We start from the raw sequence: 144,179 nt of genomic DNA, 5'->3' as shown, positions 1-144,179 counted from the left end.
CCAGAGTCAAATAGACAGTATGTCTGTCATGTGAGGAAAAAACCCCTCGAAGATCTGACTTTCAGAGCATTTGGGGTAATTTTTGGACAGTTAGGTATAGGATTGCAGTCTTTCGGGGGAATTTTTTTTTCCACGGAAATACAGGTCCGTGATCCGGTTGTCTTTCCTGCAATGAGACTGATTTATTCTCCTCTGTATGTGGATGTAGAGCTATGTGATTGCATTAGGCTATTAGGATTCCCCAAGACCTCTCAACCTTTCTGATGTTTCCAGACATAAGGAATCTTGGATGAAGTAGGATAAATCCTGCCCAAGCAAAACTTATGGTGGGAAAATCACCAAGACCAGGGAAACCTGGACATACAGTAACTTCATTAAAGTTTTTGTTTTTTCTTCAGAGTGTTTCTGGTGAGAAACTCTGGTAAGAAAGAAACATAATCTGTGAGATAGTTTGTGGAGAATTTGTATTGTTTCAAACCTGTATTATTTTAATACGCAAATACCTCTTTATATCAAGTTAACATGTGTTTTCTGTCTTTTAAATTCCTCCGTATTAGTCATAATTGAAAAATTTTCATCTCTGAGTTTAAGTTGGTTTTTTTCATATTTATGGTCAACAGAAAGCCAAAAGCGTAATTATTTTCCTAGTACGTCTTGTTACTCTACCCTGCTGTCAACATTTGTAATTCATATTCATTTTAAATAGCAAAAAATAAAGAATTATGCATTCATGTGACTGAAAGAACATTCAAACTTCCATTTCCCATGATTTCCAGCTAGGAGAGGTGGCAGCCTACAAAACAAAGTTACGATGATGTGGGACTTCATTTCACAAATTGAGAACGTTCAATGAATAGCTTTGTAGAGAAGTACTTTTACATCTCTTTAGCCTCTTTCTTCCTCTCGCAATGAATTTTGCTTAATGTTTCTGTGGTGACTACAACAATTAAGTTTGAAAAAAAAGGTTCTAAGGAAAAGCCTGTAATGTATGTTCAGCTACGTTAATGCAGTAGCACTGAAATAAATGAGAAGAATCAGACTAAAAAACATAAGCTGGCACGAAATAGTATTTAGAGTGTGCAGCGGTCAATCGTATTTGCTTCAATATAACTTATATGTGGCCCGTATTTATTTGGCAATCTCTGTGAGTAACCTGCTTGTCATGTTCAAGTGGTGTCTGGGTTAGAGCAATGACCTGCTGCTGCCGGACCAGGCGCGGTGGCTGCTGGGGTGGGTGTTGAAGCTGGAACTGGTGGGTGCTGCCACCCCTCAGCTCTGCGGGGCTCGTGGAGAGACGCTCGCTTACCGTGGCAGCGGCTGTCTCCTTTCGTTGCATCGTTGCTGGCAGCGTTCTGTGCCTTTGGTTTTACTCTAGCGAGTCAACAAAGACAGGCGGGACAAAACCTGACTCAACACGTAAGACGTGTAAAGCAGAATTAGGCAGTTCCGTCAGTGGCCTCTAATTGGCTCCGTTTATCAGCCAAATAGTAAGCAAGTAACATGCCGTGGGCAACGTTTTGCTGTTGGCTTTGGTTTTAGCTTTTTAATATATACTGGCATGAAGCATGCCAGAAGACCTTACGGGCTGCCAGACTGGGAATTACTGATCTAATGGTTATAGCAGAGATTGCAGAAACAGGACATCTGGTGCTTCTTCCTACTATTTTCACTAGCTTTCTGCATGACCTTAAGTAGATCATTTCCTTCCTCTCTATCTTAATTAACTCACCATCTATATTCTAAAGATATTAATTCCTACCCATCTAGGACTAAATATCAGGTATTATTATGCTGTGGCTTCATACGAATGTGCATTTTATAAGCAAGGGATATTTCATAAATAAAATTATTTGAATGCCTTTCTTTTGTTTTGTGCTATGCCAGATAGATGCTCTCTTCAGATCTGAACATGGTTGATTGTCTCCTATATCTTAGATGATGCTTCTGTCTGACTTAATCAAAAAGAGTTGTTTCAATGATGATTAGAACTCCTTCATTTGTCTCTAATAGGACCGTTTTTAAGATTGGAAAATCTGTTAGCCCCTCTTCCGTGCAATCAAACAACCTTTATCTGCCGTTTGGTATCACAAGTAGCAGTTTTCTTTATGCCCAGAATGCTCCGAGATGCTTTTGGTACATGAAGGGAAATTTTATTCTTTTCCTCCATTTTCTCTGCTTCATTTTCACTGAACGAATGGGTGGGATATGCCCTTGTTCTCACAGAATGCCTGAACTTTATCCCTCATATTTCCAAGTGATTGGACCATTTCTTCTGTTCTAGTAAAATTGGACAGTGTACTCAGGTTTTCATAATGCCATGTTATAGACTGGCAAATAAACCACAGAATGTTTTGGTTTTGTTTTTGTTTTTTGTTTTTTCCTATTTCAAAGTGACAAGATCATCAGAAGGTCAGTAAGGAGACTTTGCAAGGGGGTTAAGAACATTTTTCAGACTGTTTCTTCAGGAAGATAAAAGTAACACCCAATTTTTTTCATTTGGCTGTGGGTGGCCAATTACAAAGACTTGTCTTTGGATGAAAGAAGTAGGAAGAGTGAGGCACCTGCCTACTCGAATCCACTTCGTACAGAAATATTTTGCACTATGTGGCCCCTTGGCCCAGCTAGCTCTTTGCTCGCTGTGCAAGCATCCAAGTGTCAGTCAGTGAGCAGGGTGGGGTGCTGATGCTCCTGAGTCCCGCCACTTACCACCTGCCTAAATACCAATAAAATCCTCTACTTCGAGTCCACAGGTTCAAACCTCAGGAATGTTCTCAGACCTTACAGGAATTGGACTCTGTAGCAGGAAATAGCTGGAAAGAGACACTGGCTTGGCATGTGTCTCAATACGCAGGGCAGGACCTCCTTAAAATGCTGCAATTAGTGTAATTTGAAACAGGAATCTGAAGCCAAATCCTCCACATCTCGTGTGGGAACATCCTAATCACGACGCTTCTCGAAAAGGAGGTAGAGCTTCCTCAGTATTTCCTGTTAAGGCTATTAAATGCTGTATTAAATAAATAAATGTGAATTAGGAGAAAGGTTAAGGGGGGAGGAATCAAGAACTTTCTCCTGGGACACATGGCACTTATATTCACGTACCTGTTCCAAAGAATGCTTAATTATTTACATGAAATGCAGGTCACTCAGTAGAGAGACTAAGTTTCACCTAATAACTCTCAGATAAACATACCGAAAGTGGGAAGACTGAGCAGGAGGCAAATACATCGCTGTTGTCACTTCAGCCCCTGTGATATCGCATCTGCTTGTTCGGTAGGTGATTTCCTCTTGATAAAATAAAGAGTGAAAAAAAAGTCTTTTCATATTACCCATTTAAGCTGGAAACGATTTCTCCCCACCCCCTTTTTGAAACAAAGTAGAACGTCATCCTGGTCTTGCATGGAGGGGCAGCAGGAGCTGCGATCTGGTAAACTAATTTCATTCCTGTAATTTCGATTTAGTTGCAACCCCTTATTGTGGAACCGGCACTCCCAGTGAGTAATCAGGGAAAGATGGTTTACCTTTGAGTTTATACCAGTATGGCTTAGGCTGAGTAAATGCTAGGTGTGCAGAGTATCATCTAATTGTCTAGTTTTCCCTACAGGGGTCTGTCCCTGTTAGGCAAACGCTGTGCCGGCCCAGCAATGGCTTGAACCTAACCTGGGTAATAAGTGCACATGAAATTTAGTAGCTCAGCAGAACCCAAAGCTTTTGACAATCAAATGGTTAACCCTTTCACAGATCTGCTTCTTGGGAATTGAATAAATGAGGGTATTGTAATGTAAAGAACATTTGTTGGCTGAAGGCCACCATGAGGGAGATTAGTGGGGGGTATTAAAGATGAAATTATAAAGTCTCAGTGAAAGAGATTCAGTTGAATTCAATGATAAATGACAGTGAAAGGAAGAGAGGGATATTTCTGAGATGAGCTGTATTTCCCTAAAGAAAAATACTTGTGAGATCAGATTTTTAAAGAAGGAGTATTCTTTTTTTATTATTGAAAAGGTTAGATTATATCATTTTTGAGAGCTCTGTTCTACTGAATGTAATAAAAATTGACATGAAGTGTTTTAAGTTTGTTGATAATTCCATACTATTCTGACCCACTTTATCTGAATATCTTAAAATTCAATTTCACTTGTAGAAGGTATTCTCATATTATCCTGCTATATAGGCTACAAAAGGCTGGTAAATCCATAGATGTTCACGACCACTCATGCAGAAATGAAATATTTAACTACAAGGGTATCTTGTATTTCAGAAGTTATTTGCTGACACTTCATTCTCTGATCCTTGTAGTCCATGCAAAATGATTTGCACATAGGAAATATAAGTAAATGCTTTACAAATTGACTTTTTGAATATTTTGTTACTACTGCTAATAGATTTTATTAAGTGCTTTCTGCTCTGAAATGTTTCAAATGTTGTGGAGTTTTTTATCATTTAAAAGCACATTGCATGTATTAATCCTCTTAAAGGATTCCTCGGTTTTCCTCAACAAAAACAATGAGAGGATAGGGGTGTACATTCTCATAACAAGACATATGAAAGCTGATGTGTATTAATTATGCGTATTAATTTAACTTTTGTTAAAATAAAGATTAATTATAATACTTTTATTATAGGAAAAAATCCTCCCATATTTTACCTAAGTCTAAACAGGTAGTCAGTGATTTTTTGCTTAGTTTGAGTGGTTATTAATATAGAAATCTAACTAATCTTCCTCCTTTAACATTTAGAACAAATTACAGTGCACATTTCGTCGAGTAAAAATGCAGCCTCATGTCATTCTAAATCACATTAAGAATCAGTTGAAGTTGGGGAGGTGGATGTCGAACTGTCAGATTTTAGAAAGAGTGGAAAAACTTGAGATCAGATTTTCAGCCTACAAATTCAGATGGAAGAATTTAATCAGCCACTTTCCGTGTGCTTCACTGACTATCAGAAGTTCTGTCTGTCACATACAGATGTGGATGTGAATGTCTGATGTGTGTTTCCCAGCTCTACCTAATTGGATAACTACAGAACTGGTATTAGAATAGACAGTTAGTAGTCAGACCTGTAAACTGGACAACAGCCAAATTTGGAATGGGAAGCTATATATTTTCAGTGTAGCTTCTGTGTCAATAAACTGGTAAAAAAAATTAGCACTGAATGGATTTTCGGATACGGTTTCTATTATAGAAAATAAGTTTCTGTTGTTTGAAGGCATAACTCTTCAGTTTCCACGTGTATTAAATAGCCCTTATTTTTAGTTCACGCACCCTGGAATTGAAGGAGAATAGACTGACCCTTAGCAAATGCTAAGAAATTCCTATGAGCCACCTCGCCCCAAAGATTTCCGTTCTTAGTCACATGCCCTGGTAACCCAAAGGGAATCCCAAAGTGTTCCTGGCCGCTGTCACGGATGGAAATGAGAACATTACAAATTTTGCCACGGTAAAACGCTTTCTGAGCCTGCTTCTTGTGCTATGCAAAGGCTGTTACCCCATCCAACTTGGCAAACAGACTGTCCTTTATTATGTGTGCGATAGCATTAGCATCACAGACAGTGTTCATTTTCTTGCTGTTCCCCACTACAGGACATGTAGAAAAAAGATCCGTGATCGGAGCAGACACTGTTCAGCAGGATTCGAGCGTTGACAGAGCAGGTTGAATAGTAACATAACGTTTCAAACATTATATTGTAAAATTCCTGTAACACATCTGGTCAGTGCTGTTGCTAGAAGTCATAGCCTGACTCCACTGGGCACACCGTTTTGCCTCAGTTCAGTTACTTGCATTTAAATACAGCCTAGGCAGAGTGGAAAGGCAGTGAGATTTTTGTATAATTTGCTGGAGGGCTTAAAATATCTTAGTAGAACAAGACGACTATCTTAAAAAAAAAAAAAAAAAATTCTCCTGGGTGGCACATTCATGGCTTCATGACTAATTTGAGATGGCATAATTTTAGAGATACTAAGAAATCCTATGACGAGGACAGAGCTGCCACATCCTAAGATTTCAACCTACTGTCGTAATGTGAGGGTATAAGGACTCTAGAAGGGACGCAATACTTGTCAATTAAATTAAAAGTGCCAGGATGGTTGTCCATGTTGCTGAGTTCCTGAAATGGCAACGTGTCTTATTTTGTTTCAAATGTTACCAAAATCCGTACTTTCATCAACTAAGCTATGGAGCATTTCAGAGTCTCTATGGGGAGATGATACATTTTAAATCGAATTGTGAAGTAAGGCACGAGGTTAATTGGTTTCCGGTTCCTATTTGGTTTTGGGTAGAATTTAAAGTTTTGGGTTATATAACCTTAAACAGTTTGAAAACAAAATTATTTGTGAGCATTCTATGTCTCTCTGAGACACAATGCCAAATCTGCAATTGGAAGGACGTTTAAAGTTTATTCATATGAGCAGGCGATCTGGTACTTGGTGTTCTCCAAAACAGTTCTTCAAACTGGCCTATTGCCTTGGTCTGAAATAGTCCAAACAGACCAGTTTACAGGAAACAGAGGAAGACCAGATCTTATTTAGGTTCTGAGGAAGGCAAATTATGATGTGGAACAGCATTTTAAGCTATGATGGAAAACTGGTAGGATTTTTTGTGTATGTTTTATTTTCTTTTTTTTTTTAAAGTATAGTCTCACTCATTGACCTCCTTATACCCGTTTTGGAGGAAGTGCCTAAAGAATTTTTCTTTCAAGATCAAAACAAAAAAGAGAGAGAGATGTCTAAGTTAGGCGAGGCCCTCAAGTTAATATATTTAAAGTGAATTTATTAAGGGCGGAGGGAGTAAGGGGGGTTGTAGGCCCTCTCCCCACATTTAGTGCTCTTAGGTATGACACGTACAGTGTCATGACTGCTTTGTTGTGACGGCCCAGCGTGTCCCCTCCATCCACACACTCCTCCCTGTCAAGAACACCCTGTCTCCATCTTGAACACATTCACACTTTACCAGTTGTAAAACTAAATAAACGAAGAACAAGGCTTTCTAGCACTTTCCTGGAAATCCAAAGTGTTCCAGATTCTGAACTGTACTACCACTTGAGAGTAGGGAGTGCCTTATTAAACAAATGATACTACAGAACCTGTCTGAAATCTTGATATTGAGGTCTTCCAAGATGCAGTTATATTTATTCTGCATAATAATAATGATTTGAAAAGGATATTCAGCAGCATTGAGATGCTCCTTCTCTGGCAAACAAATCCTGGGTTTCTGCTGGATTATTACTGCTGTTCTAGGGGCAAAATGGGTTGAATGTATTCTTTTACTGTCTTACCAACCACCAGGACACAGCAATGCCAGATGGTTGGAGTTTATAGCCAGCACTTTATGTACATTAAAAAATATTTAATGACACTCTAATCACGCTCGAGAGTAGCCTGGATTTAGAAATAATGTCTCAGCCACCAATCACCTGCAAACAATGAATAACTCCTGAGAAACAGTGCCAGAAAAAACAAGAGATTGTGTATACCTTCCTGGAATTATGAACAGATTTTTGACTCGATGGAAATTCGAGTAGTGTCGAAAGTTGTGGAAAGGAAAGGTGTAGAAGGCCCATATATATAATAACCCAGAAACACAGCTATAATATCAGGACAGAAATGTTTAAGTTTAGCGTGACAAGAAGCGTGAAGAAAATCAGTTGAAGCTTAGCTAGATATGGAGATAGTGTCTCATTGAAAATTTTCACCTCGTGCCTGGAAAAGGTCTTTAGAAACTTTAAATAAGAAGAAAATGACACAAATATTATACTACTTGAGTCACACCAGATTTGAAGATGACATTTTCTTGTCTTCTGAAAGTGTTTGAGATCTTGAAATTATAAGTAAAGAGCCGAGTGCAGAAAAATAAAGACAGTAGAGTAAGGATAAGTATGTGGGATGTAAAAAATTAGGCAAAGGCAATTATTTTTAAAAAGTGGTTCATGTACAACCTGTTTACACTCCAATAGAGAGAGCTCATCAATCATTAAAATTGCTTCACGCTTCCCAAAATAAGAGCCTGTTTTCATTACTTGTAGTTTTGCCAAGGCTGAAACATCTGTTCTAAGATTTCCCATACAGATTGAATTTTTGGAAAACTTCAATCCCGATAGATAAGTTTCTTCCAAGAGCAAGATTAGACTGAAAAATGTGATGACTTATCCAGGGCCACAATGGAAAATTGAAAGAGATGAACTAAGCCTGCACCTTAGAAATTGTAGCGTAGTGTCTCAGTCACGAGGTAGCTCTTCTTTACAAATCAAAATGGTATGTATGTTTCATAATTCAACGTGATTTACTAAAAATCTGTGTCCCTAAAGAGAAGCACTTGCCAAAGTTATTTTTTTTTATATTAACCCCGCCACACTTTAAACACAACAGTCACGTAAAATTGCAAGAGCATAACTAAGTAGCTGTGGTATCTCTTGGCTGCAACAGGTTGCTAGTTACCAGGCTGTGATAACGTGGAAGCTAGAAAGGAGGGAATTGATCCTGAAGATTTTTTCTTCATGTATATCTCCTTATTATTAATTACCATAAATAATACAAATGCATTTTTAGTTGTACGGTGTTGGAAAAATAGAAACTGTGTCAGAACATGATAGAGCTGCAGAATTACTATCAGGGAAGGTTTTATTTTTCTCAAATGGAAGTTAGTTACACCAAGAGATTTCAGTTCAGTTGTCAAAAGAGCCATCTAGAGTTCATTGTTAATAGAATTGGAGAGGAGCCTTATGTAAAAACCAAATTTAGCCCTCTCTATTAGGAGGAAACCTGGATCATGAGCCCAGCTTCACACTTTGGGCCCATTTCCATAAAATTCAGAGGGGCTTAGTTCAACATACACTGTTTAAGATGCATGTAATTCAAATAGCCTTCTGTAGAGAATCTTCGGTGCATTCATCCTTCCACAAAGAGGTTCTCCATAAAAGCTCTTTCTTTCAAGCCTGATGGCTCCTGCACATGAATAACTTTCACCATAGGAACTCACTGAGGCAGCAAACCCCGAACCTAGTGTCTTTTCAGAAATAACAGGCTCTTGGAACAATATTCTCTTAGCTCCCTTCAGAAGCAATTAACTGCTTCAAGTACACCTGGAGCTTATTAAGTCTGGGAGAGGCCTTAAAGCTACAGTTCACATTTCACTTCAGTCTGGTAAGAAATCAAATAAAAGGGTGATTTTAAGCAGTCAGGTAATGCTTATTCCATATTTCTGGAAAGCATAATATTCTATAGAAGGTGCTTGCTTCCTTTGGCAAAAGAAACCCTATTTCCAGCTTAGGAAGCTTCATATCGTATGAATATTTCATTTCCCTTCACTTTAACTGGAGAAAACGTACAGTAGGACATTTTAAAGGCTTTTCTCAGTTTCCAGCTGTGTGATCTACACAGCCACATAAAGATCTATGGCATCTGCCAAGACTGCCTGCTTTCAGAAGTGACATAGGTGTAGCTATGGTCACCGGCTTGTCGGGACTTTGAGATGGCTGATTACGGCACCGCAGTATCAAGTTATTAAGTGATAATGATACTTGATGATATCCATTAATTAAAACCAGCAAAGTAATGACAGCTGTGTCACTCTAAATATTCCGATTTTGGCTTTGAGTCTGTTCTCAGCACAACGATGATTTGGAGAAAAATCTAATAAAATTATGTAGTCACTTTGTTTGGAAAGTGCATGCATGCTCTCTGCTGAAATTTGTGTTCCTCAGACTACACCAATTCACAAAGTGTGTCGTTACCCGGATGTGAATTTCTTCTGCTCTTAGAAAGTGAATGAAAACAGAAAAACGTTTGGAGAAATAAAAAGCAATTAAAGAATATCTAGGGCTTTAGCTTTCTTTGAAAACTAAGATAAGGTTTTTGGATGGTCCAAAGTCCTGATGGTCAAAGAGGACAAGAAATGGCAGGAGTAAGCACATTTGAGTATCTAGCATTGAACAGACAGATTTCATAGTCTGATCACACCAATGACATCAGGTGACAACATCAATGTGACGACATTTGATCACGCTTTAGGTAAAATCACAAAGATGTGGATGAGGTAACCCTGAAATAAACTTCTTGCTTTGGTAAAATTGCACAAATCTGAGACAGCCAGAGTCAATCTAATTGGGATCTAGCAGAAAGAGTAAAATCCTGATTTCTAATATGAAAGAGCCAAGAGTTAAATATAAGCATAATGCACTTCAAAACGAATGTGCCAAATCAACGTGATTGGCTTTCTTAGCTAATAGAGGCTGCAGATCAACCCCTTCCCTGGAAGATGGATGAGAACTGACCTGCATTTCACTCTTGATCCATAGCTTGCCTTACAACTGGCAAGGAGCGTTTATACCAGTTTAAAGACTAGTGATTTTTTGTTGGTGGTCTAAAGGCTCCATATAAGGTCCAGATGATGTTCTGTGAAGTGGAAAATAATGCGTGATTGAGGAGCCAAGGACGTAGAGATATGTATGAAATTTGGGTAGATAGCCTTTCATCTGGCATTCCCTAATACGTGAATCCTGTCTGAAACACTGTCTATTCAACTTTAATGGTCTTTGAACATATTTAAAATAGGCACAATATAAATGGTATTCGCTTAAATTGGCACTTCTCCTGGGACTTGAGTGCCTTAGAGCATTTTTAATAACTTACAGACATTATATGAATGTAATGGAAAACTGTCTATTGTTCTTCCACTGGCCAAGGAGCATTTACCTTAATAAGAGTACCAAGATGTTTTGTTACTCTCTCTCCAAAAAGCAGCTCCAGCGGGCTGAGAGCAGAAAGAAAGACTAGGCTGACCACGGCATTGTTTTAATCCCAACTAATCCGTCGGACTGGGCAAAGACATCACAATGTACACGCAAGAGTAAACTAAATGAAAATACCAACCTAGCTCAAAGCGAGACAGTCACCTGTGTTCCTGTTATCAGTAACTCTCCCAAGGTTGGCAAGGGATCGCTCTGCGTGATGTCAGCACACGCAGGAGAAAACACAGGGTCACTCTGGGAACATTGATGAGAGTGAGGACACGGGTCTCAAAGAAAGCAATGGTAAAGTTGGGAGGTTATTCTCAGAGCATGACTGGTAGCTTGAAGAGTAGCATCAGGCTTGGATTTAAATGTTTTCTGTTCTCATCTGTTTATCAGGTGTTTTGATAAGTAGCTGAGCACTGCCGTAACGAAAGTGTCCTGGAAGCAGTGCTACGCTGACTCTTCAATTCACATCTGCTCAATATCTATTGCATCCTAAATTTAGAAAGGATTTTATTAGTTAACTTTGGTTTTTTAGGATTTTTCTAGTGATGGTGGTGGTGGGTGTTGACTGCATTGATCCTTTTTACTATTTTTTCTTATTTCGGTTGAATCGGTTGTGGTGTTGATGGTGAGTAACAGTCTGAGCATTTTTTTGTTTGGCTGTATAACACAGCACCCATTATAGTTAGGTAAATTAAACTAAGATAATAATAATAAATAAATAAAAATGGGTAATAATTTCATAGATGTTTTGTTTCTGATTTATTGGGTAGATAATTGTTGAGACTTACTGTAGTCTTTTAAAAGCTAATTGTTATAATGTAACAGGAATACAGTATAATACTTAAAAGTAGGACTGGAAAAGAAAAGTTGTATAGAAAAAACAGTGTTATGTGAATAGCACAAGAGAAATAAGAGAAATGGGAAGAAAAAGATTTTAGGGCCTGCAAATTCATTTCACTATGGTTTTGGCAAAAGTGTATGTTTTTGTGGGATTTTGTATTTTACAAATGAGACAGAAAGTGAGAGGCTACATATTTGACAATTGACTTTATCAATTATATATTTGCATTTATAACTGAAGTGAGCTTTTCCTTTTGGAAGTGTTCAACTACAGTAATTGCTAGAAAGAAGTTATGAGAGAGCTTTATGTTCAACTATTACCAATAAGTTTACATTTTCCATGTAATACATTTCTTTCTTTTTGTATTAGGTTTGCTGGAGTCCTTCTCCCCCACTCCCTCAGATTTGTTTACTTCTGTTTTTTAAAGAGACTTGAGCAGAAGAGAGGAAGGCAGTTTAGATCCAGTCTCTATGAAAGCAGTTTCATTCAGTAAGAAGTTATCTTCTTTTAGCTTGCATTTTTGTACTTATGCCAGGCAGGAAAAGGATGTGGTGTTAGGCTTTGAAGATTATTGCTTTTATTTTGTCTGCTTCATGCGGTGTTTTGCAACTATCTTGAAAAATCATATACAAAATAAAAATGTTTGAGCAGTTATTCTGGGTGGTGGTTTTATATCTAAGAGTGCCTAGCAGACAGTCTTTCAGTACCAATGGATTTTTCACCAGTCTTAAGCTTCAGTGCTCCCAGAAGATGCTCTCCAGGTAAGTCTTCAGGCCCTACCTCTGCAATTTAATCCACTCGGGTGAAATCATGTGAAGGTCCATTCATTTCAAATATCTTGCAGGTACCTAACGTTTTCAGGTTGTTGAGGCCCCATCCCTGGAGGTGTTCAAGGCCAGGCTGGAGGTGGCCTTGGGCAACCTGGTCTAGTGGGAGGTGTCCCTGCCTATGGCAGGGGGGTTGGAACTCGATGATCTTCAAGGTCCTTTCCAACCAAAACCATTCTATGATGTTCAAAGCCTTTTCTCTACTGCTGTCGTATGGGTCCAAGGTGCTTTCTATACTTGACACATATTTCTGTATATCACAACCACAGTCTAGGTGGTGCCAAACAGGCCAACGATTAAATACCTGAAGATTTCACAAATTCATCTTTTGCATCTTTTGCCTCTTACATTTAATCATGTAGATATCCTCAAAACATACTTGCTGTATAATTTCTTTTGTGAAAGGGACCTACAAAGAGTCTGGTTTTGCTCCCAGTTGCTCTAAGCACTACACCATGGGAATGCTCTCCAATGACTTGAGAGACTGAGTCAATCAGAGGTGGGATTTTGAGCGTGGGTCTCCTGCAGCCCCCAGTGTATGCTCCAGTTGGGTCTACTGGGCGTAATACCTACACTGTCTAATTACTCCCGGCTCTATGCTGTGGTCGTGGGGATTAACCTGTATTAGGAGCCTGAAATCGGAAGAGAGTTCACATCTGAGAACCTCAACAGGGGAAAGAGTCAGTCAGTGCCCAGCCAGGAGATGGATGGCTCCCTGCCTGGGAGTGCCGATAGATGTCCTTATTCACATTTCCTACTTTGTGTCATTTCCCTGCCTTCAGTGGATGTTATTCTCACAAGCCTATTTCTTCGGGAGCTTCAAGGCAGCGGCAGCCCATGTGCCTGTCGCAGCATTACAGATTCCACCAAGCAGCAGGGTAATTAGGTTCAACGTTGCAACAATTTACTTTGAAGTCCATTACGTGGACATAGCCTTGTTAGTTTATCTCTGAAGCCTGGAGAATGGAATACGGGGATAATTATCAAGAACGGTAGAAAAGACAGCCCCAACAAATAATGTCAGGAAAATTAGGAGGTCTCAAAATAAAGGAATTGACCTTGTAGTGTATAAATAATGACAAACAGTGGGACAAAGGTTGCGCTTTTATTTTGAGAAATGAGACAAAGGACCTGACAATACTCACAGATAAATAGAAGCATAACATCCACAGCAACCCCAACTGTCAGAGGTCATTCTGGAGTCACATTTTACAAGTCACAGGCTTCAAGACGTCTTTGGTAATATTTCAGCAAATAAAACAAAACTGAACTTCCAAGATTCCTCACTAACTGTAGCAGCTATTCATCATTCTAAATCTCTACCGGCATTTTCAGAGCTTTTCTGTCACAGCCACCAGAGTGGCAGGAAATTCCTGTACGGAGCGTGTCTTTTCACCCAGCAGTTCCAATTACTTCGGTCCTTGACTGCAGCTTTGACAGCATCACTTCTGAGCCATCCAGCAGTGTGATAAAAATTAGGAAACAACAAAAACAATGCGTGGCTTTTCACCAGGCTATTTCTTAAAAAAGTGTTTGAATATGTGTCAGTTAATTACCGTGCTCCATGGTCACAAACCAGAGCGGATTTCACCATTTGTATTTCTTTCATCTGTAGTTAAGCGTTTATTCTCTGAGACCTGTCACAATAACTGATACAGTTTCCCTGTGTCTTCATTGTGAGGCAGAGTTGGGTTTTTTAACTATGATTGGAATTATCCTATACTTTATAATGAGTATAAATGGATTTGTAAAAACAACCAAGTATGGTCAGAAATTCCTTGAGGTTTTGCATTTTAAACGTGAACAATTTGAAGTACATGTAGAGAACTATTTTAAATGTATTAAAAAATTTAAAGTAGAAAATACTATAATTTTCATCAGAAAATACTGTTGCTGTTTTGCCACACACTTGTAATTAATTAATAGTCTGTGCTTTGAGTATAGTCATAGCCTTGCTATTTGAAAGAATTCCTTGGGAACAGGTTTTACAATAATAAAATTTATTAACGTATTTGTGTCCACTGGACTTGCAAAGACCAATTTCTAGGAGAGTCTGAATAAAACCATGACAGTCCTGCTGAATTCTGTGAAGCCTTAAGACTGAGTTTGCCTTTGTTAAAAATCAAAATGTGTCAGAAATCTACTGACTCAGAATAAAATTGCAGGTTACATTTTCACCCTTGGGCTTAATCAAACATGTGGTGTAATATCAAATTTATTGTGTACTTTTGCTTTGAGCTTTGCTGACATTTCAATGCCATCAGCTGTAGAAATGTTGAAAAATGTGATTGTCTTTTTCTGCATTTGGATATGGTGCCATAGTTCACCTTGGCTTTAACAAGTTTCATGATACTGTCCCTTTTTTAAGCTGATAGAGGCCATTTTAAAGATCATATTTGTGTATATAAAGAATCTCATATTACTAAAGTTATTATAACGAAAAAATACTGTACTACTTTTCACATGTTACTATATTGTTGATTTTAAAGTCCACGGTTCTTGATTACCATATTTGTGAATGCAAAGACTATGAGATGGAATATGGTAACTATATAAATATTTTTTTTGCTATTTTTTTCCTTTCAGATATTCATAATTGTTATCTTTTAGACCCCAAGCATATTTTTTATCTTAAACAAATAAATAAACATGTACAAAATAGATGCATTCAGTGTCATATTGCAGTTACACTTCGTTTTTCAAGCAGATAAAAAGCTGTCAAGTGGCTAGTATACATGCATTACGCCCACATATGTGTATAATGTATATATATTTTTCTAGTGTATATGTTTATAAAAACACATCAAACAAAGTAGAGGTTTGAAACCTTATTTGCTTCCTGTATTAGTTATGTTGTGAAAAATACTGTTCATCTATATTTGGAATGAGTGTTGAGTTTTCTGCTATTCATCTCTTATTTTATTCAGGCATCTCAATTTTGTGAAAAAATCTTAATAGTGATTAGAAAAATACAACCTTTTTTGCATTTGATGATACAAAAATAAAAAGAAAATAATTCTTACTCAACAACACCCTTTCTTCAAGGATCTCAAAGTAGCTCATATATGCTGGAAATGAATGTTCGCACACACTGGTGATGTCGGTGTTATTACTGTATTTAAAAAACATGAAAGATGGGACATGGGAGGACTATATGGTTAGATCCACAGATCTAGGTGACTAACTGCATCCTTATGTTGTAAGTCCTCTCAGCTCACGTGCTCACATACAGAGGTTGTGGCAATAGCAGATCTCCTATGTATGGCAAAGCCTGCTTGTCCCAGCTGCCACTGGAACAGGGGACATAGGGATGGCAACTCCCTACATTGGTCGTGTCTTTCAAGACCCTTTGTCATGAAACCATTCCCTCATCTGCCATCTAATCAGGATGGCGCGTATACTCTTTTTAATAGAAGTTTCCAGCAGCTAAGTTATCTGGACACCCATTTTCAAGTACGTCCAGATGTGCTTGTCTCAATACTGCTGACCTAGTAGACAGCATTAATAGAGAACTTTTACACAGAATTTGCATCAGCTTGCACAGGATCTTATGCCATACTGAGAAAACGCAGCTCTACTGAAAGCCAGTGCTAAAACTTTAAAGCTGTTTTTTCTTCATGTTTTGTTGCTGATGCCCTTTAGGAAATAAAATTCTTTATTTTCGTTCTGTAACTATGAAGTCCATATGAATTGCTACTTATTCAGTGCCATGTGAATATCAGTGATTACCTTTTAACATAAGTGCAACTCAAAAGATTATTACACTCTGATTAGTGCTTGTTATTATTGTTTGTTTCTAGGCTCCTGTTTTTCTGCAGACCCTCATCTGCTGCCTACGGAGAATGCTGGATAGCATATGAAACAGAAATGAGCTTTAAGTGACATTCACACCTCCTAATCTGAGCTATTTGCAATTATTTTATAATCTTACAAGAGAAGCATTAACAGCTGATTGAGACTACAAATGCTGCAGGTAACAGCCAGAAGGATAAGTGATGGAGAGCCTACTGTTGCAGGTCTGGCTGGGATCCTTCCAACTGTAAGCCAAATGTTAAACACACTCCGCGGCTGACTACATTCTGAACTGCTCTTTGGCAGTCCTCCTAAATGCAGAGTGAGTATTGAAGGCCATCACGTTATCCAAACTTCTGCGTTCATGCTGGTTTTGGCTGCAGTAGAGTTAATTTTCTTCATAGTAGCTAGTATGGGCCTGGGTTTTGAATTTGCACTGAAAACGGTGTTAATAATGCAGGGATGTTTTAGTTATTGCTGAGCAGTGCCTACACAGAGTTAAAGCCTTTTCTGCTTCTCACACCACCCCGAGAGCAAGAAGGCTGGGGCTGCACAAGAAGCTGAGAGGGGACACAGCTGGGACAGCTGACACCAACTGATCAAAGCGATATCCCATAGCATACCACGTCATGCTCAGCATATAAAGTTGGGGGAAGAAGAAGGAAATGGGCAGACGTTCGGCATTATGGCATTTGTAGACCTGTGTAGAATTAGTAGATATGAATGCATATGATATATTGCGTGAGGGGAAGCTGTGTGGCTTTTGTAAAGCAAAGTCACATCTGAAAAACTGTGTATGGCTCACTGGAGGAGTCAGCAATCACACAGACAAGAGTAATCCAGCTGCCAAAGTCGTCTTGCAATTCCAAAAGGCATTTACAATGTTCCTGTAAAACAGACTACGCTGCCATTGAGAAAGAGGAAAAGTTTTTAAATGGATGAATAAATGCCCCAAATGTGGTGGGGGGTGAGGGGGTGGGGGAAGGTTTATATAGTTAATTCTCTCCGTCTAGGGAGGCTACTAGAAGAGACCTACAAAATTTTGTGCTAGACTTGTGCCCTTCAATGTAGTAGAAAATGAGGTGGTAAGGTGGGTGAAAAGTCTGCTGGTATTACAAAGTTATTCAGGACAAGAAGGATGAGGACCAACTGAGAAGAGCTGTAGAACATAATACTTGGTAATAAAAAAGCAAGTGAAATGAAATGTAAATAAATGTTAAGCAATGACCATGGGGAAAAATGACCTCAGCTTTAATTATATATAAATCTAACAACATACACAACCCGTCACTCAGGAATGAGATCTTCAAGTTATAAATAGTGGGTAAATGTAGAGAAACAGTTCTATGAAAATGTCAGCTCGAAACAGAAAATATCATTTCGCCTCTCTGTAACTCCGCAGTGTACCTTCATCTCAAACACTATATACCTCTGATTCACTCTTATCCCCTCTTTCCCCGAGTCAGAAAGATACTGAGAAGGTAACAAGGATGATTAAAAGTACGAAACAGTTTCAACATGATTTTTAATTAAACATATTAAGACTCTTCAGGCTAGAAAAAAAGACAAGTGAAGAGGGATGGAACAGCAGTTTATAAAATCATAAAGATTATAGAGGAGTTAAAAAGGGAATGATTGTGCACTGTCTCTTCTAGAGAGAAAAAGTAGCTATCAGGTGACCTTAGAGTATGGCAAGTTCAAAACAAACAAACAAAAGAAATAACTCTTCATGTAATCAAGTTGATAGAGGCTTGAAAGAGAATTGGGAAAAAAATCCATTAACTACTCAAAAAGGCTATTGAATAAGAAGAATGATCTAGTTTAGCTAGTTCTGAACTGCAAATATGTGTGGCCTGGAAAAGCAGACCTAGAATATATCATTGTTCTTGCATAGGCGCCTGCTGCTAGCTAATGTCAGGCACAAGAGAATGCACTACTTTGAACTTTGTCTTACCTCGTACAGACATGAGGGGTCCATTATGTTCTCTACTTACTTTTTAAATTTCATTAAACAAACATTCTTTTTCTTATATGTCCCTATGAACAGAATTAACGAGTGCTTAATTCTGCTTCATGTTGTCTTTGGTACAGTTTTCTTTGTAGATGAATTTATTTAAGTTATTAAGATATGCAAATGTACCTCAATTTTCATGCTATGGATGGAGCATAAGACACTGCTACTGTAGTCATGAAAAACAGTGACATTTTGGTTTTGAGGGATGCATTATAAAAAATATTCTATAGCTATTAATAATTACCTTGTGTTGTGTTAAATTCTTGCTTAAGCCTGCTCACGTCTGAGGCGGCGGGGGTTTCTACACCTGCCTTTGTTTTAAGGACTCCAGTAGCCCCACAAGTTCGAATTCAATAATCAAGTGGAACATGATATAGGGGTTACACTTATGTAGCCAAGCTGATCATCCTTTGTTTTGCTTGAGAGTCAAGTTTGTCTGATTATCAACTCTGCATACACGTTAATCTCCAACCTCAGCTACAAGCCCTTTTGGCAAAGGAAGTTCAGGCGGCAACGGGAGAGAAGTTTATGCAAGGCTCAACACCTGACCTGCTGTGAGGACATGGAAGCAGTCGGCACCAACTTGGGCTGAGGGCCACAGAGCATTTTCCACTGTGGATTGAAAAGATGAGCCAGCCCCTGAGACCCTTTCCTTTCTGCCCTGATGTGTTCTCTGAGGAGGGAGTGACGGAGCAAGGAGGTTAAAGTCAACAGAGCCACCCAGGCACTTTCTCCCGAACAGCGTGCTAACAGCACCATAGCTGCCCCTCGCACTGCCACCACCAAGGTCTGTTTCCCAGCACGTTTCGTATTTCACATGGCACACAAATGAATTAATCTTCACAGTGTTCCTATGCAGTAGCTATGCAGTATGCCCTTAAATAAATAATAAAAAAAAAAACAACAACTTGTCAGGGGTGACAGGAAGGCTTCTGAAATTACCCTGCGGCTGGGCTCAGAATTCAGGAATTCTTTTCATTCCTGGTATTGCGTTGAGGTCATCTTGCTCTTTGATGTAGCCTAGAAAATGAAATGAGCTATTAAAATCTGGATACATTTCCCCATTAAATTAGAAACATTTACAAGTCCAGCATTGCACATAAAACTTAGATAGCATTTCTTGTGATAAAACCATAAATGGATTTTGTTTCTCGTACATTTTGGATTGTGTGACCTGTGGTCTCTCTTTCTCTATTTGACTTGTGGTTTGCTTCGTTACGTAATTGTTACATCGACTTAAAGGTCAGCCAAAGTACAATTATATTTTGTCGGAGGTGAGATGTAAACAAATGTTTGATCTTGCCCTGCCATTTTTCTTAGGCCTTCTGCAGAGCTGGGTTACAATGTGCCAGTATTCATAAAAGGAGATTATATTTTAGAACCTGTATTGTATTATTCATAAATATTTCAAGGTACCCGCAAACCTAGGTTAAGAGCTATCATGTCTCAGGAAGCAAAAAAGGCAGCTACTGTGCCTTCATTGTGTTCTGTACAATACAACCATGTTTATGCGCAACTGGACGCATATGAATATGTATTTACAAAGCCCACTTTCATCACTGCTTCTCCATCTTAGCTTGAAAGTAACCAACTAAACTAAGAAAAGGAAGCAAGGAATCCTTACAAACCTTGTTGCTCTATATCGAAAATCTAACCCCTAAATATAAATTATTGAATACTTTGTTTTAAGAACTTAAGCATTTGCTCACTGCATTTTTACTTTAAACAGATGCTGTAGATACAGATGCAGTCTTTTTGCATTTACATAGGGCTGGTGTTATTAAGAATATCCACATGAGAAAAGGTTATAAAGATGATCCCTGTAAGAAGGTGAATCAGATAGCATATATTGTAATACAGAGTACTTTTTGCTGTAGCTGACTGACACGTTTAGAAAAGCTGATACTTTGATGAGAAGATCAACTGCACAATATTCTCCCAGCATCTTCTCCAGAGTCTCAATGCAAACTAACATAAGGATGCAACGTACGTGTCAAGAGAAATAAACACACATTAAACCAGACATTCATTTTCCTCAAACTAAGCTCTGAAAGCATATGCAACAAAATACTGGGAAAAGGTAGAAATGCCAACTTTACAGCAACAGTCACATTTCAGATAAAGAAAAGCTTTTATATGAAGTTGTATCCACAGTCCCTAGCATAAAATATTAATAGTTCTAGCTATACCACTTTATAACTGAGGAAGAAGTGTTCCTGGGAGGGAATCATTTGTTTTAAAAAAAATCCTGCCGTTCAACAAGTATATAGTATTTGTAATTAAAAATGTTTATCTGTTGGCTAATACATAAGAAGACTGGTGATATATGTTTGATGATCGTATTCAGGTGTGTGATCAGTTTAACACAAAGCAGCCTCATATACAATTGCAGAGGACTCCTGTTGAGCTCATATACCGAGGCATTAAATGATCGTACTTTTAATAACTTGATTAACCTAAAGTGATCTTCCTGTTTTTCATGTCAGGAGAACTCTAGTTAAATGTTGTATTCGTTTGTCCTCTTTTCTTAAAATAGCCTGGGAGGAACTGAACGGCATTGTACTTCCCCTCTCTATATGCTGGAGGTCAGGGATTTTTGTCTCGCACAGGGCACCTCTGCTTTGCTCTGCCTCACCCCCCTACAACGTCCAGAAGAGGTGGCAACCTGCTTTTGACAACGCGAACCTCGCTACGTTCAACGTGAAAAGGGAGCTGGTTGTGGTCAGATGTGGGCAGCAAGTTGTCATTTAGAAAATAGTTCCCAACTAATGGATAAAGTATTTTTAAGCATGCTGGAATGGTTCCACAGCCAAGCTGTTATAAATGAATAGGTCTTTTGTTGTGAGCCTTGATCTCTTCCCTCCTTCCTCCCTTTCTCCCCCCCCCCCCTTTGTCAGGATGAGTCAATAGCTTTCTAATTGGGTGTCCTTTCTGGAGTTTTTTCCCAGGTTTTAGGCATTAAGAAAGTTCAAATCCTTAAACACATAGCCCTGGTGCCCAGAAACCATTTTTTCCTTTAACAGATTTATTGCTTCAAGAGGCATTCATTTCAGAAGGCTCAACAGTATTGTTATGGGGTTTTTTGCTGCACACAGGAAATGTAAAAGGAACTCAGTTGTACTTCAGTGAAACGGCATTATCATCCCAAGAATGAACAAACTGATTTGCTATGTCCTTAACAAGAAGCCAGTCAACTTCTAAATAGTGTTGTGGGATTGTTCTGAAACCGTGGCCCAGTATGCTTTCAGAGATAACTACCCTGCTCTCTCGGTGGTAGCTTTTATTTTGTCATCACATCCTTTCTGACTGCCTGAGGAAAGCGAAAGTGGGTAAAGCCATCTCTGTCAATAATACCACGGGTGAGACAGGCCAAACTTAACGCTGATAGTCAGGCAAGACTGAAAATCTGGTAAGGGTGCCTCCTAATGGAGCCTCCGGACATGGTCATGCGGAAGATAATTGTCAGGTGTATTGGAGGATTCGCCAAATTCTTGTCTTGAGATTTTTAACAAACAATTACCACTTAGAATTCATTGGTACCTGCTGTCCCAGGATCTCAGGTGAATATCACCTTCCTGGGAAACGAATACCCCCACCCTTATTTCGTAGATAATAAAAAAAGAAGGCATGCAAAGACTAAGTGTTTTGCTTGTAGAATGAAAGTTTGTGGTAGATTTTAGAAGAGAGTTGATGTTTCCTGTATTTAAAAAAAAAAAAAAAAAGGCATTGGTAGATGCAGAAGAAACTGTGTTTAAAGAAATGCAGTTGGGACTCAGAATTTAGATGCACTGAGACAGTATTCAGTTTGAGGCTTGAGTGTTTTTTAGAGAAAAAAATGGAATCCCTCTTCACATTAGAGTGAAATTTTATACATTTCTTTGAGAAGAAGCGAATGTAATGATTGAACTGCATAAACCATTTATGCATAGGGATCCTCTCTTGTATGGACGAAGTCTGATGTCTGTGGTAAAGAAAAAGTGGCTCCTTGCAAATTAATATAAGATCTCATCATGTGTAGATATGAAGGAAATATTCCACACGTTTATTATTGACTTCTTGCATTTTTCCCTGAAATACCCACTGTTGCCTGCTCTCTGAGACAGACGGTTCTGGCAGAGTCTCTGGAGTGACTCAACATGGCAGTTCCTCAGTTCTGCCCTCTTACTACATGACACCATCTGTGAGCAAAGGGGAGTGAAAATCAGTGCTCCCCTTCAACGCTGTGTCCCTCTGTCTTCCTACCTCCTTCTGAAATGCTCTAGGTTGAAGAAACTAGACATTGAAATTAAACATCTAGCAACTGTAAACAGAAGTACTCATGTATTTTAGGATGAAGTAATAGTCCATCTCCAGTCCCTGCTAGGATGCTGTTAAAAAGCACTATTAGGTACATTCAGAAATTTGGATTTCATCCCGTTTCTGCAAACCGTTGCTAGTGGATATGAAGTGAGAGAGTCAGAAAACTGAAGACAGAAAATTGTTAGGGCAAATGAGGCCTTCTTTTCTTTTTCTACGTAAGGGTCAGCAAGAAGGACAAACACTTTACGTTTCTTTTCTGACTAGCAGTTAAGGAAGTTCCAGTTTGCCACTGCAAGCAGTGTTACCTGCTTTCTGTGTAGTCTACTTGGACAGACTCTCCAAACCTGCCTGCCGACTCTCCAGCATCTTCCTTCCACTTTTCTCTTCGTTTCCACTTAATGAAAAGAGGGTTGAATTTTATATCACTTTAGACTGACACGTATGAGTTCAGAGGAAGAGGACAAAGGAGAATGATGATCAGAAATGTCACCTGGCATGTACAGACTGGTTGCCCCAGTTCTGGAAGTCACCAGACTACAGCCTAATGTTACAGCCTAACTTTCTTGTGTTTATTAGTTCAGGTGCAGAAGATGTTACCCTGTTTTTACATGAGTACTAGTGACTTCTTTGTAAAAAAACAAAATAACCAAACATTGCTATTTTGTGTATAGCAGGCTACTGTATGGGATCTCTGAATGATTTGAGTCTCTTGGTATTCCCTGTCTAAATAATTATGGAGCAGTATCCCTTTTACTTGTGACTCATGGCATTAACTAAAAAAAAAAAAAAAAAAATCCCCAAATCCTCAACTCCAACTTCCTCTCCAAGCTCTTATGAGGGTTTTCCAGCAAAGCCTCCCTTCTCCTAATTCCGTAGTGGCCTCTTCCTAAGGCCTCATTCCTTACTTCATCTATATTTTTGGAGGTATAAACGAAACAGGTCTGTTCCCATGAGACCAGAGAATTGCAGCCGCTTTGGACTTGTTTCCGACATGTGCTAACAGGCCAGTTTGGCAGATGATAATTGTTACTCATTTACAGTAGCAGTATGAAAATGGGTCATAAATCCTAACTCAGATAACGTATGTTCACACTTCAGCCTCAGCCCTCAGTTTCTACACAGGTAACTCCCTCATGCAACTATTTGTCCTTAGTCCTGCTCTTAGGGAGACAAGGTATTCCTTCTGAATTCTATATACGCTTTACCTACACCCGCCCTTTGTGGGACACGAGTGGGGGTTCTCAACTTCAGGTACATCACAGAATTTCAAACCTTCATTTACCTAGAGAAACCTATCTTCTTAATGTTTTTTGTTAAATGTGCTTCTCTTACTGGCTGATGGGAAAAATGTTCATGTGGCTGGAATATTCCAGCAATAAATAGCTCTTGTGATTATCAAATGCCTTGGCTCCACTTTAGCATTTAATTACCCTCAAAAGCCATAAATTGCCTCATATACTCCTCCACTATGAACATGGTCTCTTAATCAAACTGGATTAATAAGTTTAAGAGACATTACCCATTTATATGTGAATTTTGGTAGGTCATGAGAATAATGAGCCAGATGTACAGGAGATGTAAATAGCAATATAAGTTGCAAGTCCATAACTTAAAGCTTATACAACAGGCAGAGAGTTGTTATACAACAACTAATAACAAGTGATATTAGCAGAGAAAGCTACCAACAGGTTCATGGTCATTTGCACTTGACGTAATATATTCATTCACATTCAACATGAAAACGTTGACCTGTTGGACATGGACCTGTTGGAGTGAATCCAGAGGAGGGCCACAAAGATAATCAGAGGGCTGGAGCACCTCTCCTATGAAGTTGTTCAGCCTGGAGAAGAGAAGGCGCTGGGGAGACCTTATAGCAGCCTTCCAGTACCTAAAGGGGTCCTAAAGGAAAAATGGGGAGGGACTCTTTATCGGGTCATCCTACCTAACAGGTAGTGACAGGATGAGGGATAACAGCTTTAAACTGAAAAAAGGTAGGTTTAGATTAGATATAAGGAAGAAATTTTTCACTCTGAGTGTGGTGAGGCACTGGCATGGGTTGCCCAGGGAAGCTGTAGGTGCCCCATCCCTGGAGGTGTTCAAGGCCAGGCTGGATGGGGCTGTGAGCAACCTGGTCTAGTGGGAGGTGCCCCTGTCTATGGCAGGGGGGTTGGAACTAGGTGGTCTTTAAGGTGTCTTCCAATTCTAACTATTCTGTGATTCTATGATTCTATGTTTACAATATTTCTTGTCCCTAATGGGGCCAAAACATGCTTAGACCTGTTGACAGGGGTAGTTTTCAGTACTGTCTGATACTCAGTACTGCCTGAATTTTTACTTGGAAAGCGTTTTGTATCCCAAACCAAGGCTAAAGGTTTGCTCCAGAAACCCTTCACATATTGATTTTATAGTACTGTGAAACAGATTGCTTAAACAGTTTCGTTATTGAAGTTTTCAAAGTTTAAATTTAGATATCAATTACTGTATATATGTTATTTATTCTTACTTAAAGAAAATAGCCCAAATATGTGCTAGGTGCTGCGAGCATTCTTGCCGATAGCTATCCATAAACATCTACTGTACACACACCTTGCCACTGCTCATTAACTGTATTAGAAATTAAAGTTTTTAACCGCTCGCTTATTCCAAAGTACTAAAACTCAACTATGTGGGCTATCACAAAGTACAACGTGAGCAAAGCCCATCTGTGCACGGCAGCAAGGAGCGGGTGGGCGTGTTTGTGTTTTGAATCATAAAGTCGTAATGAAAATATTTTATAGTAGGATCCTCTCAGTCCCAGTTGAAGAGCTTCAGATCTGTGGCACTATGGTACAGGCTGTGCCGATCTAAATATAACACTGACTTGGTACGGTAGTGTCTGTGTTTACAATTGGAAACCAAAAAGCAAAGTTGTGCTCGGGGATTGCAGGCGTTGCCTGTGGTTTGCAAAGATAAGTGAGATAACCATAAACTGAACAAATTTAAATCTCCTGATTTTGCACAGAGTATATCGCAGGTGACAATAGTATGACGTTTCCAGTCTTAAGAGAGCCACGTCCCCTTTAATTGATTTAGTTGTATTATCAGTCTCCCAAATTGCACATGGCATGCACAAAACTGACTCTTTCCCAACAGTGATATTTTATGAGATTGCCTGTGGATTTATAAATAGCCAGAATGTTTTAAAATGAAACCAAAATCCAAAGACCGAAAGGAAGACTTAAGTCGAAAGAACCTAGTCATAAATTAATGAAATTAAACATTCTTCATACTTTAAAAAAATTGGTTAAAGTATTGATTAATGTGGTGAGTGGCACAATTCCATCCCATTGCTACCATATTATTGTCACTTCAACCTTAACTTGCAATTTTTACAAGTTTCAGCATTTATCTTTGGAACTGTCACCTGTCATGCTTAATGAAACTAAGTGACAATTGTATTTCTTTTAGTACATTAATATAATTAGGGTTTTTTAAAACTCACTTCAGGGTTAAAATAAATCATAAAACTTCATTAACTATTGCAAGATAAGAAATCCAGCTTGCTGCTTTTTTTTTCTAACGTACTGTAGGTTTGCCTTACTGTTACTTTGTCTCCTTTAATAAATATTGATTAGGATTAAATACTTCATAATATATCTTTTTCCATTCATGAGTTCTAGGCATCCACCTTCACAAATGAGGATAAATGTATAATCTCATGGTCTACTGTAGCATATCCTTTACGCGTGCACATTGTGAGTGTAGTTAACTGCGGGTGTCTAGACAGATACTTAGACAAACATTAACGCATATGTACAGAAATCTGCTGTGTGTTTCCAAAACCTTCGCTTCATTTTACCAAACTCCCGGATTGTGTATTTCCCTGCAAACTGCAGAGCAAATTAATGCAGTATTTTAGATTGCTATATCCATGGGTCAAGATTCTGATGTCGTTTGCAGCAATGTGTGGCCAAAGCCACTCCATTGTTCCCAAGTTCACCCATTTATGTTGAGAAAATGAGACCAAATATCTTCTGCTTTATTTTAAAAAGTATTATACTGTCTCCTTTGTCATGGGAGCTTGTTGGTGCTATTCACCACTTCTCATTCCATAACAAATCCCATAAAGGAGTATTTAAAGTGTGACAAGATATTAGAAGCTGTGGATGTCATGCAAGAGAGTTCTTTTTTTTTTTGGTATTATAAAGGAAAAAATAGCATACCTTCGTATTTCTGCTTACCCTCGTGTTTTGTTTTTCCCAGAAAAAAAGAAAATTCAATGGCTGATAACTTAGATATTCCTGAAGATTTAGGGTTTCTTGTACAAATTCTTCATATATGGCACCATGCTTTTACAGTATGACTTGCATAATTTTCACATTCTCACAGATTATTTAACTTTTTTCTTTAATTCTTATCATATTTGATCCCGTTACAATGGCAGGCAGAAGGAGATACTTATTGAATATAGGCCTTGAGTGCTCCTTCACATAAATTTCCAGATGTAAATTGTATTTTTTTCCTCGAGAAAATAAGACCTTGGTGATGCTAAGGTGTTTTGAGTGTTCAATAACCCTTTTCTAAATTTTACGTGATTCTTTTTCAGAATCACCCAAAAATAGTAATACGAGGAGGAAAGACACACTTCTGGTGAGAAGTATTTATTGTTTGGAGTGGAGAGTGCGGGATGACCACAAGAGGAGCACTCCTAATCCCAGCCTCAGAACAGACTGATGTGGAGGTGGGGAAAAATGGAGTGGGCTGGAATGTCTCATGTCCCCGCTGGAAGTGACAAATGCCTGAGAAAAAATGGCAGTAGCATTTGTGCTGCTCCCTTGATTTACTCCTTATTTATATTTATGGTGTAAACTAATTAAAAGTATACCTTTTACCCTAAAAAACAGGTGCCAAATCTTGAAGCCCACAACAAAAGTGTGCTTGAAAGTTTAACTGGACACTGGAGAGTATTGGATTAACCTCAGGATTGATTTACCACCATTACATTAAAAAATCTGACTTTTTTTAAAAAAAAGTTATTTCAGTAACATAACAAAATTGGGCAAAAATCTGGGAAGTGGACAGAGATCCAGGCCTGGACTGGACTGCAACACTGGACTGAAACACCAGAGATTCTGCAGTGAAATTTGCAATGCCACAATTGCTTCAGTTTTACTTGGCTGTAGATCATGGCTATAAGAAGTATATTTTTATTATAATAAAACATATTAAACTGAAAATCCAAAAAAATTATTGAGAAGGCATAAAGCTCACTTTGGAAAATCACAGAAAAGTATTTAACTTGGTTTTGTTGACCACTGCTGATCAAGGTTACTTATGGACAGATGGCATTTATATCTTGAAACAATCTCTGAGAGAGAGCAGCTATTATGTTAGAATTATAAAATAATTGAGTACAAACTATCTTACTTTTATTTACAATCATAAAATAAAAGAAAACAGCTAAGACCTCCAAATAACTGCCTGTGTAAGTTTACAGGAGCCTGTTTATAGGTCTTATAACGTAAAACAATGTTAAATAAATTTATACTTTAACATTATGGCTTCTACAGCATTTTCATTAATACTTTAAAATGTTTGAAATAAACCACCGAAAAAGGAAGAGAAATGAAGGAATTTGTACAGTGTAATAGGCTTCCTCACTAAACTAAAATCTAACCATTTCTTTTAAAGGGAAAACACTAAAATTCCAGTGATTTTACGTCCATATACACACACGCACTCTCCCTCTGATATGTGGCAGCTATTATACACCATAATGGGGAATATAATTGTGTCCATCATTCAGTGGGCCGGACTGCATCCCCATACACGTGATCCAAAAGCACCAGCTATATTGGGCACCTTTTGAATCTAATTTGTGTTTTACGATTTTATGAATATTTTAGCTGAGGTATTGTTATATTCATGCAGAAATATTTGGTTCTTGAATGGTTGGTAGTTTATATTTGCCATTAATTGCCAGATTACTTACCTGTATACTTTTTGGAGTTAATGTCTCCGCGGTGATATCAGACCTATAAAATACCTTTCAGTCCTGCTTATTAAAATAATACCACTGAAAGTATTTTAAAACTAATAGTCAGTATGATCACTATGCAGTCCTTGAAATGATACAGATAATTTCGTCTTGTGTCTTTCCAGCTATTCCAGCAAGCCTAAAGGATGAGAAAGCGGACTGGGCAAAAGCCAAGTTGGCCTTAGCTTTTCCTTTGCTTCCTGGGGAAAATCCCTACCCTGTGAGCATAGACACAGAATATCATCAGGCCTGGACCCAAGATTTACATTACTTTCATTTAGCTAAGCAAGAAACTGAGGCAGAAGACTATTTTTCTTTAATTCCCTGTTTTGGACAAGTAAGGGTACCTTTTTCCATCTTTACTCGCCTGGGTTGCCAGGTTGCTCATCTGTCAATGTAGAAAAACAACAAATTTTTGATCCAAATGTAGTTTTGTAATCATGTTATTTTGTAATGCTGTTTTGTAATTTTATTTCTGTCCAATCTAGAGAATTTATGCTCCTGGCTGGCAAAAAAAAAAAAAAGTTATTTTAGGCAAATAAACAAACAAACAAAATCATGATAGTTAAAAATACTTGTAGAACTGACTGAGGTTTATTTTTATGTTTGTTTGTCCTATGACCTGTATTTCACATGTAATATCCAAATGACCTTAGTCCAGTCATTTATATGGATGCCAAAACGGAGGAAATATTCAGGAAATTAAAGAAAATATTGATTATAATTATCAGCTAGAACAAAGGGAGGAGAAAAAGACCTCATGAAATATTTTACTTCAAGAAAACTATAGTTCATAGTTCATAGAATTGTTGCAGTACTGGATTTTTTGTTTTCTTTGTGAGTTGTAAAGGTATGGGTGAGAAATGACTGTGCAATATGGCACAGCTGTGAGTGAGAAGCATGAGAAAATGCCTTCTGCTTGTACGTATAGCAATGACTTCTTATCAAAGATTTGATTGTGCATTCAGCATTATGGACTCATAATATGCAAATGCATTCTGCTGTTAATACACATTCACAGCATACATGTTAGTGGTTCCAAAGGAGCCATTGCAATATATGCTCTGAATATGTATTAGGAATAATACACAATATGTAAGTAAGAGCAATCTATGTTATGAAAATATAACACAGAATGCACAATATTTTTAATACTCATTCACAGTCTACTCTCTGGAAGCTCAAAAGGAGCAACTGTACTGTGTATTATGAACTCATATTGAAGATGCACAAAATTAACTACATTTTTATAGATCTTTGGATGTGATAGCATGATCTCACATAGCAATATAACATACAGTCTTCTGTTCCACTGCATTATTTATTCTATTTATAAAATATGCTTGTTTTAGTGTTTTTCATTTAAATATTTTTGGGAAGGATCCACTAGGTATTCTTTTCATATGGAAATATTTTTATTTTTGTAGAATTCTAGATATGGTATTTTTGCAAACGTCATTTGATATTGGCAATTAGTTTGATACTGCTGAGAAAAGGTAATGTAAATTTCATGAATACTCACAATTGTAAGGAATGTGCACAAAATACTAATGTAGAATAATGACAGATCCAGATACTGCTCAGGATGCAGAAGCAAAAGGAGCCCTGTCAACCTGAAAAGCAACAAAAATATTTGGCTTAGGTATTTTTTGCTTGCTATACATACAGCCTGTAGGATTATTAACACTAAGGGGTTCGGGTAAATTCATTAAGCTAAGTCTCTATATAGTTCATGTTAGAATATTCTGTGTTCAGTTAGCCACACTTTTTAACCAATATTCCATTAAATTTCCTGTCCCAATAACTCAAAAGATGCTGTTGTCCATCGTTTGTCTTTGCTGAGATGATCTTTAATGTCAAGACAAGTTCCAGGTAATCTTGAATGCATAAAAAAATCAGTACAGAGTGTGAAACATTCACTTTTGCTGAATTTCAATTTTTTTTTCTTCTGAAGTCCTAAATAATTTCTTTTATTAGGGTGCAATATTAACTGCAAAGTGAAAAGCCAAATAACTGAAGGGAATATATGCAAGTAAATTAACTGTTGCAACCCAGCACACTTCGTTGTAATTGAATGCTGACTATTTCTTCTTGACTTATTTGTAGGTACGTAATGAATTACAAGTTGACATTTTGTTGTGATGAAACGTCATTTTGCATGCCTCAATATATGATCTGTTACTTTTTCATGTGAGATCTATTACCTGCTTGAGTGAGCTACTTGCTTGAGCTTGCTAAGGAATAGCTGAAACTACCATAAACTATGCCATGTGATGTGTTTTGCCCTAAGTAGGATAAAGCCTGTTGAGCTGAATTCGTTTTCATGCAACTCCTCGGACTTCATTGGAGTTACATCAGAAATAATTAATCTCAGAATATTTTATTTTGGTTTACTTCATAATTTATCAATTTTAATGAAAACATTGCCATCTGTGTTAGATAATATTTTACAGAATGAAAATGATTCTTATACTATCATACTTCCTATAAACAGAAAAATAAAGTGGAGAAAAATACCTTTTTATATTTTAAATTCATGTTTACACTGCGTTTAATTCTCAATTGCCAGCTCGAGCCAGCACAAAGCAGGCATTAAGCCTCATATTCCCTTTCTCCTCACTGTGGAGTCCATCCTGCGGCAGACAAACATCAGTCCTGGAGAAGAATCATTTACAGTAGAAAGGCTTCTTCTTGCTCCCAAGGCAAGGCACAGCATTACTGGAACCAATTCCTTCCCTAAAAAGAGAATGCATTTTTTTATTCCGTTTCTGGTTATGGAAGGAGTTAAACCTGCATGTCTCTAATTTCATTTTAGGCATCCTGCTGTTTATTCGTTTATTCTATGTTTGCGCTCTGTGGAGGTGGGTTTCCTTGGACTAGAAGGGGATGGTTGCCCTGTTAGGACCAGCTGGTGTCTAAGGCACCGTCAATCCCACAGCACTTCAGTGGTTGTGTTTTATAGAGCACAAATCCTCATCTCCAACACAGCTGCGTCCAGCTCTGTTCTGGCACCTGACAGTTGACGTGGCTTTAAACAGGGTGTTTTGGAGAAGGGTAATATGCAAACTAGGCCGTGAACACCAGGAACCAAAAGTGCTCCAAACCAGGCATGGCAGTGACCTTCACATTCCCTTTTACTGTGCTTTTATGCATATACTACATGTATTCCCACCTTCGATCTAAATTTAAAAAAAAAAACAAACAAAACAAAACAAAAACCAAAACAGTTTGTAAGCTTCACTTGTAATACTGTTATTTTATAATATAATTTGGCTTTAATTCCAAGCCTTGTCTTTATCCCTTTTAACTATAACAGTTTTCCCATTAAGTGGTGCTGCACTATAAAATATTTAGGACACACATCCTGCCAGGATCCTAATATTGAAAAGAGCTATGAAGTTGAGAGTAATACACTTGGGTTAAAAATGCATATTACAAAGTTGAAAATCATGTTCTTAGGCATAGCAGAAGGATAACTTGAATTCACAGGTACTAAGGTACAAGCAACCAATCACAAAAGGATTTACTAAATATTATTGTCCATCTTTCAGAAACATTTAAGTGATCCAGGGTGTTAAGCAGGATGTAAAATATTTCCAGTTTCCTCTGTTCCTGCTGACAGAAGAAAGTCAGCATCTGTTGAAGAGCAGCCTTGAGGAAGGAAAGGCAAGTGTTACTAGGGGGAGAAAATTTGAGTACCTGCACCTGCATTGATCCATAAGTAATAGTTATTGATCACTTCACTGTGTAAGCAGTAATATTTTTAATAAAATATTTTTTATTTAAGAGTTATGCACAAATTTTCTACGCCATTGTTGAGATGAGCAACTCTATTATCCAAAACTTCCTCCACAAGAAATTATCTGATATCCAAAAAAACTCAAAGATGAAAAGGTTGCCTTGGAAAATTCAAGCTAGAAATATAGCTCGAGTTCTTAATAATGTTAATTTTGCGATATTGTGGGTTTACTTTAAATAAACAACTTGTGTCTTTCTGTAACACTTTCGTTCAGTGACAAGTCTCTTTCAGCTGGAGGTAATAGCTATTGTATGGCTTGTGTTGGGGCTCAGACTAGAAAATGCTGATGACCAATTTTGTCTTGAAGACATATGATTATATTCTGCATTTTTGGCATTTTTAATAGGAATCTGTTTTACAGAAAAAATTTGACAGGGAAAAAACCATGAAGTTTTGGGATTTTTTTTTTGGTTGGTTGTTTTTTTGCTTTGTGTGTTTTGCTTTTTTTTTTCCTCTCAGGAAATTTTTTACCTTCCTATAAACTATACTTACGGCCTATTTGCAAGTGTTTTGAGCTTCTGTTCACATCCATGCAAAATCTGCCATTAATGATCTAAAAGACCATACCTGAATTTTATGATATAGCAATAGAAGAGTATATCAAAATACATATGTGCAACAGCCTATAACTTGGTTGCTGTAGTAAGATACTACATATCTCACATTTGTAGCCTACTTGAAAGGCCACTGAGGTTAGTTTGAACTGCTCACTTCCTAGAATTTTCGGTAACATTTTAGAATGATACATATTTTAAAGGAAAGTAATAAAACAATTATTTTAGATAAGCTGTGTATTTGTCAGAATGATGTTGTACTGTCAGGAAGCGCTGTATGGTTGGCTTACGCCAATGAACTTTGCCTGGCTGTGGGATCTCATTAACAGCGACCGCATCTGGACCCATCTTTTCACAATCATCGCAGCCTTTGGTATGTAATGCATTATGTGTTGCACAATATTTTTTTTAATGTGCTATTTTGGTGAATTGTGCTTTCTGTATATTGAATTCTCTTACCTTTTTTAGAATCTGATTTTGCTTAGGGTTATCTCCCACTGCATCAGTTCCAATCTGGCAATGTCAGCCGAAGATGTTCCATTCATTTAGTTGCTTTAAAACTCAATGTAGGCTGCCACACAGTTGAACCTTGGCAGGGTGAGCTCATCCCGTCATCTTTTTAAAAAAGATAAACTGAACGCCATGGAGTTTACCATATGGGTTCCACAGATAAGGTGCAAAAAAAAACCCCAAACACCAACCCTGGGTGATATCTGCTCTTCATAGGCATTTATTATCCAATGAAATATTTTGAAGGCAGGGTGTGGCTGGCTAAATTATTGCTCCTCCCACTGTTCTCTGCTATGTTTCCAGTTTCAGAGGGAAAAACACAAGCTTGTATGTTGAGTGTGAGTCATAACCCCTCTTCTGCTACTGACTCACTTGGGAGTTTGAGGTAAGTCGTTCTACCTTATGTCTCAATCGCTCTGCCCCCAGGACAGTGAGGACAGAAGGCACTATGGAAAGTTATGCAATGTTTTCGTAGATGAAAAGTGTAGATATTGAGACCAACATTATTATTACGCGGTACGATAATAATTTTGTGTGCCCCAAACGGATTTTTTACATAGCTTCTTCCCCACATAGCACATTCTTTTTCCATTTTGTCATGAAAATGTTTAAAGAAACAGTATGTTGTACCAAAGAACATCTTAGGTTACTGAAAAAATACTTTAAAATTACTGTATTTCTCAGAGGAAAATATACGCACCTTAAATAGCATTTTTATCAATTGAATCACACTGTTCTCTTTAGCACCATTAATGGGCAGTAACAAAGCTATACAGTGCTGCAAAATTATTGATGACTTCTGAAATAAGAGGAGGCCCTAAAGCATGTGGTGTCTCACACAGAACTAGTTCCTACTCAGGTGCTTACACTCCACCCTGGCTGGTTTTGTGTTGCAGGGAGATGCTAAACTTTAGGAAGTGCACTTTTAATACCTGACCGTATTCCTTAGCACTTATGATACCAAAAAAAACCCAACCCACCAGTTATCTTCTCTGTCCCGTTTTTTGAGGTACAACAGAGGAGAGGCAGGTAAGGGAGAGCATCTGTTGTTCACTTCAGTGGTCAGTCCAGCCCAAACCATGACATACTTTTATGTTAGGATGTAGATGGTTTATAACTTGGTTATTTTGTCTTCCTACTTTTGTTTCCCAAAAGATACCTGGTTGTCCACTGTGACGAGACATACTAGTAAAATATACCTACTAAACCGTAATAAAAAAACTCTGCTTGCAAGTTTTAAGGAAATTACAGTTTAGACCTGAACAGACTTTGTTAGAGAAAGGTGATGTACTCTGATAGCGTAAGCAAGGTAAAGCACGTAGCTTACGGACACCAGCATGCGCGTGAGCCATAATTGCAGTGCTCGATGGTGTGGGCAGAAGCAGAGCATGAGGCTGCCGACCAAATCAATCTGTGCCAGGGGACAGAAATGTATTTCCTACCTAGAGAAGGCACAGGTAACACCGTGTGCCAGCTGACAGCCGCAGGAAGCAGTTTGCTCTCTGGGGCTTTACTTTTGCAGAATCCTCGTCCTGCCCTTCGCGTTCCTTCGCGTGTTTTTGTGTGCCCGCTTCGAAGTCCTTTTTAGGGCCATAACGCCGCGTTACCCGCGGAGGGTTCGGCGGGGTCCCGGCGAGGGGTGGCAGCGCGGAGGCCGCGGCGCTCCACGTGCGCGCCGAACCCGCTGCGGAGGCGCAACTGGTTGAAGGCAAAACAGCAACCACAGCCCGCAACTTGGCGGCCAGCGGCTGCTCCGTTAAAAGTGCCCCAGCGCCGCTGCCAAGCGCTACAGCTGCAAGCCCTGTCCAGGCATGAAAGCCTCCCTTTCAGATTTATTTTTTTATTCTTTTTTTTATTATTATTATTATTCCCCCCCCCCGCCCCTTCTTCCCTATTTCTGCTTGACGGGTTTCGGCCTCTTGGGGGAATTTCCGTGGCTGGAGGCCCGGCTGGGAGCAGCGAGGCTCACCCCCCCCGCCCCCAAACTCCCCGTTCCCGTCCGCTGGCGGGCGGCAGGACCTGCACAACCGCCGCCCGGAGCCGCGGCCGCCGCCGCCGCCAGCCGGAGCGGGATGTTTCATTGTCCGGAAATGATGGAGAAGGAGTGACTGTGGCGGCGGGGGGACAGCGGCTGCGAGTGCCGGTGTGTGCGCGCCCCTGTCCCGGGGCGGGGAGGGGGGTGGGGGTGGGGTGGGCGGGAAGAAGGGAAAGGCCCGCGGGCGGCGGAGGAGCCGGGAGCGGCGGCGGCGCGGTTACCGCGGCGGGGGGCGCGGAGGAGGGCCGGGCGCCGCGGCGGAGCGGGAGGAAATGCGGAGGTAGGGCGCGCCGCGCTGCCCGCCGCGGCGGTCGGGACCACCCCCCCGTTTCACCCGGCTCCCCACCTCCCCCCCCACCCCCCCTTCTCCGGCCGTCCCCCACCGCCGCAGCCGCCGCCCGGCCCGCGGCCGCCCCCGCCCCGCGGCCGCCGCCCCCCGGGCCCCGCGGGTGCGCGCCCGCCGCTGCGCCGCGAAGTTGCCGCCGTTTCGCTGCTCGTCCCTCCTCAGCCCCTCGTCCCCTCGTCCCCCCGCCCCCCCACCTCCCCCCCCCCCCCCCCCTCCGAGCCGTGAGTTTTCTGCAGAAAACACATTAACGAGCCCTTTCGTTTGCTTGTTCCTCCAGGGTGGCGTGTTAGTTTTGTCGGAGGGGGGGGTGCAGGCTCTTGATTACTCGGTGCGAGAGCTGGCAGATGTCCCAAGTGAGAGAACCTCTTCCTCCGGGGCCTGAAGGGCCAGAGCAAGCTCCGACTGAAAGCAGCTCTTTGATCTCTCCCCCTCGAGGTAAGTTGCTTTAAAGTTTCGCTGTAATTGTTGCGCCTCTTATTTGAATGATACATTTACTGATTTGTTTTGTGGGTTTTAACCCCTCTTCTCCTCCTCTTCCCCCCCCCCCCCCCCCCCCCCCGCCTCGCCCCGACCTCTTTGGTGTAACCCTGTAACTCTTTCAATTCCACCTCTTTATTGTTTTAACCAGAAATTCGTATGTAGAAAATGAAAAAAAAGGAAGAAAAAAAAAAAAAGATGCACTGATGTCAGCACCAATTCTCACTACTTGACAAACTGCAGTCATTCAGAGGCAGATGCTGCTCCTTAAAAATCGCTTCCTTGTTTCGCAGCTTTGTGGTTGTGTTTAGAAGCTCTTTCCTGTAAAGTTCTCCTTCCAGGTCTTGCAGTAAATTGAGAAAGGTCGATCCACAGGTGTTGTTCAGGTTGGAGGCCGCTTTGCTGTTTTTTTCTTAGATTACTCTGTGATGCTGCAGCTTAAACCAGTTTCTGAGAGTATTAACTTGTTTGCATCAGCTGTTCAAAAGGCTATTTAGAAGTACATTAATCTTAAAAAATTCTTTAAGTTATGTCTTATTTGCATTTGCACGAAATACATTGATATTCTCATCACCTTCATGTAGGGAAGTTTGCCAAGGCGTACTGCAGGTTATCCTCCAAACAGGGAAGTACATTTGACTCCTGAGTCCTGGTCTGTGAAGATGAGACTTAACTATTTTTTTTTCTTTACAGCTACAGCTTTGTTTTCCAGAATTCTGACAGGAGTTTAAAAAGTCTCTGAAGAACAGACAAATAAGCTTGTTCAAAAACTGTATCTTTATTCATAACTGGTTAACTGGAGCAGAGCCTGGTAACACAGTTGTGCAACTGTGGATTAAAGATGCAGTCTTGTTTTTGTAACTTGGAAAAATCAATATCTATGTGAAATCAAAGTTGAAGACTCATTTGAGAAACCAGAAAGTATCCGTAGCTAAGTAAAAAATGTCCTGGCAGCGAGACACATTAAATTGGCTTATACTTATCTTATTGTTGGGTTGGTTTTTTTTTTTTTTTTGTCCTCGAGAATGACTCATAACTGCTAAAGAGTAAAAAATAATAATAATAAAAAGATTAGATACAGAAGATCAAGCATGCAGAACTGTTAGAATCATGTTTTTGCCAGAGGCATCAGTATTTGTGATACAATGTTTATTTTCAATGTGTTGTTTTTAACTGTCATGTGATGAGGTGGCCACACTAGTTGAATTCTGCATGTAGGCCATACATCAAGGTTACTGAAGTTGTAATTCAGTGGACTAACTTGCTTGGAAAGTGGCCTCATTCTTACAGTGCCACTGTAAATTGAGTTCCCACTATGAAATAAAGTCTTATGTGACTGCATTTGGTAAGATTTTCAACACGTGCTCTTCTTTTTATGAAAAGTAAGGAAACAAATACTGATCTGTCCATGGGCAAGTTATGTGCAGAAAATCTGAATGACACAACTACAGCTCACAGCTTTTGAGGTGGAGGATTATGAAGTTACATGTTTAGGGATCAGTAAGGTACAAACAAGTGTAATATATTGATTTAGGTTTGCTCACTGGCCACACCTTTCAAGGCACATGATCAACTTCAAAGCATATGTATAGTTCACAGAAAGAAAAGGCAGGTTTTTTACAGAATTCATCATTCAAATACATAATTTTTATTCTAATGAACTTAGATTTAAGGATAACTGTGGATATTTGTTGCTTTTTTCTAGCCTAAGTCTGTTGGGGAAATGGGGGTGGAAAGAGGAAGAGGTGAGTTCATAACATTTCCAGTCTATATTCCAGAATTTCTGTTGTCAGCTTTGCAGTGTGTAGTTACAGGGTAATGTAGTCCAGATATTCCAGGACTGAAGATCTAAGATAATATGCCTGGGACTTTCAGCACCCCCTACTCTTTCTACACTACCCCCAGGATGTCCAAAAGTACACTGACTTCTGTAGAATTTGGCAACGATGTTAAAAGCTGTGATTGAAATTCATATTATTTCTGGAAGTAGGCTAGAGGTATTTGGAAAAATCTGCAATAATATGAAATAAGTACTACTTTACTTAGAATCACCTCGTCACATTTATGTGATGACTCCATATATTTACAGTGAGGTACTTGAAATCTGTGTCCACCTACGAATAAAGATTCCTTAATCAGAAAAAAATGGCTTACATTGTAAAAATTTTTGATTGGTAACAGCATACTTCAATATGCTTTCTGTATTTACCTGGTATAGATATCTTACATCCTGAGAACAAACTTATGTTCTCTTCTGCAGTTCTGTGAGGTATCACCAAAAAAATCCAGATCTTCAAAGTGCTGCTTTTGCTTGCTATCATATCCATTCAGATGCTGAAGCTAAATTGTATTTTTCCATGAAAGGAAAAGAAATTTCAATTTTAAATATTCAACAAATAGCTATCCCACAACCCAATTAAACAACAGGCAAAAGTTACAAAGCTTTGGCAGATTGCAGGGATATACATCAGTTGGGAAGATGGTGAAAACTGTGGGTTGAGACATAGTTTGGGCTAGAGATGTGGCATTCTCTGGCTTTCGCAACTTAAAAGAATTTGTGTGTGCTACTTGAACCAACGTGCTCTCTCAACAAGTCCCCTGTCACTGTTCTTCCTTGTTAGTTCATTTTTGAATTCATGCATAAATATTGGTGAGATTGTTGGGCTTTGCCCCTCCACAATTAGTGCGCTTTGAGAAAGAGCAAATGAAATCACAGCATCTTCTTTTGAGGCAATGTCAATACTCAGTTTCAATCTTTAAACCATCATCTGTGCCAACGGAGTCTGCTGCTCTGAGGTACAGACTGCAGGATGAAGGTTTAACCTAATTTCTGGAAACATCCAGTCATTTTTTGCCACAGCCTTCCAAAAGTGTAGCTCTACTCATGTACCCTTGTTCAAGATCCTGGTCACGCTCTCGCTCTTCTCCTGTAGCTCTACAGGCCTTGGAATCAAATTATGACTACTTCTATCTATGTGCTGTGTAATGCAGTCAGTAAGTAGTGTCATCTCTATGCTCAGACTACTTCAATTTGGCTATGATCAAGTATTTTCTCCACTGGTAGGTACCAAAATAACGTCCCTAAGCAAGGAATGTGACAATTAGTGACCATTAGCCTCTCTGCTTTAGTGCAGATCTTTCATATGTTAGAGGTCATGTTGTGATTATTGCCTGGACTATGGGTAGACTTTTTTTTTCATTAAATCCTCTGCATTTGAATAAACCATGGAATATGAGAGAAAACTTCACTGAGCGTGGAACTATATTTAGAAAATGTAGGACTGTCATCTATGAGGTATTTGGAATGCTTTTACCTTTGCTATTTGGTAACTGAATGTACCCTAGACTAACAAGTGAATAATATTTAGCTTTCTCAATTTAGAAAGAAAACAGATAAAATAATGATAATAAGAAACCTATTATGAAATTGAGAGTGATTAATTGCACTTCAACTATAAGAACTTTCTAATAACTCTTCAGATGACGGAAATCCACTGGAATTTATTTTCTTTTAATGGGGTGGGGGAGGAGGATGGAGAAGTCCAGTAGAAATATTAAGGGTCAAGTTCTATAAGTGGCCGTTCTCTCTGGTGCAAATCATGTCACCGTTGCTGGATGGAGATGCAGTTCTGATTTGGTGTCTGAAGAAACCATATTCAGCAACTAATACTTCCATTCAGAAGAGTACAAAAAGCACATGTTCCCTTCTAAGAATGTGATTCAAACCTCTTCGTGTTTTCTGTGCTTAACTGTTTTCGTGCCGAGGAGCGCTAAAGGGACGTGCTGGCTAGATGAGGTGGGGGTGACAGAAGACTTACTGCAGGGAATGTTTGGACATTCGTGAGGCAACAACGATTGCTATTGCTATCGCCATAATTATTGCACTTTACCAGCAGTGCCTCAGAGTTATGAGTAATGGGTTTTTATTTTAACGGTTAACCAGTGCATTCAGATTGCTCAAACTTACCGAATACCTCCTCTATATTTGTGTTCCCCCTTGCAGTCTGACAAGAGGTGTGTTTGTTTGTTTTGTCGCTGTCTGTCAGTACTGAGGCATTTATTGAACGTTACTGACTAAAATGCCAAAAACTTTCATAAGCGTATAACTCTAGTTTGTCATAAAAATATACTTCTGCTTTCAGTTTCAGTGCTGTTCCAGTACAGTGATTCATGTCCACATGGGTGTGATAGGCTTGTATTTCATACAGTTGACTGTAAAGGTCTTGCGTCAAATTTGAAATACTTTTCTTCCATCTCATAGGCTAGTTTTATATCCGAATAATTCTTCTCAAATTCCATTCCAGGCCCTCAGAGGTTAGATTTCTCTTTGTTTTAAACACTTCTTTTTTCTTAATAAGTAGCATCCAGCAATGAGTGTGTGTGTTACGCTAGTGTTTTTATTTGGGTCAGCAATGCAGTTTTGAAGCTAATCTCCAGTTCGCCCCCGCTTTGGTTTGCATTGTGGAGAGGTCCTGGGGAGTGACCTGGACTGGATTCCTTTTGGACAAAATAATCTGAAAGATGCGCTGCAGGAATGTGCCTAACGCACTGCAGCCGCTAATAACCTTCAGTCTTTGAGATTAAATCTGAGAGCTATTCCAACGTAGAAAGCCCCTGGAACACGTATAATATGGAATGTGTCCTTAAAATCAACTCAGTCACTGTACAGGCTCACTTTTATCGGCCCCTGCTGTTGCTAGTACAGCCATAGGCACTGAGTGTTGCTTAGCCCTTACATGAAACTAGTTTTGTACACGTGTGGAACATTGTTGGGTGGATGACATAAATTTATAACTGACCACATGACAACTAGTGTGATTATTTGTGAAAAGAAGTTTTCACTTATGCATTTGAACTTTTTAATGCTTTTAATAATGCAGAGTACCTATTTGCATGTTGCTATTAGTTTTTAATTTATCACGACTGAAATTTGTCCAGGGCTGTCAAACTTGTAATACATTCATAGTTGTTCCATAGCTTGCACCTGGAAAATTCTGTGTAAGAGCTTTCCAAGAAGTTCAGTTGAATTGCTCTAATTTTAAGAGACTGATTTTTTTCAGTGGCATTTTTGAGGCCATTGAAAGTTGCGATGAGACATTTAAGCAAAAGCCACTGAAAAGAAATAAAAAAAGATTGGTTACTTTATTTTTAAAACACTCAAACGTCTAAATGGAGGCTTCCAACTCCAAAATCTGTGGATTATGAATATTATTAGATTGTACAACCAGTCATTAATGAAATGAGATTTTTTTCAGACAAATCATGAACCGGAATAGGCATTCTGTTACACGAATAGCACAGCTGAACTTGCTTGTTGTGTGAAATGCCTAAAAGTTTTAGGCATTTCATGAAGTAGCTGGTGGGTGTTACAGTTAATGGTTGCATTGTGAAACCTGGTATTATCGTGCTTCCTTTGCGTTATTGTTGTGAACAGCGGAATTTTCGGTAGGAAACAGCATCCTCAGTGGTTCCTTGCCAGTGAGGATATTAATGAACAAAGGAAGTGTTGGAAATGCGGTGTTTGCCACGTGCACTTCAATCCCTCCCAACCACTGGAGGCTTGAAACAGGGAACCGTTCTGTTACCTTTCCTTTTGGAAACATTCTTCAACTTTTTTCTTCCTCATAGACCTACTTTTGTGGTTGGGTTTGGGTTTTTTGGGTTTTTTTTTTTTTTGTTTTTTTTTCTTTTTTGTAATTTCTCTCTTTGCTTTGAAGGATAAAATTCCACTTAAAATAGTTTCAGTTTTGCACATGTATGTTTAAATCTGCATCTGCTTGTTCTGGGATAACTCAGGCCTTCTGAGAACTCATGTTTACACCCCGGCAGCTGGGTCAAGTTTAGGTGCTTAAGTGAGCTTTGCCCTGTGCTTCCATCATTCCTCTGCCCTTAAACGGTAAAACTGTTGGGAGTGTTCCCATCACTGCATTTTTGGAGGTTGCAATGACTCTGTTGTGTCAGCCCGTCCTGCTCGTCCCTCTCTCCTTGATGAGAATGATGCACTCGGGTTTCCAGAAGCCTTTCCCAGGAGTTACTTTTGCCTTACTTGTTATTTGGTGTGGTCCACCACTTTGTTGGTGAACAGAAAAGGAATGTATCATAGCAACAGAGCCTTCTATTGTTGCAGCAATTTTTAACTCATTTTACATCCACAGTGTCCCTGTGTCAACAGGCAAACTCAAAACCTGTTTCTCAAGTCCAGTTTGTCATGTTGCTAGTCAACCGCTCTTATAGTTTACATGCTTGGAAGAGATGACCGAGTCAGTATATAGGCTTATGTGTCGTCTACTGAATAGAAATCAGCTGTCAATCACACTCCGAGGACGTTCAACCCACTTAATGTGGCTACTTGTTTCCATTTTTTTTGCGTGTTTAAGAATTGAATATTACATAGTTACTGATGCATTGAGGTATGATGCCATGTGGGAACGCAGTGAGACCCATTTCTGTGTAAAGTCAAGAGACATAGTGGGGCATGAAGGGGCAGATAGAGTGTGAATGTGCACATGGACAAGCCCTTGGAGAAGAAAAGGTGCTTATTTCATCAGAGACGAACTTTATGGGATGTGTTCTGCAAATGCACATCCATTCCCTATCTTTTTTGTGTATTTTCTGTCAGTTTTGCCTATTGCTGGGATGTCCACTCAGTATGCTCTACATTACCATAGAGAAAGATAGAATAAATATAGCTCTGAAAAGAAGGATACTTCATTGGAAGTTCTAAGAAATTTTCAGGAATTAGTTTGACCTATGTCTCAGGAACTTTATAAAAGCATAGAAGACAGGATTGGAAGCGATCTGGAGAGATTGCCTTGTGTACCCTTCTTAACTGTACGTAAGTCTTTCTTGACAACGCTGGCTATTTGCCAATTTTTGTTTTTGATAGGGCTATTGTAATAGTAGCCTTGTTGCTGACTCAGAGTGCTGCCAGTATGCTGTTGGTGCCTTGTAAAATGTATTTGCCATGATGCAAAGAAATACACGTAACCAGAGGCACATGCTCCAAACTAAACCAGGAGTTAAACAATCAATGTTACAGTAGTCTAAATGGTTTTCATTCTATGAAATACATGTATCGCTTTGTAATTTAAAATGTAAATATAACAAGATTATGGTAGAATGAATGTATGTACTATAAAAGTGATTTAATAATTGCAAGTAACAAAAAATTAGGAGTTCACTTTGTTCCCTTATTTCATGAAACATTAATTTTGAGGTGTGATTAAAAATTTTAATTTTTTTGCTAAGTGGCTTACCAGTTGTCTGTAATATAGATATGATTTGGGGTGTTAACTATGTCAATTTTATCCTTTGCCAGCGTGTTGTATCTCTTCCTTATTTAAACCATAAACTTGCATTAGTCTCCGCACGAGTAGCGTTTGTGCCCAAGCTTACCTTCAGGAGAAATCACAGGGAGCTGTGTGGGCGTCACTCCTGTGGGGCTTTTGGCGAGAAGCTCTTCAGCCCAGGGGCTGCTGTTCATTTAGGAGAAGTACACGGCCCCACAGGTTGCCGTGGTAGGTAAAGAAGACACTGTCGTTTTTGTGACATGACTTGGAGTAACTTACCGTGGTTTTAGAGAGGTTGGCTTTTTACCTCAACACTGGCAGACTCAGAATATAATGAGTCTTTTCTTTCCAGTATTTGAACTGCTGGGAAGAGTATCTCTCTTTCTTCTTGGCTGTCAGTTTTGGAGGTTAGTCACATAAGAGTGGAAGGGTGTACTAGAGGAAACAAAAGCCAAAATACCGAGCAAGTATCACACAAAAATTCTTAAGGTTAAGCTTAATTAAAACTGAGAAGTGCTATAAATGTATTTGGAGGTGCAATAGAAAAAGGCCGTGCCTATCTCTGATCCAGCCGTTAGTATTTGTGCCAGCTGTGGGCTATTAAAACTGCTCTGCCACAAGCACGGTACATCGGACAAGATTAAGGTCTTTGCGTGGATTTTTACTGGACCTGTAAATGTGTTATCTTTCATAAACTACTTATCACTCTTCTTATGCACCTAACACAAAAATAATGGCCTCAACAAACCCCAGACTCAAGAGAGTTCTTGAGGCTGTTTTCATGTGTGATTGGTTGTAAGTTCGTATGTTGTAGTTGCACCTCTAGAACGAAAAAAAAAAAAAAAACAAAACCAAAAAAGTTATGATGCCATCATCAGCTGTTTATTATAAGGGAATAATCAAGAAACTCCTTTGTGCTAAAACTGAGACCAGATGCACATTGAAGAAAAAAGCAAATAAATTAATCAGGAAAACAGTGTTTGTCTATTTTCTGTGTTCTGATACATCACTTCTGATGCATGAAAAAATCTTAAATAAACATAGCTTAAGGTCTACTTTTTCTAAAGCCCCATTGTACTAAGTCTGGCTGGGATAGTTTTCTTTGTGGCAGCCTCTGTGGTGCTGTGATTGGGATTTGTGACTACAACAAGGTTGGTGGCACACCAGTGGTTTGGCTGTTGCTGAGCAGCACTTGCACAGCGTCAAGGTTTTCTCTTTTCCCACTCTGCTCCCCCAGTGAGGGGGCTCAGGGTGGGCAAGGGGTTGTGAGGGGACACAGCCCAGACAGCTAGCTCAGGCTGACCTGCTTCCACACTATACAACGTCACACTTAACAATAAAAAGTGAGCAGAGGAGGTTTTGGGGGAGGTAACCATCGCTTGGAGACTGGCTTGGGCATCGGTCTGCTACTGGGAGGTGGCGAGTGATTGCCTTTCCATCACTTGTTTTGTTTTTAATTCCTCTTCTCTTCACTTACTAAAGTATATCTCGACCCACGAGTTTCTCTTTCTGTTCTTTCCCCCAGTCCCGCTGGGGGCTGGGGAGGGAAGGAGTGGCAGTGTGGTCCTTGGCTGCTGCCTGGGGTCAGCCCACCACACCCAGAGAGCAGCATCTGCCAGGAGATCAGCTGCTCCGGTGGGTCATTCTGAAGTACAAAGTAAGATATCAAATAAGTGTTTAATGTCACCGGTGTAGGTTTCTGTCACGAACTTTCATGGGGAAGTCTTCCTATGAATTCAATAGATCAAAGAACAGGTACTCAATTAATGTTAATTGTTGTAAATTTCCTAGCAAAATTGTTTGGTGTTCAAGTGCAACATTGGGGTTTTCTTACTTTTTAATAGTTCCTCTTCTTTCTTGTTAACTCTTAATATCATTTGCCTGCTTTTGACTGACTGTTTACAATAGCCAGCTAGAATAAGAAAAGTAAACATGAAAAATACACATACAACCTATATAGTAAAAAATCCCCAAAAGTTAAAAAGATACTAAACAGAAAGCAAGCAGAGGAATGAAAAGTAAATCCCTGTGAATAATGATGACTGACTGCATTCTGCACTCCTTAAAATTTATTAGATAAAAACGTAATCTAGAACACTGAGAGCCCCATAATATTAACATTAATGTTTCCTTAGAACCGTTCATTGTTTACTACGTGAAATAGTAGGGTTCTGCAAAGTTGTATGCTATACGAGAAAACTGCATACAGTAACTCTCCAGTTTTGTACTCCCACTGCAGGGTAGATACTGTTGTAGTCTGGGTGGCGTTATTGCAGTAAAGTAGTTTCAGAGCAAAATCTCTTAAAATAGCTCATTTAAGTTTACTCTGCACGGAAAGCAGAGCGTACAGTGCTTGCGTTTCTTTCACGCTAGCTGTCCCCAGGATGCTGCTTATTTTGACTCCGTCTATTTCAGGGTACTTTTCAAACACTTTTGAAACACGTTTGCACCTACATACCTAACTGCACAGGGAAAATCATCATACCTCAATGCAGTCAGATTTGCATCTGATATATATCAGGTAGAAATAATTTGTATCATCTAATGTCTGTCAAAGGGGTTGAACAAATCTGGGTATTTTTTGGCTAGGATGAGTATCTAGGTGAGATTAAGTTATCATGGCGAGATGCAAAACTCATTGAAGTCAATGGATATTTTCCCAGTTAACTTTACGCCAACCCCAGTGAAACGGCTCATCTCAGGATGGGCTTGAGGAAATACTGGCAAGTTGTTGAAGAAATGGTGACGAGAGGGAGGGCTGAGGGAGAAGTACCACGGAGGTAGCTGGGTCAGACATTTCAGAGGTGGAAATTAATAGAAGGGGAGCAGCAGTGCTTGAAGGCACATGCTGCTATACATACAATATGGCATATATTATTTTGAGTGATGTTCAACGCCTCAGTTTAATAGGGTGGATAACAAAGGCAGAAAGTTAGGATTTAAAATCAAACTGCTGTTGGTTACATAAAGAAACTAACCTTTAATATGCCGCGGTAGCAATAAGTGATTTTTCTGTGTCTCTGTACTGGAATCATGGCTTTACTAGAGGATACGGTATCATGACATCGTGATAAGTGGTTTATAAACACGTTCTTGTTTGAAACAAATAAATAGAACTAACAGACTTTTCAACAGTTGCTCCTTTAGATTTACTGTAAATATTAAATGTTGTATGTATACTCAAAAAGTACTCGACTGAAAATATTTAGTGTTTTACAGGTCCCTCTAGTAAGTGATATAAACTGATAATCTGTCACTGTGGATAATGAAAAAAGTAATTCCAGATTTGGAAATGTTTCCTTGAATGCCAGTAGGAAAAACCCGTAGCTATCAAGAACAGACAGATTTTTGTGTGTGAATTTGACTATTAAAACATTAATGACAGCAAAAATGAAAGCTGTCGCCTTGGTTTGAGAAAATGCAGGTCTGCACGTGTTAACTGGCAAAATCATCAAAACAAGATCTGCTATCTTGTGAAATAAGCTTAAGAACCCCTCAAATAACCTTACCATGGAAATTTCCCTGCATCTTGTTTATAATTGGAGAGAAGAAATAATTTTTCCTTTCATCATAACCTAAGTTTCTGTTCAGGAATGGCTTTTAAAAGGTTATTTTTTTCAATGAAAAATAGGTAATTGTGTTATAATAAAGTTTCAACAATATTTGTCTTTAATTATATGTTCCATTGTAAATAATGGAGAACAGATGTTTGTGGATTTTTTGTGGCTTTTATATGCCAGAGCCACATGTACGTGGGCAAAAAAAATAATGGATTTTTTGTGTGAAAAAGCAATTCAAATTTCTATCTGAAAATTTTGTGGAAGGTAACTAAATATAAATAAACTCAACCATAACTTGTTACAAAAGCTGCTGAGTATTATTTTGCATTCAACACAATATGACTAAAAGACTTTCTCCAAGAGGAATTATTTTGATCTGGACAAGAAAACAAATTGAAAATCAACTTTAGGAATTATTTCTAAGGAAACTACATGAGATGCTAAGTTATATTTTAGACTCTCTTGTTTTTAGTTTTCAAAGATGAGTTTTGCTCGCATAGAGGAAATATACCACAGAAACTAATATCTTAAAATTTCTTTTGACTTAGAAAAAACTGACCAAGAGAATACTGCGGCAGGAAATAAAGACGTAAAACAACCTTCCAGTAACCAAAGTATACAACCAGAGATACAAGACCAGTCTGTCTGGGGAAATCGCACTGATGGTGACCTCATCAGAAGTAAGTATTTCCAGAACAAATTGCTGCCATTTAGGCTTGCTTTCGCCGTGTAACGGGATACTGCCTGTTGACTCAGTTAAATGTGTGTCAAATGCAATTGTGTTGCAACTGTAATGCAGGTCTACCGACTTTATTTCCCAGAATGACTCCTGTCAGCATGCCTAAGCAACAATTTCAAAGAAAGGTGGGATTTGAGTGGCGCAGTATAATATAGACTTCTGTAGCATCTACATTTTAAAGCCTTAATGTTATATTCTTCTCTTATCATTCATAATGGGATCTGTATATTTAGTAGGCACATGAGCTGCAGCCTGGAACTGCGCTAGATGTCGTCATCCTTAATTTCTCAGGTTGTACGTTTAAGTGGCAGAGTAAACTGTGCTGAGAGCAGTTGCGTCCAGATGCACGTAACACTGCTCAGGTGTAAGTTTATAAAGAGTTTTGAGTCCTAAAGTGGTTATTCCTTTCAAAAGTAGAAGAATGCTGTAAGGTAAGGTTTTAGACCAATGCTATGGAACTGTGGGGTTTTTTAATTAGTTTTACAAGTCCACATTCCTAGTGTATGTCTTGGATGCTTTGAAACATAAAAAGGTATGCAAGATTATTCTCATTTTTCTGCCTTGAACTGAAGATCATATGCTGTCCAAAAGATCATCCACAATTGCACCCTCCTGAGGCGAAAATATTTCTGTCAACTGCCAGAGCTAATACTACTTTAAAATTCTGTGAACGCTTGAACGTTAGTTGCTCAAGGGAGGGGCAGCATGAGAAACTGTTCTCTAATTATAGGGTGTATTCAGAAAGCAAATGGACTAAATGCTGAGTGGTGCTCCAGCTCTCCGAGATCGCTGTCTGACCGCACACTTCGGGGTCAGTCTGTCTTTAGACTGCACACATACTACACCGTACACAGTCGGGTAAATTCATATTTCTGAACCTGCTGTTGTAATAACTGGTGACTTTCTCTGGAGTTACCAGTTTCTTTTGGTTTTTTTTTTTTTTGGTTGCTTTGTTTTTTCTTTTAAATCTTATCTATACAATCAACTTGTGTTAGGATTTTAAGTTCTTTTCAAATCTTAGTTAATCCTGTTTTCTAAATAATGAATCCCAGGAAATACTTAAATACCCTTAATGTATTGAATAGTTATCTAGATCCTTTACAGGAAACTAATTTAGCATGTCAGATACTTATCTCAGAATTTAAAAATAATTCTTAAAGGGCTATAAAGAGGGAGAATTGCCCTGTACAGCTTGAGAGGTTACTTAATCCTAAAGGATTAGTATTTTAGACCTAACTGTCCCTGGACAAGCAATTGCTTTGTGCTCGTGTTGAGGACATGAGAAGGTGCCTGTGGCATCTGCTGCTTTTGGAGTGTCCTCCTTCTCATTCCCCTTCGCTAGAGCCTTCCTTATTCCCAGACCCGTGGGAAAGCAGATTTATTTCGTAGCAGTTAGTAGCATGCCTAACTATGGAGGAAAGGACCAAGGACGGTAGGGCGGTGCTGTGCTTCCTCTGATCTGTTCACTGCAAGGACGTACGTACTGTAGTGGCCGCACTGGGAAGCGGGAGAGGAAAAGATAAATTGCAGCAGATTGTGCAAGTCCCTGGTAAAGTGACTTGACAGTTATATGCACTTATATATCTCTGTGATGGGAGGGTTATCTGCTGCTGAATTAAGAAAGTAACAGGAAAAAGGGGAAAGATAGGATAAAATTCATAGGTATAATGTACTGCTCCAGTGTGCATAGTAGTTTTACCTTTGACTTCGTGAAAAGCAAGTTTAGGTGAAAGCTGGAAGTGTCTAAAACTCCTAGTCTTAGTAATTGAGTTTTGTGTAGCAGCGGCTTTATGAGACATGCTTGAGTAGCTGCTGTGATGCAGTCCTCTCTTTGTTTCAATTTCATGATTTTTTTTAAACCTTTAATGTTAAAGTCCTCTAGATGGAAGAAACAAAAATGATGAAATTAAATCAGCTTATTTTTCTTCTTTTTCAGGGCTCTGGCTATAAGTAGGAAAGGCTGTTCTTAAAAAAAAAAAAAAAAAAAAAGCCAAAACAAAACAAAAAAAAACAACAAAATGAGGAACAGTGTTTGGCTCAATTACAATTACTTCTTGTAGTCTGTAGAAGTTTTACAACTTGCTCTACCTAGTAACTAAAGTTTGCAAAATAGAAAAAGTGGAGCAAAGAGAATCTTGTTTATCACAAACATTACTTAGGTATTTCATCGTAGCTCAGAATGGCTGTGATTCAACCAGATCTATTACCCCGTTAGACTAAAGTTTGCAGAATATTGCATATTGAAAGAAGCTTGAGGTTAGAAGAAAAGACTGTTTTGATCTTTATGGTCTATTTTAAAAGTGTTCCTTTGAATTGTTTTAGGCAGGGCATACTTCAATTTTCTCAGGTATTGACAACCGTTCACCACTATCCTAATGATTCAGTTTCTTTTTTTCCCATACAGATTGTTTTCCACCCCCACAGTTGATATGTACTCCATTTGTGTTAGCCCTAGTTCTCACTTTATAAATGTTTCCAACGTTTAATTTCCAAGGTTTTCCTTGTTTGCAGCTGTTTTATCCCGCTGTTATATGGAAGTAGATTAATCAGTCAGTTTTATTGGCACACCAACAACGAAGTCCAGTGTTAGAGACTCTGTAATGACTTCATTATGTATGATTTCTCATTTGCACTTGTGAACTCAGTTTACTAGGCAACATCAATAAACTAAAATGCTGCCCCCGTTTTCTACAGTACGACATTTTCAGTTCACCTTGCCCTACCCTTGCAGTGCTTTTCTCAAGCCTCCTTTTTTTTTTTTTTTTTAATCTGTGAATGATGAGATTTCCCCCAGATTAGCCCTTTCTTCACCTCCTTTAGAGCACTGCTTCTCACCCCCCCCACCCCCGAATGAAAACATTCATAATTTCCCGGGTAAATGGGTAATCTTATGGGAAGCTTCAACCAAGGAATTAATCGCTTTTGAAGAGAGCTTGAGAGTCAAAAGGTTACTGTATACTGACGTATACACAGGGAAGAGCTAAATGAGAAGAAAATGGCTATATTGCCTTTCTGTATTAATTGTTAATGCACTTGCATAACTGTTACTGGAATACTGCGTTCAGTTGGAGAAGGGTCAGGGGAGAACCACAAATATCTCAGGAATGACTGGAGTAGTTGAAAACATGCCTTATTGTGGAAAAACTCCTGGAGTTCAATATGTTTAGTGTTAACAAGGAGGATAAAGAGGGGCTTGCTGAGTCCCTAAGAAGCATGATACCACAACGAACGGAAATTTGGTAAGACAGTTCTTCAACTGTAGCAGACAAAGGGAGGACTGGATGCAGTGTCTGGAAGTTTAGTTAGACTAGAAATGAGGTGTACATTTTTTAACGTATTTAATTTTATTTTATATTTTAATTTATTTTAAGTATTTGAGAACAGGAAGAACTGCCGAATATGTGGGGGTTTTAGGTGTGTTAAATTGGCCTTACTCTTCACAAGGAGGCCATTGCTATCCGTATCCTCAATTTTAGAACCTGAGTAAGGGAGAGTCTCTTTTCCATAGTGATTCACCCAAATTGGGATAACCTTAGCTTCTGCTTTTCATAAGAGCTTAGCCTTAGAATTGCTCCATCTGCTTTTCCTTCTTCTTCAGCAGTGCATTTTAAATATCTGCAAACACCTTCCGCTTATTTTCCTTGTATGATCTGGTGGCCGGTAATGGGGATGTTCTGCTTCTGTTATCACTCACCTTTGGCAAGTGAGGAAAAGTGGATGTTAAAATATGTGCATGGTAACCTGTGGCTATAGGAATGAAACCATAGGGGATTTTGCTGCTCCACATTACCACAGTGCCCGCTTTGTTCTTTGGGAAAGGGTGGGTGTTTTTTTTTCCCCTCTTGAAAAAAAAAAAAAAAGGCTATAAAGGGGGATTTAAGGATATTTAGGTAGAATTTTTACAGAGGGTACTAGGTTATTGTCAATGTGTGCTGTTACTTAGGGGAAGGAATGTTTAGGAGGGAAGAAAATGCCAGTCTTGAACACTATTTGCTTGCGAGGATTTAATCTCCTTTCCAGTTCTCAAGCAGGACCTTAGCTGTGTGATATTTAAGAAAACAAAAAACATCTACCATAGATTCAAATTGTCATGAATAATTGATTAATAATAATCCAATTCTCAAGATTAAATACCTAAAATATGCCCATGTTTTACAGATAGAAAGGTCATTGCTATCCATCATTTCCTAGCTTCAATTGCCTCTTTCTCCTCCGTGAAACACCCTCCTGATAGGAGTGGTTCTTCAGAGAAAGGGACGCTTCATTCAGCTCTGTGGGGATTGAACAATTTTATGTGATCTTGTGCCCACTGTTTTATCTACTACATTCTTCTTTAATGCATTTTCTTTTATTGAAATATAAACCTAGATATTTTTATCTTTTTGTTTTCTATATTTTTATGTTGACATTTTTACTTTACAGGGCTATTTATTTAATTTTAATTCCCTTTTCCTTCTGGGTAAGAAAGTAAGTGAGTGATTTCCACAGTTTAAATTATACAGTTCGGGTTCGGGACTTTTTTCCCCAGTAAGAAGAAGATAATCTGCTATTAGAACTATTCTGTTTGTTCAATATTTACCCAAATATCTTTTATTGGCTAATTTATAGTGCACAGTCATCTTACATTATTGTGATTTCAGGCAACTGTGCTTACTCTGTCTAAAAAATAGTGCAAAGTGCTTGAGATAACTTAAATGGTTCTCTCCAAAGCTCGAAAGTATGACAGATGCAGTATTCTTGCAGTGTAACTGAGTGTGTGAGTACAGAAGCTGTGCAGAATAGATTAATGGAAATTATTCAAAATATATTGCTGAGTCTAAAAAGGTATATTCTTTTAGTTAAAGAAGCAATTTATGTGCAATATTCCAAGTATACCACGGTATAAAAAAGTGTGAGCCTATAAATGAACAAAACTCGAATCAGTTCAGTACTTAAATACAGGGATGCAGTATTCGATATTTAGATCCTTCCTTAAAAAAGATAAAACTTTGAGGAATCTGGCCAGTAGAAGTAATGGAAGTGTGTGAAGGTCCTCCCTGAGAACTCCTCTCCCAGAGAGATTGTCTAATCTTCTCCCCAGCAGAGAACTAGCCTGTGTTACTTCCGATTCTCCTCCCGACCTGGCAGATCCCTTACTACTTCTGTTCCAAAGTCCTTAAAACCTCCTCTCATGCCTACTGAGGAGCCTGATGGGTTCTTAACTTCTTCCCAACCAGCTCTAAGATGGCTGACAGCACATGCATTTTTTAAAACATTCTTTAAAAATACTGTGCATCAGCTAGTTCCCTTAGCACAACACAGGAGGTAGAATGTGACTTATTATCATAGTTTTGTACTGGTTTTGGCTGGGAAAGAGTTAATTTTCTTCATAGCTGCCTACCGGAGTTACACCGGGGCAAGTTCTCAGCCACTAAATAGTGAAATATGACTTTGATTATATAAACTGGAAGAAAGATATCCAAGTATCTTGTGCAGCGTATTCAGAGTATTCATGCTAGTCAAAATAAAGCGTCTCATAAAGGTGGCAGTGAAAATCATGCTGTTCGACAAAATTTTGGAGTTTAGTTAGCTTGAAGGCAGGCCAGTGTGTTGTGCATCAGAAGTACTAGGGCCTGTGAAGGACCCATGGATTTACTTCTACTGATGATGCACCAATTGAAGCTGAGGAGAAGCATGACTAATAGTACTCTTGCAGTAGGCTGAGCACATACAAATGAGGAATCAGATGCCAGTGCTACCAAGATACCAAATGTTTTCAGTATTCCAAATAAACTAATCAGTTTGCAGCTGGCGCACACATACGCAACTGGAGCTCATGTTTGCTACTGTTCACCTGAGTCTTGATGATTCTGCTGGGGTTGTTTAGATTTCCTTCCTCCTTTTTTTAATGGATAAAGATGATGCAGTCTTTCCTGCGTCTACCTGGAAGACTTCTGCAGAAAGATAGGCCTTTTCTTGCTGAAAGTGTATCCATCTTCTCACCATTTGATTTCCCCTAGGAATTTCTGGGATCAAACCACTCAGCTGAGACTATTTTACGTCCAGGGAACGTCACACCTCACTGTTGCGCAACGATAGGATTTTCATTTAATTTTGATTTCATCCTCTCCTGGGCAGAGAGGCATTTTCCCAGCTAGCTCCATCCTTAACAGTTATAGTCTTCAGAGTTTAAGACTGGGTCTTCGGTATTTACAGAAGTCACCTGTGGAAAGACCCAAGTGTCCTTGAAGTTCTTAGTCCCTCACCTGTAAACAGAGCTGCTGTGGAGTGCAGAAGTTTTCCGAGTAGCCTCTCCCCTTTGACTCTAGGATGAATGTTTTGAAGGACTGCAGTTAATGGTGGACTGCGATAGGTGAGGAATTTTTATACTCTGTGGTGACTCCTTGAGGAGAAATAAACTTCTTCCTGTTGTTGATCCATTTACAGAACAGTAGTCAAACTTCAATGAGAACTTTAAACTGCACCAGATGACCATAAGATAGGTGCATGTATTCTGCATATCACTAGTAGCCAGAATTACCTGGAGCCTTTCATTTTCTGTTTTACCTTACTTCTGACTCTCAGAACATCATCTGAATTTATGGTCTGAGGCTGGGGAAGTTTGGATGGTAGTAATCATCAGTACCAGACAAAGGTGAAATTCTTCAAGTAACGTGAAGATTACTGTGCTTGCTGTGTTTGAGCCTGAAGTAAATTGTATCTTAATTTCAGAGTATCTTCCTTTGTTGTATAAGTACTGTCTCAGAATTAATGTGCTGTTATGCCCAGATGGGAAAGAATATTTATATTCTTTTTCTGATTAGTTCCTCATATAGGGGAAAAAGTACAATGTATTTGTAGAGGTTCCTTAAAGAGGAAGAGTAGTAAAACTCTGACCGTGTTCTATGTGAAATATTATACTACAAAACCAGTGAGTCAGTGTGGTTTCAGTCTGCTATTTTCAGCACTAACGGTATTCAGTTAGCCATTTTTAGCAAAGAAAACACCAAATTACAAAGTGCATGAAAGTATCGTCGTGCAAGCTGTACTTTTAGGAACCTGTTTTCTGGCAAAAATGTCTTGAACTTAAACCATGGCAAAAATTCTCTTAGTTTTTCTCTTTTTAAATTTTGTATTTGCTGTCGTGTGTGTGGAACGCTTGGAATAAGTTTATAGAGCTGAGAAGTAGTACTTTATATTGTGTATACATCAGAATAATTAAACTAATTCTTCAAAATGTAGAGAGCCAAAATAGTTTTTAATCTTTTGAATTTTGTATTTACTGGTAAAAAAGTGAAAAATGAAGAGATGCTCATGGTCGCAACAGAAGGCTTAGCTAAGTAATTATGGTTAAACCTTTTTCTTCTTTAAATAGCTATCCAGAGGAAAGAAAGGTCTGAATACTACTTACTTGTGCTGCATTCTGGTAATATCTGCAGTGTAAAAGTACCCACAAGTACTTTTCCCTGAAAGTATTTTTGGAAAGGACAAGGAAAAACAGGAGCCTATGACCTATTTGCATGTTGTTGTGGTGGTGGTGGCTTTTTGTTTTCCCTCTTTAAAAAAAAAATAATAAATTCTTCATGATCCAAACCCAAAATTTCCCTTTGAAAAACATTCAAACGTCAAGCAGGTGTGGTCACTCAGACTATTTCTAATACTAGTTTTGTTAACTCATTATTCTGATGAGGTAGGCCTCTAGAAATATTGAGGCTTGATTTAAGAGAATGATGATTTTTTTGCCACCTGAGCCTTACCTATTTTTAAATGAACTGTAGTGTTCTGGCACGTGAGAAACATGTTTTTCTATGGAACTGCTCTTGAAATTTTTGATCATGAAATTCAAACCCATGGCTTTCTAACACAAGAGCTTTAAAATTCAAAGTTTTATGTCTTGACCCATGAAAATTAGAGGCTTAAATTTTACTTTTAAACATGCTTCCCTCAAATTCTATGCAGTATCTCAATTATAATGTTTTTACTTTCATCTGAAGCTATACATATTATGACACTTGTTTAGAGAAAACTGTAAGATTTAGCAATGCTAATGTTAATTACAGCAGAATTTCACCTAAGAGACTATTTCCTGTTGCAGAGGTTCCTCAAGCTTAAGTGAGTTTTATTGATTTACAGCTCAGACTTAAGGTTGTATAATGTTTGCATAAAATGTTATGAAGTTTGCTTTTGAGACAAGTCAAGTAAAGCAAACTGCTAGGCGAGCCTATAAAATACATGGCCTATGAGTCAGATTTGACCTTCAGGGCAAGTTTTTGCCCTTGAGAGACAGCACAAGCCATTTGCCCATTCCTCAGTGGAGCGGGAACAAGCCTGCCTTAAAGTATGGGTAGCTCTGACATACATCTTTCTTCAAAAATAAAACCTCTTAGCCGGTTAGAAGGCATGTAACTTTTCCCATATCCTTTCATTATTAGGACAGATACATATTTTAACTGCATTCTATAAGTTGCAAGTTGAAATAAAATTCACATTTTAACAGAAAGGCAGTGAGAGATTATTATGCTGATCAAAACTGGCCGTAAGAACAGCGTCAAACCGTAGTGAACATCTTTTAGGTCTTTACAGTTCAGAAATACGGGACATTGGTGAACAATACTCTTTTTGCTTGAATTTCAAAATGAAGGAAACATTAAGTTTTGGTGAGAAGATTTGGGATCAGCCTGCTTGGAAAGGTTTGTCTGAGTGATCAACCTGACTTTTTCACAGAGGTGATATACAAAAATAGTTGGATGGTGAGGCAGGATGCGGAGCTAACTTTGGGTAACGCACGTGTAGTTTTCATATATGTTATTTTCTTAAATTACACCAGCGCATTTACCAATTTAGTATTTCCTAGTTCACTTTGTAAGTATGATTTTATAAAGTATTTCCCTATCTCAATATATATTCCTTTTACTGTGTGCTGACTTTCTAGTGATAATAGCCACTATCATATTTATAATGTAAAATCAGTATTGAGAAATATTTTTATATGGGAATAGATCTTTCAGTGGGACTATACACTAACCACTCTATAAAGTATCTAACAGTATACGTTCGTGCATCTGAAGTAGTTATAAAGATCTTTTACATGTTTCATAACAGTCTTCATCACAGCCATTCTGTAAACTGTTCTGTGCTGGATCAAGACTTTGAAACTTGAAATTAGTGTGAGTTTTGTATTTACAACAAATAAGACAGTGTGTAACTTTGGAAAGATATGGAAGGGGAAAAAACTATGACACAACACCATTTTAAAGGAGGAATTCTAATAGAAGTTATATTTTTTTCTCTCCCTTCCTCTTCTTGTTCCTTTTCTTTGACCATTACTTCATCTACTTCTCTGTCCACTTGATTTGGTGATTCCCATCTGTAGGGTAGAGTTATGCTTGAGGAATCTTTTCCCTACAATGTAATCGATAAACTCAGTCTTAATTTTAAATAAATCGCCCTTTGATTTTGACTGTTTATGTATAACAGAGCATCTCCTACTCTAGCTCTGTGAGAAGTGCAACCTAACGGAAAGACCTGATTTGCTGGGTTATAACCAGCATAATAACCTGGCAGAAACTTTCTTTCATTGTCATGTCTGCATCCACACCAGGGATTCTGCTGGGATAGCTGGAATAGGGCAAGAAGTGTGGGTCTCATTATCAATATTTTGTTGGATATTTGTGGAACAGGTCCTTATGGAAAAGAAGGAAAGACTTGTTTGATAGCACAGGGAAGGTTCCCATAGAATAATCCACTTTGCTCTCACAACTTAAACTCAGAGTTAAAAATCCATTTCACAATGTCTTTAATGGAATGGCACTTCAGAGATTTGATCATTAAAAAAAATCTTTTAGAAATTACGGTAATTTTGAAAGAAAGTAAAGGATATGGGTTGGTGATACAGTAGAAAGAGAAGTGGTGGCTGTCGTGGTGGAGTCATAGTTGGAAGAGTGCTGAAGGTTTTTTTCTATTCTTTATAAATTGTTCTGCATCCTCTTTCCCATATTTATTTTATAAAGTAAAAAGGGAGAGAGAGGACTGACCTATCCCTATTATAAGTTATTGTCTCTAAGCCATTTTTCTCTTTTCTGTTTGCATAATTTTCTCTATTCCCTCTTTTCCCTCTTTTTGTTGTTTGTTTGAACAGTTCTTTTTCCTGTTTGCCCACTTCTTTCTCTATTACAATTACATATCTATAAGCTATGACAGGAAGGTTGCACTTAGAGGCTGACTGGAAATATTTTTAAAGTGCTTCAGTATAAAGGCCTGTTCATTTCAGCTTCTGTGTGTTAACATCAACACTTAGGCTATTTTGTAAGTAGTGGTGAACCTTCTTATTAGAATGAGTATTTTAACTATTTCAGAATTAACAGTAAATTAAACTTTATGAAAAGATAGTGTGCATTCAGGAAAAAAAAACAAACCCAGAACTTTTACATATTGCAACACCCTGAAAATTTCAGCTTCTGGAGTCATGTGATTATGTGAGATTTAAATTTTCATAAAATAGACACAAAATTAACCTGGTCTTAGTCTGTAGCTACTGCGAGAAGCTGAAAGTTAAAGACTCAAAATTGAGAATGCCAATAAAAAAGATTTATTTGAAAATGAAAATAGTGATGATTTTTTGAGTAGTTTGGCTTGGCACTACCGCACTGCACAGAAACAAGGAATTTTGTTTAAATTAGCATAACACTGATTAAATATATAAGGTGGTAGGGAGATGTTCCCATTGTGAGTGGTTCTTTCCAGCAGCCTAAGAAAATGATGTGGCACAATAAAATGTAGCTAGTTATGCTGAAGGAACAGTAGAGAAAAGGGTGCTGGAATTAACCCCAAGTGGCAGGACTATGGCAACAGTGCAAATAAAATGGCAGATGGCGCGAATCCTTAGTGGGGTGGATAAGGATGTATCAAAACCAGGGCAGTTCTGTCCTTTTGGCAGTTGTCTGAATGGTTTCCTAAGAGCTTTTCTGTTCGGGGCCAAGAAATGCGAGAAGGGAGGCCGAGATGTTTCCCAAGCACGGCACAGCTGCGCAGCACAAAGGGATGGGGAGGCAGCAGTTTGGCTCACCCACCGCCAGCCTGGTCGAGCGGCTGTTGCTGCTGATGACACGAATGTTTTTGTGGGGCTGAAGGCTTGTACAAGCGGTGAAGGAAAGTTGTTTGCGTGTGATGTAGTTGCTGTCTTTGCTATGAGACAAGGCTTCCCGCTGTACTTTGGGTCTTTTTGGGTCAGAGGAGGTTGCTGCCTCAGCTGTGACTTTTTATAGCACTTGAATTGTGAAAGGACAAAAAAAAAAAAAAAAAAAAAAGTTACTGTAAATTCTAATGCTTTCACTTGAAATGCTGTTTCTTTTCTGTGAAGTCCTTCAGCTTATTTGCAAAACCTCGCAATGAAATGTTTTTAAATGTCGAAATGGACACTTTCCAGTTTGTGAATAATGTTGGCATAGCACAGATTTCACTGCTGTATCTGCACTCCATTTAAAAAAAAAAAAATTGTGATTAGTGTACAGAAAGATTTTCTTTTCTCAGCAGGTAAAGGGAAGTATGCTTTCTAAGTAAGACAAAACGTAAGGTTTTCAGAAAAAAGGTCCTTGTTGCAAGAAGCACTGATTCAAACCATGGGCCTCGTCCGAATTTAAATGCTACTTTAGAAGTATTTTTAAACAAAAGCTGAACTAAAATGTCAGTGGGCCAAATTCTGTAGTTTTATAAGTTGAAAGAATTATTTTTTTTTAATAGAGAATGAGAATGGTTCCATATGTAATGTTGAATGCTTTTAAACATGTTGAAATAAGAATATTCCCTTTCTGTATGTTAGAGATAAAACCCAGTATTCTGCTGCTATTCAGTCAGTTCTGCAGTATAAGGACTTGCAGGTGCTACTGGCCTCTACTATATTGAAACCATTTGGGCACAATAATTTCATAGAGATTTATATCTTATTTCATGAACAGAGTGGAGAATCAGAATTTGAGCTCAGTTGTGGGATGAAAGAAAAAAGTTTTACAGGTAATTTCACCCCGTTGAGACAATTTACCTGTTCCTTCAGATAATCTGGTGCTTTCTCCTTTGCGTTAATGCATTTGTTTCTCTGAATTTTTGTGCTTGTAGCTGTCGGTCACTGATGTGACATTGTATTTTTCTAGCAGGAGAGATTTGCAACTGCGTGGCTCAGATATCAGATCTTTCTTGTGAATTGTTTGAGCAGCTTATGCTTTGCTTCCTTTCAGGAAACTAAGTGCATCGTTTTTACAGGAAGTTCGGTCTTCACCAGGCACGGTCAGCGATCTGACTTTTGCACCGCTCTTAGGGATGTGTGCGTAAGCAGTAGGCAAAACCTCATTTACCATACTTTTTTTTACCATATTGAATGCATGTGATGGAAGTCATGTATGAAAGCTTGGCCAGGATGGGTGGGCACGTCCAGCTGAGTCAGAAGGAGGACTTCCTAGATCATTTTGGTAGAATACAGTAAATAAGAAGTAAGTAAAAACCATTTTCCTTTGTGCTAAGTATTGGTGACGACGTTTGCGTGTTAAGCACGTTCAGCTTTGAATTGAACACGCAAATCTCTCAGTTGATAAGTTTTTACATTCTGAAATATAACATTGCCTCTCCCTTCAGCATATGAAACTACTGTTTTAGTGTAAAGCAAAGTTCAACTGCCTGTGGGGTGGGGAAGGGATAGGGCAGTGAGCTCTGACGCAGAGGCGCAGCCTTTAGTCCACGGCTGCCTGCAGTTTTGAATCTAGGGAAGGAAAAAAGAGAATTTAGGTTTTTCAAGAACTCTGAGAAGAGGACTTTTCAAGGTGTATTCTCAAGAATTTAATTTGTACAGCTTGCAGAAAAGTGTTTTGGGTGAGATTGTGCCGTATCGCACACTGAAACAGTTAATTCCAGAAAAGGAAAAAGAGGTGTCATTTCTGGGTCACCCTAATGCCAAGCTGGTGCGTTAGTGGCATGAAGTAGCCCAAGAGCCAGTTTTGGTTATGGCAGCTCTGCCTGGACTTTCTGTATATGACTCAAAATCCTTTGACCTGAGGTCAGTCCTGGTGACCTGTGGTCAATCCTGGTGACCTGTGGTCCCTGGAGTGCTTTGGGATGGGGGAGCCCGACTCGCCCAGCCCATGGGCATAGTGGCCAGGTGGGACCAGTAACGGGTGCCTGTGCCCATCTCCTAGACCCTGCTTGCTGTGAGGGAATTCCTGTAGCTGAAGGACATCTGTAGCAGAGACTAACCCTTCTCATTGTGTTTAATGTCAGCGGATACATGTGGCTTCTCTTTCTCCTCAACCGTGCTTTTTCAGGATTGGGAAATAGATGGACACTTGCTGCACTCTCTACTACATTTCCACATCTTTTTTTCTCCTGCTGAAAATCAGTCTATTAATTATCCAGTCTGTAGTAACGACAAGCCGGGTCATAAAGAGTTATTGTTGTGGACCTCAAGTCCTCGCCCTGCTTTCTGACACAGAATTTCCATTTTCCATCATGCCGCTATTGCTGAATGTGGCTGATTTTTGGCCTCAGCTCCAGGAGCCTCTCTGACCTCGAGCAGAAGGGGAACTATTGCTTCAAAGCTAGATCACTGTATAAGTATGATGTGTTTATCTTCGTTTTATTTCATTGCTTATCACCTAGTGATTTATCCTTTAATTCTTTTCTTACTTGTAAAATTTGCAGCAAATACTTCAGCTCTAGTGGGATTTCACTTGTGATTTTTTTTTGTTTGTTTGTTTCTTCTTCCCTACTCTTTTCTGCCCTCACAGACTAAAGTGGCTCAGCTCACTATGCATTTTTCCCCTTTCTGTCTCCTTCCCCTCCAGTGCCGTCTTCTTCTGGGTGGTTGCTATCTGCTTTTTTTTCTTTTGATGTTTTTGCCCGACTATTGTTTTAATAATGTAAAATCCCAAGTTTTAGCCTGTTCCTCATGGTTCCTGCCCATTTGCTTCTCCTGTTCCATTTTCCTTGCAGCTGTGCTTTCTCTTGCTTCCTTTGGTTTTCTGGTACTTGGTATCAGCTGATGGCAAACTTAGCATCAGCCCTAGGTTGCTGGAAAGAATAGCAGAGAGAAAATAAGTGCAGGAAAGGGGTCAGAAACTCAGATATCAGTGTATGCATTCCTATTTTTGTACCGATATTCTGTGTGTTTTCCCGCTACCTTTTTACATTACCCTCTCTTTGTTGCTGCCCCGTTTTTACTCCTATTTTTTCATTCTGCACCTTGTTAGTTTTGTTAATAGTAGCATTGGGTGTTACTTAGAACTATAGAGATGACAAAAGAGCACTAAGAGCGGGACATCGGATTCACACTTGAGGTGGAGCCCTTTTTGGAGTCTTCTGAAATTCTGCCACTTAGATGAGTGGAGGACTAGAAATCCAGGGTGAACACTAAGGGAATTGCTCATTCCAAGCATTTGCCTTCATGTTCTTTTTAAAACAAATACAGCCCGTTTTTGTGTATATTTGTAGGAGTTTAACTGAACACTGTAATCTTGTCATCTGAAAACACAGTATGTATCATCAGTGGAGAATAAACCTGACCTTTGGGTATTTTCTCACTCAAAGGCCCATGGCTAGGGCCAGGCTGAGAAGCTGTTTGCCTTCCCATCCCGTGTTTTTTCTTGCGGTGAAACATTGTCTAGTTTGTCAGTGGCTGTTTGGGGTTTTGAGGAAGGGAGTGGGAGGTGGTGGAGCCAAGAGGACCTGTTTGTGCACTTGCCCAGGTTATGGCTGTTAATGACATCGAGGTTATCTCTCCTGTCTGGTACATCCTGCTGTGCCGCTTATGAGGCAATACCCAGCAAGCGGTATCCTGTTGTTCGGAGCTTCTCTTTGATGTTTATTATTTGATTTGGGAACAAGTAACACAATGGTGTGGGGCATCAAAACTGTTCCAAATATTTGACTTAACGTCTTAAGTTCCATGGGACACCAGTGTGTCTTTATGCCGTGGTACAACCATATGTTGTAATAGGTACTAATTGCATAACTACTGTAATTGTCGTGCCAACAGCTTGGATTCCTTTTTGGAGTCTAGTGGTTAATTAACCTTCCTTTTAAAATTAAAGCTCCAGAAGCGAAGCATTCTGTTCCTTGGTGAGGTGGGATTGTATTGGGTTGGCACCCCTTTGTATCCTTTATAGTTTTGGGGATTGTGCTCATGTTTACTAAATTACCGATTATTTGTGTTTCAGAAATAGATCACTTTCAGCACCTCAGAAATTAATAAAAAGCTTAATTATTTGAACTTTAATTTTTGTATTATTTTGTTCTCATATCCAATTTCTAGAAGCCATGGTGCTTTATAAAGAAAAATTTAATGATAGAACAACAACAACCATGACAAAAATCAAGTAGATCATTACGCCTTAAGAAGTTGCTTATGTAGAAAACATAGGAAGAAATAACTAGGCATTTTGCCTTAAATAAAAAAAAAAAAAAATCGCCTTCAGAAGTCATTGATTAATGTGTAAAACACTATGAAACGTTGGAATGGTGACTATGAGTTAACCTGCCATCGCACATGTCTGTGCAATGGTTGCTACTGCTCTAATTAGTTGTAATGCTATGAAACATAAGAACAAATAGACTACGGTTCTTTCCCAGTCCTCTAGCAGAACGTGTGAGGAGAAAAATGGATAGATAAATGTTGCAAGTGGAAAGCTCGGAGTGAAATTTCCCACTTTTGAACACAGCTTTATATAGAAATGTATTCCCCAGGTGTCTGAGTGCCTGTTACCTACAATGCCCTGTTTTATGTTTGGCTCTTCTCTTGGATTTTTCATGGCGAGCTGCTGCTGCTTGTTCTCAAGAAATGAAAAACTGTGTGCTACAGTAGGAACTAGATGCTGCTTGACGTAGATGTGACTTACCAATCATTGCATTACGTGAATCGTTTTATTTCCAGCTATATTGTGATCTAGGAAGAATTTTCAAATAATCTTCAAAGTTTATCATAGATGCCAATATTTGCAGTCTCACAAAAACCATTGCTAATGATTGCAAGATTTGTGTATGATAAAGAAGGAGAATTTACTGGTAATCCAATGGTAATTTGAAGACAAAAGGATATTTGGATTTTGAGTTTGTTGTTAAAAGATAGGTAATTAATAATGTTCGGGATTTACTCAGTTCAGCAGTGATCAAGAATTTGCTGTTGCTGTCATTAAATAAATCAGCAAGAATTTCTTCATTTGGAAAAAACACATCAGGAAAGAGGATTTACAAATAGAGAAATTCGCTCCACGTTTTCAGTGGGGAATGCCTGTCAACTTTGTAAACTTCTGGCTACCAGCCCTTTTCATGCTTCCCTGTGGTAACTGCTGCTTTCTGGGTATGTCAAAGACATCTTTATACAATTCCTGCAACCCTTCAAACAGTGTGTAAGGTCCTGCAGTGCTTCCAAAGGAAGGCACTGCAGGTGTCTTTGCACAGATTTAAGTGTACTTTTGGCACCTTCTCGCGCACTTGTGTCGCCTTCTCAACCCATAAACACACATGCAGACATGCGTTTGCCGTTCTCGTCAGCCCTTTACCAACTGAGAGCTGACAGGATGAAATGTCTTTTCCCTTTGTCCCCTGCCAGCCCCATTTCTGTTACACCTGGTGTTCCCTGGATGTGTTCTCAGACATATTTTAACAAAGTGTTCTCAGTGTGGGTCCTGTAAAATTCGTACCAGCAATTTTACTACAGTATTTTCATTACAAAGGACATCCTGTTTCATAATAATATATTGTATTCATTTTGAAGATGTCTTCATGTCTTAGAAGAAAGCAATTCTAAAAAGGTGGTTGATGCTGTTAGTTGGTACTTTGTTTTCCTTGTAAAGTCAGCATGGTATAAAAAATTCAGTGTAAAAAATTGATTTTAAAAGATAGATTGTACCTTGATGGTACCTTGTTATTTAGTTAATGTATGCCTTCTGTGATATGGAAGCTGCAGTATATGCTATTTATGTCCTAGAAAATATTCAAAAATAATTGCTGACAAAAGCCACTTCACAGGTTGACTCAGAGGTACATCTTGTAATCTGAATGTTAATATTCTGGATAGCTAGGCAGAGAAAACTATTGATGTAGTTTGAAGATCCACGTAGAGACTAGTCAGGATTTTAGTTAGAGAAGTGGGGAGGGAGAGAGATTGAGATATTTGAGTTCTCCCAGCTTCACTGAAATTTTATGCTTATTGAGCGTATGAATGCATACAATTTGTAATATTTTTGAAAAGGTAAGGTTTTTTGCTAGTCAGTTGGAAATGTTGCCTTTTATGTCTCGCGAATTTATGTCTTTTCCAGAAGCAATTTGGAATCACCTTAATTTTACTCTAGAATCCAGGCAGCCCCTGGTTTTACTGTGCAATCCGTGACTATCTGTCATCTGCTTTATTTTTCCCCTCAAGCTTAGTGTTACGAAGAAGCACCGATAAAAAAACCTCCCTTGCATGTGGTCCCTTCTGTGTGATCCACGCAGAAGGGAGTAGGAGCGACTACCACTGAGATCAAACAGTTTCCCCAGCACAAATTAGCACGTAGATCTTGGCTTTCAGCATTAATGGTCCCAAGCAGGCAGGACCTCTGTATTTGCTAAGAAGACCTGATCCTCTTATGGTGGTTGCATCTGTTTTGGGAGGCGGAGAAGTGTTGAGGATGTTTTCAAATGAAATGATACTTTCTGTTTTCTCAATATTTGAAAATACTAAAAGTTACGTTTTTTTTTTTACACCCAGGAGTTGTGCATTTTATTTCTCCCTAGCCCACCTGCAAAAATACGGCTTCTGTGGCCTGATCTGATGTCATAAACTATTGTGTCATAAACGAAGAAAAAGAGTGTTCTTACCTCTCTGGGTATGCAGTCAGATGACCCCGGCTGCAAACTGGGGAGTATTTTTTCTATCGGTGGCATTGGCCAGCCTAGTAAACTCCACGGACATCTGGATCAGCTGCCTTGGAATTGCTTTTGGTGTGATTAGGCTACTAATTAGCTGTCTCAGTTCTTCTCTCCCTCCTGATGTTTTCTTTTGATTTACTTTGACTCCGAGGAACCTGTATTCTGCGTATGTTTGTTTTTGTGTTTTGTCTAAAATCCCTAATGATAGCTTATACTGTCCTCTTTTGGTTGAGAGTTTCCCTGTGTTGACATACATTTTTCTGTGAAATGCATCCATCAGGACTTTTCTCCAAAGAATAGCTGTTATTTTGCAAGGTGTAAACAATGTATTGTCAGTGCGCACGTATGCACGCGTATTCATTTAAACTGTGCTAAGGATTTTGCAGTCTGAATGAGAATGGGCATAGTTACTTCAAACCCATCAAAACCATAGTAAATGTTTAGTACTCGAATATTTATTCACCAGATAGTAACCTCACAATTAAATTATTATGTAAAGTCAGTTAAATAGCAGCAGAAGTTATTGTATTAAGGCCCACTTTGCAAGGAAACCAATGACAAGGAAGCAGTGAAACACGCTAATAGATTATATGCTATAGCAATATATTGGCTTTTTATTGCTTTTCCACAGGCAGCAGATTCATGTATAGTTATTACTAGCTACATTATCTGCTAGTTTTCTATCAAAAAAGATTCAGTCTATTGAATCATTAATCCAATATTTATCATTCTTATTGAAAATCCACTAGTGTTAGCACTGTATAAAATATTGACTTAAATCTACTGGTTTTGCTAAAGATTAAAAACATATTAACCTAAAAAGCACAGTATTTCTTAGGACATTTGAAACTATTCATTGTGGATGTTTGAAATGACAATATTTCTATGTTGCGTGAGGAATGATTTTTTTTTTTTAAATCTCTAACATATAGTAAGTGACCAATGCCATCCTGATTTGAAGATGCTGAATGTTCATCCAACTCATATTTGAAATTTTGATGTGTATTGCATTAGTTACTGAATATCAAGAATAAAATTTTTGCTCATACATAGAGTGTAAAATGGGATCTTTTGTAGCAGCACACGGCCTGTTTAGAATGATATAACAGGCGCTGAATGTTCACATATCAAACAAAATGCCATCTTTCTGTAGAAAAGAGGTGTCAAAAAGTTTCTTTGTACCTTTAACGCATGTGATTATGTAGTACAAAATGCAGAGTTTGTAAAATTTCTTGAATATACAGGCAAAAAATGAATAATTCAAAACAACTCATAAGTTCTACATTCTATTGTATCTTTTATAACGCAGGCAGAAGATAGCATTGTGTTCCCAGTAGAGCTGAATTTGCACAAGTTACACCTCTGAAAATGCCAGATGGTCTATGGTCTACTTTTGAGAGCTGTCACATATGTAAAGATTTGAAAAAAGAAAGACAGCTGAATGAGAGCAGTGGATCATTAAAGAGAGAGTGAGAGTCCCTGGGTATCACTGTGTTTTAAGAAGCATTGTGTCGTTCCCCATATTACACCTTTTTTTTTTTTTAAGATATACACAACCTTCAAAAAATAAGGTAAAAATATTTCTGTTTTAAACTGAGTGGTTGTGGCTTAATCTTGGAACTGTCAATTGCTTTTGTTCTTTATGCTAGAATGCGGTCATATTGTTCCTAATTGGTTTCAAGTGTGTTTTAACCATAAGATTCAAGTCTCCCTAGTGCAAAATTATCAATAAAGTTAAAATAAATTTAAATTGAGATAACTAATCCATTTGGGGTTTTATTCCATTTTGATTTGACCTGCGTATCACATATGAATACTGTAAAGCCAGTCAGCTAAAAAGTTGTATGTTAATGCTAAAAGACTGAAGTAAGAGTACTTTGGGAACAGGATTATTAAAAAAAACCATAAAATAAAATAACCCAAACAACAAAAAAACCCCAAACAAAAGCCACAAAACCAAAACCTACCCTATTCCCCAAAAAAACCTTAGCAAAAATAATAATTAAAGCAAACACAAATGACTGTTTAAATTCCCCAAGACTTCCCATTCACCCGCAGTTTGACAGAAACACACCTAATTTTGAAGATGGAATTTCGGGTAATTTGCCAAGTTACTGTATTGTAGCAAAGCACCAAAAATATGCAAACAATTGTAAGCTGCCACCACCAATTTAGCTGGCTCAGAAAAGGTCATAACTGTCAGTTTTAGAAACTTGCGTGTCCAGACATACAGAATTTTTAGTATAGTCTGTTGCTTTTATTTATTGAGGAAGGTTAACCCCTCCCCAGTAATTCTACGTTATTGGTGCAACTGCACCACTCCACTTTTGGGAATTGTAGGCAGTGGCTCAATGTGAGGAAACACTGTTACATGGAACATAAAAAACACTGTTCTTAACACTGTACAATTTACATTTGAGTGGTATAATGAAAATAAAGCTATGGGGAGCTATGGGTATGGGCACTGAACATCAGAGAGTAAAAATTTTGCTTCCTGTGGCTGATAAAGATTTTATTTTTGACTGTAGTTAGGTCTACATTGGCTATTTTTAAAATGGAAGGGTTTGATTAGTTTTTTAACAAAATTTGTTTGTACATATGTGGAAAGATGTCCTACACCAAGTGTTCCTGGTAGTATACTTTTAAAGAACCCTGTTTCAGGTAGGAGAAAACTCCCTAAAAAAACTTGGTTTGAGGCTTTTATGATAGTCTGGAAATGTTAGCAGAATATATGCTACAAATGGAACTCCAGAGTGCAGAAAGTGCCTTGCTTATGCATATGCATAGGTTTTGCAGGCACTAATGCAAAATTGAAGGGAGACGCAGTTTCTGTATTGCCATCAAAAACTTTTTGGGCAATATTTAGATGCTCAGTTGTCAGATAGAGTTGTGCTCCTGCTCTGTCGGCTTGGAGGTTCATGAGCAGGTACTGCGGGTAATGGAAGGGAATGATCTTTGTCTCCCCTGCAACATCTTTGGGGACATTAAAGCATAAATATCCCCCCAGTCCTCCCTTTCCTGCAACACAAGATTATCACTTTTGTAAAGTAGGTTCAATCAGGGTTACTCTGACCTGCATAGATGTGGGCAGTCTAGGGTATCTTCTTAAAATCTTAGTTGCTGTAACTAGAAAAAATCAAATGGCAAGAAAAAATGAACCAGTTCATATTTAAACTATTATGAAAAGTATCTCTTTTTGCCTGTGAATGTGACCAGGAGTTAAAGTTTAAAATTTCTCTGAACTTTAATCTGGACAAGTTCATGATAGTTGGAGGAAGCAATCTGAGAATGGTACCAATGTCCTTGATAAAAGGGAAGCATGGAGGGTTTGTTAGGCAAATTCAGAACGGAGAGTCTTTTTAGAAAGCATGTGTCAATGTGTCCCAGTAGTATTTGTCCAAAAGTTTAGTCACTTGTACCTGAATTGATCAGTAGAGATGTTTCTTTTAGAGGAAGCTAACTGTAGTTATCTATACATATTGTTATGTGGGACACAGTGTAATCTACATACGAAGCACTACTGTGAAATCATCTGAAAATAGATGTGAATCATCTGAAAAGAGAATTAAGTGCAGCACTGTTTTTCTTTACTGCTGGCACTTTCTAATCTCTCTTCAGTTCAGTAGAATCTGAGCTTTTTCCTTGATACTGGATTTATAAATAGTTGAAGATTGGACTATCTGAAAACCTGTCCAAGCATGATACAGTAATGTTTTGATTAGGAGAGGTGATTGGGCTGATGCTTTCTGATTATGAAATCTTGTTGTGTTACTATGTGTATAATTTAATTAGTTTTTGAACAAAGTCTGCATTTTTTCTCTGCATAAGAATCTTTAATTGGAAGCTACTTTTTTTAATTACAAAGCTTTACATAAAAAAAAAATCTGCATCTTTTCTTTTGTTTAGATACAGATTTTAAATACAAAGACAATGTATTTTGCATGTTATAAAAAATATACTCCTTTATGAGACAGTAGCTCAACAAAGAATGGTCAAGTTTTGTGCTCTTTCACTGGAATGTACTCTTGGAGTCTTAACCAGGGCACTGCAGATTCCTCCCTTGACAGGTTTTGTATTTCTTTTCCTGTGTAGATTTCAGTTTGTTGCCATTGAAGCCCTAAGTGGTCCAGTACAGCCATTTTTAAAAAGTTGTGATTCTGAATTGAGGAATATGGAGGGAGGCCTCTGGCCTGCCACGGCTGTGTGGTGTTTGAATGCATGTTCCTTCTGGCTACTGGATCACCTCCTCCACAAAACCAGATTTTGATTGGTTTTGTTCTTCTCAGCAATCCACAATCTTTTTGAATTTAAGCTCAAGCTGTTGTTAGTTACCTGGATACTCCTGTTCTTCTCTAATATACTGGTGTGTGGTGGCTCATTGTCCGAAGGCCCCTACCTTGTCGCTCAGGTTATTTTCTGAAGACTGGCAGGTTGGCCAACCTGCTGCAGCTTCACTGCTGTTACTGCAGTCTGTATCTTCTCTCCCTGACCTTGCCTCAAGTTTATCTCGGTTTTGCTGTTTTTTCTCCCATTTCTGATTTTTCCCTTCTTCACGTTACTTGCCTTATTTTCTCTGTCTAATTCACAGAGCACTGCGAAACTTTCCGTGCAGTGATAAAGGGGGAATCTAGGCCTCGTACAGACATGAGGTGCTTTCTGAATACCTAATAATTATTTTTAATCTGGAGATATTTTTTGCTTTCTTTCTTTTTTTTTTTTTGATGGGAGAATGTTAACTTTTCAGTCTATTCTTTGATCAATATGAGCAATGAAGGTTGCTTTCCCAGTCTAGCCTAAAGTGTTTGGTTACCAATTTACAATTTAAATTAACCCTTTCTTTCTTTCTTTCTTTCCTTTTAAGCACAACCTCAACGTTTGCCTCAGCCGAATACTTCAGCACTGGAAAGGGGTGAGGAAGAAAGTGGCAAAATCCAAAACGGCCACGTGGGTCTGAGTAATGGAAGTGGAATTCACAACGGGGTCAAGCACGCGCCTGCAGACAACAGAAAACTTTCGGCTCCTGTTTCAGAAAAAATGCACAGAAAAATTCAGTCCACCTTGTCTGTCAACAGCAACAGCAGCAAGAAGAGTAAAATAAGCTCTGTGTTTTCTCAAAAGCCAGGTACTTCACCTGAAGGTAAGCAGAAATTCTCATTAAAAAACCCCAAACTGAATAAAGACTAGCCAAACCCTATGCTCACTAATAATTATGCAATCAACTGAAAATAATTGAAGAGCATGATTCATGCTCCAGAAGCAAATAGAAATCATTATGATAAAACATAAGTTACTTCCCCAAAGGAAAATATTAAGTATTTGAAGGAAATTGAAGCAATAGGAGATCTCTTGCTTTCAAACATTTGGCCAACATAGTCTGATAATGTTTTAGTCTGTCCAGATAGTATCCTGAACTGATAGAAATGCCTGTCAACATTGTCACATAAACACCAGAAAAAAATTGTAAAGCACTAGTTCAAAGCATAGTAAATACTTAAATCCAGTAATGACAGGCTCCAGGAGGGCAGAGTTTGCTTTTGAAATGTTCTCTTAGCAGATATTCTGACTAGCCGTGAGGTCTGAACACTAGATAATAAAATTTGGACCTGTGCTACGGTGTTTAGTGTGCCTTATGCTATATTTGGGCTGTAAATAATTTGCATGAAAAAGCTTCATACTCCCTATGCACAACTTAAAAAAGCAAAAGTAAATAATTTCCCGTATGTTTTGGCTTTGTAGATGTGTTTTCACTGCTTGCAATTACTCCGATGGTCCCAAAGTTCTCAAGCCTCTCCTCAATCCACTGCCTTCCCATTAGCACTAATGTACTCAATGGGCTTTGCTCCTGCTCGTTACAGAAGGGTGCAGAGGGTCTATAAATTTTAATGGTTTGAGGCAGGCATAGATGCGACTGGTTAAAAAAAAAACTCTGGGGGATGGGTACAGACACAGATTCTTGGGGAAATGGGAAATGGTACTGATCAGTGAAATGGGGAGGATTCGCATCCAAGATGAAAGGAGGAAGGATCAGAAGGACTGCATGTAGTGGCCTGAATGAAGCCTACTGATGTCAGTGGAGCGACTTCTCTTGACTTCAACTACTTCAGTCAAACCTCCTGAGTGAATCTGTGTAGTGATATCGTGAACGGCTTCTCTCGGACTGTGCCATGGGCTGGTCCTCCTTGCTGTGGTTTATTTTCATGTTTATCTTCAAGAACCTACTGTTATTTTTCTATTGCACTTCCAGTCCTCTAACATTTCTTTCCAAAATCACAACTTCATACTTGCTATATTCCCCTTAGCTCTTTCTTTTGTGTGAAATCCAGTTCACCCTCCAGCCCAATATTTTTCTTATATATCAAAAAACTATAAGTCAAGAGACTTACAGCTGTTCGCATGGCTGGTTCAGAGTGCAGGCCTCTGAATTTAGGGAATTCAACCTCTGAAAAAGAAATTACAGAGTTCTAAAGAGGCGGTGCCTGCCCTTCCATGCCCGTATACAATTATTTATGGCAAGCATTTTTTCTTCTAAAATTGTATTGGAATAAATACAGTCAGTGGGGGTTTTGTTTGTTTTTAATAACCTTGGCAATGATTATGTCAAATTACTGAATGACTGGGGAGAAAATTAATAAGATACCTTCAGATATAGCTATACATTCTAATGTTTGATTTTAATATCCAACACAGGATTGTGTTAGTTGCCTGAAACTGCCAATACACAATTTTCTCTATACAGTCAGAAATGTTGATATTTTTAAAGGTATGTCTGATTAGAATATAGATAATTACACTGTGTTGTCACACCGTCTAACTTACGTACTGCCAAAGTACAGAAATACAGCGTAATCCTTACTGTCACATGTCGTTTCTCAAGTCACCTAATAGCTAAAATGAAATATATTCAATGTTATACATCTAACCTTGTAATGTTCTCATTTTGAATGTGGGAACTTGGATATGTGCTCTGAATAGCTTGGCTCACACTGCTAATGTCTGCTGCTCTTAAGTTTTCTGTTGACTAGCCTGAGTGAAGCACAAGTTTTATTGTGCAATGTTTAAAGTATATCTAGGGTATTTGTGTCTGCACAACTGCATGCACCCATGTACCTTCTGACAGTGATTTACCCTGTAGGGCTGCATGGGGGAACTCTAGGCTATAAGTAATATTCTTATCAAGCTGTTCCCTTGCAGGATGTATCAGTATACACGTAATTTGTTCTATCATCAATAATTTTTTTTTATAAGATGCATAATCAGAGACTCTGGCAGTGGTTAGTTGGTTAGTTGAAATATCTAAAATAACACAAAGAAGAGATCACTGTTTAAGGAAAAGTTATTTGTCCATAACTTAAAAATAATTGTGTTCATGAATTTAAGAATGTTAATCCCTTATGACTACTTCTGGAAGGCTACACTTAAAAAACTTGGTATAATTAGCCAGGTTATTTGTTCAAAGGAGTTTAATTGCATTTAAACCAGCAATATATATACTTGATGAATACGTCTAACTATACAAAACCAGAAGAGTACACTAGTAACTCCTGTGAATGAGGATTGCATAGACACTCTTTCAAAATGGTACACACAAATTAATTTGAACCTAACTTCTACAGATTTTTTGTACTATGAATCATACTTCTGTGGGCAAAGAGGTATTTTTGTGAGCAGTTTTCTCTTATCCAATGACATTTCTGTAGAAACTATTGAAAAAGTGTACAGAGAGATGGAAAAGATAGGAAACTATTGGAAATTATTTGCAGTGTTGCTTAACTGGTTGGCTTTGCTTTAGCTTGTACCACGTTGACCTCATAAGCCGTTGGGTACTGCTGAAGAGCTGCTGGGTGTGAGTTCACTTGAAGGTGTGCGCTTGTGTTTGTGCACTTCTATACAGTATAAAAATATAACTTGTATGCAGTTTCTTATGTAATCATATGCAGAAAGAGATAAATTATATTAATTTTTATACTGTGAGTATTGAATAATCAATCACCTGAATTAACTCAGCTGCTTCAATTTACTATAGCGGTCAGATAATTTTAGTAGAAAGAAATAGAGGTAAACTTGAACTCTTTCAGATACTCGAATTCGCTTTAATTTTGCTATTCCTTATATATGACCTTGGATTTTATGATCTAATTTATAGCTTTTTTTTTTCTTTTTACAAACCTGAAAATACACGCCATGTGTATTTTAACTTTATCTGCCTTGTGTTCCACCTTGAGTGCTCTGCTCTATTGCCAGTCAGGAGAATTAACTAGTTGTGTTAAGTGAAACAAAGTGGCTGGAGAAAAGATACAGAGTACATCCTCGGAAGGAAGAAAGGTGAAAATTCTGGTCATCAAGCTGAATTTAGACTATAGAAAAGAGAAAATACTTTTCATTTTTTCTTATTCCCTCCCAAAAGCTGCATTTTTCTTGTTTTTCTTAAAAGACAAAATGTGAATATTTCTGGAGCACTACACTTACTTGTAATGCAAAATAAGTCCAGGTCTGGGAGTCATTTTGCTCTTATCTTATCTTATCTATTGGCAGCACAGAAATCCTGGTAGTGCTTGAAGCAGGGTAGAATCAAGAAACATCCAGGCTTGCCACCCGTCCTGTGCAGGAGTGTATTTGGGCTTACGCTTATTCAAAAGGTTAGCAAATGCAGTGTGCTGCGTCATATACTGCACATTTCAGTATATATACCAGAAAGCTAAATGGAATCTAGTGTTATTTTACCCAGGATATCACATCTTCCCATGAAGAAGGTCCATATGGCTCCTGTTGGTCTCCAAAGTACTAGGCAGCCCTAATGCAAGCTGTAAAGCCCCTCAGCCCCCACCCCACCAAATCCCCGCACCATAGTCAGCAACTCTTTTATTAATTGTTCCAACTGCAAACTCTACTTACGCTGTAGATGATACCTAGTCAACTTTTGGAATTGAAGTTGTGTTGAAAGTGCTTAAAATGTAACAGATATTTTGGTAGCAGTAGTATAAAAGCTCGAAAATTTGCCTTTTTAAATGAGCCTGTAGTGTATGGAGTCATGTCAGCATCCCAGAATACACTGTTTAGGAACACTTTCACATCCAGTGAGGCTTAGGAGGGTGTGGGTGCACTCACCAGCTCCGCTCTTCCTCTGCATCTATTATTAATCCATATTGTCCCTGAAGAAATCTTACTCAGCTCCGTAACTTATACTACAAAAAACCAAAGGAATTATGAAATAGTAGGAGTGTCTCTCTTAGAAAGCAGTTTTTAAGCACTGTTTCACTTCTAAAGATTTTTCAAAGGGACCGGATAGGTTTCAGTGCATATCGGAAAGAAAAGATTATTTTTTTCTTTTATTCAAAGAAATTTTAATAATATTTTAAATTATTGATGTCAGAGGTGTTACAGTTCTTCTAAAACTCTGGTCGGTAGACCACTAACAAAGAGAATTGTCGCTCTCTTGCACCTGTTATGTGTAGTGCAGAGAAACACCTTGGAAAGCTGAAAAAGCTGAAAAAGCTGAAAGGCGGCAGCCTAGCTGCTGTGTTTGGTAGCACTCATAGCTGTACAAAGCAACTTAAAGAGGGGAGGAGGTCTAACGGAGACAGCAATGAGGCAGCTGAACAGTAAATAGATGTTAGGAAAAGATGAAAAATGGGTAACTGAATACTTACACGTATCAGAGTAGCGGAAGGTAATGACATATGCAGAGTTGGAGGAGGAAAGGGAAGAAGAAACTGGGGAGCGGGAGGGATGAAAGAAGAATTTAATTAAGAGGGGGCAAAATCCAGTTGGCACTAATTGTTTTGTGAAAACCAAACTGAGTTTTCCTACCAAAACCTTATGATGCTTGATGTCATGCATTTTTATAGTCAAAGCAGTCATTTATAAAAAGTTAGTGATGGAGAGCAGGAATACGGGTTTTAATTCAGCTTTGAAATGAAGCTCTCACTTCTGGTCAAGCTGCTGCGACCTCAAAAGTTACTACGTGTGTCAGGGTAGTTCCCACAACTCCAGTAACTTGTGATAATTTGAGTTCAGGGTGGTACTTCACGTATTCAGATGGCTATGAGGGTACGCAATTGCTGTATTCGTCTGGAAATCGCAGCTTGTTAAACTATGGTGAGCGGACCATGAGCCCGTCTCCTGTATGCATGGTGAGATCTTCACTGTAGTCCTTCCCAGGCTGTCTAAACCAGAGAGGCACTAGAAGGCATCTTCTTTCCAAGGATTTTTTTTCAAGATAGGTCTTAGTAAGCGTGGTAAGGCTGGATGCGGGCGTGAGGTAGATAAAGCAAGCCTGCGGCGTGGGGGAGAGGCTCTGGGGAAGGACAGGCAACGTAGGCTTGCTGCCAGGTTTAAGTTCCCACTCGTGCTTTGCCAGGAGCAAGGCCTGAAGCAACCTTCCTCAACCTTCTGGACTGTGTATCTTGTGCTACTGAGCTTAGAGATGCGGTGAACAATCTCACCCAATGTGTGTTTTTTTTTGTTTTGTTTTGTTTTGTTTTGTTTTTTTTAAATCCAATGTTTAAAATTCAGCATTTCAGAGTGCATTTGAATGAGACTTTTTTTCCGCCTCCTTTTTAGTTTAATGCGGCTTCATCTGTTCTAGATGTAGAGTACAAGCATGGGGTTGGTGGGCACTATTTAACTCACGCTGCTGACTACTTTAATTTATTAGAGTATCCCAAGTGATATTGATGGCTTAACAGAAGACAAAGCAAGACCCTGAAACAGCCTTTGTGTTAAGTCAGGGTCTTAAGAACCACCAGGTGTATACACACGGAAAGTAGTGAGTAGTTCTTTTAGCAGGGTAGCAGACCTCTATCTGAAGTAGGAGCATCTTACTTTTATATAACTTCGTGTAAACTGAAAAATAGTTTCCAGTCAACTTTAGTTTCCTTTTGGACGTATGATTTTGAAAAAGATTTTTTTTTTTTTTCTCTTGAGTGCCACAAGAGCAGCAGTAAGTTTTCCTTTATATACTGTTCTGTCATTGCATTGGTATTATTTACTGAAGTTTGGTATGAGTGTGCATTATACCACGAATAGCCTAACATTGCAGAAGCATCTTTCTCTCTCTCTCTCTCTCTCTCTCTCTCTCTCATTTTTTAATAAACGCACATACATTTTTGAAATCCATCACATAACATTAAGTAGCATTTAGGCAGCTACTTAGTCAGTAACTGCAAATCTCTGTATTTGGGCCAAACTTTCTATTGTTATTTTTTTAGAAATTGATTCTAAGTGGATTCGTGTCTGAGCATGAAGTGCTAAACAGAGGGTTTTCTATTAGACAAGGTTGTATCAGAATGCAGGTGTCAATCAGGCAGTGGGCAAATAAAGTTATCATGTAGTCAAACCTGTGATTTTTAAAAAGGCATTTTGAAGAGTGGTGTGTTTTAAGCACGTTTTGTATTTTTGTTTGTGTAGAAGTCTCGGGAGGTGGTTTACATGTTGTGTGACAGGAACGATTAGAAAACAGGACCTGTAACGAAAAAGGTCTTCCCATAGTATCCATTTTATAAGGTCATGGTCTAGCTAGCACCTAACTAGCCTCGGTATTTGCAGTGATGAGCAATGACAATGAAGGCTTCATATTCTAAGGAAGCCTTATATCTTGTAGATTGGCACCTTTCTTAGCATATCTGTATGTTTGAACTGGATCATTTTATATGGAGAGTTTAGAATATAAGCTTTGATGAAAGTTTCCATGCGTTTTGCAGTGTAATTTGCCTGTTCAGGCAACATTCTAATTTTTCTGATCAATAGAGATGATCTTTTCTGTTTTAAAATGCTGAAATATCACGTACATTATGATTTGTAACTGTATTTTCCCCCATCTAAACAAATGTAGCTCTGTTATCTAGGGATAACTGTACTCCATGCGACAGGTCAGTCGGTTCTTTCTGCATTTCTCATTTGTTCATTTTTTCCTTGAGCGTTTTCCTGGGTGCAGTGACTTTTCTGGAGAGGGGTGGGTAGCAGAGGCTGCACACCACCCCGTGTGTCGCAGGAACGGTGGTGTGATGGCACGCGTGCCGCTGCTCAATGAGTTTACGGCCCCAGCTCTGTGTGACGCACACCTTTAAGAGGCTTGTGCCGGGTGGTTTCTCTTCGCCCGCCGTGCCGCTCTGGCTGTGGGCTGTCTCCACCGTCGGCGCCGCGTCTTCATCCCCGCCGCCGCCGGCCTGTGGGGTGCCTGTAGCACCTGCTGGGGCTTCTGCTCCGGGCTCTGCGGGGGCCTGGAGTAAACCCCCGCTGAGGACCTCGGCTGCCACTTTGATTGCGGTATTGCCCTTTTTGATTCTCGCTGTGAGGAAGCAGAGTGCCTGGAGATTTGTTTTGAGTTGTCTGAACTCGGTGAATATAGTTAGTAAGAAGCTGACCAAGGTCACCATCCTGTAAGTGAGCTTATTTACCATTGCAGACATGGAAACCTTTTATCATATGTGACCTGCCTGCTTGGTATGAAAGCTTATTGGGTCAGTCTGTGACAGGTTAGTGTCAAACATTACAAAAGCCGCACGCATCAGCCTGTGCGTCTGCTTCTCTTTACGTTTTTCAGTTTAACTTCTGCATCCCTTGTACAGTTTCGATGGTCAATAGTTCTCTAAAAGTCTGTTTCTTAAGTAGAGCTGCATCTTTTCATGAAAATGTAGAGGGGGTGATAAAAGGGAAGTTGAAATAAAAGAAATATTTCAGTACTTAAAAGGAATTGGATATCAGGGTAATATCTGCATGCAAAAAATTTTGAAACAGAAAGTGGCACGCACGTGCAAACATTTAAAGACCTGGACAGAAATTAAAGTTGTTTTCGTGTTGATATTGTTTCTTTTCTTTAAATAAGCATAGCTGTTACAATTAGGATAAGGTAGAGAGTGGACCCCCCTGGGCTTTGAATAACAGCGTGTAAACCATTTTAAGGGATTTTAGGCTATGTCTTGTCTGGATATTGTCTGAGGTCACATTTAGAACCCTGTTAAAGTAGATGTTACAGGTACTGCGTACGCTCTTTGGTTAAATCATCACAAAGTAGCTGGATGTGCGCGTATGATAGACGAGTTGGTTGGCTTCCTATTTGCCTTGGCATTGTTTAACAGTTTTGATGAAGTTCCCTGACAAATCTGTAACTTTTGGGGATGAGCCAAAGGACTAAGGAAACAGCTTTACTTACATCGGTATTCAAAAATGCTTCAGGGGATGACCCTTTTAACTTCAGGTCTAACTTTCATCCAAGGCAAAATGAAAGGATAACTGAAGATAAGCTTGAGTATTTGAAAACTCATCTTTTTTCCCCAACTGTGGGTTGGTCTAATAAAATATACTATCACTGCCTATGGACCAAGCCTATCATAATTTATGCCACTCAGCGTAGCTTTTGGCAGCCTGGGTCAGAATCAACAATGTGATACAGTGTTTTGATGAAATCATAAATGCGTTTGATAAAGGAACTAGGACAGGTGTACTGTTTTGGTTGGTTTATGTTTGTTTTTTTTTTTAATAAAACACCCCATGTCCTCACTTTTGGATGGTGCCAATCCATTGTGCAGCATTTCTACATTAGTTAGAGAAAAGCGTATAGAAGAATTGAAAAGCAATGGAAATTTGTGACTGATGTGGTGTAGTGTGGAAAAAAGGAAAAGCTTATCTTCATTAATGGTAGACTTATGTAATGAGACATAGACTAATTGCTTCTCTCTCTGTGAAAGTATTTAATGAAAACTTAAGCCCCAAGAAACTTGGGAGTTAACTATTTATCAACATTACTGCATCATGAACATCAAGGCAGATGGAGTTTGGTCCTTGATAAAAGCACACCCCTAATTCTTAATTGCATTAGTATATGTAATGGGAAAAGAAGAATGAGAAAACCTCAAATTCTCAAACAAACAAAAAAAAGTATGTAAAGAGATAGATCATTTTAAGCTAGCATCTCTTTACAGTAATACAGTGTCATAACTGATAGTCCTGTATCATTTCTTTATCAGAGAAGACTAAAATACATTAAAAGTTTCCAGAAAACATCAAATTTACTTTTTTTTCCAAATTCTTCCCAAATATATAAATCAACTTTAGTTCCAGTTGGATTAATGTGTTCCACTACTCACTCATCTGCAAAAACTATTAGGATTGTGATATGGTAAGGTCAAAGAGTGGAAGTACAATCTTTATTCTTAACATGTTAAAATAGTATTGAAATTTAAAATAATCTGTAATTTAAAACAGTCTCTTTGGTCTTGGAAGCAGGAAAGAATTATTAGAGAGTCTTGTGCAAGCAGTGAAATATATTTAAGTGGTCTCCAACATGATAATGAAAAACCTGAAGTCATCTCTTTTGGAGTCAGCTTTGTATAGCATCTTCTTTGTGGCTGGATTCCACTGATCATGATACCCTGCAACAGCAACCAAAGCGGTTTTTAGCTGTATAATTTTTTCTGTAGAACTGGCAGGTTGCAGTAGGACTATGGGTACTAGAGAAGGATGTGTGAGTTTTGTGTAGCATGTAGATTTGTTATTATTACAAAAAACCACTGTGACTGTAGATAAGAAGCTGAGAAGTAGGAGTCATACGTGTAAGAAATTATTCTTCCACCCATTTTATCAGAATGTATTACAGACCTTTAGAGTCATGATTCTGAATTCAGCAAGTTAGGTAGGACTAAGTAACAGCCTGCTTTGTCATGTGTTAAATAATTGCTACCTGGATAGCTATTAAAAGTCAATAACATGAAGAATATAAAAGCATGATTATTTCAGGTTTGTCCTTGAAATGTGGATCAAAGTTTATGTTCATTGAATAAATGAGTCATTGCAAGAATGAAGCAAGCAGTAAAGGATGTCTCTAAGTGTTTGTATACGTTAAGTAAAATAGTTATATAAGGATTTTCTAAATGGAAAATTAGTTTCACCATCCAGGGAGAAGGAAATAAAAATAAACAGGAGGTAAATAAATCCTTTTAGTGTTTCAGTCAGTGAAGAAGAGATGGAAAGACAGACCCTCCACAGGCTTTCCATCATAGCACTAATGGCCAAAATTTCTGTGTCTTGGACCATTTTTGATAGCTTTTACCTTTGAAATCCTTTATTTAAATCAACACAGCCTCTTCTTATAACTATTGATCGAGTGGGTTTTTTTAGATTAGGAAGGAAAAGTTCTTTTGTGGGTCCAGAAGGTGTTTTGAGTGCAGTCCCTTTTGTTTAACCCATGAACTCTGTCTCTCACCCATCAGTAAATATGTATGTTATAATTTCTGTGAATGTTTATTTCTCTCCCTGAAATTTAATTATCCCTACATGAAGCAGGCAAGATTTTTTTGAGCACCTTATTTTCAGTACTGATACACATAAAGTTTTTTTATGGTGTTTTGTTTAAAAAACCATTTAATTTGTTGTGGTTTTAGCTTCTTTCAGCTGTGTTTTAAAGATGCAAAATAGTAAAAACCTCAGTTCCTCAAATATGAAGGCTTCTTAGAACTCTTGGCTTCTTTATCTTTTTCCTTCATATTAAAAGAAAATCTGAAAGGAGATTGTACCTGAACAAATTTAACACCATCTCCATGACAACCAGCTAATTAATCGCTATCGGTCTGGCTTTGGTCCTCTTCGGTGAACTGATACTCCCCAGCTTTATTTCACATATCTTCTGGGTTTTCTAAGAAAGTCATTTATTTAGTGACAGTATTTCTTCAGGAAAAGCAGCCTTTTAGTGCAAGCAACAACATTCTTTTAAAACAGCTCAGTCCTACCTGTGGTTTCCTCCCAGTTTTACTTCTTGCGCAGTGGTGGGGAGTTTTTGAGGTTGTTTCTTTTTTTATCCTCCTTGCTTTTGCTGATAATTCCATTTTTTCTTTGGGGCATAAGTGTTTATTATTTATATTACGAGTATGACCACACAGCAGAACAGGTCTTCCCACGCTGAGTTTGGATCTAAGTAATGTAGCAAGTGGGAGAAATCAATCCTCAGCAGTGTGGTGTTCGGTGTGGGCTAAGAGCTCAGGTAATTACTTTGCTTCTTGGGACAGATTTTGCAAGTCTGAGCCTCTGCCGCTGCATTGCTGTAAGTATTTGTGCTTGCTGGTGTAAAGTCATCTCTGCGTTATCCTGCCATCAAAGTTTCTGCAATGTTAGAGGTACTTGGAATCAATCAAGGTACTTGCCACGGTTGCTGTATCATTTCTGACGTGACGAATATGTTTGGGAGGCCTGGTAATTGTATTACTATTGCAATTCCCCTTATGATAACAGTCTCCAGTCTGTGAAATGTAAGAGCATAACGTGTAGGTGGTGAGCCCAAATGCCCATATAACTCAGTATCTTGTCTTTCCTGTCGCAGCAGATACCTGAGAGAGACTGTAGGGACAGGGAAAGGATGAGGTGGTGCAGGATATTTTCCCCAGAACATTTTCCCAACTGTCTGTGGCTAAAGGAGTTCAAGGCTTGCAAGCAGTAACAAGAAGAATGATAGCTGAGGCTAGGAAAGAACAATAATTCTTTGTCTGGAACATTTCTTTTATTTTTAGTTTTCATTTTGGTTTTGGATGACTGTTCACTGCCTCTTACAAATTAAATATGCTTTATATGTGCTTATTATGGGAGGAGAGTGAAAACAACTTGTGTATATCCCTCACTCCTGCGCTCTCCTTTTCACTGACGGATGTTTAGTTCCAATCTTTGTGTTTTCCTGTCATGTCTCATGGACATATTAATTGTTTGAAATTATTCCATACGTTTACTCTTTAGGAGCCGTATTTTTTTGCAGACAGTTTGTGGGACACCTCAATTATCTCATGTAATTTAGTAGTACTTACAAGAGATGGATATTGATGTTCAGGTGTAGGTGTGAACTCTGTTGAAGATTAAAGTAGTACATTAAAAGGATTGCCAAGAGACTTGTGTAGAAAAGCAATAGAAAAATCTGTGTTTTGACTGAATGTTTTTTACATCATTGAAAGTACAGAAATACATACAACACGCTGTTATGCTGGTTTTAAGGTGTGCATAAAACTATAAAGAAAGCAAAAATATTGTGGCAGCTCCCTTATTTTTCTTCTTAACTAGAAGCCAACAAAACAAATTCAGAAGAGCAAGATGCACTGGGAGAGGCTGGAAATAGTTTTAGATGGTTTTCTTCATAAGCTGATTTTTTCTTTTTTTTTTAATTTTTTAATCACTTTGTGGGCCTGCTGGAAGAAGTTAAACCAAAGATAAAAGATAAAGATATTTTACATAATAAATAACCCCAGAAATGGATCTAAGTGGATGTTTAGTACTTGGGCTTTGCATGAAGTGAAGTGGGGAAAGGAAACTTGCACCAAACCCAATACTGAATTGGAGACAGTTAGGCTGCAAAAGCGACCTTGAAGATGGGAAACATGTTCTTTTTGGTGTTAGTTTATGTCTATTCTGAGTCATTGTCTTTCGGCTACTTATTTGATGTTGTGATATATCTGGATTTCGAATAAAGTACTAATGATTTCTTCTCTTTTCTTTCCTTGTTTTGTTTTGTTTTGTTTTGTTTTGTTTGTTCCTACGTGGCACGCTACTGAACTGGTACGTATGAAGATTGCTGTGTTCACTGTATCCTGGCTTGCTTGTTCTGTGAATTTCTCACCCTCTGTAACATTGTTCTGGGACAAGCATCCTGTGGCATCTGCACGTCGGAGGCCTGCTGCTGCTGCTGTGGGGACGAGATGGGGGATGACTGTAACTGCCCGTGTGATATGGACTGTGGCATAATGGACGCATGTTGTGAATCTTCAGATTGCTTGGAGATCTGCATGGAGTGCTGTGGGATCTGCTTCCCATCATGAAATATTTATCCCTTTTTATTTTATTCTCTATAAAACTGGAGAACTTTTCTTTAAATACATTTGAAGAAAGACAAGGTAAGATTTTCACACAACCAACTGGTATTGCACTGTTAATTCCCTATATATATTTTTTTTTTTTTAAAAAGCAGTCCTCAAATCTGTCTTCTAACACAAATTGTATAGTTTTGTATGTGAAACTCAAGCTACATTCCATCTTCCTTTTGGCTTTGCAAATGGAAGAATTTATTGAAACCGAATTATAGGCCTGATACCTCAGGCTGTATGAGGGCAAAATTGCCATTCGAATTGAGTGACAGGTTTTGGTCAGAGAAGAGACTACAGGGCAAAGCCTGTATTTGCCTTTACCTCCTTTAATGTTTAAGCGCTCGAATGCCTCCATGCATAACATGCCTTTTCAGGCATTCTGAAAAGCAAAATGTCTTTATTTCAATCTCTTCGGGGTGAAAGCAACTTTGGTCTATTATTTGAAACTTAATTCAAAATCAACATCAGGAGTCTACTGTTGGTTTTGCTACAGTGGTCACATTGGCAATATTTTTTTTTTTGTTTTGAATATCGCATTGGTTTGAGAGAGATTCCCGGTATTTTCTATTGTCGGTATTGATAATACAGGAAGATTTGGCAAGCTAAAGCCTATGTAAGTTTTGCCATGGACTAGAGTACCGAGATTTCGTTGTTATCAATCAAGACAGAAAACATACATTTTACTTCAGTACTAATATTACTTGAAATGCTTCTATTTAGAAAGAGACTTTGGAAATCTGTAGACCTGAAATATATCCTTAGACTAACAAACTAACTAATAGACTAACAAATCTTCAAAATTTGGCTATAAAAGGGAAATTGTCAGAAGTTAACTCAAGAATCTAAACCTGTACATTGGTGGCCTTTTCAGTGTTTGTGGCTTTATAGTCAATATCACATAACTTAGTATTTATTTCTTCACTGTGTGAGAAAGATCCACAGACGAAGGCAGAATTTAAACAGGTTGTAAAGACCAAATTAAAACTGACTTGATCAAGGAATTCTGTCATTGAATGCAAAAAGCAAATGCAAAAATGTTTATTCTTAGATACCTTTTAAGTGGTATTTTTAAATAATTGTAAAAAATGGGCATTTTAAAATGTATGATATCTAAAAATAAAAGGAACATGATTTAAAATGTTTGGAAAATACAGTTAGGATCTGGTGGGCAACTTTTTCCCTGTTATACCATTAAAATTTTCTGTAATTGTGAAATGAATTTGGTCCAACACATACAGAGGTTTATGGCATCCCCAGATTAAGGGAGTAATGGTACCCATTTTCTTTACCATCCGCTAGTTTCTCCCCTCCATGTCTGTAGCTCTTTAACTTTTCTGTGTAAACCACCTACACATCTCGATCTCACGTGCTTAAACTTCCCTATCTACACTCCAGATTTCCCATTTGTAGATTGTTGGATCTCGTAAATTTAGGCCTTGTTACAAGAGTCATCAATAGCCGATAGCATATGTCTGTTGAGTGAAATCGACCATAAATGTCTCTTTCCGCTGTAGTGAATTCAATTTATGCAAATGTGACAAGCTAAAGATCACAGGAATGTGAAGCTGAGTCAACAAATGGTCTGATAGTGACCACAGCTTCTCCCTGTGAACACTGACTAGTAGTGCCTACTACTGCAAGTTATCACTGAAGGTAACATAGCCGAATCCTCAACTATACTAGGGAGCTGGGAGATAGTACTTTTTGCCTTAACATCTGCAGTATTGTGGTGTATTCTGATGCAGTGCAGATTTACTCAGAGGGTTTCTTATCTGTTTTTGATAGTTACTACAAGAACCGATTCTCATCATGGGTGGGTTTTTTCTGCATATATCGGGCCAGATTCAGATCTGTGTTGCATAAACTAAGTGCATTTCCGTTAATGTCAGAATTTTCCATTGGTTTATCTCCAGCTAGAGAGCACAAAGATATTATGGTAATAGGCAGGCTAATAAGGAATCATATAGTTAAACTGATAAATTCCCTGAGCTCAGAATCAGGCCCATGGGGATCAATTATGACTCCTAAAAGTCTGAACCACATTGGGAAGGGGGAAGAGGTGCCTTGGTTGAGTGGCAGTGCCTGCAGGCATTTTGCCTTTGTAAGGCATAATGCCTCTGGGGAAATTGGGGGCATCACAGTGAACACTGGGACTAGATGCACCTTGGAAAAGCTCCAGGTAGTTTGCCCATTGTAGGTCTGTGGTTGACACCGTGGTGGTGGGGACATGCTGTCTGGGGCTAGGCAGCACCATGAACTGTCCTTCCTCGTGTTCTTCTGGTCACAGCTAGGTGAATTATGGCTGTTTCTTGTCTGATTGCGCTTTTGGGGATGGGCAAGAGGACTTCCAGTCTCCTGCCCTGCCCTGCCCTACTGGAGCAGTTCCAGTTTTGTGTTTGGAAAACTGCACATTAGCATATCAAGCTTTTAGCAGATACCGGATGTTAGTAAAAATCACTTTTACCACAGGATGATATAGTTTAAAAAGAGAATAAAACACCAACCCAGGGAGTCCTTTTTCCGTGTAAAAGTATTTTTAGACAGTTTGCTCTGCACACACCCTTGTTTCTGCTTACAGAAACTCAGAGGGTTTTTTTGATTTACTGAGATTATGAAAATCTGCGAACTGTATTTACTAATAAACATTTACTTCCAGTACTGTTGAAATACAAATAATAATTACAAAGACTCTGTTATTGCATATATGCGTATGTGTACAGACTCTCTCTCGCACATGCACACACACACACACACACACATGCAGATATATTATTTCTTTTCCCCCTTCACTTGTAAAATACTAGGAAGTGAAAATAGCGTTTATTAACCCTCATAGTGATTAGAGTATCAAAGTATTACAGAGAATTGAAAAAAATAAAAAATTGTGTGATTTGTTTGACATTTAAATGTAATCTGCTACTGTTTGTCATAGAGATGTTAGCACTTTTGTAAAATGTATCTTTGTAGCAGAGAATATTAGTATGTAGTTTAAGGAATTCCTTTCTATATTTATATTCTTAAATTCTGTTTTGTAATTTTCACTCTATAGGCAATCTTGTAAGCACCTTGTGTAATTAAAACAAGCAGAATTAGAAGGAGACAAATGTGAAAATATAGTTTAAATAAAATTAAAACATCAGAACTTAACTTTCTATTTTATAATAGTTCTTGTGAACTTGTACAGTGTTTCAGTATATAGTTCTGCAAACTGGCCCATTTGAAAAAATGGTAACTTGCTATTTGTATTTTATATCAACTCAATGTGCTATTCTCAAACACTATTTTGAAATAAAATTCTTTATTTTGAAACTTCGGGATATCTTCTTCTAGTCTGGTCCTGTTACCCTTCTGAATGATAATTTCTTGTCTTATTTGTGATTTGTTCTGTTATAACACTTCCTGAAAGCTTTGGCTTTTGGGTGTTTTGCACAGAGGGTGAGCCCCTATAGTAGGGTTGTCTTAAAGATGGAGCTAAGCCAATTCAGGCACTGGAAGCTGTGCCAGCATGAATCTCCAGCAGGACAAAAGTTCATCATTAAAAGGGCAAATTCTAAACCCGAGCTGAACAGACTGTAGTCGAATCATAGCATTGCAGTAGCCATATTAAGGTCTAATGGCCTATGTGGCCTATGAAACGAAGGCTTATACACAGTTTATTACTTACTATTTTAAAGTAAGGTATGCTTTTAAAGTCAGTTAGTTTAAACACAGATAGAGTAGGCCGTTTCAGCTGGGATTTAAGCAAAGATTTTTTTTTTCATGTTGGGTTAAGCTGAATGTGAACATGCGTATGCTACTTTAAAACTGCAGAAACTGCATGTCTACAGTCTTTTGTACTAATTTTTCTATGCCTATTTTAAATTTGTTGAATGTTTGACCATGTCTGTGTATACGTGGGCCCTTAGAGGGTCTAAAAAGATTCTGAAAAGTCTCCTCTGGGCATTACAGAGGTAAGGTGTTAAAACTGACAGAAAGTGGGCTTGGGTACACACCATGAAGTCTTGCCATTGAGACATTGTGCCAAAATAATTGTTTGTGTAAGAGAACTAATAAAAGCATAGACAAATAGCAGCATTTGAGACTTATTATAGGTTTTCTATCCAGTATCCATAATACAAAATATTCCTAGAAAAAAATGGCTTCTGTGAACTTTTGGGAGCTTTTGGATTGAGTAATGACTCTATTTCAGCACTAGTGCTCATGTTAAGAACTGATTGTTGAGTTTGGTGAATCATTGTTTTTATAATCTTCAAAATGAGAAGCTTTTCTGAGTTGTTCACACATTTTTAAAAATTTAAAAATTTTCTTAATGATTTCAGTATTTGATGTATGCTCTTGGAGAGCAATTCCAATTGTACTGATGTATTTCTACAGGAAAGCTCCTTTTGTCGGTCTTCTAACTTTCTAAAAGGGAACAGATATAGCATAGAATGAATCAAAGAATGAATCATCTATCTGAAATATTGCTCTTGGACCCAAAGTTAAATTAAAGATTAGCGAAATATCTCTCTGGTATCCTCTCTGTCCCTCTTTCTGTCTATATGTGAGTGTGTACACCATCTGTTGGAAGACTTCAGGTAGTGTTGATGGTGACAGTAGTCACTCTAGAATCCTACTGGCATTAATCTTCCTTTTTTTCCTGCCTTCTGGCCCTTCTGCCAGCTCTTATAACTTCCAAAGAGAGCAGACAGACTTTATCTCAGTTTTAGCATCGGAATTTCGATAAAAATAATATCCTGCACCCACTTCCGTGATGCACTTGTTCACTGTGCTCAATATACTCAAACTTGAAGCTGATTGCTTGCACAAAATTCAGCCTCCTTATAAGCACTTGCTTATGCTATTTACCAGTGATTTGGTGCTAGTGACATAAAAGGATGGCCTTTCTCTTCTTTAGAAGTCTTTGATATGACGGATTATTTCTACTATATTTGGAAAGAGAAATTTCTCTGATTTACCATACTGCAAAACAGGTAGATGTTGAATTTGATTAGGTGATCTTAATCTCTATATGGTTTTTAGTATATCAGTTCACCTCTCTTAAAACTTAATTTAGTAAAAAACTGCATACAATCCTGTTTGCCTCTTTTATGTATGTATATTACAGCAATTGTTAGTACATTACCATTCAATACCCATAAAAATTGAATGTTAAATGAAAGATTGTATAATACCTTTTATACATTTATAGTATCTTACTAATTTTTATTCTGATATGCATATGCTATTTTAGCTGACGAAATACTCCACTATAATTGAGGCACTTTATATCATCTCAGTAGGGGTATGTAATTGGTGCCCAAGCACTATACAATTCCTCTTCAATCAGTGGTGTAGGCTTCTGCAATTTGTCTCATCTCCAAGTTGCACAAAGTGACCACACTGTGAATACGCTCTACTCCAACTTGTATGTGTTTCACATTAGTCTTTTTCCACACTGTCTACCTTTGCTTCTTTAGCTTCATCACAAAGTGGTTTGTTTGGTGTTTGTTTTGTTTTGTTTTTGTTTTTTAATCTGTGTTGTTCAAAGAGAACAGAAAAGGCTTTTATTATGAAGGTCTGGGACAATAGCAAGATGTATGTCTTGGTAAGGTCCTACATCGGGGTCGAGGCAATCCCAAGCACAAATACAGGCTCGGCGGGGAATGGCAGGAGAGCAGCCCTGAGGAGAAGGACCTGGGGGTGCTGATTGACGAGAAGCTCAACATGAGCCAGCAATGTGCGACCGCAGCCCAGAAGGCCAACCATATCCTGGGCTGCATCAGAAGTGTGGCCAGCAGGTCAAAGGAGGTGATTCTGCCCCTCTACTCCACTCTCGTGAGACCCCACCTGGAGTACTGCATCCAGCTCTGGAGCCCCCAACACAAGAAGGACATGGACCTGCTGGAGCGTGTCCAGAGGAGAGCCACAAGGATGATCTGGAGGCTGGAGCACCTCTCCTATGAGGAGAGGCTGAAAGAGTTCAGCCTGGAGAAGAGAAGGCTCTGGGGAGATCTCATTGCGGCCTTCCAGTACCTAAAGGGGGCCTACAGGAGAGCTGGGGAAGGACTTTTTACTAGGGCATGTAGCGATAGGACAAGGGGAAACGGCTTTAAACTGGAAGAGGGCAGGTTCAGATTGAACATTAGGAAGAAGTTTTTCACTGTGAGAGTGGTGAGGCACTGGAAGAGGTTGCCCAGAGAGGTTGTGGAGGCCCCATCCCTGAAGGTGTTCAAGGCCAGGCTGGACGTGGCCTTGGGCTACCTGGTCTAGTGAGAGGTGTCCCTGCCTATGGCAGGGGGGTTGGAACTTGATGATCTTCAAGGTCCTTTCCAATCCAAACCATTCTATGATTCTATGGTTCTATGTTGTGTTGCAAATTATTTCTTCGTCTTTTCTATGTTTACTGCTATATGCACCTCCTATTCAAATAGACTTGTGAAAGTGATATCTTTCGAACTTTGGAACGTATCTGAGTAACTGCCGCTCAACAGTGTTTTGTATTTGAATAGATGAAGTTCAAAATAGGTTGATTGTGTCTTGCTCGTTGAAATAAAGAACTGAAAGTTCTATTGAGATGGACCCTGCAGGGTCCTGAAAACTGGCAATCTTCAAAATAGTTCTCATAATAATAAGACCAGTACATTATTTTAAAATTAATATCTTTTCCAGTGGCATATCTACAATAGATTTCAGATTCTGCGTTACTTTCAGTTACTGAAGACTAATAAGAACAAAGTGGGGAAAAAAAATGTATTAAGCAACATGAGTTTGCTTTCTACCCTAGGAAATGCAACTCCATTTGTCTGTTTCTTCATATGAGGAGGAGACACCTTGATTACATATTTAATGTAGACTAACAGCAGTGGCTTAGAATGCACAATAACTTCAAGGTCATTACAAGTAGCGTTTGAAGGATAAAGGGAAACATGGTGCAAGGATTCCACTACTGTTGACAACTACTGTCTCTGCATCAGTAATCTGCTTTGCAACTACCAAGCTTTCATGGGGTTAAGTTTAAGAAAATTAAGGTATCCATAACTGAAATTTTATATTCAGTCTTGTTTCTTCAGAAGGAATAATTAGACATATTTACACAATTACATTTTAGTAAACTATTATGCTATCTTAACTGTAACACATATTCTGGTAAAAGTACATTAAACAGCAATCCAAAAGCAATTTAGCTGCTGAAGGCATTATTTTCTATCTAATTATTCACAAATTAATGAATAAAATTAAATTCCAATCACTGAAAAAATGAAGCAATGGTGAGAATCAGAACTACAGATTAGTTAAAGCTATGCAATGCATAACAGAATTAAAGCTTTCTTTTATTCAAATTCAATGCTTAAAAAAGAACAAATCCATCATCTTGAAATTTGACTTGTAGCTTGACATTAAAAATAATATGAGTAGAATTTTCAGTGGGGTAAGCACAAAACTAGTTCAAGTAGTGTCACTCTCAATTAATGTACTCAGGTGGTGTGCCCATTAAAATTCCCACTTGTGGGTTCAGCTCTCTATGCAAATGGGGTCATTACCTGGAGAATTTAATTGGGTATGACACTGGGAGTAGGAATTTTCCTTTCAAAATAAACCTACTTGCACACATTTTCACTAGAAATTTGATTGTTACATATACTTCATATTGTTTGGCTCTATAAATATTTACCAAAATTGAGAATGTCTTCACTTATTTATTTTTTTACAGGTGATTCATAATGCATCAAAATGATTTTTAAATTGTTCCATGTATTGCATATGCAAGTCTTGTTACAAAAACCTGTGGTGAAAATGTTTGTGTTTTTTTTCTGTGTTAAAATGATCTTTTTACATTTTGCACATCCTTTTCAAGCTGATATTAATTTTTATAGCATCTGAAAGCAGAACTGTAATGTTTTTGTAGTATATGTACTTGTAAATGAAGAAAGGCTGTATCATACTGAACTTGTATCACAAGTGTTTGGAACGGACAAAAATATACTGTGTTTTTGAGTAATACTAACTTCCAACTTTTGCTGGAAATTACTTTGCAGAATCGTTTGTATAAATAAGGCTATTACTGAAATATATTAATTCCCAAATACACACACAAATATTGTGGAAACACAGAAGTACATGCTTGGAAGGAACTTCTAGACAACTTCTAGTTCAGCCGTCTAAGCTTAAATAGCGTCTACAAACATGTTCTTGAAAACCTCCGATGAAGGGAATTTCGGACACTCTTGAGATAGTCAGCACTAGTGCTGCGGTAGCCTTACAGATAAAAAGCTTTTTTCTAACATCACATTTAATCTTATTTTCATTTCTGCAAGTAAGACTGATGTAGCCATGTTGTATTCCCAGTGGATGTGTAGAACAATCACCATTCTCTTGTCATAACCTTTCATATATTAACCTTTCATATAGTTTGTGTACTCCTGCCGAGTTTTCTCTTACCTAGTCCAAAGAAATCCAGCCTGGTTTCTTCAACCTGTCTTCTTCAGTATGACATTCATTTCAGGCATTGTAGACTGCATGAGCTACGCTTCTCATTTCAAAGTATCACAAGGCTTCCTCTGCTAATGAGAAACATAGGTGTTGGATGGTGTATTGAGGTAAGAAATACAGTCATGCCTATAACATGCATGGATTTCTGTGGCAAGAAAGTCGACAGTAGTTCAGTTGCACCTTAACTTCTATAAAGGAAACAGTCCAAAGAATCATTATTATGATCTTCTACGTAAACACTTGACAGATTTTTGTGGGGTTAGTGGAACACTTTTTAAAATTTCCAAGGTGGAGACCTGCAAGTGTTGTCTTAGCAACCAAAAAGAGAAAATTAATCTACCGTGTCATTAAAGCTTATCTCCATTTGTTACTTCTGTATTTTTGCTCCATCTCAGCTTTCAGCTTCTTGCCATTTCTGTTCAGCGCTCTGTTTACTAATCCAGCATCCTCCGTGTTTTCACTAAAACTTCCTGACCACTTCTATTGGTTCTCATTGCTTCTTTGATGCCTAATCCATATTTATCTATGAAAAAAAAAACCAAAACCAACCTGAAAAGGGGTGTTTTACTTATTAAACTTATCTGCAACTTTGTTGTAGCCTTACAATATGGTTTTAACATCTTAGGCGAGAGTGGATTTCAACATAAACAAACTGCATTTCAAAAGGTTGATGCTACAGTACTACTCTTCATGTTCAAAAATGGTAATTAGAATTTGGGGAAAACTCATTTTGTTCTCAGGGAAAATCATTGGTAGCTTGATCTGGATATATGACAAATTAAATTATGGAAAAAGTACTAATGCAAGTCAGTGTAGGTTTATGGGAAATACTTCTCGATTATTATTCACTAATGAGAATAAAAGTTTGGCTGATAAAAATAATTGTATAGCCGTAATATACTTGAGTTCCTTACAAATTTGACTTAGGACTTAGATGACATCCTGATTTGCAAGATTATACTTTAATATGTGCAGATGATGTAGACTAAAACCGAGTAACTGATAGGTCTCAAACAGTAGTTGTCATATGAAATAATTGTTAAAAGAGTGATTTTAGAGAGGTAGTATGGAAATCGGTACTGTACCTGCCACTATTCAACGTTTTCATCAATGATCTGGAGGCACTTCTAGCAGAATTTGTAGATGAATCAATAGCTGATGGAACAGTGAATTAAATAAGTGCCTTGGTACAATTTAGAGCAACCTGAACCTGGTAGGATAGACCTATTCTGAGAAAATGTTTTTCCACGCTATGAAAAGGAAAGGAAATAATTAGAATTTACTTTGTAGAAAAAAAGATTCATTTTAAACACTTTGAAAAGACTTGAGAATCATGATGAAGAAGGTACTGAACAATGGTTTTCAGTTGAAATGCTGTGGCCTTTCATGGTGACCTTTCAATTTTTAAATGAGTAATGCAGTGAGTGGAAGCAGAGGAGTGTGTACTTAGGAAACCGGTTTCAGAACACTGCTTTCTGACCTTCGAGTTTTGAAAAACAGAAACAGTCCAAAACAGAGCCCCAGAAATGATTTAAAATCGCTTTAAAAGGAGAGAATTGCAGAGCTTATTCGATACAGTTTATCCAGCAGAAGACGGAGACGTAACTTCATCATACTGTACTGGTATCTTCACAGGGAAAAATTACTGTGTTCTGAAGCTCCTCTTGTTCTGCCAGAGAGTTGCAGAAAGAGCTAAAATCTAAAGCCAAAAAAATAATCGGTGTCCAATTTCTTGCCTGAATTTAGCTGTGAAGATAGTAATGTGTAGAACAAACTACCGAATGCAGCGTTTGATTACCCACCTACTGATAGTTTTAGCTCTCAACCAAACGTTTTTCTGAAAGATACACTTACCTTTAAAAGCCTGTGTGTGTATATGCACACATACATACATATATATAACAATACAGAGAAAATATATATATAATCAATAAACGTTGAACTGGATGGAATTCTATTTCCTTTCATATTAGAGAGGTTAGATGAGGTGGTGCAGTAATACTTCACGGATTTGTTGTCTAGCAGCAGTAATAGATTATTTTAATTGTTTGCATGGGGTCTGTAGAATTATTACTTTTGTCAAACGTTAAAAAGAATAGAAGGAAATGTTTTTTTTCCATAAAACTTTCATTGGCATAATATCTCTTTATATTCTAGGTGTATAAGAAAAGTAGCAGCATTCTGGGCTATTTGTCACCTGTATTGAGGGAGATTATCTCATGAAGAATTTTTCTGACGAGCGCTCTGCTAGTAAGATGAGGGCATCAGACAAAGCAGGGACAGGTCTCCTGGGTCTACAAGGTGGCTTTCTCCTTGACTGTCTTCCCCTAACAGGCTCTACAACATCTCTGTGGGCTGGGGTTTTATTTGGTGGGGTTTTTTTCCTTTCTTTCCTTGGCTCACTGGTGGGAGCATGAGAAGTACCACTATATGTGTCTAATTTATTGAAATGGACTTGAGATGGTGCTTTTTTTTTCGCTAGTGCAGGATCTCCACAAACACAAAGATGTATGTCCTCTCTCACGGTAGCTCTCTGGGATAACGTGGCAGTCACAGATGTTTCCCATACCAACGTTCAAATATGGTGAATGTAGGTTATAGTTCTGGACTAATAATTCAAATAAAGATTAATTTCTATTGCAAAAATGTAAAACACATTAAATGTTAATTTCAAGGGCAAAGCTAAATTGAAGTCCCTAAGAAAATACCTTAAATTAGATGAATTACCTGTAAAACAAACATCATAGATAAAAGTGAATTTACTTAATTTAAAAAAGTTAATAAAATGGTCTGTGGAAGGAAGATGAGCAGCAGTGTTAAGATAAATAGTCCACTCACACCGAAATAAAGCATGAAAGTTCATCTACGATATAGAAGTTTATGGAAAATTTACAAGACATAATGCATCCCGTTTTATTAAACCAAAGACCACTGGGATTTGTGTGTTGTGAGCTTTCAGTAGGCTCATCATAACCATTACAAATCTGCCCTGAAATGTTGAAAGAGCAAAAATACCGAGCCAGAAAGTCCAGTTCCTCTGGGACAGGGAAAAGAAGTGGGTACTGGCTTTTTTCTTCTGGTATGCTATCCTTCCACGTGTTGCAATGCAGGAAATTATAGAGCAGGTGGAAAGGTCAGGCGTGTATAGAGACTTTACTGCATATTTCACTTCCCTGCTCCTTAGTTTGAGGTTACTACAATGCCGTGTTACATTGATTCAGCAACAGTTTTGCATTCCTCTACTCCAGGAGAAATTTAACTCACAAACTACACCACGAGGTTTATTTATTTATTTATTTCCCTCTGGCTACTTCTTCGCTACTGTGGTGTTCTTCAGGGAGTCAAATGGTAAAATGAGAATTGACCCCTATGAAAATCACAAGTAGTTTGTTAGAGTATATTTTGAGACACAGGGGGATTTCTCCAACGACAGAAATGAATTTTCCCGTTTTCTTAGCCTGGTTTCCAGAGAGAACGCGACTTAATAATCCACTGTGATGTATATGCTTGCATGTGTGTTTGTCCATTTTCTTATTCCCTACTAATAACTTTTAAGCCTGTTGGTCCCATTTAAACCAAGTGAAAAATGAGAGCAATTAAAAAAAAAAAAAAACAGACCCTAACAAATGGGAGTGTGGGCCTATTCTTACCCCACTGAGGGGGCACTTGCAGAATTTTCTCAGCTGTTATAAACTGTCAGAGAATGCACAGAAGGGAGACTTACTAAAAATGTTTAACTGTAGAAAAAGCTACAGCTGAACGTCACGTTTTATTAAACGCAAAGCAATCAAGGTGACGGACTGAAATCACATGAATGAAAATTATTTCTGCTACTCATGGAACAAGTTGTTTTGTGTGATGTAAGCTTGACTTCCATAAATATGAATAGTTTAAATTGCTTTCAAAAGAAATCCTGTTTCATTGTCTCCTGTTTTGTAATGTTTGCTTTTGGAAAAGTTATGGTATTCCCCTTTCATGATGCAGAGTTTTTTTCCACCAAATAGCTTTCTAAATCCGTTGTTTCAGGATAGCCTTCAGGAAGAAAACTAGAAATGACTGAAAATATAATTTGATAGTGGCTAAGAAATTTAATTTATTAGCACATACTCTTGTTTATTTTCTTTTTACCAATAGCAACTTTTAACTCAAGACTAATTTTTTTAAATTTTAATTCCATATAAAATACCGAAGCATCTTTTTGCAATAAAAAAATTCTAATGAAAAAATAAATAATATACTGCATAATTGTGCTCCCAGTTAGCATCAATAAAGTATTATATGTGTAATTTTTACAACTGGAAGTAGCTCTGTGGTTGTCACATTTTACTGTACACATAGCTTGATTGTTGCAGAGTAGACATCTGCCAGAAACATTTCAGTTTAGCATGATGAATTTACTGTAGCCCTGTCAAAAATCGCGTAACGATGCCAAAGTATTGCTTTGAATATAGGTTGAAAAACAGAAATAAGTGTGTTGAGGAAGGTTTTCAAATTCTCTCAGAATCCAGTCATTACTGGTGTTACGGCCGGGCACGTAGGAACGCTGCTGCTCCATGGGGGATTCCCGGGAAGTGAACGTTACTTACTTAATCAGGGTAGTGAACAGCGAGATCCTGTTGACTGTAGGTACCCTGAGCAGCCTATCAGCACCCCAGTGAGGCTGCTGGTGCACAAAGGGCAGGCGACTGGCACAAAAGTGTAAAGACTTTTTGAAGCCTTTTGTTAAAATTAAAATGGGAAGGGTGCGATTTTTTTTTTGTGATGACTTCCGTGCTGACTGTATTTCAGACGCTTGATTTTTTTACGAATTATATATGGAACACCGTAAGCAGCGCTGCTTGGGTTAATATGCTTGTTGAAGCCTTGTGTCTGAATTATTTGGCCCCAATTCTGAGCTCAGAGAAACAATGGAAGAGACAATCAGGGAAAGCACGTGCTGGCTGGAGGCTTAAGGGGAATTCTCTAGGATCCTGATATTTCAAGAAATAGTGTATCAGGGAAGGTAAGTACTCCTGCATCTTTGATAAAAGATTCGTCAGTGTACTATGTGGTTTAAATAAATGTAGGATATCTCACTTTTTACTCAGATTAGATCTTTTTGTATTTTCAGTAGAGGCCAAAGGTGTTCTAGCACGTTTCGAATAGAAGATAAGATATGATCCTGGGATGTAACTCAAACACCGCATTTGTATATTTTATAAAACTATTATTTATGAAAGGGAATTACAAATGTGCATCTGTATTTGCATAGGCCCATTGTCTGCCTACTTGTATGAATATTACCATAGCCTTCAGGTAAATCCTGGAATTAAGGGTATTGTATCAATATGTAGTCTTCTTTAGTGGACTTTTAAACAAATAAACAATAGAACTGATTGCTCATATGTAGATACAATTAGTGTAAATGATTATTTCCTGACATTCATATATTAAGCAACAGACATGCATTGTTTGTTCTATTATCATTTTCTATTGTTAAGCTTATTTCAAACACTGCGTATAAAGGTCTGACAGCAGAGTAGCAGTCTGCGGTGGCACGGGAACTTCTGCCTTTGCAGATTTGTATGAAAAACTTCACCATTTAAACCAACATTAAATGGAGGAACCTGCAAGTCCCCTTCCTTTCCCTTCCCAGAAACATACTTCAGAGTGCTGGGACCGATGGTGTCGGGCAGTTTGAGAGAAAAAAAAACCAAAACAAAACAAAACCAAAACAAAATCAAAACCAAAACAAAACCTGCGAAACCTCCTGAGAGTTGCTAGCCTGGAAAACTGGAAACCATGTTAAAAAAACAGCCAAAGGAAGTATTTCTTTGTTCTTCCAGAGAGCTTTGGTGAGGTATGTGGGAAAGCGCCTGTCCTGTGAACTTTCCTTTCAACGTCTACAATCGCTGAATTTATCTCTAAAAAGTGCATCGCTATGTGACTCTTATTGTTAATAGTTGTACGCGCACATGAGTTCCTCTCTAGCTAAATACGCCTGCTTGGAGTGCTTATGGCTCACATCCTGCTCTGCCCTGCTCCTGTGAATAACCCAATGTGCTGACGGACTGACAAGACACCCCATTCTGCTACAGCTGAATTAGGGCTGATACACATGTTACACGCAGTGCTGCCTGACAAATTGAATCAGCTGCTCTAAGTGATTTTGCCTGTTTCAGAGTACTGGGGAACTCAAAGGGCATCAAGTCAAATTACACATTGATCGCAGTTTGCCCTGTAGCTTTCGCACACAGAAGGAATCACATACAACACTTGGAAGATTAGTGGAAGAGACTGCATCCGGGGAATATCACATGTAAGCATGTAGAAGTTGGACTTCTCTGGATGGTAGTAATGTCGCAAGTGTAGCCATCCAGGAAAGAGCAAAATTTATGTTGATGTGCACTTCTCAAATGACACGGCTGTAGACTTCATCGTCCCTTCTGCAGACCTTGTAATTCCCGATTTAGCCATACCATAGTTCATGTTTGGTTTTGGGTTATTTTTCCTTCTTCAAATAAACGAAGTGTCAGGACATCACAAATTAGAGTGATGTCTGGATTTGTTTTATATAAAAATATAAATCTATGTGTGCTAATGTTTATGAACTGCTATATATTAGAACATCTTTAACCACAGAGATCACTGGTCTACTACTCTATGATCTACAACTATGTAGAGTTTGGATGACAGACCAGCAATCGGATGCCCAAAAACACAATTTTTATTTCCAAGCTTTTCTTTAGAACCACAGAGGCTAAATGCTTCCTTAAAACTCAGTAGCAAAAATAACTTAGAAAAAGTCAAGAAAACAAATATTCTCACGTGAACTTTTTATTTCAATAGCTGACATTTAAAAGACAATACAAGATACTGTACGACTTCCAATGATATGCCAGGCACGCGCACAAAGGCTTATCTTTATTTCATTGGCAATGCTTGCACTAGCCGAGGCCCCCTCCTTCTCCTTGTTATGCTGATGAGCAAACTTTGCACCAACTGTCAGCATGCTTCTCAGAGGAGTGTCATAAGTATTACTAAAATAATTTAAATAAGCCTGTGCATACTGGATCTCAGTTTATTGATCAGGAGTTTGTGTAGAGTAGGACCAGGTTCAGCACGGGTGTCTGGCCTTCAGCTTTTCTGAATGGTTTTCCAAGTAATTCAGTCCACTAAATGATCCTGAAGATTTCTAATTTCTGTCTGTTGCCAGGTAGTTTTCTTATTTGTTCCATATTTTCTCCCAGCTAGTTATTAAAAGCACTAACACCTTTTTCTAAGTTTTGTTTCTATTTCTAAGAAACGAATCACTTGGTTACTATTCTCGGTATTTTCTCTTACAGTCTTAGACCTGGTACACATAGCAAGAAAACACGTTCTGTCACTTCTTCTGTTAACTGAGGTTGCCAGTCAACGAGAGGTGACAGCAAATGAAACTGAGAGATTCATACTGTTGTGTACGGACAAAGTCACGGGTTGTTTCCTGTCACATTCTGCGTGTTGGACACATCCTTTAATTCTCTCACTTAATGCCTACTTAATGCCCAGTCACAATAAATATTTTGGGAAGAATTTGCTGCTCCAAACTCTTTCTAACACAATTTCTGTTTGTTTGCTTAGGCTGAAAGCTTTTTTGTTTGGTTGGTTGTCTCAGTGAATTCCTTCCACAGAAGGAAATAACATATGCATTTTTAGTAGTTTTCCTCACCAGATATGGAGGTGGTTTGGATTCAAGGACTGGTAGTCTTTTGACTGGACTTAAAAATCTACTGCATCTGTTGTTTAAGGTCAAATATCTCAATATGATATTTCCGTAGAAGGGACTCGTTAACTTGCACTTTTATCAGGTCCCTTCTGCATTTTTTTTTTTCCCCAGCTTTCTTGATTTCAGAAATGACAATGATGGTATTTGAGTTTTCTGGGAATTTCTGCACTGCGATGCATGTTGCGAACAGAGTTTTTTTCTCATTCTGCTTCTGGGCTCCCTCTGATCTTTGTAATGTACAGTGCAGTTCTGTCTTCCCTAGGCACTTCTCTTATCATTTTCTTAACTTGTTCTTCTGTTCCTCGCGTGGGGGTAGCTTGTGGAGCTCTGCAAGGGAATCATTCAAAATACTAGCTAAACGGCAGAAAAAACATTTCTAAGGATTGAAGAATTTTGAACAGAAATGAAGAATTTTGAACATTTGTCTTTTTTAAGCTCAAAAGGAGGAAAAATTAAGATCCCACAAGCCTCCAAAAAGCCTTCCACCTTGACCTGCCAAACCAACACATAAATACAGAAGTTTTACCTGTTATAAATACAACATTCTTCTGTAGGAACTGCTTTGCTTAGGACTGTATTAAGGTCAGAACGAGTAAACAAAAATACTATTGGACCAAAGCCAAACATTTGTTGATAAACATGTATTTGAAAAACTTGAACACCTTTTTGTTCCTCCCCCCTCCCTGCACGCACCAGCAAACCACCGCCCTTCATGCAAAGCAAATACCCAACAGGAGTAAATTGCTGTTCTCCCTGGAACAAAAGATATTTATTTTTTTAATAAACAGCCAATTGTTTGTTTTTGTCTTTTTTTTTTTTTCCTCCAGTTTTCAGTTGATATGAATTGCTGAATTTTATCCTCTCGTTTGAAGCCGTTTGGAGTTTTGCTCCCTGCCTCAAATCGGAGTAGTGGATGCTGGAGCCCCTGTGGGCCAGGCGACCTGTCTCCTCGTGGGGCTTACGGGATGCATCCTACCTGCTAGCACCGAGAGAAAACCTACTGCTTCTTATCTTCTTCTACTTTGGCTTCCTTGGTACATGTGCATGTAAATATTTACTTTTCCTGTTGCTTTGATTTCTTGTAGCGACTTTGGGCTTGAGCCAGTGTTCACTAGCAAGGCAAGAAAGAGATATTCAAAGAGATTGTCAATGTGGTAATGTTTCATCTTGAAAAGTTACCAGTGCTCATCTTGAAGAATTGGAATCGTGTGCTTGCAGACACAATAGACTGTGTGCAGAGGCAGCTTACATTCCTACGTCTTTCTGCAGGTCTGTCTCCATAAGCTTGAGCATGAAGTGATTATTCGCTTTTTTTTTCCTGCTTAATATCAAGTATTTGTTACTTACCACGAAATCAGTAGACCCTAATGCTGAACCTGCAACTTTGTTTTGCTGTTTATGTTCTATAGTGTTGTGTTTATATATTAGGCTGTCTTAACTTGGTAGGACCAAACTGCCCGATACTTCTAGAAGCATTTTACCCTGCAGTTTGTTATGTGGTTTGTTATGTCTCAAGATGGAGATTTACATTCTAGAAGTACTGTAAGAGGCAGCCAAACTAAGAATCCATCAAAAACTGGGTCATTGTCCCAATTCTCCTTTGATTTTACTGGTGACTTTAACAGGAATATTGGTACTATTTTGAAACCAGAGAAGCTACAAGACTTGTGGGGCAGCCACGTACACCTTTCCCCATCATGTGAAAAGCACCTTTTGCTCACAGATGGCTTAACAGTGATTTTGATTTTGCTTTTTCCAGTGTAACTTTGCTGCATCTCTATCTTAATTGTCTTTATTTATTTATTTTTCCCCTTTATCACACTGTGAAGTGTTTTGGGCTGTCTTTTTCATGGCTGTCCATGACAGTCTCTCGTCTGTTTGTACAGAGCTTCTGCCCTTGCTCTTTTCATCACAGCATGGCCGGTCAGCCAGTCTCGCCGGCAGGAGTTAACTGGAACTTGGGTACTTTTCCAGTTGAAGGACAAAACTGTTCTTCCTGCAACCCATATTTCAACAATGAGTAAAGAGAAGTTTTGTAGTCAACATTAAATAAAAACACATGGTTTCCTGCAGCTGGAGTCTTAATCTTGCATTAGGCTTCCCACAGCCAGTGCTGCAAGTGGCAGCTTTTAAAAGCTGGTGGTACTGCAGCTCTTGGTTTTGCAATTGCAAAACTCTCCTTTCAGTTAAACTTGAGTTTACGGCTGCTCATCACAAAACTACTGAAAGAGAAAGAGCTTTCGCAGCTTCTTTCTTTTGGAATTGCTGCTGGGAAATCACTGAAGCCCAGTCCTGTTATTTTACAGGAGGCTGCAGTTTCTGTACTGAAGGCAGAAAAACCTCCCTAGACTTTATTCAGCAGTATTGCTCTCCATTCAATTAGGCCTTCCATCCCTCTGTCCTTGGATATCTTTCTTTCTGGAATTAGCCGAGTCCTCTCTTAGTGGACTTATATAGCCTGTAAAGATTATGCTAATCTTGTTGTTTTAACAGCTGCATGTTTTGGTGTTCACTTCCTATGTTGTTCTTGCGGAAGGTGCCATAATCTTAAATCCTCATCTGAAAATGTTATGAGCCTGTCACTTTTTTTCTCTTGCCTCACATTTCAAAGAGATCTGCTTCTTTTTATCATCCTGTCTGCCTTCCCGTTACAATTTTACATTATGATATTGAAGCAGTCTTTGATCGTTTTGTAGTTTGCGTAGGTCCTTGTGTAATATGCTCACTTGCTTGTCTAGTAGCATGTTCACTTGCTTGTCTAGAACGCTGCATGTCAGTGAGACAACCTGCGCGAGCCTAATCTCATCTGCCTCGGTCCTTTGAATAGCTGGCATATTTTGTCTGATGTGCTATATAAATTATCGGAGTGTTTGGCTGAGCCCTTTTTGATAATTAATATATTATTCACCAGGGATTTTTACAAATCCATTTCCTCCAACTTTCTCTTCTTTCTTTTTCTGAATAATAAGAATTGCCTGTGCACAGGGTACTGTCACTGCATCTTCCCAGTTGCTCCCCACCCCCTGCATTTTACCAGAATGGTGGTGTTTGTTATGCTACGGATAGTTAGCATATGAGAGTGAAAATTATTTTACTGTTGCCAATAATATTCACCCTCTTTAAGTGCTTGTGTTAAGTTTCAGCATTCCTATCCAATGACTGCTACAGATCTTTTGAAACAGAGAGTGTGCTCGTTATATCGGCAGAGGTCAATTACACTTAAGTTAGAAGTTTCACTGAAATAAAGAAGGCTAAGGAGGGAGCAACAAATGTGAGCGTGAGTGGCAGAATCTGTTTCACTGTGTTAATGGGCAAATGCCAAGGATTGTCTTCTTATTGCACCCATTAAACTGAGTTTTGAGGGTTGAAGACTGGTAAAGTTTATTTCTGATCACACAGATTGATGATTTTGAGACTTGTTTTTTTTATCAGGAATATGTGTAAAGTGAGTTTACATGTATTTGCATGGGTATTCAGAAGGAATTTAAGAGTAATATAAATAAGAAACAACATTGCAAGCTTCCAGGAAAGTGATTTTATTCTATTCTATTCTATTCTATTCTATTCTATTCTATTCTATTCTATTCTATTCTATTCTATTCTATTCTATTCTATTCTATTTTTATTTCCCTTTCTTTTTTGTTTTATAGCATTGCCTTACAAAAGAAAGGGCAGGATTTCTGGTTGCTGTGTAATGCTTGGGACTACTGATGGGAAACAGGGAACAGCCTACAAAGTTCCTGCAGAGAGAGGAAGGGGAGGGAAAGGGACCTAAACTTTCATTTTTGGCTGCATGCTGCAGAGCCTGAAAGCCTCGGGGAAGCTTCCAAGTGTTCGGGTAGGTAGGCTACAATGCACTGATCCAGTCTGAAGATAACCAAAGCGCAGCTGAGGGTGGGGAGTCTTGAAACTGATTAAAAGTAATCACAGCCCTGTGGCCTGAGGCGTGCAGAAAACAGAACCATTAATGCTATCCGGGAATCCATATAATGTCCTACATAGCAATTGCCAGTAAAGAGAAGAATAAATTTCTCTAGCGCTTCTTATTGAAGCCAGGGAATTTCTTATTTCTGCCGGTGTGGCGAATAGGAGTGTTATCCTGAAGTGTCTTGAGCGTCAGCCCTGATGCTGGTGGGGCGGTGAGGTCTCTGCCGCACAGGGTGAACTTGCTATATCCAAGGGGTGCCTTGACTTTTCATGTTTCTTCATTTACAATCCGATTTATATCCATCTGAATTCACAATCCAATAGAAGCTATACTGAGAGACAGCAGCATCTTATTTTGTGCTCAATATATTGTAATGTATAGAATAACAGTGGGAGGAAAATGATGAAAAATAATTGCAATGAGGTATTTCAGTAATGGCTTAGACCGAACCTGCTGGGAATACCTCATATACTGTTGATTTCAATAAGAATATTTACTGTAATAAACACAGTAGAGCTCTATTTTTAGTTTAATGTAAAGATTTATGTAAAAAAAAAGACAAATTACATTACTCAGTTGTATCTCTTGAATTATCTTAACCATATGTGGTTGCTCTTAAAATTAACCAATTTAGTATTTTCTAAAGAGCAGCTGGGGAACTGTTTAATATATAAAACTGAAAGCAATGTAATTACAAACAGAGAGGCAGAAGTAATATTATGTAGTCACAGTTCAGAAACCGAGCCTTGAGTATCTTAATATATGCCTACATAAATGATTAGTATTAGTTTGCTGGAGCACTTATCTCAATGGGATGTTTATGCCATAGTGCGTTTATTCCACCTGTTGGTAAACCAGTAAACCACCTAATTCACATTTCTTCCTTCTCATTTGTACCAGTTTCAGCTTGTTTTAAATAAGGTCTTTATTTGCATGCATGCATAAAAAGGGACCAAATCACAAAAGAAGCCGAGAGCATTTGGAATAGAATTTAAAAAATGTAATTATTAAAACAAAAGAAAGATGACATTTCAGGAATGTTAAAAGTACACATGTTTATGTATGCATTTAAAATTATAAAGCTCAGTTAGTCCTTGTGAAAGATATTTCAGCATGGAAAGATGTACATGTGTACCCTCTGCATAGGTCTATGGCTTTTGTGTTTGGTACACAAAGTAATTATGTGTGTGCTGGGTAACGATGCAACCATTGCCGCTGGGTCTAACTGACCTCCATAGATACTGTATATAGTAACTACCCACCTATTTCTAAGGGTTAAAATTATAAAGAATGGTATCTTTTTACCCTAGGTGACCACTGTTTTTAAAAATAATGGTCATAGTTTTAGAAATCGGTTTATTCACACTTCTCAGCAGACATCATTCTGTACAAGTGTCATAAATTGTTACTCTTTTGCATTATTTAGGGTAGCTCAGATAGGGTGCTTTGAACTAGAGGATTTTTTTCTCACTTTATTAAAAATACTGAGTTTTCCTGATTTTTTCAGTGTTGTACATTTTATAGTGCTTCCTTATTAATGCCTTTGTTTTAAAAATGGGGCAGAGAGACTCCTGATCTCAGCAAATATCTTAGTGAGTATACTTTTGCTTTGGGGCAAGCACAACTTAATATTCATAAATCTTGGAATGCAGAAGCAGAACGTGAAGAGAATCAATGTAGATTCTCAAGCATTAGGTATTGGGGCTAAATATCTGATGTGAACAACTTATCAGAGGTTTGGCAACATTATTATAGTATCATGTAAAATACAAGCTATTTCTAAATTTCAAGAAACCATGGAAAGATGCCTAGTACTAGTTGACATTTCAATAAAATATGGCTAAGAAGAAAATACCTCATATAAAGAGATCTCAACAGACTAACATAAAATGAAACAATAAAGTAGAAGCCAGTGCAATAAAATAAAAATAGGTCCTTGCAGTGATGCTTGAAATCTGAAAATCAATTAAAGCTAGTTTATAAAACGACAAGCAAGTAGTTCACGTTATAAAAGACGCAGCAAATCATGTGTTGCATGGAGTGCATGTGTGTTTTTAAAAATGTTTATTTTTGATTGTTGAAAAAGTCTCAATAGGTGCCTATTCCACGCACTGCTTCCTCCACGCACTGCTTCCTCCAGAGTCATATTAATATTAACAGTCATTGTCTCACTTGGTACCGTGGATGAAAATTCGAAGGCAAGTATAACAGAAAATAGTCCATAACAAGTATACATCCCTCTAATTGAAGCTCAGAGTTGTGCTAAAGACAACCCAAGAGGAAACCAGGCTTCGTTACATATTGAAGACGAGGGAGTCAAGGCTGTGGCAGGTCATCGGCAAAAGCCAGTTCCCCTCTCAACGTACCTTAGGAAAAAGCTTTCTGCCAACAGTTCCCTCTCTTTGATACTAAGGGGAGTCTTTGTTCAGCACTGTGGATGATATGGACACAGGTTGGTATGGAGAATGACGTGGGGCAGCCTGGACACCAAAGCCTGGCCTAGGAGACTTGATTATGGGGTTCTCTCGGCTGCTGGGGATTCTGGCTGGAAGAGGCCAGTCTCTGACTAGACTTCAGTGACTTCGGGAATGTGAGTCGGTTTTCAGTTCATGATGTGTGTCTCCTTTTGCGTTTGATTCGGAGAAGATATGTACTGCTTCCAAGTCATTTATGAGGCACCTGTCCTGCAAGCCGATATGCAGACAGAATCCTGCTGCTTTAACACAGTTCATGCCTGGGAACTTCTACATTTAATGACCTATGACAACTAGGCATTTTTTTCATTGGCATTTTAAAGAATTCTGTTGAAGATGAACGAGAAGGAACAGAATCCATCTTTCTCAGCTGTGCTGGTTTTGCAGGTCTAGCTGCAATAAAAAGCATTAAAATTTCTTTTTTTCCTCCTTACCGAAGGCAGCAGATCCAGCTCAGAATGCTCAAAAGGACTGGCTCTGTGGAATAAAACCATGCTATTATTACTCAGACGTGGTAACACTTCAGGGTAGTGGGGGAAAAAAAGACTTTTAAGAAGTGTGGGACTACCCTATTTTACCTGTGGCTCGTTGACGTTAGCTAGTGTACAGTTTGCCAAATTTCTATTCTTTTGGTCGTCACCAGTGATCTTTGTCTAGAATATCTGGCTTTAATTTCTTTTCTTTGTCCAGATATTTCCTTTTTTATTTATTTGAACCACATAAAATAATGTTTGAGTACATTGATATCAAATAATGGATTTTTTTCATGATACCTGCTTCTCAGATATTTATACTTTTAAGATGACAAACTGCAATTATTCCAGTGAAAACTGTAAATCCGTGAAAATAGATAGGTGAAACATGACACTTAAATGTGTATAGAGAGCCATTTCACAGCTCTGGTAAAGATCTTTTTGTATTTATCTCAAAACAGGGAAGGCAAAACCTACAAACCCTGTGTCCTCATAGGACCTAGGTAGTGATGCTAGAGCTATGACATCGTCATGTGTTTGCAGCACTCTAGGCGTATCACTGTCCCAGACACTCCTAAAAATGAAAGTGTCAATAGTTTATGTATGTATATTTTTGTTTTAAAAATACTGTCTACTGGAGTGGTTACTATAAAATTCGTGAAGGAAGCTGTGTATGAGTGACTAGTTGAAGACTTCAGCTTTAAACAATTTACTCATAACTGCGGTGAAATTTTGTGCTGAGTCTTTGTTAAAGTGCAACTGAGAACCACTTAGTATTAATTCTGTTACTTTTGATCATACACCATTTTGTAAGTGGTTTCAAGAACAGGTATGACCTTTAAAGGCTGTCCCCACTTCCCTTTAAGCAATAATTATAGCTGAAATCCCTCCTGGATTGTTTCTGCCCTTTCATTAGAGGCCAATCTGCCCCTACCTTCGGGTCCTCCACCAGTAAGTACGTACCACAGCAGATACTAGAACACATACTGCTGTGCACATTGAAGATTTCACAGGTGTATTTTAAAGAGAGAATGAAACAGAGTAATTGTGAGTAAAATTGTCCTCAGTCTATAATTTTTAAACATCACTAAAGTGAATATAACCACGAGAGTCCTCTGGAAGAAACAATTTGTTTCTTTGTAAGACAAATTATGTGTAATTTCTATAAATGTATTTTGTATGGCCACTGTGGGTAGAATCTCATAAGAATTATGAGATTTCACAAATGTTAGAATTATGTGAAGAAGAATTTAGAAAGAGTGTACAAGGATATCGATTGCAAGCAAATGATTGTACATATGATAGAAGACTAGTAAACTTCAGTTTTCTAGTCAAGATGATGAACACAGGCTTCCTGCTTTTTCGCAAGTTATTTGAACAGTGCTGGAGCTGTTTATTGACGAATATTTATTAAAATAATCGTTGCTTATTGAACAAATCTAACAGAATTAATAGTTCAATAAACATGGTCACACCTCTCCAAACCTGTTAAATTTTCTTGAGAAAAAACCCACAATTTTTACTAGCTCTAAATTTTAATGGCATTTGTTCAGAGCTTTACTTTCTTGTATACTGTTACAGGTTCCAAATTCATGCATTTTTATGTTTTTAGCGATATTCAGAAACAAAATTTCTTATTAAAATGCAGCTGCCTTAGCTTCAGAAATTCTTTAGGTATCCTCTGTAGAAGACGCAGGAAATTCCCTTGGTGGTTAGATAAAGCAGAGGACAGGGAGCAGCATGCAGTTCAAATTCATTTTCAGTAGCAGGCGATCAGGCAATATCAATGTACACCATAAAACAGTTTACCAAAGTGGAAAAATAAAAAAATTAATCAGCATTGTAAATTACCTACATTGTTATTATTGGTCCTTTTTAGAAACTTGTGTTGTCTATACATGGGAGCACAAGTTTACTAGGTGAAAAGAGTGACTGCTTGGCTCAGCAGAAAAGCTCTAGTGAATAGGAATGAATTGTAGGGTTATATAAACAGGAATTAGAAGGCATTTTTAGTGAAACATTTGTATTTCTTAATAAAAATTATTTTTATGATATTAGAAAGAAATATTTTTTATCACTATGTGGAAGGTTATAAGATTTTAACTATTCCTTCCATTTTCTGTTGCTGTTTACCTCTTTTGTCAACAAAATGTAACCATTAAATGGGTCACCAGACTAGGTAAAATGGCGCAACGATGGGTAACAAATAAAGTGAGATAGTTTCCATGGATGTTTGACAAATTTGGTGTGCATCTTAGTATCATGTTTTCTTTTATGCGCAATAAAATTTATTTTCTTCTAGAGGTTAGCAAGAAAAGCTATAAAATATTTCAATTTGCCAGACTGTAAGCTGTTCTACATAGCTTACACAGCCAAAACGTGACTGTTCGGACCATCGAATTTCCTAAAAAAGGTACTGATTTTACACTAGTTCAACCTGTTTTATAAACTTTGTAATATATGCTTATCTCTTATCCAGGTTTTTTTCCAGTTTTAATTTGGAACTATGAAGATTTTCTTTTTTTTCATTTTGAGTAACAGGGATTTGAACCAATCTGTGTTACACGTGCTGCGAAAAACATTGTGACCTAGTAGATAAAAGATTTATAAGCCTCATATTTCCTGCACGTGGTTTTGTAGGTTTAGACTTTGGGGGTGTGTTAGTGTGGTCTGGCCTACCAGCAAAATTCAGAACTTAATTTGTGAAAATAGGCTTTATGTCTGGGAAATTCCCTGGCATTTTAACATCAGTAAGGTGGTATGGGTGAATTTATGAAAAACATGGATTTTATTCTCCATAAAAAGTATTTTGCCCGTAAATCCCTGGCGTGACTGTATGTTATTTAGCAGACAGAAAGATGTAGAAGGCTCTCAGAACAGGCATAGTCAGGCAAGTACAGTAACAGGGGAAGGTTTTGGTCTGAGGAGTGCAGGAGAAAATGAAGACCTGTCAGTCAATGCCGGACTGCCACCTGGTGCTCACAGGGGTAGGACCTGCCTGCCTGGGATCTCCCTGTCCCTCACCTTCCAAATTAATTGAAGTCAGCAAGAGAACTTGCCCATTTACTTAATTGTTCATAACTTTAGGAATGTATGATCAGAACTATTACATTTTTTAGCAATGTAATAACATAAAATGATAAATTTTGTTAAGATTAAATTGTATCTTTAAATTATTTAGAGTTCTGAACTGTTCATTAAAAATCACCTTCATAAAAAATGTAATTGTGTTTTTATAGAAGAAAATATGTATATTATGACTGTGGCAACACTGTAGAAGTTTAACTAATTAACTGTTTCTGAACAATTCTTTTGAAGAAATATGTGTGTGCATGCTTTTACTTGGCATTAGTTGATTCAAATTGTTTTCCGCAAAAATGATAACCTAATACATTAAATTCTGTATATTTTCAAGAGGCTTCTTTGAGTCTGTCAGAATCCTGTAGGTTGGATGGGTACATCAAATCTTACTCCTTTCACATGAGCTCGGGTTCGTGTTGTTCAACTTCAGCCACCCAGGTGACACAGCTGGGCTCCTTCTATGGTCTGCAGAAGCAGAGGGGCACTTCCAGAGGTCAATGCATCCTACCTGAGACTGGTCTGCTAAAGCAGAACGATGAAATCAACTCTAGAAATGGCCATTTGTCCCCATTGACGATAGCCCTAGAAGTCAGGTTAGACAAGTTAAGTTAATGAGAGGAATTTCACTTACAATTTCTTATTTGGAAAATTCTATTTTTTGACATAAAGCGTATATCTCGGCTATAAGCCACAACTGGCTGATGTTGCATATTAATTTTCAATAGATTTCCCTCCATGCTGTGAAATAATCATTTAATAAAGCTTTCAGGGGCAGTGTGAACCTTAGTAATATAGCTGTAATGGATCTGTTGCCTGGGAACTTAAATCAAGGCTTAGGCCCAATGCCAGTATTAAGGTAAAGACGCCCATAGGTGGCCTTGTTTCTCGTGTAGGTCTTAGATGATTCAAACCAGTTTTGGTAGTATTTTTCTTGGTGGGAATGTTGACATTAGCAGTTGGTACAGACCTCTGCCGGAGGAAAAAAAACAACATCCCAGTTTGGAAGAGACATCAAAAATACCATATGACAATATTTTCCACTGCTGAAATCCATCTTGTAAGATCTGGTCCCGAACCTTAAAAAAAAAAATACGGAAACATACTGTGTTAATTACTTGCAATCTTTTAAAAATAATACATTATTTTTTCAAATACTGTCACTATTATATTATGTACATTTTTTTTTTAATCTACATCTTCACAGTAAAACACATCCAAAACTAGTTCATAATAGTTTACTCTTCAAAGAAAGGTTTGGTAACCACATAATGGGCAGAATGAATGGTTGTTACACTCTCTCCTGGCAAAACATGACAGTGGCGCAACAGGGTTGTGTGCTTCACCTTTAAGTAACCCCCTGGCTCTGCTCCTGGTGTTCCTTAATAATTTTGAAAATTTTGTACATTTATGTACTATGTTTTAACCCAGGAAATATTAAAGCGCTTTTGTCAGTTATGACCTCGGTGCAGTTTTTAGCCAGGGAACCAGCCCTTGCTATCAAGAGGGCCTGGAGACAGGTCACTCTGTTGGAGCTTTGGAGAATATAATGTGAATACAGCTGTAGCACCACATTGGGAATGGATAACAGTGTTTTTTCTACTCTGTGCTTACCTAGTGCTAAGGCCTATGTTGGAGAGAAACTTTACTTCACTTCTTCTCCATTTAGAGACAAGGAAAATAATTGAATCTTTGGGTTCCGTGACCACCAGCAATCCCTCTGCGATGAGATTTTGTGCAAAGGCTGCAAACAGAGCAGAAAGATGCACAGAAGAATTATTACGTGCTTTCCAGCATTTCTGCAGTGGAAAGCAGTAGCCAAAAGGTTCATCACAAATTCTTAATTAAATAGCTTACCTCATAATAAGGCTTTGAATCAGTGACTGGGTCTACCTCTGCTCAAAACAATATTTTGTACTGCAAGTTGGTAATCATCTTTAAGGTCTTTATGTAATATATAACTTGGTCGTTATGTTCTGTGTAGCATAAAATAAATAGTAAAAATTCCATGCACACTTTTAAGTTGGTTAAATTCTGATTGGGCGAGACTTCATTCTTTATTATATGCAACATACATATGAAAGTACAAAAGTTTATTAAAAAAAATGCCATTGTTATTTTAGTAATATATTCATCTATACGCATCTATAATAACATTATATCTTATATGCATCTATAATAACATTAGACCTGAGCAGCATGTAAACAAATGAAAGTTCAGCGCTATGTTTAGAATGCCCAGCCTGAGACCAATATATAACTGACTTAATTAGTCCTTTATTATTCTTGTAGAAAAACAGATTCAATAGCAGTCATTGGAAATGTGTAACATTTAGAAGCAGTTTCCAACAGGACAAATTTAAGATTTGATTATTATATCTCGGAAGACCGTACAATTAGAGTATTAGAGGTATAGGACTGTCCCATAGTTGACAGCCCATCAATTAGCAAATACTTTAATGACACTTTAATCAATGACAAATAAATTTTAAAAATCCCAATGACCTTTCAAATCTTGGAAAAAAAAAAAAAAAGCTAATCTCAATCCTTGATTTCCCTTTTGGCAGCTCCTGCAAGTGAGCTGGAAAGCGTCTGTTTAAAAGGAATAGCTCAACTGAAACAAATTCCTTTTGCTTTTGTCTCCAAGTGAACTGCACTGTGAAAGGACATGAAATGTGAATGCACTGCCTAAGAGGTTTACAGTAAAAGATAAGGTACAGTCTGAGGGTAACTATTAACATCTCCATTGTACAGCAAATACTCAGAATGGTAAAAGGTTGTTGTTCAAGAAACAAGTAAAACAAAGCTTTAGTGTTCTTTAAAGGTTCTCTGTAGATATCTAAATTTTTCATGTGAGTTGTCCTTGTAGCCTTGTTAAGAGCTGTTATTAGACCTGCATGAAGAAACGGCTAGTTAATCAGGTGTATGAAGTTACATGCAACAAAAGTATGTGAGAAGAGGGGGAAACAGCCTTATACTCAGTAGTGATGATATTAATTAATAGATTCTGGTCTTAAGAATGATGCTTTAATTTAGCTGGAGAAGTGTTCTTCTAACATTTATGCTGATTTGTGTTCATTCATTGATCAAACTTTCAAATAAATGAGGTTTATGTTGTCAAATTCGTACGAAACATTGTATGTTTACAGTTGTGCATGTAATTATTCCGCATGGGGGCCTAGATAGGGGCTTACTCCAAAGTCCATGAAAGTTAATGACAAAGTAATCCACACTGATTTCAGTGGATGTTAGGTCAGGTCTTATGTGCCAACCGGAACTTGAACGTACAAACATTCAGGTAACTAATATTTCATTTGCCTTTACATATCTAGGCTCCTGGGCTGGATTCTTGAAAATATTGAAAATGGGACTTTCTGAATACCTTCATGTTGTGGTAGGCAAAAAAGAAAGCTATATTGTGTATCCTAGTTAATCCCCTAAATGCTGACGCCTCCTTTGGGGTAAAGGATGCACTGAATGATCTCACCAGACCTTCGCAGCCGTTTTCTATTATTTTAATTGTATAGATGCAAGAATAACTGATTAGTGGTGTTGAAAGGATTTAAAATATAATTGCTGACTTATGCTTGTGAAGTTTGATTCATTCATCTCATTCATCTTTTTTTGCATATTTTGATTGGAAAATATCCCTAAATTCCTTTGCTAAGATATTAGTTTAAAGAAAAGAATTCAAAGTTCAAAAGTGTGTTTCTGCAGCAAATTTGTATGCCTACACTGTAATGTGCCATAAAGTATGATTACAGATGAGGTCCTTCTACTAGGAGAATTTTAGGGTCACAGAGCAGACTTTGTTGTCATTTACACTGGACTGAATCCATTGACTTCAAAGGAGTTAATGTAAATTTAAAGTGTTGTCCTTGAGACGTGAATACAGACCACAGGCTGACATTTCTTGAAACTCACACATGATTTTGCTTAAATTAATTAGAATTGCAGGAATTTATCAGAAGTTACATGTATAATTTCATTATTTACTTCACTGAGCTGAACATGGAAATTAAACCAAAAGCCCTATTCAGAACAAGACTGTTGTGTTGTTTTCTTTTACAAAACATAAGTGTAGCTTTGATTGCTGAAATTTTGTGGGAGCTATATAAAATACAGAGAAGAAATGGGACTGAAAATTTGTGTCTCATCACTCTTCATAAAATGGTGTGAAACTCCTGAAAGAGATCCACAATCACTTTGTGAAATAGCATCAAGGCATGGACAAAGACAGCTCAGAAGAGAGAGAAAATGTAACTTCCTAACCCAAGGGAAGGCTTTCTTTCCTTTCTTTTCTCTCCTTCCACTAGAACAGTGTGTGACTGAAGACCAGAGTTGGGATTGATCTTACTTGTCATTGGAGATCTATATCTGAATGAATTACTCCAACATTTTTGGGAGTCCACAGAGAGAAACAGGTGCTTTTGGGGGCAATTTATCTGACCGGTTTTAGAAGAACTGCAGCTCAGAGGTGACTGCTCCTCTCACTGTGAAGAGGGTCTTGGGTCAGAGGAGCTTGAGAAGTTATATTTCAATGGCCAGCTGGGTCTGTGACCTAAACCCACTTCTTTATTCATGGAAGAGATCTGGTTTTTGTATTGAAAAACAGCTTCAGAACCATTTGCCAAAAAGCTGGAATGCTGCCATGATTTTAGCGTGGAGAATAGAAGAGTGGTAGGTCATCTTCCCTGTGCCTACTAATAAATGGGTAGCTGGTTTGCCCTGCTATATTACGTCTTCTGGGGATTTTCTTTAGCCAGATTAGCTAAGAAAGGCTACTATTGTATGTATAATATCTTGACCATGCATGCCCACCTGGCGAAGGAGACTTGGAGCACAACTCTTAGCTGAGAGCATGGCAGGATTTAAAAAAGAATAATATTTCAATTTCTTACATTTTGCATCATATTTGAAATTTTCCATGTGAGAAATTTTCTGACTAATTCTGACCACAAATACATTTCAATGAATTTGTTACAGCATTCTATGGTGCAACCCAATCCCAAGGGGAAAAAAGCTATGTGTTGTAATCCAGTCCTAAATAACCATGATGAATGAAACTTCAAGCCTCATTCATACATTAAAAAATGCTAAATTCAGCCAATATAAATGATTTTATTGTAAACATTGATTGTTTTGTACAAATGTTTTGTTCAAGAAAAGCAACTCATAAATAAAACTGAATATAGTTGCTCAAAACTCTTTTGATGGAAAAAAAGCAAGGCATTGTTTAAATAACTTTATTTTCTGCTTGCTAGACAAAGTTTTGACTTTTCATTGGAAAACCAGAATCTTTTAATGAAAATTTTTTCTCCCCAAGGATGAGAAACATTTAAAACTTGTATCTAAATTTCTATTTCCTAAAGAGCAGCCATGGTATAGCTTATAAGAAGTGCGGAACAGGTTTCTTCTTTTCTAACCCACTGAAGATTTCACAACCGGAAAAGTAAGTAGTTTAGCAGATTACGTTAATTTAGGTTGATCAGGCTATTTACAGTTAAAGCTGTAGAACACATCACAGATCTTATTTATCCCTACTGGTTATCACAGAATTGTAACAAATTTGCAGGTTTTATTTCGCTCAGAAAGTCTGGTTTCCCTGTCTTACCGCTGGGAAGAGCAACAGGATATGAACGGTACGTACATGGTCACGACTTTGGGTGATGTTCCTGGTTCGTGTTGCCTCCCTGCTACTGACCGCTCTCGTCAACATTCTTCCTGGCACACCAGGGCATGCTTTGCCATAAATCCTTTGCAAGCTGGAGGTCTTTAGAGGCCCTGTGCTATGCAAGTCGATGGGTCTCTAGCACAAACCCTGTGCTATCTGTTTATCAATAAAGTGCTTACTGTAGCTCGGCACTGAACAAGTGGGTGATGGTAAAACCACAAATTTCGTTGGTCTTGGTGAGGAGTTAAAGAGGTGGATCTATGGTATGAAAATGAAGGGCAGACTGGAAACATTCAAAAGACATGCTCCAAGACATACAGAGACCGATGAGAAAATAACCATGGGTTTCAATTTCTTTTGGATCTGTCTCAGATAGATAGCATAAGAGAAATGTTATATGTACTGCATGTTTATAGTAATAAAGATGTATTTTAATATAAAGAACATAAAAGTAAAAATGTGTACCATTGCCTGACTTTGCTACCATGTTTTTTGCTTTGGAGTGAGTGCACTGTCAACTATTACCCTCTTCCTTTGAAGCTAAGATGACTTATAATCACCAATGCATATATATTTTAAACAGAACTGAAGTACAAATCAAATCTAGTTACACATGGAATCTAGAAAGCCCATGTAGTATTTTGACCGTGAGGGCAGGGTTTGCGGGAACTTTCTATTGTTGGAGTGTGCTAGCTAACACAATTGTTCAAAAAAGCCTTTGAATAAAAATGCTATAGATAATGCTTTAAATTTTTAAATAGTTTGGGGTGTTTTTTTTTTTTCTGTGATAGATCTATTCTTTTTGAAGTTAGTGATAACACACATTCCATCGATCTATCTCCCCAGTGACTTGCTGAAGTTTGGTGGTATATCTATTAAAATGTTGCTTAAAGTTCATCCCCCCTGTTTTTTCTACACTAAGTTATCCCTTCACAAATTATACCTTGTTGACAGGCAGGGGAAAAAAACCAAACCACTGTGTACGTGAGGAATATTTTCCACTGGTCTTGAAAAAGCAATTAAGGAATGTTCCATTTATTCTTCCAAAGCCAATGTTTACCTTTTTGAATACTTTTGATTATTTTTCCCTCTCAACTCACAGTATTTTTCAAATTTTGCTTATTGCTTTTAAAGTCATTCTGTGCCTGCTTGTGTTAGATATTTATCACTTGCAGTGAATGCTAGATTATACATGAGGTTGAGACAAATCACTGGAAAACAGAGAAGAAAAATCAGAATTTTTGCAATATCTTTCACATTTTCCCACTATGCAATCTTTTTTTTGAAGGAATATGTATGGGAAAAATACACCTATAAAACTAGATTATTGTTTTAAAAGTTAAAGTATTATGAACCAGGTTTTACTGAAATCAATGGTAGAGTTCTGAATAATTTTTTGTAATCATTGAAGGAAAATGAATAAAAAATTTGTTGTATTTTTATTGTACATTTAATTGTGCTGTAGTAGGCTGTAAACCTCCAAATCTCTTATAGTAAAAGTGTTCTAAAATTCAAAATACATACAAGTTATTTAATTTCACATTGGTTACTCTGAATATGCAACCTCTTACTCTCATTATGTAGTACTCAGCCATATTTTTGCATGCTATACTCAGATTTATCCAAGGTGAGCATATTTATCCTACTGCAAAAGAAAAATCCCATTGCAGATTAATAAACACCGGAAATATTTTAAAGATTCGTTGCATGAAGAAAGAATTTCCACTCTAATTTAGGCAATGAACATTTGCATTTTAAATGGTATTTATATAGGTGTGAATAACCATTCTATAAAATCTTTTCGTACAGCTGTATTGCAATAGAAAATACTGTAAAGCTTTAGTGACAGACTGTGTATGGTAGATATTTCTTAGAAATTATGATTATTAAGAAAAAACCCCAAACATAAAATGCATACATAAGAAACCTTTAGTATTATAAGCCTTGTAATAACTAAATTCTGGAAATTCAAAGTCTCAAACAGTTCTATAGCTCATCCTATTCAAACCTAATACAGCACAATGCAATTTTTACAGTGCCCTTTGTGCTAGTATCCTGGAGCACTTTAAAATGAATAAAGTTAAAATTAGCAATGTAGCACTCAATTTCCTAAAGGAGTTACTTTAGAAAAACTAAGTAAAATCAATGCCTTAAATGTTTGGATTTAAAACCCTGCCAATTGAAGCTCTTTTTATTTCAAGTAGCAAAGTATTCCGAATCTCCTGAACAAAATGTCTGAAGGCTCTATAGGTTTAGGATATCAAAAAAGTATTTAAGAATTATAAAACCATCATCTATCAATCTCTGAGTGCATACTGATAGGCATGGAAAGTAAATGTAATGGCTAGGTAGAGCTATACAGCAGCCTCTGCATCAAATAATACGCTGGTAGTTTATTCGCATTTCTATAATACATTTCACCTGAAGATCTCAAAGCAGCCCCTCTGTTAATTCCAGCAGAACAATATAAACCACTTACGAAACAGAACAGTGAACTGCAGTAGTGTGCTGAAAAAAGGGAGTTTTGCCTGAGCAGCAGGAGAGGTGCAACCCTCCAATAGACCATGGGGTCAATTGCACATCAGGTGGCATCACTTGTGTAATGGGGCTATTCGTAAGTGATTTTATTGAACTGTAGTTCTGAAGTTGATTACTGCAGGTCCTGTATTTACATATGCCACCATCATTTGCAAGAAACAGGGTTTTGTGGGAAGTCGGCAACTACAGGTGTAGCAGCAAGCAGTACAGAAGCAATGGCTGTGTTCCCTTTCCTCTCTCTTGCAAAAGCACGCAAATGTAGATCAGAATCCCTGGATGGAGAAAAAGGAATTCCACAATAGTATGAGATACTGCTAAGCAAGCGGAACTCTTGCTATTTCTGCTAACCAGCTTGATAATATCTAAAGAAACAAATAAACTTGTTTTCAAACTCTGGATACGATTGGAGAGCCGCTTTTTGAATTATGGAAAAATAGTTATAATTTATTTTGATAGTGTGTGGGAGACATGAAACAGGAATGTGAGAGTCATACACATGCGACAGGAACTTATGAGTAGCTCATGGTGCTCAGGATGAGGAACCTGGTCATGAGTGTGTCCTGGAAGCAGTGGCAGTGCTGTGGGTATTCTTAGTCTTGATGGACCACTGGCAGGCAGGAAAGCGAAGATCTGCAGTGGGTATCCATTAGCACAACTCATTCAGTCACCTGTGCTGTAAGACAACACGGGAGCAAGGTGCAGGGCGTGTAGTCACCTGCAACTTCTATTTGTAGCCATAGTCTGTCTCGTTTTTATAGCCACTTTTGAGTTTCCTTTCCCTTTTCTTCCCTATTGCTACAATTCACTCTATAACAAACTAGTGACCTCCTTCCTTGTCTAGCTAGCTCTAATTTCCGTTGTGCCCCAGTCAGCGAATCGTTCACCACAAGGGCAGCCTGATCCAACAGACCTGCTTGGGGCAGAAGGTCAGACTAGACGGTTTCTGGAGCTCCCCTCCAACCTGCATGGTTTCGTCATTCTATAATTAATGCGGAGTGGGGTCACCTTTTTCTTTATATGATTTCTGCTTTAATTTAGTGGTGTAATTGAGGCCAAGGTGCTGCTTAGTTATCGTTTAAAAGTCTTGCTATCAATGCCCTCCATTTCTTTAAATAATCTGTTTCTGAACTCAGTGAGTAAATGAATGCTATTTGTGTAAGCTTGCAGTTTTATGAGTGTATCCACATCTTTCTCTCTCTCTAGTGATATATGCATTCGCTGCAACCAGCTGTGGCTGAGAAGGGTGCAGGATTTTTGGAAGGCACTGTTTTCAGAAAGTACTGAGACCAAGATTGGTTTGGGAGTCTCTATAATCTGTAAAATCTTTCTCTGTTTCCATTGAGAGAAGAAGAAAGATGCTGCTTCCACTGGGGATCTTCCCCAAAATTAAACCCTGCTCCACTGTCACTTTTGTTTTTTTAATACCTTTTATGGTCTGCAAAGGCAGGTAATTGGCATAACAAGACAGATTTTGTATGACAGGAAACACTGTGTACAGGCACTGGTTACACAAATAATCTGCATCGTGAATGTGGCTTTAAGTACCTATTCCTGCTTTCATAAAAAGCTTTTCCTCATTTGTTGGGTGATGAAAGACCACTAAAATCTTGTCAGTCTGAAAAGGGAGATGTGAAACCCTTTGCTGATGGATCTTTGCCAGGGAAGTGGCAGGAGGGCATGGGAGGAGAAAGAAGTGAGACAAAGACATTCCAGGTGTGGAGCAAGGAGTTGTCTTTGTAAGCTGGAAAGAAATGGCGTGTCAGAACATGTCAGGTGTCAGGAGGAATGACACAGTACGGTGGCGTTGGGAAAGTTATAGTTCCAGAAATTATCATCTACAGGTGTTTAGTGTAACAAGAGTCTGTGGATGAACTCTTGGGTTGTTGAGGTTCATAGCAGTCTTGCCACTTGCTGCTGTGTGAGTCAAGATTTCCATACATTTCCGTGCTACAAGAAGGTGTTTGAAACTTGATTTCTTTTGTCATATTCTGAATGACCAGAAGCGAACCCAATGAAATAACTAGCAGAAAAGCAGCTACCTCCACGGAAAGAACGGGATTTTAAAGTGAGGCATTTATTAGCTGGCATCACCAGAAAGAAGCACAGGGAAAGTACAATACCTTTCCTCCCTACCTTCCTTGTGCCGCTGGGCTCTACAGGAGGGTGGCTTGGAAAAGGAAGGAGCAAACGTAGCCAAGGGTCTGTTACAAACGGAGTCTCTAACGAATATCTAGTTCCGTATCGCCAACCTTCCCTCGCCAAGGGTGTTTTGGTGTTTTGTTTTTTTTTTAAAGTTTTTATATTTCGCTGAAGTAACACAAAAGTTAGCTTCTCGGTTTCTGCTACGTCTAGCAGAAGCAAACATATTAGCTTAACAAGAGAGTAAACATGGGCACTTTAAAACATTCATTCCAACTAGGGATTCCAAATCTTGTTTTAACTTTTTAGGCTTTTTCCTATTCTGTATATCCATAGTGTGACATCTTTACAATGCAAACCCTCTGTCACCTGTTCCGTATGATTAGTGTTTTAGATGATTTTCAGTGTCAGGTTGTGTGGGTTTCGGCTCACGAGAGGAGGCTATTTAAACTTCTCCTTACAGGCGACGATGCGGACTACTCGTAGGAAAAAAGGATTGAGAGATGGAAAAAGTTATGAATATTTTCAGGCAAGTGGGCTTTCAAAACTGACGTATTTGCTGCCAGGAAGAACTTTCTGACATTGTCACAAGGTCTTTTCTTCCTGATTCTGGGATTTTCTTTGTTGATTGTTACTCTGTCACATAGTTCACCCCTTTTTCTGAACCATTCATAAAACAGCCATCATGTTTGCGTGGTATGATTGACCACAAGTGCTTCCATCCTTGGAAGGGGTGCCCATATTCCATCCCCTTGTCCAGAATGTTCAGGTAATGCAGTCTGAAAATAAAGCTCCTAATTAAGGGGAAAAGTCAGTCATTATCCCTGCTGACTTTGATGGGGTTTAAGATACGCTTAACATTAAGTGTAGGCTTTATATTTTCCGGAGTGGAGACCTCAAGGAAGAAAATGAAGAAAACAATTTCAAATTCTAAATGCCATAAACAGTTCAACAACTGTTTTCCAAGAAACGAGGACTGGATAATTACTCTTTGTGTGCTTTCTAGGAATGAGGAGATTGAAAAAGGGTGGTAGAAAACTATGAAGTACTTGACAGATGCTTTTTAAGTGATAATAATAGCTACAGTAAGTGTAAGACAGTATATTGCTCAGAGACGTTTACTGAACTACCAGGTATTCATTTGGCTATAGGCAAACACAGATCAACTGACTGAAAAGGAGTAGGGGTAATATTTTTTTTCTCACCAGTTCTTCTAAAATAAATCTTTTTAAATTTGTGACACAGTCGGTCATGTGCATCACATTATGGCAGGTTACATCACATGATTTTATGTAGCCTGCTGGTAACGTCGCTTTGCATTATACATTTAAAGAAATATCACTTCTTTTCACGTAGGGTAGGAGACAGTAATCAACTGACAAGTATTCTCCCGCTACCCATGAGAAGAAGCCAAGCATCAGATCTAATACTTTCCACCCCCAACAAATAATTTTCTGTAAACGCTTGCGCATGACAGAATGCTAGCAGATCGAGAGTATTTCACAGCTGGTGACTCTCTTATTGTTTAACTGCGATGTCTGCATCTTATCACTCTCTGCAAATTATTTAGCAACTGCCATATTATTTATAGGTATGAATTGCACAAATTAATCTCATAAATAATTCATTTCTTGCTGTGAATTAACGTTCTACCACAGATAAAAATCTTTTTTTTTTGCAAAAGCGTATGAATTGCTATGGGCACGTTGTGCTTGATTTTTCAAGCCAATGGATTTTGAAAAACACAGGTTTCAGTGAAAGGAATGAGAAGGTTTTTTTTTTCTTGAACTTTACACACACTCAGCAGAAGCTTTCAGGTTGTGAAAAGTACTGCCGTGGTCTTTAATAAGAATTATGTCATGTTCAGGCATTTACAGGAAGAGGAAAAATATTGGCTCTCATCCTAACAGTGTGGCAGTCTGGCACGACGTGACACCAGTTTGTAAACAAGAAACTAACTTACATGAATAACGGTCCATTTTTATAGCTGAAACCAGAAAATAATAACATTCTTTTTCTTTCCACAGTAAGACATAAGAATGTCATTGTGGACCTAACAGAAAGACAGTCGCAAGTTTGTTTGCTAGTAGACTCCTAGGGAGCTGAACACAAAAATCCAATAAATAATTAGCTCTCCTGTGACAGGCTTCTGAATTACTGTGATACATTAATTGGACAAAATTAGCATGAATTAAGGCAAATAAGTATAACATGTAATTTATTACTTACTAAGCATGGTGCTGCAGTGGAAGCCTCAGATTTCCCTTAAGATTGCTTTAACAGCTATAATGCATTCCTTAATTTACTCTGTGGAAAATCAATTTTTTCAGAGTTCATTAAGCACCAATATGTTACAATGCAACTCCCTAGAGCATAGAACCACAATACGTTATGCAAATTCATACCAGCGTGTTACCAATATGTAAATAGCAATAATACTATTGTCAGCTTCCTATTGATAGCCACGCTGAAAAGGATAATACTTAAAACTTCTTTAACTCTTTTGCCTTGTTTCTGATATTAATCAGTACTCTTTTTAAATGTCATTTCTTGGGAGAGTTGTTATTTTAAAAAATCTTTGTCCTTTAAGCTTCATTAACGGGACTGTTATGAAGTCTCTCTTTGCAAAGAAGTGGCACGGAAAGCTTTCGCACATGTTCATAAGCACCAGCCCTTTCACAATGAAAACTCAATATTTCCATCAGATGCATAAACGGACAACGCTGACTGATAGTTACGGATATACCATATGATAAATGAATGAGAAGGCATCGCTAAACTGCAAGCCCTATACATAAACTTATTTAAGCTTTTTTCTTCCCTTTCTTAGCACAAAAATAAAATAAAATAAAATAAAATAAAATAAAATAAAATAAAATAAAATAAAATAAAATAAAATAAAATCATACATTGCATTAATTCCAGCCAATCAAACGTGAGTCACGGGAACTAGCATTAAGAGAATGAAGTCCCAGACTGTTCGATATTCGCCTAATCATATGACAGACTCCAAAGCTATCACAATAACTGTCTCCGGAGCTCTTTGGGGAGACAGATGTCACCAGTGGAAGGATGATTTCCACGTCTTGGCACTCTGCAATTGTCAAACTGAGGGAGGGAGAAGGAGAAGAGGATTCTGCTAGCGAGGAAGCATCCTTTGTGGAAGGAGGAGGAGCCACGTCTCACTCCTGTCATTCTCCCTTTTATCAGATTTGTTTTGAATAAAACCTTTTCTGGCTAAATCCCGCTCTGAGAAGCAAGGAACGGCATTGCCCTAAACTATAAATGCCTGCACTTAAGTCCACAATTTGGCCCTAATCTGTAACTATCATTAAAGATAACAGGTCAGAAGAGCTGGCTTGAAGGGTTTGAGCCTGTGAGTGCAGGGTTTTTTAGAATATATATAACTGGTGTATTGTTCCTTTGAGTTATGGTGAGACTGGCAGAAAAGCAAGGCATTTGGTCATTATCTTCTCAGCCTCAGAGAAAACAACAATTGATAAACCTATAGGGCCTGTAACTCTTGCAGAATTTAGCCCACAGAAGGAAATTTGTTTGAAGGTTTGTTGTTGTTGTTGTTGTTGAGGTGTAATAAAGCATAAAAGATTTAATTTGTTAGGACATCCTTGTGTATGCAAACAGCAAAGCCTCTGTAAGGTGAGGCTTGTATGTCATTTTGTTTACCACCATGTTTGTAGAGTTTCTTATTATAAATGCAGGAAATATGGCCTGGTGCCAGTAATATTGTGTAATAAATGCCCACTAATGCCCAGTGGTCAAACATATTCAAGAATTTACTCAGTCCAGTATTTCCTAGCCCGTGATTATGGTGCTCCACACCTTGCAACTATAATCAAGATGGTGACTGATGGTCTCCAAGCTCCTGTCTGTTGAAGAGCACTGTCAAAGTCTCCAGAAGACAGCTAAAGCAAACCCAATGCATCCTAAATGTTATCAGTGTATATAGAGAGTATAATACTCTGGAATGATTTTTACAATAAATATATATTTGAAACAGAGCATCTGTTAGAAGTGAACTCAGTCTGCAAATTCAGATTCACTGTGGGCTTAAATCTCACCCCTTGACATCCTCAACCATTCGACATACTGCAGTGCCTGTGCTTGGTGCTACAGTTGTGTGCTAGCGGAGACTGTCCCTCTGGAAGTGAATCAGGTGCCTGAGGACTCTGACTCTCTAAGGATAAAAGGGACACAGAGTAATTGGACAATATATAACTTTTGTTTCTGATAATTGCAACTTTAAATAGGGAGCGGGGAGCAATATCTGGCTCCATCTATGCAGGGGTGGTACACAACAGGCACATTGAACTTGTGTTTTCAAATTCCCTGTGGTCATTTGCAATAGTACTATATATCTTCTGGAAAATAATACTTTTCAAATAACCTTATATACCAAAGTGAGTGGGCATTTTTTAAATCAGATTAGTGGATTTGTATTTTCCATGGACCATTAAATAGCAAGCTTAAAACCGGTCCCTCAGAGACCCTTAAAGAATCTGTAATGGGTATGAAAGGTGAAAAAGCTGTGGAAATTCTATCATCCTCCTTATTGCCCCTGTAAACTGAGTACCAGAGAACACATGCAGAGAAGTTTTGTGGTCCATATATGCCACATGTCTATATCAATTTCATTTTCTTTTCAACTGAGAAGGCGTACAACACTGCAAGACAGTGAAAAAAAGAAGTTTGGTGAAATAAAACCTGTGGCTAAAAAAGAATACAAGAAATGGATAGTTTTTTTCTAATCTGAAAAAATGCTTTTTTGCTGTTTGCTTTTTGCTTTGTTTTTTTTTTGTTGTTGTTGATTTGTTTTGCCGTTTGTTTTTTTCTTTTTCTTTTTTTTTTTTTTTTTTTTTTAACAAGAGCCTGCTAAATGCACAGGGCACATTTGTTTACGGATAACGTGAGAAAGAGCAGCAGCTGCAGCGTTTGCTGGCCCTGAGTCAGACCAAGTTACAGTGACAGAAGTGGGAGAGTTTAAACCTCTGAGGGCTTCTCTTGCCTTGGTGCTGTACTCCACCACTCGTTTAATGTCTCCCGGAGGCCTGCCCTGACTCACTGCCGCGTGTTACGGAGCGCAGCGGTAATGTTTGTGACATCTTCTGATTGGGCTGGGAAGTTCGTTGTCTTAACACATTGCATAGGGGCAGCAGCGGCTCAAAAATAATGCATGTCAAGGATTATTATGGCTGCACAAGCTATGATTCCACGCAAAGCGTTCCACATTTTACTTATAATGCCACTATTGGTGCTGGAAATCGTTCTGTCAAAACCAGCTCTCAGACATCTCGGCGTTTTCCTATTCTGTTGATTCTTCTCGACTACCTCCACGTTCTTGTCTAGAGTTGGGAGTGAAGGCATTTCTGTTGCCTTCCCATTGTTTATCAATTGAAAACAATAATAACAAAATAATATACTGACAGCATACTGCAATTTTATGGAATTTTATACAATTTTAAAACTTTTAAAATTTAAAATTTTAAAACTTTTCGTTAAAGAATACCATTAATTTATGATGCAATCAATTAATTTTTCAGAAGAATTTGTCCAAAACTCTGGGCATTAATATGTCAGGTATTGTTTTCTATCATCACTTATGACCCAAAATAGATAAAAAATGACAGTTTGGCTAATTTTCTAATCATGTACCTGCTTCTTTCTATCATTTGTCGTCTTGCAGAACATTGAAAGCTACAAGGACAGTCATTAATTGGGTTAAAGGAAGCTTCCAAGAGCTTCTATCTTTATTCACTTTATGTTCCATAAATAAATTTAAAAAAATGTTACAAATTGCTAGGCAGTGGACTCCACCATCTGTCCACAGACCTCAAAGTTAGACTCTCAATTCTGCATTGTCTTTTAACTTCAAGATTTTTGCCCTTTTGACTGCACAGTGGCCCAGCCTGGAAAGAAAGGTTAGAGAGCATCTTCTCACTAGCCTCTTTTACTCTTCCAGTTAGCTCTAGTTTGACAGTAAGGGACCCTTGTTGGGTATGGCATTCTGGGGATCAAGTCTCCTTAAGCTGAGGAGAAGCTGGAACATAGGTATCTCTTCTCTGAGTGCTCTGGTCACTCAGATATTTTGCAAAAAGCCCATGCTTAGATATGCATCAGGGGACAGCTTAGGGGACAGCTCTGGGTGTGGAGCCTGAAGGCAGAGCCACATCTGTGCTTTTGTGAGGGGTCAAAGTTCAGATACAGCCCTGTTCCTGGCCAGCTCTAGCCAACCTTGGGCTTTTTTGATCTCTCTTCAAAGTAGCTTCACCCTATCTGCTCATTGTAGAGCACGTTGGTGCCAGGATAACACATTCTGGATCTCCTGATTTGGGTCACATGCCTGATTTTTGTAGCACTTAAAGTAAGTGGCGTAGTCTTACTGTTCAGTCATTGCCACCTGGATGAATCCAGCTCTTATTGGTTACATAGAAGCTGTGCCAAGAAACTACCAAAATAACAAAATACTTGCTTTTCACGTAATCCTCATTTGTCACTTCTCTTGTCAAACCTAGATATTTAATAACTGGCTACAGTGATAGGAAATTTGACAGAACTGTGCCAGGAATTTATTCAGTGTGTGGCTTCATGTGGAAATCAAAAGAGGAGTATGGGGTGAAACACCCCTATTGTCTGTAGAAGGTCTGATTCTTTGCTCCCTGTTGGAATTACAGGTCATTATTTTCCTGCTTTCTTTTAGCATTGAGAGAATAGTGACACATACCTGAATTTATCCTTTAACTTTCAATCACATTCTCTCCAAATGTAACAATTCCCTTCTAGTCTTTGTTGTTACTAAAATTGCTATAATATGTCTGCCCATATGTGCGCCTTATGGTCCCTCACTTAACCTGCATCTCTAAAAATGGCTTACTAATATATGTTTGTGTCAAGAGATAAATGTCACCTCCATTCTTCTCAACAAAGTCAAAACCAGTGAGAGATAAGGCAAACAATTCAAATGCTACTGAACAGTGGGGGAAGTTGGCTACCCACGGGTACGGCAGGGTAATTATCTATCTGCCCACAATCTGTCCACAGCTGGAAATTGAGTTAATTTTATTTACTCTTCCAAAGAGAAATTGAAACCCCAAGAACAGAAGAATCTCATAAACCTCTCCAAATAATTAAAGTTAAGACCCTGCCTCAGAGTCCTCTGCCTTCATTATGCAGTATACTGTTCTACATCTAACTCATTAGGTCATGAGCATTTACATTTACAAGAGAAATAACCCGTGTCCAAAGGCATCAGTCCAGTGACCTTCACTTCTCTGTGAAACCTGTCTTTTTCTTTAAGAACTCCACCTAGAGATATTTCGATAGAGTTAAATAAGAAATCTTGTGCTGGTGGTTGTGTTTAGGGGAGTGTTTGCCTGGTACTTTTGGAGAGAAAATATTTTTGAGAATATTTCAGGTGCCTCATTGTAGGGATCAAGTGCCATTTGGTACTCACCAGTGTATTCTGCTTGACTTCACAAGGTTGAGAGTCTTCTGTGGGTCCTGTGTCATATCTGTGCCCTACGTGTGTGTCCCAGATATTCTATTGCATTTGTCAGTACTTAGGGTATTGAAGTTGCCTTTAGTGTTTTGTTTCAGTTTTCTACCTTTGCATGTTGAGAAGATGTATCAGATGAGTTAAGCAAAAGGAAAGAGTCTTCCTTATATTACTTTGTCATTCTACTACATGTACTTGCCATGCTATAATATTCTCCAAGCTCCCTTTGACTCCGTCCTCCAATATTTTCACATTTCCCTTAGGCCTATGTAATTCTGCTTCTGTTCAGTTATTGTCATTAGCATATATTTGGCCATTTTACCTGTTCTACTGATGAATTCAGCCTTCATGCCACATTTAATCACTGTTACGGAATAGTTTTGGCTTGGCAAAGCACTACCATCTCTGCATTTAGTGTGAGATACCTACCAGAAGTCTCTGTGTGGAGAGGCAGCTGGAAGTTGTTTCTGCACAAGCCTAACATTTGAACTTTATGTGTTTACATCTTTGCAAAAATCAGTACTGTTTTGTTTTGCAGATGATTTCTACTTTTAAGGAAGGAAACAAGATGCAACACATTGCATAATCAGATCCAAACATATTTTAAATCTGTAAAACACACATCTGTGTTTCAATTTTGTTGTTAAACTTTTAATCATTGCAAGGACTTTGTTTCAGAACAAATTTCATTCTGTCACTTGTTCCTGCCTTTGGCCAATCTCATTTTGGCATCTGTCCCTGTTTGTAAGCAATATTCCCCTTTGCCTGCCTGCCCTGCCCGGAGGCTGATAGGCAGATGGTGGCAAGCTCTAAGGAGGTAGGGAGAATGTTATCTGCTCAACACTATCAATCCATTTACTCTTTTGTCTTTCAAATCTTGTTCCCCTTCTCTCTAATTGCCTTTGAGTCTTTCTGATGACTACTTGTGCTGGTGTTCCTTCTCTCAGAATGTAGACACTTTTGAGCAAAGATTTGGGGTTTTGGTGTTCCGTACTCCCCCTTTTAGGTTCAACTCTAACATAGGAAATATCTGTAAGGCTGCCAACAAGGTTTGCAAGTTCTGATTCTCAGCTCCTTTCGTTCATTTTTTTAAAATGGGGCATTTCTGTTCCAAACAGAGTATCATTACAGAAGTCCCTTTAATGCTTCATAAAGCGCAAATCCTCTTCTTTGCCTTCTCTCTTTGCCTTCTCTGCGTGGTCTCCAATATCAAACGCTTCTTTTCTTGTATTTTTGTCCCCAAAAGGTCTTTAAGAATGAGACCTGTCTGGATCCCACATGAATTTCCTTTTTTAACACCCAGAGCTGGTTAATAATCTGGTCAAGTCTTTCTTTTGTGACTACTGTTTATTTGCTCCCACATATTCTATATATTGATGGGAACCTCAATATAATTCAGGCTGTGCAGCGTCTGATTGTAACAGATTGGTTTTCACTCCCAGAAAGAAGCACATCAAAGCAGCCACAGATCAATAATGCTTTCCCCTTCCTGTCTGTGGATAGTGTTGCAGGTTTCTGTTCAACAGCCACGAGAAAATGCCTACAAAAATCCAGATAGCGATCACTAAGTAGCAAATACAGAATCAAACACCTGGCACAGTACCTGGCACATGAAGTATCACTTGAAGTGCAGGTTGTTGGTTCTTAGTAAAAGAAACTTGAAGTGCGTACCCTTAAGAGCTGCTTTTTTTCCCATTCTCATTTCTTGCCTTTTACTTGGGCTCCTTCACACGGTGCTATTCTCCTTTTTTATACTGTAGCTCTGATAGTCAATGCTTCCAGTCCCAGCTAGTCGTCACAGGATGCAAACGTTAAATGAAAACTTTTTCAATTAAATTTTAGGTTGGTTGATCAGCCAGAAGTGGGAAATATTTAGGTGAAAGCAAGTAGTGGGTATCTGGATGGCAATTAGTGTCTACTTCCAATACCCTGAGGCAGGGACTCAAATATTTCACCTGTGGAGGAGGGGGTCAGGGCTTTTTCATCCATTCTTTTCTTTTCCTTTTAATTCCCTAACTCCCATAATCTGGCAATGTATTATGCAGCACAGACCAGGAAGGTGGGCTGCAGTAAATGCTGCTTTATGGATCAAGCAGTAGGAAGTGCTATACTCTTCCCCCCAGAGACTGAAAGCTTTACATCAATCAGCATACTGACAATGACTGCTTTTGAACTTACCTGTAGTATAGCAGTGTGGCAAATCATTATCCAGCATTCAATTTTTTTAAAGAACACACATAATTTGAACACTGAAGCACCATACGGCCATTTTGTCTGACTCCGAGCACCTTTTTGATTGATCGCCTCTCTCCGCCACAGGGAGGAGACAGGATATATTCTTTGCTTTCTGAGTATGGTGCCCAAACAATCCCACATACTATAATGAAGTGTGTGAAATTTTGTGCCGTCAACATTTGCGTAAATTTAAATTCAGCATGAGACGTTCCGGTTCTCCTTAAGCGCGAAACAGGGAAGTTGGTTACTCTTTACCGGGCAAACTCAATGGGGGGCTAACACAGAATGTTGTGCTGTGGCATGAATTCAGACCTTAATCGTGTTTTGCTGTGGCTGGTGTGGTGGGATGTGGTTTGGGAATGATGCAAGGGAACAGATATGGAACCTAGTGCTTATTAATCAGGAGATTTCATGCAAGAGTTAGTTGCAGATCCAAGAATGTGCTCTGTCTGTGTCTGAACTCATTTCACTGCAGGACCAAGACTGTCATAAATAGGATCAATAGCATAGAGAGCTCTGTTTAGCTTCAGTTTCTTCATGTGAAATAACTACTGCACGGACTGAAAATAACGGCAAGAATCCAAAGGCAATTACACACTATTCTGATTAGGGAAAATCCAGTTTCAATCTTCATAGCAAGTAGGCAGAGTTTCACCATCTTTGAAAGACAGATTATTGTCTGTCTCTCGTTAGTTACCTGGATCTGTATTCTAGATAATGGGAGCGCTGGCAGTAATCACTCTTGGTCCTCTTATGGTTTCCAGATGAAAAAAAGGCTCTTAATTTCATATCTTCTTTTCAGGGATAGTGATTGCATTTCCTCTTCTATTTTTGTTTTAAAGCATCCTTTAATGTAGCTCTATATTGTTGAATTACTCTCTATTTCTCTACTTAATTCAGTGCTCAGGTCCTGCTAAGTTTGACTCTTCTTCTTAAGCACATAGATGGACTTAAATGTGAAGAGAGAAGAAACTATTAGATTTGAAAAATAAAAGACACCCTGGAAGCGCATTTTCTTTATTCATTTACTTTATTTGTGTGGCTGGAGTTAATGGCCTTTTCAAAGTATCTTACTTAGACCAGGACTATGCCTTCCTGTTAGTATTTTGTGTATCTCTGATCTAAAGTTGTACTTTAAACAAGCTATTATTTCCAAGACAGATCTTCTAGTGGCAAATCTTCTAGTGACAAATCTTCTAGTGGTCTGCATTGTTCTTTGAACTTCACCTAGGCAACTGTTCAGATCAGACTGCAAAGCCTACCTCATTGCTGATACTGGCCCCGCTCATCCCATAATTGTTTCTTGGTTCTGCTGCAAATAAGAAGGCCAAGGGGAAAAATGGAAAAGGAAGGAAAGAAAGGGTGTAATATTACGGGGTAGCGAGTTGTGAACTGTTTGTATGTTAGAAGGTGCTTTCTGTAAGTTTTTGCATTGTACTTCAATACTATAGAAACAAGTGATAGACAGAAAGCTTCACAGGCTAAGATTTCCCCAATTTATATGAGGCGTCTGGAGGATCAAGTTCCATACAGGCCTGCAAACACTCTTATAGGTCTACATCTCAGTGACCCTCCTTTTGACTGAGGAGGCCTGGAAATGACTCCCTTTAAAGCTGTCTGTCAACATTGTTCCGTATCTCAGCCAGAAGAGATAATCTCAGAGTGACAATAGACATTGTCTATTTGAAGTCTTCTTCCATTGTCTTCTTTGAAGTTGGTGGTAGCATTGTCTGCCTAAGGATTGCAAGATTTTACATTCCCAAAGTCTGTGAGCATTACTGAGTTTCAGCTGTCCTTATACCAACAAATCAAACACCTGATCAAATATGAAATGCCAGAAAATATCAGATATGCTTTCTACATACGGTAAAACACTGTTGGTTGAAATGTAAAAGTTAGGTCTTGCCTCTTTCTGTTCCCGCTTTAATGCTTTTTACCCCAGAGCTGAGTGTGTACACAGCTGACATTACTATGTATTCTCCTCTGTCTTTTCATAGCAGAATAATGACAATAGTTTTATTTAGTGCTTTTTACTTTGCACACAGTGCAACAGAAATTTGTTAACAAATGCCTTTCTGTAAAATGACACACATGACTCTTCCCGCACCGTTTTGCTGGGTAGGAATAATACCAACTTTTTACAAGGCATATGCATTCTGTGTGCGTTGCCCTGTGGCTTCCTATTGTTTGGCTTCATTTGAATGCGTGAGCGCTGAAGCTACAGGAAACAGAAGAAAGGCTACTCTGCCCTCGGCCTTCTTTCTTTTTAGTATAGATAGCAGGACATCTAATTGTTTCTTGCATGACCTCCAAGGTCTTTGTGGAATGAGATTGTTGTCTTCTGTGTAGAGAAGAGCATCCGCGTTCTATTCAGTCATTGTAACTTAATTATAGGATGCATGTAATAATTTGGAGAGAGTCAGTGAATTTGCCTCTCATGCAAGTCATCGTGAGACTCTGGGAAATAGATGCACATGTTCATTTATTGTAAAATACTCAGATTAATTATTTCACCTGATATCTGTACTTGTAAGTTGCCAGCTGCAGCTGAGGATGACAGAGAATGAGCCACAGATGACATATATTGGGTACATTGTCTAACACCCTACTGAAAGCGTTTGGATGCTACGTGAGTGGAAGCTGCGTAGAACAGTTAGAATTAAAGTCCATGTTATGCTTGCCGGTTATTCCGTTCCTCTTTTCCATGATACATCAGATGATTGTTTTTTAAAGATGCTTTTGGTCACGAGTGACAACATACAATATACAGTATTTCTCTATTGCTCCTCCCTGTAATTACAGTTTGGTGAGAGACGAGAGACCTGTTGGTGCCTTTACAAGGGTTGCATTTCATTTCAGAAGTATGTATTCTGTCACTTGTTATTTTCCGTAAAGATCGTGGTTCTCTCCACATTTTTATGCGCTATTAGCAATGTAATCCTGCTCCCCTAGAAGCAGCTGGGATTGTGTCACTGCTTTCAACAGGTGTAATTTTGCCTTCGTGTAAAATGACTACGTGTTAGGGAGTAGTGCAGGTCTGCTCAAGAGCCTTTTTACTTCTGAGTATTTGTAGCGGTTGAAATTACTGAAGCTTGGTGTTTTTGTGAGTTTTTAATGATTGTTTTATTTGTGGATTGTGTAAGAGTTGTACATGGTTAATATATTATTTAGTCTGCAAAGAATATTAAATTTAAGTATCTCTTTAGTGCCTCTTTAAATGCAATTCGATTACTTTTTGAAACTCAAAGTAATATTTAATAACTGTTAGTTTTCTTTTAGAGAGTTCTTACCAAAGAAACAGGAGTTCTTACAGCTACATGGATAATTAACTTGAAGCTTGTCTGTCTCTTGGGGGACATCAGATATGTAAATGAAGAACTTAAGTCTGAACAAGAGATGCCAGGGAATCACTAAAAGTTTTATTACGCTAAAGCGCTGGTATTAAAATTCTAAATGTTATAATATATTATTATAAACCAGTGCATTTTAAAGAGCAAATATGTGGTGTTTGGGTTTGTTTTTTTTTAATTTGCTATATAAAATCATAAAAATACATAGCTTTCAGTTTTTGAAGAGACACGGTGAAATTTTGAAATCTTCAGCAGAAGGCATGAACTATTACAGGAAAAATTATAATATATAATTATATAACAGGAAAAAATATAATATATAATTATATAATATATATATATTTATAAAATATATATTATGTAATTATGCTCAACTTTCAGTATCAAAATTTTAAAGAAATAAATGCTTCCCCTCCCAAATTCCAGAACTGAGGATGATTGTACTTCAAGCTATCACACAATAAGTAATGCAATACTGAGAGCTGGTAAGCAAAGTTTCCACACTATTGCAATGCTGAGAGCAAAATTAAGGCTAATGTTCATCAAAAAATGTTGTTTGATGCCTTTTCAAAAATTGGTTATTTATTGCCAAACCAATTCAACAGCCATCCAACACAATCATAAGGAACTTCACTGATTGATTTAACTTTTGCAAAAAACATATTTCCATAGATCCTGTTAGCGTTCCTCTGAACAATATCAGCAGAGTCAGTGTCAGAGGCTAAGCAATAAGTGGATATAAAGATCACCCAGCCTGCCACTTCTTGAGAGGTGGCCTCTTTTTTGGACTAAAAGCACAGGCAGGCATGGAGAACTTCTATGAGTGTTATCACTACAGTACCCTTTCCAGAAATAAGGAGCATCTACTTTGAATGACTTGAGTGTAACGTCTCTTGTACATGCAATTCATGGAAAGCCCATATTCCAGATCCCAGGTAGATTCTTGCATACTAATACATTATTTTCTTTTTGGTGACCTGGTTGACCTATGCGCTTATAATGCAAGTGTGTAATTCAAGCATGCAAATAGTATTATTTCTTTAGCGGGGCTATTCATGTGTTTAAAATGATGTGATGCAATTCTTCATTGAAATAAGCCCAGCGCAGGAAGGAAGCACATGTTCTAGTAGCTGGGTCGTCACTCCCATCTACTGATCCACCACCACTGTTTAAATCGGCGGTGGATGCAAGATTCAACAACAAATGAAATTAAAAAATGCTTCCCATTTTTCATGTATTTAGTTTTATCTCATCCTGTTTTCATATGAGGCTCAATGTGTATTCAAATCGAAGTGACCACATCTGCTTTCTGCAGGCACCACGGTATCCTAATTCAGCCTAGCTCTACTCCAAATAAAGGTTTAAATTTCCTTCAAAATTGGTGAAACTTTTGCTTACTGGGCTACCCTTCACATTTTTATCAAGTGTTACCTCATTTTTCCCTGTTTGTTTTTTTTTTGTTTGGTTGTTCTTTTTGTTATGTGTTCCAGCTATGGTTGGAACAGTTCTATGAACTGTTAGTTTAGTTCATAGTTCTATGAACTAAAACAATTCAATAAGATTATAAAACACTATCTGTTATTTTTATGTACTAGAGACCAGCTAACCCAAGGATTTGTTCGTGTTCAACTGCTTTTAAATTCATTGGGAGGAATGAATATGATGACATGTTTGACCCTTCTAGTTTGGACTAAGATTTGGATGAGGTTTGTAAATAAGTATATATTACTAATTTGAGGATGAAAGACCAATTTATGACTAACTCTCTAACACTTTTATTCTATAGGGTTTTTTTGAAACATCAGGTCTATTTACGAAAATTATGAGCCCTAGGTTTGGGAACCTTTGAAGTATAAGATATGATAGTAACTTATAAATTGTTTGCAGTATTGGTAATTTCCAGGCATGTCTCGTGAAAACTATGAATAAATGCCTTTACATGATGCGCTAATTGCACCAGTGGAATTCAAGAATGAAAAACTATTTGTCACATGGCAATGTACATACTAAAAATAGATTTGTATGTAGTTGAAATGCAAGGTGAAAGAGTCATAATCTGTACCATTAAAGATTGCAACAAATAAATTAGAGATGAGCTCAAGCGACTGAATTAGTTTTGATGCATCTTCTTTGTAAAGCTGTCAATGAAAAATACTAATAAAAGTAAAATGTTAATAATGGTGCTAATAGTATTAATAATAAACTAAAAAAAAAAACAAGTGCAGGACTATATCTTGTTTTATGCTTACTGCTATTCTGTAAAATACATTTATGATATGCATTTTCAATCAAATAGGCTGTTCTAATGTAGTGTGACTTAACTCTGAATATGTTCTTTAAATTTGGTTCTAAAGCTTGTTATTTTTTGTGAGAACACACTACCTTTGATTTAATTTTTTCTGACACTGTGCCCACTGCACGGGAGAAAAAAAAGTGTAATTGTAGTTTTGTCCTTTACAGCACAGGACAAATAAATGTCAAAATCAAATGGTGGTGTCCCCCAAGGGAAAATATATTTCAGTTATGAAATATTCTTCCCCGGCTCCCATTGCTATTCCTGTGAACACCTAGGTGAAGCTGCCTCAGGACCTAATCAGATGCTGCTCATTTGCATATAATAAAAAATCGTGCAATGAGGTTTTAGACCATTCTGAGGAAAAGTGCATAATGTCTCTTTAAAACGTTCTAGTGTAAAACTGGTGCAGCTCTGGCTCTGGATGGGTGGTTTGAACGGCATAGACCTGGTGAGAAATGAACATCTGCTTATATTGTTGGTGTCTTGTCAGCTTAGCACTGCATTTAATAAAGATGGAGGTAGCATGGTGCTATTTCTTGATATGTTTCTTGAAAATGCGGTGATATCGATAAACTGTCAGACTCTGTCTCAGGAAAGATAATAATAATCAAATATACAAAAGAATCATTAAGGAAGCTTGAAGACAAGATGGTTTCAGGGAAAAGACTCTCCTTGGGCATTATTATCACTCTTAATTGCATTATTACTCAGAGCAAGTGAAACCCGTCACTGTTGGTTTATAAATATGTTGTGCTCCTTTGTGATATAAAACCCTGAACAGTTTGAGATTGTGAATTGTCCTCAACTACTTTTTTATTCAAGGGACTTGATAATCCCTGGAGTTGAGCTAAACCTTTTTAGTTCATCCTAAAATTAGTGGTGTGATTTACAGCCAGTTTGGATTTCATAGAATCATAGAATCATAGAATGGTTTAGGTTGGAAGGGACCTTGAAGATCATCGAGTTCCAACCCCCCTGCCATAAGCAGGGACACCTCTCACTAGACCAGGTTGCCCAAGGCCACATCCCACCTGGCCTTAAACACCTCCAGGGATGGGGCCTCAACAACATCTCTGGGCAACCTGTTCCAGTGCCTTACCACCCTCAAAGTGAAAAATTTCTTCCTAATGTTCAATCTGAACCTGCCCTCTTCCAGTTTAAAACCATTCCCCCTCGTCCTATTGCTACATGCCCTAGTAAAAAGTCCTTCCCCAGCTCTCCTGTAGGCCCCCTTTAGGTACTGGAAGGCCACAATAAGATCTCCCCAGAGCCTTCTCTTCTCCAGGCTGAACAGCCCCATCTCTTTCAGCCTCTCCTCATAGGAGAGGTGCTCTAGCCCTTGGATCATCCTCGTGGCTCTCCTTTGGATGCACTCCAACAGGTCCATGTCCTTCTTATGTTGGCAACTCCAGAGCTGGATGCAGTACTCCAGGTGGGGTCTCACAAGAGCGGAGTAGAGGGGCATAATCACCTTTGACCTGCTGGCCTCATTTCTTCTGATGCAGCCAAGGATACAGTTGGCCTTCCGGGCTGCGATCGCACATTTCAGTTTGTACTTACTTTTATTAGGAGAGTAAATGATGAGAAAGCATGTGAGCCAAATAAAAATGTTGGTGGACAGATAGATAAGTAGACACAAAGAGAGACAATCGCTTTCGTATTGTCATAACATCTTTTAGATAATTTTGTTATGAGAAGAGCAGCTGACAGGGAGGGAAAAGAAAACGTTTTGCAATGGTGGAGCTCCTCTTTTACCTCTTTTTCAACTAATGTGGTCTTCACTTTCAATCAATTTTGTTTTGAAATGTAATTTGGTTTTCTGTAAAAATAGATTAAAATAGAAATATGATGTTTCAATTTTTTCAAAATATGACAACATATTCTTTTTAATGATACTTGAGAGAGAAAGTTCAAAACTCTTCTTTTTGCCTCAGTTTTGTTATTTTTCATAAATGTCTCAAATGCCATCATTTTCCTGGCACATGAAATCTGTTTTCTGGCCAAGCTCTACTTCTGAAATTAAGTTATTGTTGAAATTGCATCTGCCTGCATATTTTGCCCTTGAGAATTTTGTGTGCGAATGGTTTGAGTAAACAGAGTCTGAGTAAATGTACAGGAGAAGAGGTTAATTCTCCTCCCTCAAAACCACAAGCCGTGTGCGGTGGGGCTTCGGGAGAGTTGGGCATGTGGGCATGCTCTACTGAGATGAAGAACCAAGACTATAATCTTTCAGCTCTTTTGGGAATCTAATTGTGCTCTCGCTCCCTTTCTAGTCCTACTGCTCTACTTGCAGCCCATTTGCTGTCTTTGGGTGAGCAGATCATATGCCTTTACACTGGATGCTGCTGTGGAAGTCTTCTGAGAGGCAGCTAACCCTGACAGTCAAACTCCTACATACCTGTCAAGCATTTTGCCCTGCACTTGTATACCTACCCCTCATTCTTTACCCCTCTGCTCCCAGATTGTATCTATCTGTAATACAGATGTAGAAACATATGGGGACTTGGACTTAATAACGTTTTACCGCAGTTTCTCCTACCTACCGGGGACCACTTTCAGTGCTAATTGAGCGGGAAGCCTTGTCGCCGTCCCTTGTTGCTCATTGTCCTGGCTTGCTGCCAGGACGGTGCATCCAGCAGCCAAGGAAAAAGACAGAGAGAAAGCCGTGAGAAGAAAAAAGGTGAGAGGAGGTCCAGTATCAGCCACCCTAGTTCTCTGCTGCCACGTGGCTCTTGTGAAGTGCAAAGACTATCATTGGTGAAGTCATGTGTCAGCAGACACCAGTGCAGGAAAAGAGTGAAGGAAGATATTAAAGCAGGGGTAAAAACCTGGTATGTTAAATGAAAGAAGAGGGCGCGCACAGGATAACCACGTGCCTTCAGTGTTTTGGGTGTACGTGGCTATGTTCAGCCAAGTTGCAGCAAGGCAGGGAACATCTGCATCCAGTTACACCTTCCAGTCTTGCCCCAGGAAGGTCTGAGCCAAGTGGTTAGGCACCCTTCTTAGGGTTCTTCCGGTAGTGTCACAGCTGGGAAAGAGCAGATGGGAAGAGCTGGCTGGTAGCACACAACACATGCAGCGACCCCTTCTTCCCACCTAGTTTTTGGTACAGATATGCACGGTATTACACAACCAAACCAAAAGCGCACCTACTTTGATGTTTTAGTTCAGTTCAAGAGCAAATTTCCTAATAATCCTCTCTTACTGAGTTTTCATTCATTTTGTGGAGTATCTCGGGGAACACAGCCTCTGTTCCTTTGAGACAAGAAACGCTGGAACTGGTGTTCTCCACCTGCCAGTGGGCATTGAGGCTCTGGGACCCCATTGCAACCAGACAGAGTTGGTATATATATAAAAAAACTCAAACCATGTACAATTTGATGTTGATTCCTCAGTATCAGTGGTGTCACTCCAAAAACCCGCTCTTAGCAAGCTGTGCAACCCTTTCTACGGATATAGCTGAAGTTATCATTACAGTTTATTAGAAATTTTTGGGTGAGCTTATTCACCCTACTCGTTCAGATGCCCGTTTACTGAAAATATTTGTCAGAAATAGCTGATTTCAACAAACACCATTAAGAAAAAAGATAGTTTAGATATGATAATATTTGTAGAAGAAGCTACAGTTAAAATTAGATGTTTCAAAATAATGTGCTTATTTAAGCCATTTTAAATTTCTTATTTTGAGATGTAAATTTATGGCTTTCATTCCCCCTCATTGTAGTATTTCCTAATCCTGCCATTTAACTTTTATTTTTATGTATAATTCATTTCTCATTTGCTCCTTATGCATTTCATAAACACTAGTATTTCTGCAATATTAGGGTTTTTTTTCCCCTTTTCCAGCCTGTATCTCTCCTGCTTCCCATTATGACTTATGAGGGCTTAATTCCCATTCTCTTCCTTGCCTATCTATTTAAATGTTCACCAAAATACATAACATTAAGTTTTAAAGCAACATCATTAGGTTTTAATATCAAGATCAAGGCAGCTTAGCAAAAGAAGTAGAGTTGTCGCCTTCCTGAGCCCAATTTTCCATCTGTTTCCAGCCTTAGGCATGGCACCCGTTTACAGTCCGTTAGCAATCGCAGGTTTTCTTCACAACTATGAAAGCTAGAAACAGTATTTTTCTTTTCATGGAAAGCATTTTATATGAAAGTTTAGAATATGCAAAATCTTAGCGTAACATATAGGTTATATAAGTATATGAAGCAGGTCAATTTGGCCCCTTGCCTTAAAGCACAACCGGGTGCTTGACACCGCCGCGCCACATGCAGTGGCGTAAATCAGAAAATCTGCGCACAGTTGAGTCATCATCTGCAATGTATATTAAATGAGAAAAGTTAAATTTGATTATGTAGCTTTGAGATCACCGTTTACTTATTAGTTGCGGATGGTATGGCTCCTGAAAAGGAGCATATTTTGACTATGTATGCACCGCAACACAGTCCAAAGAGTGATGGAAAATCATCCAAGGTCTGACAAACCACAGAAAAATAGTAGAAGCAGGATTGCGCAAGTGAACGTATTGCCTTCGTCGTGTTTTCTCCAACTTACTGCTACCACATGTTTTCTGATTTTCTGGTTGTTGATCTGGATGAAGGAAGATTACATTTGCTGTTGTTGCTGACAAGATATATATATATATACCTAGCATGGAAGTTAAAGCATGACTGTGATTGCTTGGAGGAGACTCCACTCATTACCTCCCTTACAGGTTTTTATCTAGATCTCAGGTAAGTGGACCACAGAGACAGTGGCTGAACCTTTCAGTCTTCTATGTTTCAGCTCCTGTAGGACCACAGGGAGAAAGGGAGATACTGTTGTGCTGTGAAAACAGAGGTATCCCACTGCTTCGGGTCTGGTAGGTACAGTGGACCTGAGTGTCTTGGTTTGTGGTAACAGCACCGGTATGGCGCACAGGCTGCTTGCTCGACTGTTTACCCAGCAACTGCTTCCATGGACTACTTGCTCCTTGTAGACTACAAGGTAATGTACGTAGCCTAGGAAAGATGTAGCGCTGCAGTGAATTTACTCAGCTCCAAGATGAATTCAGTTCTATGGGGTGACTTCTCTTTCCCGAAGGGTATTTGTCTGCTACATAATTATTTCCTTTAATTCCATTTTTAAGGAGAGGAACATCGGAGGGACAGATTTTCAGATGTTGCAGATGGTCTTTTCCCTTTGGCCTCTGTGGAGCGGTAAGAGTGAAAACTTGCTGAAAACCTGTCCCTGATTAACGAGCGCTTAGTCTCGGTTGTGGTGATGCCAACTCTCAATACTCCCGCGCTGTAGGATTTATTTCAGAGCTGATCCTTGCACCTGTGTGGGCCGGCAGCCTCACACGCTCATTAGTTCCAGTGTGGGCAGAGCTGCCCCAGCTGGGGACAGGGGACGGGGAGGGGGGTAGGACATTCCCCTGCAAGCTTAGTGTTGTTTTCTTGCAGTGAGTCATCACTGAGCACTTCAGTCACGTCTGTTAACGCTTTGGCAACAATTATCCTTGCTCCTATCGCCTCGTATTTGAAAGGCAAATAAATTCACGCCTCTGTTTTACTTCGTAATGTTTAGGAAATGCTTCCATAAACAAGAGTGTGTTGGAAAAACAAGAGCATGTTGTCTGACTTTCTTTGTCATGTGCAGGCTCATGTCTCAAAGGTATTGCTATAATGGTGAGGAGCTGACAAAGGCAAATTTATTGAAAGTTATACATGTAAATTCTAGGTCAGTTCTTTTCATGAGTAGAGACTATGTGGTCCTCTTCATCCTGGAAAATCCATTTATTCTGAAAGCTTCCATTGTACTAGATGCAGCAGAGATTAAAAGCACTAGCTACTTTATTCAAAACATGTTTGCCTTAAATTACAACAGGTTACTTTGCAGCCAGACATCTGAAAGCCATGTGCTAAATAAACTGTACATTATGTAGAGAGGGGTGTTAAAAGTCCCCTGAAGTTGTAGAAATATGAGAAGCAAAGAGGAAGAATATGATTTTGGCAACTCTAGTCAATACATTGAGGCTAAACCGAGCTTTGCGGTCCTTTGAGCAAGGAAGACATTATGTCCTGAATGTGCTTCAAGTATACTGCAAACACAAACTGCTTAAGGAGGTCATTGGTGATGGTAGACAGTGCTGCAGCACTAGACGTGTTTCAGATAGGGAGGTGGAATCTGCACATATATTTTGCACGTATATTTTGGTACGTTTTAAAATGGTTTAATTGCTGAGCCTTAGTTTTTTCTCTGGCTGCTCCACAGAAATACATTGGAAGTGCCAAATCACAGAGTCACTGTACCACTTCGCTTCAGTGAATTCCGTTAAAAGTACTTCATAGGAACCTGCGCAGCTATAGACCGAGGCTGCGACTCTTGGAACAATAAGCTGGCATCATCAAATTGAAGCACGCTTCTTTTGTTAACTTGCTAGCTGTTTAATATTTATATTAATTTAATTAATATGCCTGATGTTTGCAACCGTATTATTTGTCCCGGAAATAGACAGCTCCACCATCAGCCTGAGTGAAATGATTTCAGCACACAAAATAATGCTGCAAGGTGATGCACGTGTTTAGAGGAACAGTGTGGCACCGCCACTTCTGCACTGAGAACTCTAATTTCTAAAAAGGGTCTCGGTTTTCAAGCACTTTACTTGAACAAGAAGATTTAATTTATTTGTTATTTTATGAAGCATTTTTATGTGTAGAAAAAGTGCTACTTGTTTGCACATGCTGGTTATGTGGCATTCTTACATGATTTCATGCTTTGCTGATGGAAAATTAGACCCTTGTGTATTATAAAAGAATAGAAGATAGCTATAGAATCAGGATGCGATTGCCTCAGGACATTCTGTTGACAGCCAGAAATATATACAGACAAAGCAATGTCACTGGATGCTAATGTGAACTATACAAGTTGATGAGTACTGTAAATCCCTGTAAAAAGAGAAATCTATATCCTTTTAGTTTGCAGGTTTTTGCCTTTAAAATTGCCACTAATAACACTTCTGCAATTTTGTTATATGTAATCGTTATTAAGACTTTATAATTGTGGGCAGGCTAGAGCACAGATACATGTTTTTGCTGATGTATCTGTATTCAGAAAACAAAATAATCTTCTCTTGTTTACTAAACCTTTGCTTCACATTTAGGTGAAGCTGTTATTAGTTTAAGGGGGAATTTCGACTGCATAAGGAACGTCAGACTGAACCAGAATTGAGTTAGAGAAATGGGACTCAGTTTTTGAAACTAAAGCAAGACACATCAAATTAGCCTTAGCATTACAGGATCTTTCGTGGCCTCTTTGTGTTTTCCACATCATCCCCTACAATCAGCCTAGATGTTCCATATAGACCAGACCGCGGTAAAAAAGTACAAATTTGTTTCTGCTGAGCCTAATTCCATCATTACCAATAGACTGCAATACTGTATTGTTCCCGAGGTGTAACTATTTGCTTTACTGCTTCCATTTTCTGAAAGCCTCTCTTAACAACTCAGCTCAAGTAAAGCTGTTTTGATATTGCCTGCTTCAGTCCATCTTTCTTATTTGTTTAATCTTTAAAAATACAGCAGAAGTATAGGAAGACTGCAACAACAATACACTACCTCCCTACAAAGCTCTGTCTTCCCCATCTATATTAGCATGATGGCACTTTGGACATCAAATATTTATCCTAATTACAATTCTGCTCCAATCTTAATATATTTTATATGTCAGCAACACTGTGTCTGGGAAGAGAAAAAAGATAATTTCGCTCTCAGACACAGTACTGTTGAGACAGAATGACTCTGGACTCCGTACCCGGGAGCAATGGCGGGCAGCAGGCTCTGACCATACAGTTTTGATTCACATTAGTAAAACTAGTTTATTCATAGGTTTATTAATTAATTGTTTCTTAGTTCATGAACCCTGTATTTGTTTACTAGTATTTACTCGATCTAGCAGTTTTATTCCAACTACTTTTATTTCTTATGTGGAACCAGTTGTGTCTTTCCTTACAGAAAGTGTGACACCTTGTAGACCTGAAGCTGGCCCAGAACATCTGAGAACGCCATGTCCCACATTTGGAGAAACCCTTTAAAGTTTTAGAGAGCTCAAATATGAAGTGGCCAAATGACTAGCAAATATATTGTCTCTTATTAGGAAACAATTATGGGACTGAAATTTGAAAGACCTCAAATGTTATATTTATGTTTAGAAAGAGACTTAAAGGCCAGTAAAAGCTGCGTGAACCTAATTGGTTGACATAATTTAGAAAAGAGTAGCAAAGTCACCAGAAGATGGTATACAGGTTCTAGTAGGGCAAGCATTACAAAGCACAACTATTTCACTAATTTGTTAGAACTACTTGAAGATATTTCAAAAGAACAATTTTTTTATATTCTAAATCCTGTATTTTAAAAGGCTTTTACAAGCCTTCCTTGAGGTAGGCTGTTAGAGTCTCTAAGTAGTTGTTGGATGACAGACAAAAATTGGTTTAGTAAAAAAAATGATTTTTTCCATAAGAAAGGCTAGGAATGGATTCATGGATTAATCTGCGGTCCTGTATTATGTAATATAGTTATTAATAAATTACATTTTAAAATATATTATAAATGAACAGAAGATTGCCATAGAATCAGGATGTGATTGCCTCAGGGGCAGTGTAAAGCAAGGAAGCAAACTTTGCAGAAAATTAGTAAAGCTTGTGAGGAATTTTAAGAGGACCTATTGAAAGCAGGTGATAGGAAACAGCATGGCAGA

At 38.3% G+C, this 144,179-nt stretch overlaps 1 protein-coding gene across 3 annotated transcripts; it reads left to right on the top strand.

Annotated features, from left to right (window-relative positions):
* Positions 1 to 33,693: 33,693 nt before the first annotated feature.
* Positions 33,694 to 86,843, top strand: MDFIC (MyoD family inhibitor domain containing). Of its 3 annotated transcripts, none has more exons than XM_082483883.1 (5): positions 33,694 to 33,766; positions 36,040 to 36,197; positions 47,637 to 47,768; positions 70,557 to 70,832; positions 83,234 to 86,843. In XM_082483883.1, the coding sequence occupies exons 2-5, from the start codon at positions 36,107 to 36,109 to the stop codon at positions 83,479 to 83,481; spliced, it is 747 nt and encodes a 248-aa protein (XP_082340009.1). In that variant the 5' UTR covers positions 33,694 to 33,766; positions 36,040 to 36,106; the 3' UTR covers positions 83,482 to 86,843. The 3 variants fall into 3 exon arrangements, with proteins under 3 accessions (XP_082340009.1, XP_082340011.1, XP_082340010.1); XM_082483885.1 differs by lacking the exon at positions 33,694 to 33,766 and adding an exon at positions 35,263 to 35,524; XM_082483884.1 differs by lacking the exon at positions 33,694 to 33,766 and adding an exon at positions 35,601 to 35,696.
* The last annotated feature ends 57,336 nt before the right edge of the window (positions 86,844 to 144,179 follow it).

The sequence above is a fragment of the Vanellus vanellus genome (genome assembly GCF_965231255.1).
Source record: "Vanellus vanellus genome assembly, chromosome: 1".
NCBI classification, from domain to species: Eukaryota; Metazoa; Chordata; class Aves; order Charadriiformes; family Charadriidae; genus Vanellus; species Vanellus vanellus.
This window is presented reverse-complemented; position numbering and strand designations above follow the sequence as displayed.

Bases quoted from the DNA above. Each gene is read 5' to 3' on its own strand.
- MDFIC (XM_082483883.1), top strand. From the start codon at position 36,107: ATGTCCCAAGTGAGAGAACCTCTTCCTCCGGGGCCTGAAGGGCCAGAG. The intron at 36,198-47,636 runs GTAAGTTGCTTT...CTTTTGACTTAG, and splicing joins TTTGATCTCTCCCCCTCGAG to AAAAAACTGACCAAGAGAAT. The intron at 47,769-70,556 runs GTAAGTATTTCC...TTTCCTTTTAAG, and splicing joins TGATGGTGACCTCATCAGAA to CACAACCTCAACGTTTGCCT.